The sequence below is a fragment of the Erythrolamprus reginae genome, chromosome 9 (genome assembly GCF_031021105.1).
Source record: "Erythrolamprus reginae isolate rEryReg1 chromosome 9, rEryReg1.hap1, whole genome shotgun sequence".
Taxonomy (NCBI): Eukaryota; Metazoa; Chordata; class Lepidosauria; order Squamata; family Dipsadidae; genus Erythrolamprus; species Erythrolamprus reginae.
The window spans coordinates 42,561,001-42,703,139 of NC_091958.1; the positions used below are offsets into that span (position 1 = coordinate 42,561,001).

At 44.8% G+C, this 142,139-nt stretch overlaps 6 protein-coding genes across 9 annotated transcripts; 1 reads left to right on the forward strand and 5 right to left on the reverse strand.

Annotated features, from left to right (window-relative positions):
• Positions 1-2,773: 2,773 nt before the first annotated feature.
• LOC139172145 (uncharacterized) lies at positions 2,774-11,880 on the reverse strand. Of its 2 annotated transcripts, XR_011559841.1 has the most exons (7): positions 11,727-11,880; positions 9,874-10,018; positions 8,870-8,963; positions 6,654-6,813; positions 5,206-5,358; positions 3,612-4,147; positions 2,774-2,938 (listed from the first exon to the last, which is right to left on the reverse strand). XR_011559841.1 is itself a non-coding variant. In XM_070760946.1 (6 exons), the coding sequence occupies exons 2-6, from the start codon at positions 9,999-10,001 to the stop codon at positions 3,978-3,980; spliced, it is 705 nt and encodes a 234-aa protein (XP_070617047.1). In that variant the 5' UTR covers positions 10,002-10,018; positions 11,727-11,876; the 3' UTR covers positions 2,774-3,977. The 2 variants fall into 2 exon arrangements, 1 of the variants encoding a protein (XP_070617047.1); XM_070760946.1 differs by having other exon boundaries at positions 2,774-4,147; positions 11,727-11,876.
• Positions 11,881-12,043: 163 nt separating this feature from the next.
• On the forward strand, positions 12,044-39,294 carry STUB1 (STIP1 homology and U-box containing protein 1). Of its 2 annotated transcripts, none has more exons than XM_070760944.1 (7): positions 12,044-12,300; positions 23,092-23,290; positions 32,638-32,803; positions 35,116-35,206; positions 36,206-36,262; positions 36,920-37,036; positions 38,193-39,294. In XM_070760944.1, the coding sequence occupies exons 1-7, from the start codon at positions 12,100-12,102 to the stop codon at positions 38,316-38,318; spliced, it is 957 nt and encodes a 318-aa protein (XP_070617045.1). In that variant the 5' UTR covers positions 12,044-12,099; the 3' UTR covers positions 38,319-39,294. The 2 variants fall into 2 exon arrangements, with proteins under 2 accessions (XP_070617045.1, XP_070617046.1); XM_070760945.1 differs by having other exon boundaries at positions 12,045-12,300; positions 36,194-36,262.
• Positions 39,295-44,508: 5,214 nt separating this feature from the next.
• Positions 44,509-68,082, reverse strand: JMJD8 (jumonji domain containing 8). Of its 2 annotated transcripts, none has more exons than XM_070760948.1 (10): positions 67,767-68,082; positions 64,126-64,337; positions 60,329-60,421; positions 57,929-57,977; positions 54,383-54,479; positions 50,631-50,699; positions 49,079-49,198; positions 47,885-47,952; positions 46,258-46,392; positions 44,509-45,379 (listed from the first exon to the last, which is right to left on the reverse strand). In XM_070760948.1, the coding sequence occupies exons 2-10, from the start codon at positions 64,218-64,220 to the stop codon at positions 45,299-45,301; spliced, it is 807 nt and encodes a 268-aa protein (XP_070617049.1). In that variant the 5' UTR covers positions 64,221-64,337; positions 67,767-68,082; the 3' UTR covers positions 44,509-45,298. The 2 variants fall into 2 exon arrangements, with proteins under 2 accessions (XP_070617049.1, XP_070617048.1); XM_070760947.1 differs by having other exon boundaries at positions 46,240-46,392; positions 67,767-68,044.
• Positions 68,083-70,286: 2,204 nt separating this feature from the next.
• KLHL10 (kelch like family member 10) lies at positions 70,287-79,619 on the reverse strand. The gene is made up of 4 exons (XM_070761781.1): positions 79,185-79,619; positions 74,855-75,472; positions 72,269-72,418; positions 70,287-70,661 (listed from the first exon to the last, which is right to left on the reverse strand). Exons 1-4 carry the CDS (start codon positions 79,602-79,604, stop codon positions 70,287-70,289), a joined length of 1,563 nt encoding a protein of 520 aa, XP_070617882.1. The 5' UTR covers positions 79,605-79,619.
• A 7,114-nt stretch (positions 79,620-86,733) lies between these two features.
• On the reverse strand, positions 86,734-106,202 carry WDR24 (WD repeat domain 24). The gene is made up of 10 exons (XM_070760949.1): positions 105,988-106,202; positions 103,591-104,107; positions 102,668-102,845; positions 100,620-101,301; positions 97,452-97,567; positions 94,373-94,494; positions 92,192-92,296; positions 90,581-90,918; positions 87,890-88,074; positions 86,734-87,226 (listed from the first exon to the last, which is right to left on the reverse strand). The coding sequence occupies exons 2-10, from the start codon at positions 104,069-104,071 to the stop codon at positions 87,058-87,060; spliced, it is 2,376 nt and encodes a 791-aa protein (XP_070617050.1). The 5' UTR covers positions 104,072-104,107; positions 105,988-106,202; the 3' UTR covers positions 86,734-87,057.
• Positions 106,203-121,514: 15,312 nt separating this feature from the next.
• FBXL16 (F-box and leucine rich repeat protein 16) lies at positions 121,515-133,701 on the reverse strand. Its single transcript, XM_070761782.1, has 5 exons — positions 132,995-133,701; positions 126,552-127,060; positions 124,454-124,538; positions 122,983-123,046; positions 121,515-122,106 (listed from the first exon to the last, which is right to left on the reverse strand). Exons 1-5 carry the CDS (start codon positions 133,691-133,693, stop codon positions 121,958-121,960), a joined length of 1,506 nt encoding a protein of 501 aa, XP_070617883.1. The 5' UTR covers positions 133,694-133,701; the 3' UTR covers positions 121,515-121,957.
• Between the last annotated feature and the right edge of the window lie 8,438 nt (positions 133,702-142,139).

A 142,139-nucleotide genomic window follows, 5' to 3' on the forward strand; every position in this document is an offset into this window, starting at 1 on the left:
CCAGAGCAAAGTGTGTGTCACTTTGTGAAAGAAGAAGGACTGTGAATTGCCTCACAGCTGCAAGCTAAGTATCTCAGAACTGATAAGGGACTTGTACAAATTACCAGTTTGTTTGGAGACGAGTGCTCTTTGCTATACCAAAAGAGGGCTTGGTTTAAGTGAATTTTCATTATAAAGAACATTGTTTTGAATTTTCAAGCGTGTGTTTGTCTGAAATTTGTACCTGTGAATCTTCAGGAGGATTCTACCAGAGAGCCCAACAGGACACCTTCCATCCTTCCATCCTCCCTCCCTCCCTCCCTCCCATCCTCCCTCCCTCCCTCCCTTCCTTCCTTTCCTGCCTGCCTTCTTTCCTTCCTTCCTCCCTCCTGCCCTTCCTTCCTTCCATGGTGCGCAGTGGTTAGAATGCAGTATTGCAGGCAAACTCTGCCGATTGCCAGCAGTTCGATTCTGACTGGCTCAAGGTTGACTCAGCCTTCCCTCCTTCCAAGGTGGGTAAAATGAGGACCCAGATTGTTGGGGGCAAGAGGCTGTTTCTGTAAACCACTTAGAGAGGGCTGTGAAAGCACTATGAAGCAGTATATAAGTCTAAATGCTCTTGCTATTATTCTGCTAAGCTCCTCAGGCAGAAATCTGCCTAAGAACCCAGGATCACCAGGCAATGGCTGGGGTGTACAATGCGTCTATAAACCCAAGGGGATTCGCAGGCTGTAATTCTTATCTCTGTGCAAGAGGTCTTTTATTTACTTCCTTGGATAAAGCCTAGATCTGAGATGAAGAAAAAGAAAAAATAAGACCGATCTTTTGTATTTTGAAGGTCTTTTCAAGGTTGGAATCCAAGTAAGAACAACAAGGGCTCACAGGGTTGGTTTTCTCCGGATCCCGTCAGCTAAACTGTGTCAGTTGGCGGGGCCGCGGGGGAGAGCCTTCTCTGTGGTGGCTCCGGCTCTCTGGAACCAGTTACCTCCTGAGATCTGGACTGGCCCCACCCTACTGGCCTCCAGAAAACTCTAAAGACCTGGCTTTTCTGGCAGGCCTGGGGCTGTTGATTAGATGGTGCACCATCGAGAGCTGGCCATAAACGACATGTATGTTTTTTTCTTTACTATTGTTTTAAATTGTTCTTAAACTGCTCTTTAGAGTCTTAATATTACATTGTATGTTTAATTGTTGGTTGTGAGCTGCCTAGAGTCCCTCAGGAGTTGAGTGGCATACAAATATAAATGATAGATAGATAGATAGATAGATAGATAGATAGATAGATAGATAAAGATAGAGGGTAGATATGACAATGAAGATAGATAGATAGATATGATAGGGAAGATAGAGATAGATAGATAGATAGATAGATAGATAGATAGATAGATAGATAGATAGATAGATAGATAAGATAGAGGGTAGATATGACAATGAAGATAGATAGATAGATAGATAGATAGATAGATAGATAGATAGATAGATAGATAAGATAGAGGGTAGATAGATATGATAATGATGATAGATATGATAGAGAAGATAGATAGAGATAGATAGATAGATAGATAGATAGATAGATAGATAGATAGATAAGATAGAGGGTAGATAGATATGATAATGATGATAGATAGATATGATAGAGAAGATAGAGATAGATAGATAGATAAGATAGAGGATAGATAGATACGATAATGAAGATAGATAGATATGATAGAGAAGATAGATAGATATCTCCCAAGGACAATCCCATCTGTCCATCCATTACCCTGGGGGGGGGGAATCACTGACCCCCTCAGAGAGGGTCCGCAATTTGGGCATCCTCCTCAATCCACAGCTCACATTAGAGAAACATCTTTCAGCTGTGGCGAGGGGGGGCGTTTGCCCAGGTTCGCCTGGTGCACCAGTTGCGGCCCTGTTTGGACCGGGACTCACTGCTCACAGTCACTCATGCCCTCATCACCTTGAGGCTCTCTACATGGGGCTACCTTTGAAAAGTGTTTGGAAACTTCAGATCGTGCAGAATGCAGCTGCGAGAGCTATCATGGGCTTCTCTAGGTATGCCCATGTCACACCAACACTCCGCAGTCTGCATTGGTTGCCGATCGGTTTCCGGTCACAATTCAAAGTGTTGGTTATGACCTATGAAGCCCTTCATGGCATCGGACCAGAATATCTCCGGGCAACCCCCTTCTGCCGCATGAATCCCAGCGACCAGTTAGGTCCCACAGAGTTGGCCTTCTCCGGGTCCTGTCGACTAAACAATGCCGTCCGGTAGGACCCAGGAGAAGAGCCTTCTCTGTGGCAGCCCCGACCCTCTGGAACCAACTCCCCTCAGAGATCAGAGTTGCCCCCACCCTCCTTGCCTTTCGTAAACTCCTCAAAACCCACCTCTGTCGTCAAGTATGGGGGAACTGAGATATTCCCTTCCCCCATGGCTTATAAAATTTATGCTTGGTATATTTGTATGTATGATTGGTTTCTCAAATTAGGGTTTCTTAATTTAACTTAAACTTAAATATTAGATTTGTTTATATTGTCTTATTATTGTTGTTAGCTGCCCCGAGTCTACGGAGAGGGGCGGCATACAAATCTAATAAATAATGAAAGAGAAGTAGGGTATGAATGCTTGTCTGGTGGTGGGCACAATCACTGAGCACCTGTTATATGTTCTGTGTGTTTTTTTCTTATATTATAAAAATCAATAAAAATATTTTTTTTTAAATGATGTGCGGTGAGCCGCCCCAAGTCCACAGAGAGGGGCAGCATACAAGTCCAATAAATAAAATAAATAAAAATATTTTTTTATTTGTATCGTTTCATCGCTTTTATTGAAAGATAAGAAAACTCCTGAATTCTATGAAAACGATCTCCCCATAGACAGTCTATATCAGCCCATCAGTTAAACCTTTTAGCGCCAAATATCAATCAACTGAACTCTAGATCTCCAATTCCCCTCCCACAACTGTTGTGATTCAGCCTGAGGCTCCTCAGGGACCGGCTGGAGCTCTGCCGGATCCATGCCCAGAGGAGGAGGACAGTGACCAGGAGGGGGAGGACCAGGCAGACGGGGGAGAGGAACGTCAGGAAGAGCAGGAGGGAGAGCAGCCTGAGACCCCCGGGGGGGGCCTCTCCCCAGCTAGTAGCCTGGATTCATTGGATGAAGACGCACAGGCTATAATAGACATGAGGCAGAGACGTGCAGCTCAAAGAAGGGGCCAATTAGAAAGATATTTCCATCCCTGAATTGGCAACAGCTGGGTTTGGGTGTGGTTCTCCTCAGCAGGGTTGAAAAGGCAGGCCCGCCCTTACAGTCTTGTGGAGAGTTATCAACTGGGAGTCCTGTGACCTTGCTTCGATTCTTGGCGTCTCTGATCTTGGCTTGTGGCCTAGAAGGCTGAAAGACTTGGGGGAGGCGTGGGTTTTATTATCTCCAGTGTTGTTTTTGCCAGCAAGAATCCTGTTTTATTGCCTGGCCTTCGTGAAACCTCTGTGAAGCTTCATTGTGTTCCTGTCTGTAAGAACAGTTTTTGTTACCTGTGTTTGCTTTCCAGTATATAAACTGCCTTTGCTTTTTACCAGTGTGTCTGGCTACTCTTTTTGGTTGGTGTTGGCGTCTGGAGGGACCCAGACAGAACAACAACCCACCGAGGAAGGGAGGGAAGGAGGGTGGGATCCATTACTACGGGGGTAGAGGGGGTGAGGTAGGAAAGAGAAGTCTGCTTGCAACAGCACGATCCATTTCAATATTATTAAAACGGGAACATCTGGACAGATTCCTGCCGATCTTTTGAAAGACGAATCGAACAGGGTTCCTGTAAACCCTCTTGGGTCACACAAGCCGCATTCTGTTTGTGAGAAAACTGTGCTGGGCAGGTTGCTGTGGACTGGGGTGGTTTGGTCCCAAAGTGAGTACACGTCCCTTGGGTGTGTTTGCTCATCTCTGCCATTCACGTGTGGAGGAGCAGGTGTTCATCCCGCGATCGCAGGAGTCGGGAAGAGGTTTATCTAGTTCTCTGTTTCTTTCTGGCTCTGCTCTCTTGCTGACCACCATCTCCTTGGTTTTCCTCTTGGCTCACAATCGGTAAAGTGGGCAAACGCAGCTTTTCAGCCAAAGCCCAGGTCCAGAGGCATTTTTCTACCAAGTGAGCCGTCCATGTTTCCGTGGTGTTGCCTAACAAAACACAAAATAACAGAGCCCAAGAGTATTGGAGTCAGGTTCAAGTATAGAGAAGAAAAATAGGTGAAACAACGTAATAAACTAAAAAAACAGAGATATTCCTGTTGGGTATTTTACCAGAGAAATTTAACAAGGAAGATAGAAAGATGGATATGATCCGACAGAAAAAAAAACATATAACCCTTCCCTGGTACAAAGCTGAAGGGATCAGATCCTGTAGCCAAGAGGTTAATTCTGTGCCTTACAAGCTAACTCTTTTCTCATGGCATTATGCCAATGCTTCTTCTCTCTATCTGGAAACATTTTAAGTTCTCCATAATGCAATGGTTCCACAACTGCAGAAGCTGCAACCCCAAGGGAGGGAGATTGTTAGTACATGGTGCTCACCAGCATTTGGGGTTGCTATGTATGTAAACTACCAATTGTAGTTTGTACCTTTATAGATGCAATATACCTTTAAGGACTTTGGCTGGTTCGCCATAAGAGGGCGCCAGCACTCTCTCCCGATGATGCTGATGCTGGAGAGCTGTGTCGTTGCTGGCTGTATCACACATCCACACTCTTACCTTAAACTCTGCTCTGCATATGTTGAAGGTCTCGGAACCTAGCTGCACCAAGACATACTAACTAGTGATGGGCGAACCCAACAGTGTTCGAGTTTGGCAAGTTCGGACGAACTTTACGCAAAATTCGGCCGAACCCGAACCGAACCCGAACAGGGAATCCCTCCCACGAAGAGATTCCAGGGGCAGAGCTTTGACATCACTGGCAGGTTGCTAAGGACGCCAAGGGGATCACTTCCTGGATTCCATGGAATCCTGGAAGTGATCACCTTGGCGTCCTTAGCAACCTGCCGGTGGCGTCAAAGCTCCGAACGCCGAACATGACCCTGAACTTTGCCTGAAGTTTGAAAAAAAATCGTGTTCGTGTTCGGCATACTGAACACCGCAAAATTCGGTACGGACCTGAATTGTGCGGGTTCGGTTCGCCCATCACTAATACTAACTGATTCTATGAACCTGGAGTGGAGGACAGCGGAAACTTGGTCTTACCTTTGTTCAGTTTCAGCACGAAGCTCTGAACCTTATCCATATAAAGCAGATAATGTTTCAGAGTGTACTGAAGGGGACGCAGGCCTGGGAGGGTCTCCATCACTTCATCGGCCATGAATGCAGCAATTTCGGGTGCTCCGGCAGCTAGAATGGCTAAAACAGAAGCGAAAACATGAGGCTACGGAAGAAATAATTACGGGGGCAGGGCGGGGAAGGAGCAACAGGGTGTGAAACCCCTCCTAACTGTTCTGCGGGGCTTTATGGTATGAGCCTCCCGAAAATTCAAGGGTAAAAAATTCAGACACACACATACTTGAAAATTCAAAAACAATATTTTTCATCACAAAATTCAAAAGAAACAAAGCACCCGTTTTGTATTGCAAAGAGTGCTTTTCCCAAAATAAACGTGTAGGCTGTAAAAAACCCTTAAGCAGTCCTTAAGTACTTAGCGAGCAGTTGTGAAGAAACGTCACAGCCCTCCTTCTTCCACGAGTTGAAACACACACGCTTTGCTCTGCCTTGGTTTCAAAGTCTTGAAAAATCAACAGAGTCCTGAAACAGCAAGTCACGGTCCAAACCAGTACGATCAGATAATCTCCACACTGTGAGGCCAACACGCTGCCAATTTAACAGCAGCCCTAATTACTTGAACCCCACCCAACCACAGGTGGACTCAATTATCTCCTATAATACTTTTGAAGCTGTTCACTCCTATGCATAGCTCTACGCATGCGTGGGTCTATCATTATTTCCTCATCCGAATCTAATGAAGATAAGGATGATTGACTTCTTCCTGGGCTGTCTTCCAAGCCCCCCTCCTCCATCTCACTGTCACTTCCTTCCGCAGAGGACCATTCACCGTCTGACTCTGTCGGCAGCAAAACAGGCCTGATGTTTCCCCCGCATCCACCTCCTCAGTCCTTGGGGCAGGAGCTGGGCCAGAGCTAACCACAACACTAACCAGAAGGAGGCAGGCTCTTTCATCCTTGCCCGATGTTTCTATTCTTGTTGCTGATTTAGAATCCATTCATAGAAATAGAAATACAGAAGACTGACGGCAGAAAAAGACCTCATGGTCCATCTAGTCTGTCCTTATACTATTTCCTGTATTTTATCTTACAATGGATATATGTTTATCCCAGGCATGTTTAAATTCAGTGACTGTGGATTTACCAACCACGTCTGCTGGAAGTTTGTTCCAAGGATCTACTACTCTTTCAGTGAAATAATATTTTCTCACGTTGCTTTTGATCTTTCCCCCAACTAACTTCAGATTGTGTCCCCTTCTTCTTGTGTTCACTTTCCTATTATTGTTTGGATTGCTTCGATGCTGCCTTCTGCCGCACAAATCCCAGCGACCGATAAAGAGCATTCACAACTTCTGGAGGCAAGCTGTTCCACTAATTAATTGTAACCTGTCATTAATTTGTAACCTGCCATTTTTGTACCTGAAGCCGTGGCTGGTCCGACACCCTTCAGTTCATTTAAGTCCTTTACAGCCACTTCTATATCTGGAAGTTGATGGAAAGCTTTTCTGGTCTGTTCCTCCACCATCTTACTCGGATTAGCAGCCACCAGCTGCTGCAAACGAGGCCGAAATTTTCCTCTCTGCAAAGACCCAAAACAGAAATGATCCGCTTTTGATTTCAAATGTTTGGTAAATGTTGTGGTTAGCTCTGGCCCAGCTCCTGCCCCAAGGACTGTGGATGTGGGGGAGACATCCACATGCTGCTGGCCTGTTTTGCCCCCCCGGGGTGAGGTATCATCAATATGCGGATGATACCCAGCTTTACATCTCCACCCCATGCCCAGTCAACGAAGCGGTGGAAGTGATGTGCCGGTGCCTGGAGGCTGTTGGGGCCTGGATGGGTGTCAACAGACTCAAGCTCAACCCGGATAAGACGGAGTGGCTGTGGGTTCTGCCTCCCAAGGACAATTCCATCTGTCCGTCCATCACCCTGGGGGGGGAATTATTGACCCCCTCAGAGAGGGTCCGCAACTTGGGCGTCCTCCTCGATCCACAGCTCACATTAGAACAACATCTTTCAGCTGTGGCGAGGGGGGCGTTTGCCCAGGTTCGCCTGGTGCACCAGTTGCGGCCCTATCTGGACCGGGACTCATTGCTCACAGTCACTCATGCCCTCATCACCTCGAGATTCGACTACTGTAATGCTCTCTACATGGGGCTACCTTTGAAAAGTGTTCGGAAACTTCAGATCGTGCAAAATGCAGCTGCGAGAGCAGTCATGGGCCTACCTAGGTATGCCCATGTTTCACCATCACTCCGCAGTCTGCATTGGTTGCCGATCAATTTCCGGTCACAATTCAAAGTGTTGGTTATGACCTTTAAAGCCCTTCATGGCATCGGACCAGAATATCTCCGAGACCGCCTCCTGCCGCACGAATCCCAGCGACCGATTAGGTCCCACAGAGTGGGCCTTCTCCGGGTCCCGTCAACTAAACAATGTCGGTTGGCGGGCCCCAGGGGAAGAGCCTTCTCTGTGGCGGCCCCGGCCCTCTGGAACCAACTCCCCCCGGAGATTAGAACTGCCCCTACTCTTCCTGCCTTCCGTAAACTCCTTAAAACCCACCTTTGCCGGCAGGCATGGGGGAACTGAAACATCTCCCCCGGGCACGTTTAATTTATGCATGGTATGTCTGTGTGTGTGACTGTTAGCATATGGGGTTTTTTAAATATTTAAATATTTTAAATCTGTCGGATTGCTTATGATTTGTTTTTTACATGCTGTGAGCCGCCCCGAGTCTTCGGAGAGGGGCGGCATACAAATCTAAGTAATAAATAAATAATAAATAAATAAATAAGGCTCCTCTGACCAAGAAGACATGAGTGACAGGGAGGAGGAGAGTGGGGCAGACAGCTCAGAAGGAGATCAATTATCTAGCTCCTCCTAGGATTCAGAACAAGAGTTAATGATACAGCCACGCATGCGGAGAGCGATGCATAGGCAGCAACAACTGAGAGATTATTATCAAAGAAAATGAGGCCACCTGTGGTTGGGTGGGGCTGTGGTAATTAGTGAGGCCGCTATAAATAGCAGCCTGTGGGTTTGGCCATTGTGGAGGATTATCTGATTGTTGTGTTTCGTGACTGCTTTACTGACTTTGACCTTTTGTGTGCTGATTTTTCCCCACTTTGAAACTAAACCAGAGCAAAGTGTGTTTCACTTTGTGAAAGAAGAAGGACTGTGAATTGCCTCACAGCTGCAAGCTAAGTATCACAGAACTGATAAGGGACTTGTACAAATTACCAGTTTGTTTGGAGACGAGTGCTCTTTGCTATACCAAAAGAGGGCTTAGGTTAAGGGAATTTTCATTATAAAGAACATTGTTTTGAATTTTCAAACGTGTGTGTGTCTGAAATTTGTACCTGTGAATTTTTGGGAGGATTCCACCAGAGAGCCCGACAGAACAGTAAATGTGATTTCATTATGCCAACTGTAAAGTTTCAACGCCGTTTGTCTTTCTCAGTGCTAGGCTTAAACCTTCTATCTCTTCTTCAAATTTCATGGTTCTAGTCTCAATCTTGGCTATTCTCTTTGAAGTTACCCATTTTACAGACGGCTTTTAAAGCTGAGATTCCACCTGTCGTTCAACTGCTGAAATCTGTTTAGCGCTTCAGAGAGAGGGAGAGAGAAATACCTACGGTAAGCTTCCATTCCACGAGTTTCAACAATTCTTCTTTCGTCAAGTACTTTTCCTTGCGCCCTGCAAGAATTTCAGGCAATTCCTCTTGATACCTTGAAGAGCCAAGTAAAATAAACAGTAAAAAACCTAGAGTCATTCTCAGAAGGACATTTGAAGAAGCTCGTGGAAATAAGAAGGAGGGTGGTATTACTACTACTACTACTACTACTACTACTAATAATAATTTATTAGATTTGTACGCCGTCCCTCTCCGAAGACTCGCACAAACTGCCTTAAAATACGGTTAAATTCTGTCCTGCGCATGGAAATTTGTTGGCTAAGGCTGATAAACTTGGTTAAACTGTCCAAATGACACATTCATTCATTCATTCATTTATTTATTTAATTGGATTTGTATGCTGCTCCTCTCCGAGGACTCGGTGTGGTTCACAGCATGTACAAAAAAACAAGAAACAATAATAGCAATCCAATTAATACATTAAAAACAGTCTTTAAAATTCTAATTAAAAAAAGAAAAACCATCAACATCATTTATTCAACAATCAAACTAAAGCATTCATTGGTCAGGGGGAAAGATCTAAGGAACCCAAGGCCTGGCGGCAAAGATGAGTTTTTAAATTCTTCCGGAAGTTGAGGAGGCTGTGGGCACGAGGGAGCTGATTCCAGAGAGCCGGGGCCCCCACAGAGAAGGCTCTTTCCCTAGGTCCTGCCAGCCGACATTGTTTGGTCGACGGGACCCTAAGGAGACCAACTCTGTGGGACCTCAACTGTCGCTGGGCTCGGATATAGTCTGGTCCTATGCCATGTAGGGCTTTATAGGTCATAACCAACACTTTGAATTGTGTCCGGAAACAGATTGTTAGCCAATGCAGTCTGCGGAGTGATGGTGAGATGTGGGCATTTCTTGGAAGGCCCAAGACTGTTCGCGCAGCTGCATTTTGGGTGAATTGAAGTTTCCGAACACTCTTCAAAGGTAGCCCCATGTAGAGATCAGTAATTTACCATTGATCCAAGGCAATTAGTTTCTTCTTCTTGCTTCCCATAGCTTCAATCACATCCTGGTAAATGTTCAAAACGGCTTGCCAGGAGGCTGGATCTGCGCATGCATAAAGTCCCCCTTTCCCCGACATCCTTTAAGGCCTGGTTCCTGGAACAGAGAAAAATCAAAATATTAGGTAGCCAAGAGTAGAAAGGTCATCTTTATTTTTTACGTTTGGTTGTTTAAACTAGTATTTTTCAAACTTGGCAATTTTAAGATGGGTGGACTTTAAACTCCCAGAATTCCCCAGCTAAGCTAAGCTAAGATGATGATGATGATGATGATGATGATAATAATAATAATAATAATAATAATAATAATAATCAACAGACGATCCAAAGTGCAGACTCTGTAAAGAAACAGATGAAACAATCGATCACATACTCAGCTGCTGCAAAAACATCGCACAGACTGACTACAAGCATAGACATGATGCTGTGGCACAGATGATCCACTGGAACTTGTGCCGGAACTACCATTTCCCAGTGGCAAAGAACTGGTGGGATCATAAGCCCGAAAAAGTGGTCGAAAATGAGCAAGCAAAACTACTGTGGGACTTCCGACTTCAGACTGACCGAATTCTGAAGCATAACACACCAGACATCCTGATTGTGGAGAAAAAGAAAGTATGGATCATCGACATCGCAATCCCAGGGGACAGCAGAATTGAGGAGAAGCAGCTAGAGAAGTTAGTGATATACGAAGATCTAAAAATTGAGCTGCAACGACTCTGGCATAAGCCAGTGAAAGTGGTCCCAGTGGTCCTTGGCACGCTGGGCGCAGTGCCAAAGGATCTCAGCGGACATTTGAAAACCATCAGAATTGACAAAATCTCCATCTGTCAATTGCAAAAAGCCTCTTTACTGGGATCGGCAAACATAATTCGCCACTACATCACGCAGTCCTAGGTGCTTGGGAAGCGCCCGACTGGTGATGAAATACGAAATCCAGCATAGAAACATAGAAGTCTGACGGCAGAAAAAGACTTCATGGTCCACCTAGTCTGCCTTTATACTAGTTCCTGTATTTTATCTTAGGATGGATATATGTTTATCCCAGACATGTTTAAATTCAGTTACTGTGGATTTATCTACCACGTCATAGTGGATAGTTGTTAATAATAATAATAATAATAATAATAATAATAATAATAATAATAATAATTTATTTATTTATTTATTTATTTATTTATTTATTTATTTATTTATTATTTAGATTTGTATGCCGCCCCTCTCCGAGGACTCGGGGCGGCTCACAGCAGAGAAAAACAAATCATAAATAATCTGAATACATTTAAAACATTTAAGATTTAAAAAGAAAACCCCATATAGTACATACACACTCACAAGCATACCATGCAATTTAAACATGCCCAGGGGGAGATAATTTATTAGATTTCTATGCCGTCCCTCTCCGAGGACTCGCTAAACTGGCTGAGGAATTCTGGGAGTTGAAGTCCACCCATCTTAAAGTTGGCCAAGCTTGAGAAATACTGATTTAAGGCAGGGGACTCTGCAACCTTGGCAACTTTAAGCCTGGGGACTTCAACTCCCAGAATTCCCCAGCCAGCTTTGGCCAGAAGTTGCCGTCGGCCACTCACCGTTGGTCGTAAAGCGCGCCCGCCCTCCTGCCCTGTCGCTCAGCGTCCCTTAACCCACCCCCACCAAAAGCTGGGCTCATCTCCTCAGCGTCGGTCGCAAAGCCAGGTCTCTCCCCCCCCCCCGGCCTGATTGCTCAGCGACCCCTTATTCACACCCACCCACCCCTCTGATTCCCTCCCCGCCCTCCCGGCGGTAAGCTGGCCTCATCCACTCACCGTTGGCCGGAAAGCGCGACCGCCCTCCTGCCGCCTCGCTTAGCGACCCCCTTTCCAGTCAGCCCCAAGCGGCGGGAGCCGGTTCCTCCTCCGGCCCGGTGGCGGCAGCGGCGTTGTGGTGGCGCGCGCCGGCCCCTCCCCTTCCTCCCTGCCACGGCAGCGCTCCGCCCGTTCCTGCGGGCTCCTCCTCCTCCGGCTCGGCTGCTCCGGGGCCGCCGCTTGTGCTGCCGCTGCTGGTGTCGCTGGCGGGCGGGCGGGCCCGGGCCGGGCTGTGGCGGTGCGTCGGGGCCGGGGCGAGCGGTGCCCGCCGGGCTCCTCCGGGGGCGGCGGCGGCTGCTTCTGCCTGGGCGGCGGCGGCGGCAGCGCAGGCGGCATGAAGGGGAAGGAGGAGAAGGAAAAGGAGAAGAAGGCGGGCGGCGCGGGGCTGCCCGGCGGAGGGGAGGCGGGCGGCGGAGGCGGCGGCGGTGGCAGCCCCGAGAAGACCCGCAGCGCCCAGGAGTACAAGGAGCAGGGCAACCGGCTCTTCGTCGGCCGCAAGTACCCCGAGGCCGCCGCCTGCTACGGACGCGCCATCGTGAGTCGGCGGAGGGGGGGAGGGCCCGGCTGGGGGAGGGTCTCTGGGCCTGGACAGGGAGAGGGGGGAGGGGAAGCTCCGGATGGGGCGCCCCTGAGCCTCTGAGCATGGGCAGAGTTGGGTTGGCCGGTCGTCCCCGGGTCGGGTGGGCGGAGGAAGTCGCAGACAGGCTGGGTGTCTGTCTGTCTGTCTGTCTCTATCTATTGGTCATCTCTCTGTCATCTCTCTATTTATCATCTGTCTATATCTATCTGTCTATCTATCATCTATTTATCTGTCTATATCTATCTATCTATCTATCTATCTGTCATCTATCAATCACCTTTCTACCTACCTACCTACCTACCTACCTGATATATCGACCATCTATCTATCTATCTGTCTACCATCTTTCATCTATATCTATCGATCAGCTATCAATCAATCATCTATCATCTCTCTATTGATCATCTGTCTATATCTATCATCTGTCTGTCTGTCTGTCTGTTTCTCTCTCTCTCTCTCTCTCTCTCTCTCTCTCTCTCTATCTATCTATCTATCTATCTATCTATCTCTACCTACCTGTCTACCTGTCGTTCATCTATTTATCTACCTACCTACCCGCCTACCTATCTATTGATCTATCTATCTATTGATTGATCAATCATCTATCTATCTACAATCTTTCTATCACTATCTGTCTGTCTATTTATCTATCATCAAAACATATAAAGATAGCAGGCATTGGTATAAACATAAACAAAGTAAATACAGATAAATGAGGACAGTAGGACTAGGAAGAAGGGGGGCTGCGGAGGGCAAGGGGGGCTCTGAGCATAGGCAGAGGGCGCTGGAGATGGAGAGTTTCAGTTGGGATACCTGGAGAGAAGCAAGAATTAAAGTGCATCCCTCCCCCCCCACCCAACCCTAAGGGGGGCTTCCGAGCAGGGGCCAAAATGCATCAAGGGATGGGGTGGGCAGGCGTGTTGTGTTTGTGGGTTTGTGTGTGGGGAAAGGAGAAGCTGCCTCTGAGGACAAGCAGAATGCCGCTCCTCCTTTTGGGGGTCAGGCACAGGGCTGCATTGCTGCTTTCTGTGCAGGTAGACCTGGAGTGGTTCCCAACCTTCCTAACGCCGCCACCCTTTAATACAATTCCTCATGTTGTAGTGACCCTCCAACCATAAAATAATAAAATTGTTAGGAAACTCAGGGGTGGGTTCTAACGTGCCTCGCTGCTGGTTTGCTTCCTCCTATGTGCTTGTGCCTCGTGGGCACACATGCGCAGTGCTGGAAATTCGGCTTTTGCACATGCTCAGAAGTTCCCATAATACAGATTTATATTTTTTTGCAGTAGTCTATTTGCATGTGTCTACGGAGAGGGGCGGCATACAAATCTAAATAATAATAATAATAATAATAATAATAATAATAATAATAATAATAATAATAATAATAATAATAATAATGTGGGTGGACCTGCCTGGAGACGGATAGAGGAGCAGGTGTCTCGGTTCCCAAAAACATTGGAAATATGTTTTTTTCCGATGGTCTTAGGCGACCCCCGCGAAAGGGGCGTTCGACCCCCAAAGGGGTCGTGACCCACAGGTTGAGAAACGCTGCCCTAGAGCAGTATTGGCAAACCTTTCTTTCCTTGGGGGCCAAAAGAATGTGGCCGTGTGCTGTTGTGCATGCGCGAGTGCCCACACCCATAATTCAATGCCTGGGGAGGGCAAAAACAGCTTCTCCCACCCCCTGGAGGCCCTCTGGAGCCTGGAAATAGCCTATTTCCCAACGTCTGGTGGGCCCAGTAGGCTCGTATTTCGCCCTCCCCAGGCTCCAAAGGCTTCCCTGGATCTGCCCACATTTCGTGAACTGCACTGTTTGCCAATTTGTCTCTGGGCCCAATTCGAAGTGCTGGTTATGACCTACAAAGCCCTTAGGACAATGATGGCGAACCTATGGCACGGGTGCCACAGGCGGCATGCAAAGCTGTATTTTCCGGCCTCCAGAGGGCCTCTGGGGAGTTGGGGAAGCTGTTTTCGCCCTCCCCAGGCATTGAATTATAGAAACATAGAAGATTGACGGCAGAAAAAGACCTCATGGTCCATCTAGTCTGCCCTTATACTATACTATTTCCTATATTTTGAATTAGGATGGATCTATGTTTATCCCAGGCATGTTTAAATTCAGTTCCTATGGATTGACCAACCACGTCTGCTGGAAGTTTGTTCCAAGCATCTACTACTCTTTCAGTCAAATAATATTTTCTCATGTTGCTGATGGGTGTGGGCCCTTGTACATATAGTACGTGCCCGTGTTCTTTTGGCACCCGAGGAAAAAAAGGTTCGCCATCACTGGCTTAGGACCAGACTATCTTCGGGACCGTCTTCTGCCTCATGTATCCGAGCGGCCTGCTAGGTCCCACAGAGTCGGCCTTCTCCGGGTCGCGTCGGTCAGACAATGTTTGTGGCGGTCTCGGACCTCTGGAATGAACTTCCTCCGGAGATACTTTTTATTTATTTATTTATTTATTTATTGATTGATTGATTGATTGATTGATTGATTGATTGAATTTGTATGCCGCCCCTCTCCGTAGACTCGGGGCGGCTAACAACAATGATAAAAACAAGATGTAACAATCAAATACTAAAACAAATAAAAAAACCTTATTATAAAACCAAACATACACGCAAACATACCATGCATAAATTGTAAGGCCTAGGGGGAAGGAATATCTCATTTCCCCCATGCCTGACGGCAGAGGTTTGCTTTAAGGAGCTTACGAAAGGCAAGGAGGGTGGGGGCAATTCTAATCTCTGGGGGGAGCTGGTTCCAGGGGGCTGGGGCCGCCACAGAGAAGGCTCTTCCCCTGGGTCCCGTCAAACTACATTATTTAGTTGATGGGACTCGGAGAAGGCCCACTCTGTGGGACCTAACTGGTCGCTGGGATTTGTGCGGCAGAAGGCGGTCCCAGAGATAATCTGGTCTGGTGCCATGAAGGGCTTTATAGGTCTAACCAACACTTTGAATTGTGACCGGAAACTGATCGGCCACCAATGCAGACGTACCACCCCATCCCTCCTGGTCTTCCATCAAGCTTTAATTGGCGTACAAATCCAATAAATAAGTAAATAAATAAATAAAAACCTATCTCTGCTGGCGGGCCTGGGGGCCGTGAGTGATGAGACTGTCCCCAGCCGATACTAGATACGATTGGATTGGATGAATGTGTGTGATTGTACATGGGGTCCTTTTAAATTTTTTAAAGTAAATTTCCATAATCTTCTATGGTTATTTAGATTTCTTATATATTGTTGTATTCAATGTTGTACACCGCCCTGACTCGCCTCGAGAAGGGCGGCATAGAAATCTAATTAAATAAATAAAAATAAATAAATTCAAAGTATTGGTTGTTACTTATAAAGCTCTACATGGCATAGGACCAGGTTACCTATGGCAGTGTTTCCCAACCTTGGCAACTTGAAGATATTTGGACTTCAACTCCCAGAATTCCCCAGCCAGCGAATTCTGGCTGGGGAATTCTGGGAGTTGAAGTCCAAATATCTTCAAGTTGCCAAGGTTGGGAAACACTGACCTATGGGACCATCTCCAGCCTCATGTATCCCAGCAACCGAACAGAGACCACAGAGTCGGCCTTTTCCAGGTCCTGTCAGCCAAGCAATGCTGTCTGGCGGGCCCTAGGGGAAGGGCCTTCTCTGTGGCGGCCCCAGCTCTCTGGAACCAACTCCCCCCCAGAGATAGGCACTGCCTCCACCCTCCTGGCCTTCCGGAAGGCTTTAAAAACTCACTTGTGCCGGCAGGCCTGGGGCTGTTGAGCTCTAACCTCTTGCTTCAGCCGTCGGTGTGACCGTGATATGAATGAGTGCGGTTGCATGGTTTATGGCTCGAGTTTTTTAGATGGTTTTATAATTGGGCCTAGAACTAATTTTGTATTGTTTAATAATAATAATAATAATAATAATAATAATAATAATAATAATAATTTATTAGACTTGTATGCCGCCCCTCTCCGAAGACTTCGGGTCGGCTCACAACAGCAATAAACAGTACAATACAAATCTAATAGTTAAAACTATGACTAAAATAGTTAAAACTATGACTTAAAACACACTATCTTATAAGTTGTGAGCCGCCCTGAGTCTTCGGAGAAGGGCGGCATGTAAGTCCAATTAATTAATTAATAAAATAAATAAATGTGCAGAGTACAGGCCAACTTTGGCCCCAGGGAGGGGAAATGAGGTGGCAACCGGAAGAGGATGTTGTTAATTAATCTACTCACAGTCACCTGACACATGGTCCTTGCCAACTAAAGGAAGGCACCTGAGCATGCACAGAGAGCTGGCAGGTGTGGATTGGGGAAGGCCTCACCTTGGGGGAGACCTATCTTGAACCTCCCTGTTTTCTGGACAGATGGGCTGGGACTGGTTGACGTTGATCAAGGTGAGTGTGAGGTTTGAGGTGGGCAGGGGGGGGGCTTGAGAAGTGACAGCAGTGTCACTCTTAATGCAGTGTTTTCTCAACCATGGGAACTTGAAGAGGTGTGGACTTCAACTCCCAGAGTTCCCCAGCCAGCAGAGCAACCAGCACAGCTGGCTGGGGAACCCTGGGAGTTGAAGTCCACACCTCTTCGAGTTCCCTTGGTTGAGAAAACACTGCATTAAGAGTGACAGAAAGGGGGGGGGTGTATGAATGGGAATTCTGAGCTCTAGAGATAGGAAAAAATGGGGACTGACCTGAACAAAGAGCCAGAAGGAAGGAACTTGTTCTGATCTGCTGTTTTTATATCCCGTTTCCTTTTTAAAAAATGTGCACCTGAAGAGGTGTGCATGCACAATTTTATGGCTGAGCTTGGATGATGTGCAGAGCCAGGCCTGTTACAAACCTGATCTTTGTCGGGTTAATGTAAACCAGGAGTCCCCAAACTTGGCAACTTTAGACTTGTGGACTTCAACTTGTGGAGTTGAAGTCCACAAGTCTTAAAGTTGGCTGGGGAATTCTGGGAGTTGAAGTCCACAAAGTCTTAAAAGAATTTTGGTGTTGAAGTCCACAAGTCTTAAAGTTGGCTGGAGAATTTGGGTGTTGATGTCTACAAGTCTTAAAGTTGGCTAGGGAATTCTGGGAGTTGAACTCCCCAAGTCTTAAAGTTGGCTGAGGAATTCTAGGAATTGAAGTCCACAAGTCTTAAAGTTGGGCTGGGGAATTCTGGTTGTTGAAGTCCACAAGTCTTAAAGTTGGTTGGGGAATTCTGGGAGTTGAAGTCCACAAGTCTTCAAGTTGCCAAGTTTGAAGGCCTCTGATATAATTGGAGGTTGTAAAACAGCAATAACAAAATATTATAAAAAGCAAATTAAAATATTGCAGTCAATTAAGAGGAGTCCCACGTCCTTTAATTACAGTACATTTTACATTTATGTTCATGAAGCTAGTCTGACTTCTCCCGTTGACTGTCGCTTGTCACGAGCCAGCTGGGAAGTTGCAAATGTCATCAAAATAATTTAAACCCAATAAACAAAACAAAGCAAAGCAACGGTGAGCTAATATATATTAAATGGTTATTACGTGACTCCGGAATGCTGCAACCCTCATAAACACCTGTCAGTTTCAAGCCTCCAAATTTTGAATCATGGGCCTGTTAGGATCCTTTGACAGTTGTAAGTATGAGGATCGAGCCTAAGTGTCTCTTTGTGCAGTAACTTCTAGAAGAGTTGCGAAACAAATGGCAATGCAAGGATAATATCATTGGGCTCCAGCTACCAGCCCTGGACGATGATGATGATGATAATAATAATAATAATAATAATAATAATAATAATAATAATAACAACATTATTATTATTATTATTATTATTATTATTATTATTATTATTATTATTAGATTCGTATGCCGCCTCTCTCCGAGGACTCGGAGCAGCTCACAACAAATAATACATGAGATATAAATCCAATATTAAAAACAATTTAAAAACCCTTAGAAAAAAAATCATACATGAAATGGAACAGGTAGGGGTATGTCAGTTTCCCCAAGCCTGGTGACAAAGGTGGGGTTTCAGAAGTTTGTGAAATGCAAGGAGGGTGGGGGCATTTCTGATCTCCCGGGGGAGTTGATTTCAGGGAGCTGGGGCCGCCACAGAGAAGGCTCTTCTCCTGGGTCCCACCAGACGACGTTGTTTTGTCGACGGGACATGGAGAAGGCCAACTCTGAAGAGATTTTTTCACATCTCGCTGTGCACAACATTCTCAGAGTCTCTTCTCATCCTGCTTACAATCTTTTTGGATTGCTGCCTTCTGGCAGAAGATACAGAACAATTAAAACTCGAGCCACACGTTTTCTGAACACTTTTTATCCCAGAACTATAATTGCACTTAACAATGTACTAGGGCAGGGGTAGGCAAAGTTGGCTCTTCTATGACTTGTGGACTTCAACTCCCAGAATTCCTGAGCCAATCATGCTAGCTCAGGAATTCTGGCAGTTGGAGTCCACATGTCATAGAAGAGCCAACTTTGCCTACCCCTGTACTTGGGGGTCACCATCAGTGAACTGCTGGACTTGGTCTGTTTTTATTTATTTATTTATTTATTATTTGGATTTGTATGCCGCCCCTCTCCGAAGACTCGGGGCGGCTCACAACAAGTGAAAAACAATCCAATACAATCCAATTAATTAAAATATTATAAATTTAAGAAAATCCCCTATACTAACATACACACATACAAGCATACCATATACAACTTCAACGTGCCCAGGGGGAGATGTTTAGTTTCCCCATGCCTGACGGCAAAGGTGGGTTTTGAGGAGTTTACGGAAGGCAGGAAGAGTAGGGGCAGTCCTGATCTCCGGGGGGAGTTGGTTCCAGAGGGCCGGTGCCGCCACAGAGAAGGCTCTCCCCCTGGGGCCCGCCAACCGGCATTGTTTAGTTGACGGGACCCGGAGGAGGCCCACTCTGTGGGACCTAATCGGTCGCTGGGATTCGTGCGGCAGAAGGCGGTCTCGGAGATATTCTGGTCCAGTGCCATGAAGGGCTTTAAAGGTCATAACCAACACTTTGAATTGTGACCGGAAACTGATCGGCAGCCAATGCAGACTGCGGAGTGATGGTGAAACATGGGCATACCTGGGTAAGCCCATGACTGCTCTCGCAGCTGCATTCTGCACGATCTGAAGTTTCCGAACACTTTTCAAAGGTAGCCCCATGTTGTGTGGATGTTGGACAAAGCTCCAAGCATCCTCAAGGATGTTGGATAATAATAATAAATAATAATAATAATAATTAATAATAACAACAACAACAACAACAACAATAATAATAATTTATTAGATTTATATGCCACCCCTCTCCGAGGACTCGGAGCGGCTCACAACAGAAACAATAATACAATGTAATACAAATCCAATATTAAAAGAAAACTAAATTAAAACCCATTTCCACTAAAAAACAATCAATTCTGCACAATCACACCACTCTCAGATGCTAAGTCAGAAGGTGGGGGAGAGAGTTAGTCCCCCCATGCCTGGTGGCATAAGTGGGTCTTCAACATCTTGTGGAAGGCAAGGAGGGTGGGGGCAATCTGAATCTTGGGGGGGAGTTGATTCCAGAGGGCCGGGGCCGCCACAGAGAAGGCTCTTTCCCTAAGTCCTGCCAGACGACATTGTTTTGTCGACGGGACCCGGAGAAGGCCAATTCTGTGGGACCTAACTGGCGGTCCTGGAGGTATGGTTTAGGTGGGAAATTGTGGCGGGCTGAGCATGTTCTTTCGGATTGTTGTGTATGCTGAGATTGGTCTTTGGCATCATATGCATTTTGTTGCACAGGTATATTGTGTATATACATACAATGACAATAAAGAATTTATTTATTTATAGTGTATACATAAAGTACTGTATTTTTCAGAGTATAAGATGCCCCTTAGTTTGGGGGGAGGAAAATAGGGGGCAAAAATCTACCCACCTTATCTGGGTCTAGACTAAGCATCCTTAGTATAGTCAGCTTCAACACCTCATTTATTAGGGCTTATCTTCGTCCCCAAAAACTAAGCTGCATCTTATACTCTGGTGCATCCTATAGTCCGAAAAATAGAATCATAGACTCATAGAGTTGGAAGGGACCTCCAGGGTCATCGGGCCCAGATCCCTGCTCAATGCAGGATTCATTATACCATCCCAGAAAGATGACTGTCCAGTCTCTGTTTGAAGACCTTCACTGAAGGCGAGCCCACCACCTCCTGTGGCAAACTGTTCCACTGGTAAATGGTCAATAAAAGGCACACATCCCCGTTACACTTTTGCAACCCTTTGAGACAGAGGTCTTCAAACCTGGCAGCTTTACAATAACGACAACAGAGGCCAAAACTTCTGTTTTGTAAAGCGAGACTTTTGTAAAGTGAGTTTTGCCTTACTTTATGACCTTCCTTGCTATACTAGTTAAGGCTTAGCAGGCTGGAGAATTCTGGGAGTTGAAGTCCACAAGTCTTCAAGTTGCCAAGATTGGAGACCCTTGCACTACATGGCTTAAAATCAATGACCAGGTCCACCGCGTTGCAAAGAAGTGACTCACACTTTGCTTTATGACCCCAAGGGGGTCTCCAGCCTGGGACATCAACTCACAGAATTCCTCAAGCCAGACTGGCTGAGGAATTCTGAGAGTTGAAGGACGCAAGTCTTAAAACTTGATAAGTTTGGAGACGCCTTGCCTTTATTTAGTCTGGTATAAGAGCCTGCCCGTTTACCACAACCCTGCGAGGCGGGTCCATGGGAAGGGGGGAAGTGACTCAGGTCCAAGTCAAATTAAAAACAGGGATCCAGACACCCCTTCTAGGCTCCTGGGTTGCGGAGGCTTCGTTGCGTCAGCCCTGTGACAAATAAAGGAAATATGAGACAGCCAGGTTGAATGGGATGTGATTCATCACCTGTGGGGCAAATTATGCGCCTTCCAAAAGCCGTGCGCGCAGGTTCCTCAAGGCAGAATGTACGGAGGCAAAGCTGTAGCTACAACCTTGCAAAGAGGTTGCACTCCACCCAGCACATCTGTGATGGATGGAAAATTTTGCAGCTGGAAATTATTTGTTTGTTTGTTTGTTTATTAAATTTATAGGCGGCTTACAACAATAAACATTTAAAATTTAATAATACTTAAATAGTATTATTATTATTATTATTATTATTATTATTATTATTATTATTATTACTATTATTATTATTATTATTTATTGGATTTGTATGCCGCCCCTCTCCGCAGACTCGGGGCGGCTAACGACAATGATAAAAATCAACATGTAACAATCCAATTTAATAAAACAACTAAAAGCCCTTATTATAAAAACCAAACATACACACAAACATACCATACCATAACTTGTAATGGCCTAGGGGAAGGATATATTGTACTAAATATTAAGTATTTAAATAGCAATAAAAATTAACCCAATGAAAGAACACACAATCAACACTCATATTTACTAAAGTGGTCGGGGTGGAGAACCATCGCACAATGACCCCAAGCCTGCTGACATAGGTGTGTTTCAAGTGCTTTTCGGAAGGTGAGGAGAGTGAGGGCAATACGAATCTCTGTGGGGAGTTGGTTAAAGAGGATTGGGGCCACAACAGAGAAGGCTCTCCCCCACGGTCCCCTCAGCCAGCATTGTTTGGTCAATAGGACCTGGAGGAGGCCGACTCTGTGCGACTTAATCGGTTGCTGGGACATGTTTAATGGGATCAAGTGAAGTTTAGATCTGGAAAGTGACCCCAGAGCCTCCAGATTCAGGAGCACACTACCTTATTTCTCATCGGATGCCAAGACTCACCAATCCCAAAGCAATGGGCAAATTATTTCACACGTTAAAAGGAAATAACATTTGAGGTAATCCTCGACTTAACAATTTATTTAGTGACCATATATAGTTGCGACAGCATTGGAAACAAGTGACTTATGACCGTTTCAATTCTTTTTTGTGAATGCTCCAACACTGGAAGTTTTTAAGAAGATGTTAAATAACCATCTGTCTGAAGTTGTGTAGGGTTTCCTGCCTAAGCAGGGGGTTGGACTAGAAGACCTCCAAGGTCCCTTCCAACTCTGTTGTTATTATTATTTATTTAATATAGAGAGATTTGTTGTGTGTGTTGAGGCATAAGGGGAAAATAGTACTTTGAAGTCTGTCACTTCGATCCACTTTAATAATGGTTTCAACCAACCTCTCCTTTGGATGAATTCATGGCCCTTTTATGATGGGCCCCTTTTTAATGCTGGGGGGAACCTTAAAATTGAAATACAGTGATACCGCTTCTTACGAACCCCTTTTCATACGAACTTTTCATGATACGATCCCGGTGTTTAAGATTTTTTTGCCTCTTCTTCCGAACCTCCTGGTCCATCAAGTCTGCCCTTATACTATTTCCTATATTTTATCTTAGGATGGATCTATGTTTATCCCAGGCATGTTTAAATTCCGTTACTGCGGATTTACCAACCACGTCTGCTGGAAGTTTGTTCCAAGCATCTATGACTCTTTCAGTCAAATAATATTTTCTCACGTTGCTTCTGATCTTTCCCCCAACTAACCTCAGATTGTGCCCCCCTTGTTCTTGGGTTCACTTTCCTATTGAAAACACTTCTCTCCTGAACCTTATTTAACCCTTTAACATATTTAAATGTTTCGATCATGTCCCCCCTCTCCCTTCTGTCCTCCAGACTATACAGATGGAGTTCATTAAGTCTTTCCTGATAATTCCAGGTTCTCTTCCATCAGTATCCTGAATCTCCCGCTATCCTGCATGACTGCTTTCTCTTCCCTTGCAGAACCGCAATCCCTTGGTTGCCGTCTACTACACCAACCGCGCCTTATGTTACCTAAAAATGCAACAGCACGACAAAGCTTTGGCTGACTGCAAGCACGCCCTGGAGTTGGATGGCCAGTCGGTCAAGGCCCATTTCTTCCTGGGACAATGTCAGCTGGAGATGGAGAATTACGACGAGGCCATCGCTAACCTTCAAAGAGGTAAGCGAAGGAGATCCCTGGGTAGCCTGCGTCTCAACTTTGGCAGCCTTAATAGGTGTGGAATTCAACACCCAGAATTCCCATGGCTGGGGAATTCTGGGAGTCGAAGTCCAAGCCTCTTAGAGCTGCCAGAATTGAGAAACTCTCCTCTTAACTGTATATTCATAAACTCAGCTGGAAATGTTAATAATCCTGGTTTCAGAAATATAATGTCTATTCTGCTTTGTAGCCTCAGAAGCAAATGCGTTGGCAATATTAAAAAAATGATGGGCCCCATCAGAAAACGTACTTATAGATAAGATATATACTGTATTTTTTCAGAATATAAGACATACCTTTGTTTTGGGGGAGGAAAATAGGGAAAAGAATCTGCTTACCAGGTTAGTCTAGTCAGTTTCAGCACATTATTTTATCCCCTGGTTAGGGCTTTACATACAAAAACATTATTCCAAGAGAGTAACAGTAAAAGAGCTTGCAAGCCCGTAAGGGCTGGGAAAATCATTAGCACCTGGTTAGGGCTGGAAAGAAACATTTGGAGCAAGTAGAGCAATAAAAAAAAAACCTTCAAATACAGGATTTGAAAAACATTCTTGACAGAGAGTAACAATGAAAGAACTTGCAAGCGGGTAAGAATCCCACACAAATCGCACGAATCCCAGCGACTGATTAGGTCCCACAGAGTTGGCCTTTTCCGGGTCCCGTCATCAAAACAATGTCGTTTGGCATGACCCAGAGGGAAGAGCCTTCTCTGTGGTGGCCCCAGCCCTCTGGAATCAACTCCCCCCCCCCGGGAGATTTGGACTGTCCCCACCCTCCTTGCCTTTCGCAAACTTCTGAAAACCCACCTTTGTCACCAGGCTTGGGGAAATTGACATACCCCTAGCTGTTCCATTTTATGTATGGTTTGTCTGGACTGTATGATTGTTTTTTATAAGGGGTTTTAAAATTGTTTTTTTAATACTGGATTTGTATTTCATGTATTATTTGTTGTGAGTTTCTCCGAGTCCTCGGAGAGGGGCAGCATACGAATCTAATAAATTATTATTGTTATTGTTATTGTTGTTGTTGTTGTTGTTATTATTATTATTATTATTATTATTATTATTATTATTATTAGCTGGGAACATCATTAGTACCTGGTTAGGGGTCGAAAGAAACATTTGGAGCAAGTTAGAGCAATGAAAAAAACCCTGCAAAGGTTTAGGGCGTGGAAAACATTCTTTGCAAAGAGTAACAATGAAAGAACCTGCAAGTGGGTAAGAGCTGGGAAGATTTTTAGCACCTAGTTAGGGCTGGAAAAAAAAGCTTCAAAAAAAGCTACGTTCAGAATATAAGACGCCCTGAATTTTCAGCCTCTTTTAGGGAGGAAAAAGGTGCAACTTATATTCCAAGAAATACGGCAGATGTGTGCAAAATTGGACAAGCTGACAATGGAACTTAAAAGATTAAATAATTCTGAATATTATGAAACATGGAACAAATGGTACAACTTGATTAGGGGGGAAAAAGAGGACTGTGAAACAATGTGAAATCACTGGGGGGAAAAAATGATATAATGTATATTACAAATGTAGATACAATGTAAGAAAACGGGCATGGATCTGTGTAAAAATATTGTAATATTCTAAAAATAAAAAACCCCAATAAAAATAAAAAATGATGGGCATCGAGGGACAGATATAGATGTGGTCATAAATATTAGGAAAAGTTCATATGAATAGTGTCTGAATGAAATAGGTAGAAGAAGAGGATACTTGTAGCTCAGGGTTGAACTGCAAAGTCCTCTGTGGTCTCTCAGTTGGTGGTTTTCTTGCGTTTCATTACCTTACTAAGTAACACGATCAGTGCTACGAGGGAGTGTAGATTTTGGACAAGGAAGAGGAATGGGTGTTTTTCTGAGGTTGGTTGTTTTCTTGCAGACATTTCATTATTGTTGTTGTTGTTGTTATTATTATTGTTGTTATTATTATTATTATTATTATTATTATTATTATTATTATTATTACTATTTATTAGATTCGTATGCCGCCCCTCTCCGAGGACTCGGAGCGGCTCACAGCAAAACTCACTCGCATTACCTAACTTGATAATATTATTATTATCAAAGGCAGCAGAATGTACTCTCTCTTTTTTTAAAGTAATTTTTATTGAATTGTTTTAAAAAACGTAAGCAAAAACATATATACATTTACACATTTGCAAAATACAAAAAAGAAGGAAAAAATGCAAAACAAAACAAACAAAAAACCCCCACAACAAAACAAAAAAAAATACAAAAATATACAATTACAACAATAACTACAGTAAACAAATAACGAAAAATATCTCATTGGTGTTCTCACATGAGGAGGAAAAATACAATCCTTTCTAATATCAAATTATTTTCTGGTGAAAAGCAATTGGTATTCACTATTACAGTGATCCCCCGTTTATTGCGTCCCCAACCATTCCGAACAGGGTACTTCGCTATTTTTCAACCCGGAAGTCAAAAATACCATCTACGCATGCGTGCCGGGCACGCATGCGTAGATGGCAGCGGCTTCCCTGGGTCTTCCCCCTCTTGCTGGCGTCAGCGAGGAGTTTCCCCACCGCCCACGCAAACTCCTCGCTGCCGCCCGCCCTTCGCCCGCCCACGCCGTTCATTCTCGCCGCTTTTGAGCTGAGTCCGGGAGCGAATTCGCTCCCGGACTCAGCTCAAAAGCGCCGATAGCAAGCGGCAAGGAACGGCTTGTCTCGGCGCTTTCGAGCTGTCAGCTCGAAAGCGCCGAGACAAGCCGTTCCTTGCCGCTTGGTATCGCCGGTTTTGAGCTGAGTCCGGAAGCGAATTCGCTTCCGGACTCAGCTCAAAACCGCCGATAGCAAGCGGCAAGGAACGGCTTGTCTCGGCGCTTTCGAGCTGTCAGCTCGAAAGCGCCGAGACAAGCCGTTCCTTGCCGCTTGGTATCGCCGGTTTTGAGCTGAGTCCGGAAGCGAATTCGCTTCCGGACTCAGCTCAAAAGCGCCGATAGCAAGCGGCAAGGAACGGCTTGTCTCGGCGCTTTCGAGCTGAGTCCGGTCAGCTCGAAAGCGCCGAGACAAGCCGTTCCTTGCCGCTTGCTATCGGCGCTTTTGAGCTGAGTCCGGAAGCGAATTCGCTTCCGGACTCAGCTCAAAAGCGCCGAGAGCCAGCGCCCCCCGGACCCCCAACCCGGGTTTGGGGGGCTGCTAGGAAGCCCTTCATGCCGGCGGCAAACAGCCGCCCCACCCCCAATCTTCGGCTCCTCGCTAGCGCTGTGGGAGTAAAAACACCGTCTGCACATGCGCAGACGGTGTTTTTACTTCCGCATCGCTACTTCGCGAAAACCCGTTCGTTGCGGGGGCTCCTGGAACGGAACCCTCGCAACGAGCGGGGGATCACTGTATTCCTTTTCGTTGTCAATGTCTTATTTGTTGTTATTATTTTCTTAGCCGCCTTCTGTACACTCTTTGTTAGTTAATTTAATTTCATAAAAATTTTGTTTTCACAAAACAATTATATGCATATCATATCTAATCGATTTGTCAATAAACACATGTCTTAACGTATTGCTATTATCGTATTTTAATTTGAACTTTTATTTCTCCTCTTAAACGAAACATAAAAAGAATTCCATGTTTTATAATAATCGGAGTCGTCTTTATTTTTTAATTTAAGAGTTAAAGCATCAAATTCTGCACATTCCAATTTTTTTTTAACTATTAGTGAGTCTTCCGGTGGGTTGGGTTGTTTCCAGCATTGGGCTAGTTCTAGTTGCGGTCAATATATGTACCATTAAGTAATACTTATTTTGTCTATTTTTTGACCTATAATTCCTAAAAGGAACGCTTCAGATCTTATATTTATTTTAATTTGAAGTACAGTAGTACTTCGTGATATGAACCCCTCGCCATACAAACTTTCCGAGATACGGGGTTCGAATTTTTTTTGCCTCTTCTTACAAACTTGTTGTTTTTTGCAGCTTATTCATTTGTAACAAGGGTGGGTTTTAAAAGTCCAAATACTCGTTAAATACATTAAAAAATATATATTTCCTCTACTTCACGGAAATTCGTTTTTCACGCGTGGTCTTGGAATGCATCCCCCGCGAACAACGAGCGATCACTGTAGTACTAACAAACAGGAAAAACGGAAGTTCAGAAAACGGACTTCCGGTTTGCCCACTCCGGAGTCTTTCGAGTGTGAAAAACAGCACAACTGGCAAACTGGAAGTCCATTTTCCAAACTTCTGGTTTGCTCATTGGGCTGTTTTTTTGCACTCGGGGCTTTTTGCCTCTGGAGGGCAAAAAGCCTTCCCCAAGGCCGAAAATCAGCTGGCTAGCACATGTATACATGCTGGAGTTTACAAAGTCTCGCATGTCCTGCAATATGGCTCCATATGTGACAGGTCCGCCATCACGGGGATATTTTGTCTTTCTTTCTAATCAGTGACTGTTATTTGCTTTAATTTTATACACTAGTGCAGTGATGGTGAACCTTTGCGCGATTGCCCAAACCCATAATTCAATATCTGGGACGGGCAAAAGGAAGGTTTCCCCGCCCCCCCGAGGCCCTCCGGAGGTTGGAAATGGTCTGTTTCCCAACTTCTGCTGGGTCCCAATAGGCTTGTGTTTTGCCCTCCCCAGGCTCCAAAGGCTTCCCTGCAGCCAGGGGAGAGTAAAAACGGCCTCCTCCATCCCCCCGGAGGCTCTCTGGAAGCCAAAAACGCCCTCCCAGAGCCTCTGTGCAAGCCAAAAATCAGCTGGCTGGCACACACATGTACATTGGAGCTGAGCTAGGGCAATGGCTCGCGTGCCAGCAGATATGGCTTAACGTGCCACCTGTGGCACTTGTGCCATAGATTCGCCATTACTGCACTAGTGCCTTATTAATTAATTAATTAATTAATTAATTAATCAATTAATCAATCATAGAAACATAGAAGACTGACGGCAGAAAAAGACCTCATGGTCCATCTAGTCTGCCCTTATACTATTTTCTGTATTTTATCTTAGGATGGATCTATGTTTATCCCAGGCATGTTTAAATTCAGTAACTGTGGATTTACCAACCACGCCTGCTGGAAGTTTTTTCCAAGCATCTACTACTCTTTCAGTAAAATAATATTTTCTCATGTTGCTTTTGATCTTTCCCCCAACTAACTTCAGATTGTGTCCCCTTCTTCTTGTGTTCACTTTCAATCAATCAATCAATTAATTGATTAATTAGATTTGTATGCCGCCCCTCTCTGAGGACTCGGAGCAACTTCCAACAACCGTACAGTCTACAAATCCAATATTAAAAACAGAACACATTAAGAAACCCTTATTAAAAAACAATCACACAACTCAACAGACCATACATAAAGTGGGGCAGCCGGGGGAATCAATTTCCCCATGCCTGGTGACATTCAGAAGTTTACAGAAGGCAAGGAGGGTGGGGGTGGTCGTAATCTCCAGGGGAAGTTGATTCCAGAGGGGTGGGGCCGCCACAGAGAAGGCTCTTCCCCTGGGTCCCGCCAAACGACATTGTTTTGTCGACGGAACCAGGAGAAGGCCGACTCTGTGGGACCTAATCGGTCGCTGAGATTTGTGCAGCAGAAGGCGGTCCCAAAGGTATTCTGGTCCGATGCCATGTAGGGCTTTATTACCACTACTTTGAATTGTGACCCGAAATTGATCAGCAGCCAGTGCAAGCTGCGGAGTGTTGATGTAACATGTGCCTTACTTGAAATTTATTTATTTATTAGATTTGTATGCCGCTCCTTTCCGTAGATAGACTCTGGGCGGCTCACAACACAATAAAAACAGTTTATAACAAATCTAATAATTTACAATATAAAATATTAAAAAAACCCATTATTAAACAGACATATACACAAGCATACCATATATAAATTGTATAGGACCGGGGGAGATATCTCAGTTCCCCCATGCCTGACGACAAAGTTGGGTTTTAAGGAGTTTGCGAAAGGTGAGGAGGGTAGAGGCAGTTCTAATCTCTGGGGGGAGCTGGTTCCAGAGAGTCGGGGCCGCCACAGAGAAGGCTCTTCCCCTGGGGCCCGCCAACCGACATTGTTTAGTTGACGGGACCCGGAGAAAGCCAACTCTGTGGGACCTAATCGGTCGCTGGGATTCTTGCTGCAGAAGGCGGTCTCGGAGATATTCTGGTCTGATGCCATGAAGGGCTTTAAAGGTCATAACCAACACTTTGAATTGTGACCGGAAATTGATCGGCAACCAATGCAGACTGCGGAGTGTTGGTGTAACATGGGCATATTTGGGGAAGCCCATGACTGCTCTTGCAGCTGCATTCTGCACGATCTGAAGTTTCCGAACACTTTTCAAAGGTAGCCCCATGTAGAGAGCATTACAGTAGTCGAACCTTGAGGTGATGAGGGCATGAGTGACTGTGAGTAGTGAGTCCCGGTCCAAATAGGGCCACAACTGGTGCACCAGGCGAACCTGGGCAAACGGAAAAAAAATGAATAAAAAAGACAATTTTGTACTAGGGAAACAAAGTGTGTTGATTTATTATTTGATTATTAAAACATTAAAATAATTGAAAAGTGTGGAATCAAAACACAGGACCCAAAACAAATAATCAAGGCTCAATGTAGTATTTATCATTAGCAGCGACACTGGAGGGAGGTGTTTCCCCCCACCCCAAATAATGCGAGACACACTCCTAAAAGACAAAAGGATGCCCTCGTCTTTATACATTTCAGAAAGGACGAGAAAGTGGTGCCTGCATTCATATTTATAAGTTGTAATAGATCTCACTTCCTGGTCTTCTATTATCCGCAGAGAACAATGGCCTTGGCTAAAAGAAATATTTACATCTCGTGATTCAGAGGTTGGTATGAGAATGTACTGATAAAACTTACCACAGGCTGCTGTGAGCTACAAGGCCACATTCATTATGCCTCAGTTTGCGAAATCCCAGTCATTTGGAAACTGATTTTTTTTCCTCCAAAAGTAACATAAAGATGAAAGAAAGATTCAGTTGATGTAGGCAGGAGTCCCCAAACTTGGCAACTTTAAGACTTGTGGACTTCAACTCCCAGAATTCTCCAGCTGGGGAATTCTGGTTGTTGAAGTCCACAAGTCTTAAAGTTGACTGAGGAATTCTGGTTGTTGAACTCCACAAGTCTTAAAGTTGGCTGGGGAACTCTGGGAGTTGAAGTCCATAAGTCTTAAAGTTGGCTGGGGAATTCTGGTTGTTGAAGTCCATAAGTCTTAAAGTTGGCTGGAGAATTTTGGTGTTGATACCTACAAGTCTTAAAGTTGACTGAGGAATTCTGGTTGTTGAACTCCACAAGTCTTAAAGTTGGCTGAGGAATTCTGGTTGTTGAACTCCACAAGTCTTAAAGTTGGCTGGGGAATTTTGGGAGTTGAAGTCCATAAGTCTTAAAGTTGGCTGGGGAATTCTGGTTGTTGAAGTCCATAAGTCTTAAAGTTGGCTGGAGAATTTTGGTGTTGATACCTACAAGTCTTAAAGTTGACTGAGGAATTCTGGTTGTTGAACTCCACAAGTCTTAAAGTTGGCTGGGGAATTCTGGTTGTTGAAGTCCATAAGTCTTAAAGTTGGCTGGAGAATTTTGGTGTTGATACCTACAAGTCTTAAAGTTGGCTGAGGAATTCTGGTTGTTGAACTCCACAAGTCTTAAAGTTGGCTGGGGAATTTTGGGAGTTGAAGTCCATAAGTCTTAAAGTTGGCTGGGGAATTCTGGTTGTTGAAGTCCATAAGTCTTAAAGTTGGCTGGAGAATTTTGATGTTGATATCTACAAGTCTTAAAGTTGGCTGAGGAATTCTGGAAGTTGAAGTCCACAAGTCTTCAAGTTGCCAAGTTTGAAGACCTCTGATATAGTCAGAGATAGTAAAACACCAATAAGAAAATAATATAAAAGCAAATTAAAAACATTGCAGTCAATTAAAGGCAGTCCCGCCTCTTTTAATTACAGTACATTTGACATTTAGGTTTGATATACTTTTTCACCCTTTAATTGTGTGCAGTAAAATCAAGAGAGGCAAGTCTACCAAAATTAAGATTGGAAACAGCTTTCTTAAGTAATGACAAGAAAGCGTCTTTTTTTTTTTTAGGTGGGGGGAGAGAAATCAGAAAAAGTGAGTTGAAACCGAAATTAGAGCTAGCCGCCTGGAGTATTTGGGGAAAAGGAATCCTCAATCTGAGTATTGTATTGGCAGTTCTGTGTTAGCAAAAATATCAGAAGAAAAGGATTTAGGGGTAGTGATTCCTTTCTGACAGTCTCAAAATGGGTGAGCAGTGCAGTCAGGCGGTAGGGAAAGCAAGTAGGATGCTTGGCTGCATAGCTAGAGGTATAACAAGCAGGAAGAGGGAGATTATGATCCCGCTATATAGAATGCTGGTGAGACCACATTTGGAATACTGTGTTCAGTTCTGGAGACCTCACCTACAAAAAGATATTGACAAAATTGAACGGGTCCAAAGACGGGCTACAAGAATGGTGGAAGGTCTTAAGCATAAAACGTATCAGGAAAGACTTAATGAACTCAATCTGTATGGTCTGGAGGACAGAAGGAAAAGGGGGGACATGATCGAAACATTTAAATATATTAAAGGGTTAAATAAGGTCCAGGAGGGAAGTGTTTTTAATAGGAAAGTGAACACAAGAACAAGGGGACACAATCTGAAGTTAGTTGGGGGGAAAGATCAAAAGCAAAATGAGAAAATATTTTACTGAAAGAGTAGTAGATCCTTGGAACAAACTTCCAGCAGACGTGGTAGATAAATCCCCAGTAACTGAATTTAAACATGCTTGGGATAAACATATATCCATCCTAAGATAAAATACAGGAAATAGTATAAGGGCAGACTAGATGGACCATGAGGTCTTTTTCTGCCGTCAGTCTTCTATGTTTCTATTTATTCTGGGATTTGAAGTCTGCCCATCTTAAAATGGTGAAGGTTGGGGATTCACCCCCCCCCCTTATTTGGATACGCCAATTACCCCTGCAGGATCCAAGTCCTGGGCACTTACTTTGATTTTAGAGTGGTACGTTAGGGCCAACCATGGTTAAAGATTCTTCCTGATTTGGAAATATGCTTTAAAACGGGTTGGATAGTGACAAGATGGCTGGGGCAAATGACAGTGGTAGTTCACCCCTGGCACGTATCAGATTGGAGAGAGCAGCCTAAACCGAAAAGGAGCTGCATTTGTCCAGGTGGGATTAGAAACCTGAGCCGAACAGGAGAAGAATGGGACTGAGCGGGCGGTGAGGTGCCAAAAGATTTAGATTTCGGAGAACTTGTTTTTCTGCTCCTGTTCTTGGCCGTTGCGTACAAGTCATTCTTTTTTCGCATTTTCAGCCCACAACTTAGCCAAAGAGCAGCGACTGAACTTTGGGGACGACATTCCGAGCGCCCTGCGCATCGCCAAGAAGAAACGCTGGAATAACATTGAAGAGAAGCGGATCAACCAGGAGAACGAGTTGCACGCTTATCTCACCAAGCTCATCATGGCCGAGAAGGAGAGGTAGGTGGGGATGGTGGTGTTAGGACTCTGTGCATAACTGTTGTGTTGTTGTTGTTGTTGTTGTTATTGTTGTTGTTGTTATTATTGTTGTTGTTATATTGTTATTATTGTTGTTATTGTTACTATTGTTACTATTGTTATTGTTACTATTGTTATTGTTGTTATTGTTACTATTGTTACTATTGTTATTGTTACTATTGTTATTGTTGTTATTGTTACTATTGTTACTATTGTTATTGTTACTATTGTTACTATTGTTATTATTTATTTTATTTTATTTATTTTTATTTATTCGATTTTTATGCCGCCCTTCTCCTTAGACTCAGGGCGGCTTACAACATGTTAGCAACAGCACTTTTTAACAGAGCCAGCCTATTGCCCCCACAATTTGGGTCCTCATTTGACCCACCTCGGAAGGATGGAAGGCTGAGTCAACCTTGAGCCAGTGATGAGGTTTGAACCGCTGACCTACAGATCTACAGTCAGCTTCAGTGGCCTGCAGTACAGCACTCTACCTGCTGCGCCACCCCGGCTCTGTTAATTAGATTTGTATGCCGCCCTTCTCCGAAGACTCAGGGCATATCAGACATTAATACAATTGAGAGTGTCCAGAAATATTTTGCAAGAAGAGGCCTTCACTCCTCCTCCCGCAACAAAATACCTTATTCCATTAGACTTGAAATACTTGAAACTAGACTATTTACAACTACGCCGCCTTCGAACTGATCTAGCCATAGTTCACAAAATCATATCACAAAATCACTTTGGACATTTTCAAGAAGAGATTGGACTGTCATTTGGCTAGGGTGCTGTAGGATTTCCTCCTTAAGCAGGGGGTTGGACCTGATGACCTGCAAGGTCCCTTTCAACTCTAGTAAATAAATAAATACACCAAAGTGTCCTTCCTGTTAGTGACTACTTCACCTTCAACTGCAACAACACACGAGCACGTAATAGATTCAAACTAAATTTAAACTGCTCCAAACCAGACTGCAGAAAATACGACTTCAGAAATAGAGTGACCAACGCCTGGAATTCACTACCTGACTCTGTTGTTTCTTTCCAACCCCAAAATCTTGTCTCAGGGTGTCCAGAGGAAAAGCATTTTGAAATTCCCTGATATTTCCCTGACATTTCCCTGTAACTTACGATCTAGTTAAGGCGCGGTCGTAGATGATGTCATACCAAACGACTAAGCCGTGGAGAAATATCGGTAGAGAGTTGTTGCCACAGTTATGGTCCTTTTTCCTTGACTCTGCCAGGCAGTGCGGTCCGTTTTTCTTTTTACATGATTTCCCCCCCTGACTTTTAAACATTTTAATAGTTTGTTTTCCCCCCTGATTTATTCCGTTTTTTTCACTAATTCCTTCATAATTCCATGATATTTCCTGAACTGCCGATTTCCCTGATAATTCCCTGATTTCCCTGTTTTCCAGGTTTGCTGGACACCGTTGTCTACAATTGACCTCTCTCTCTTTTTCTAAGAGGTCTGCAAGGGGCGTGCATAAGCGCACCAATGTGCCTACCGTCCCTGTCCTACTTTCCTATTGTCTTATTTTAATCATTACTTTCTATGTTATGTTTCTATAAACTACTACCCTGTTTCCCCAAAAATAAGACGTACCCAAAAAGTAAGGCATGCCAGAGGTTTTGCAGAATTTGCTAATATAAGGCACCCCCCCGAAAATAAGTCGTAGTCAGGTTTACATAGGGTACGGTGGAAAAACATACGGTACCATTCAAAGCTGTTCATAGCGGTACCGTAATAATGTGGCGTCCCCTGCTGGCCCCTCCCATCGCTTTGTGCCGTCCAGTACAGCAGACACAGTCTGCTGCTGTCTCACCGCCATTACAGTCTCCACTACAGTGCGTAGACTATAGTTCCTCTGGTGGCCGGAAGCTGCAATAGCGGGAGTATACTGTTGTACCATATAAGTGCCGTCGTTTGTGTGTGTGGGTGCCATACTGACAGGTACCGTACTGTAATCAGTGTACCGTACGGTACACTTTCTTTGGGGGTGTCAGCTTTTCTGCCTGTGAATTTGTCTTATTTGAGAAATGTAAGGCACCCCCTGAAAATAAGACATAGCACAACTTTTGGAGCAAAAATTAATATAAGACAGTGTCTTATTTTCAGGGAAACACGGTATTCTATACTTGATTGACAAAAATAAATAAATAAAAATAAAATAAAATAAATATTGGCTGCAGGTGTTGCAGACTGCCACAAAATGTTTATAGCTTCCTCTCTTCGGGGTGAGCCAGATGTCCTCTCCTCTCTTCAGCCTCCCCACCCTTTGCTTCTCTTCCAGGGAACTTGACGAATGCCAGCGGGCACAGGAGCAGGAGAACATGGATGAAAACCGGAGCCGGGCACAGTTGGCCAACATCAAAGCCAAACATGTGAGTATCCCTTGTTTGCCTTTGTCCTATTGTCTTTTTTTATCATTACTTTCTATGTTACGTTTCTATAAACTACTATTCTATACTTGATTGACAAAAATAAATAAATAAAAATAAAAGTTAAGTGAAATAGTATAGAGTGTGGACCAGCCTTAAGTTTAAGTTTCAATTTCGATTCTCTGCAGACTCGGATGTGAATGGACACCATTTGTGTTGTGTATATTAAAATCAAAACTAGAAACACACACAGGCAACTGATTCAGCTGGATTCAATAACTTCTTTATAAACATAACAATACATATATATATATTGCTCAAAAAAATAAAGGGAACACTTAAACAACACAATATAACTCCAAGTAAATCAAAGTTCTGTGAAATCAAAACTGTCCACTTAGGAAGCAACACTGATTGACAATCAATTTCACATGTTGTCAGTACATTCAGGTTTTTACAGAACAAGGTATTCAATGAGAATATTTCAGATCTAGGATGTGTTCTTTGAGTGTTCCCTTTATTTTTTTTGAGCAGTGTATATATTTACAATACCACAAGTATTGTTAGTTTCATTTCAGAGTGAAAGAGTATAGAGCATGGACCAGCCTTAAGCTTAAGTTTCAATTTCGATTCTCTGCACAGACTCAGACGTGGTTAGCTCCTATTGGCTGACTCAGTTGCTATGCGTATTCATTGGCTAACCTTGTTAAAATGGCTCTCTCTCCCAGTTGTGAATATTCTAACAGTGTTGGCCAAAGGTGGACCTTATAAGAAGGCGTCAACGTTAGCAAGGTGGCTGTGCCTTCTTCCAACAAAGTTAGATGCAAGTAGAAAAAGCAGATGGCTTTTTTTTAAAAAATGTTAATTTGAAAATGTGTCTGCTTTTTCCCCCCACCCCAAACCAACATTGCTTTCATCCTAGTAGGCCTAAGGTGGTTTATAGCAAGATTTCTTCTCTTTTTTAATATTCATGATAACTAAAAGGTTCAGTTTCTCTTTCAGGAAAAATATCTAGCAGACATGGACGAGCTCTTCTCCCAGGTGGACGAGAAGCGGAAGGTGAGTTTTATTCATGTATCAAATTTATATTGACAAAATTGAACGGGTCCAAAGACGGGCTGCAAGAATGGTGGAAGCTCTTAAGCATAAAACATATCAGGAAAGACTTAATGAACTCAATCTGTATTGTCTGGAGGACAGAAGGAAAAGGGGGGGGACATGATCGAAACATTTAAATATGTCAAAGGGTTAAATAAGGTTCAGGAGGGAAGTGTTTTTAATAGGAAAGTGAACACAAAAACAAGGGGACACAATCTGAAGTTAGTTGAGGGAAAGATCAAAAGCAATGTGAGAAAATATTATTTGACTGAAAGGGTAGTAGATCCTTGGAACAAACTTCCAGCAGACGTGGTTGGTAAATCCACAGTAACTGAATTTAAACATGCCTGGGATAAACATATATCCATTGTAAGATAAAATACAGGAAATAGTATAAGGGCAGACTAGATGGACCATGAGGTCTTTTTCTGCCGTCAGTCTTCTATGTTTCTATTTGAATTTATTTTACCACCCATCTTGGATGGATGGATGGGGGATGGATGTCTAATAATGTACTCTTGAGCCATGCTTAGGAAACGAAAACGAGGAAGAACCTACGATTTAGAAGCCTGATACCAAGTTAGAAATACTGAGTAATATTCTCTTCTTTGGGGCCAGAAACGGGACATCCCCGATTACCTGTGTGGGAAGATCAGCTTCGAACTGATGCGGGAGCCTTGCATTACGCCGAGTGGGATCACCTACGACCGGAAAGACATCGAAGAGCACCTCCAGGTAAATGAGGCGGGTCGGCTGCCTTAGTTAGAGGAGGAACCGGAATCCCAAGTCGTGGAATAATGTCAGGGTGAGCCACAAGGCCGCGAGAATCCCAAATGTGGAGCTGGCCACAGGGCCAAATGCTGGTTCAGAATAAAGACGGACCTGTGACCACGAGATCTTAAAGTTTCCTTGGCCCCCTTAGCTTTATTTAAAGGTGAAGAAGCCAGATAGATGGCCAGTCAATTTTATAAATAATAAAACAAAAATAAAATATAATTAAATAATAAAATTAAACAATAAAATTAAATTAAAAAAAACAAAGCACAAAACAAACATAAAATAATGATGTCCTCAAGAATAGATAGCCATCTTTCACAGTTAAGGGAAGAGCCCTAAGGCTGAAGGGGGTGGACAGAGTGTTGCAAATGGTTTGAGGCTTTCTGTGTCCAAGGAATATTCAATGGAAAATTGAAATCACATCAATTTATTGATCTCACCTGGGTTTAGAACAGGGATTCTCAACCTTAGCCATTCCAAGATGTGTGGACTTCAACTCCCAGAATTCCCCATGACCTGTCACCTTTAATCTCCTTTAAACTTTCAATGGCCTATTGCTCGGGTTCTCCTCCTACCCTTGCTGTGGCTATAGACCAGTGATGGTGTACTTTTTTTTCCTTGGGTGCTGAAAGAGTCTGGGCGAGTGCTATCATGCATGCGCGAGTGTCCACACCCTTAATTCAATGCCTAGGGAGGATGAAAACAGCTCCCCCCACTCCCCGGAGGCCCTCAGGAAGCTGGAAACAGTCTGTTTCCCAACTTCTGGTGGGCCCAGTAGGCTCGTGTTTTGCCCTCCCCAGGCTCCAAAGGCTTCCCTAGAGCCGGAGGAAGGTAAAAACGGCTTCCTCCATCCCCCTGGAGGCTCTCTGAAGTCAAAAAGACCTTCCCAGAGCCTCTGTGCGAGCCAAAAATCAGCTGGCCGGCACACACATACAAGTTGGAGCTGAGCTAGGGCAACCACTTGCGTGCCAGCAGATATGGCTCCACGTCCCACCTACAGCACCCATGCTACAGGTTCTCCATCACTGCTAAAGAGGCTACTTCTGGCCTGAAAATAAACCTTCCTGGACACCCCTCTCCCCCTCACAGTCCCCTCTTCTCTGTTCCTTCCTAGCGGGTCGGCCACTTTGACCCCGTGACTCGTAGCCCGCTGACCCAGGATCAGCTGATTCCCAACTTGGCCATGAAAGAGGTGATCGATGCCTTCATATCCGAAAACGGCTGGGTGGAAGATTACTGACCTCCGAAGGACGGGAGAGCTCCCGGGCACCTCCAGTTGCTACGGCGACCAAGAAGGGCCCACCACCACCGCTCCAGACCGCGCCAGACTGCCCGCTGGGCCACCCCCATGCCTTAGCATCCATCTCCCCCCTTTCCCCCTTCTTCTCCTGCTTGGGGTCGGCTCTCTTTCCCTCCTCCGACAGGCAGAAGTAGCTCCGTGGCTGATGTGGTATTCTTCTAAGCTGGATCTCCTTCTGGACAACAAGGAGACCTCGGCCTTGGATCCGGACAGGTGGAGTAGCTTCGCGGTTGCTGTGGTCTTCTCCCAAGCCAGATCTCCTTCCGGGCAACAAGGAGACCTCAAGCTTGATCCTGACAGGATGGAAGATGTTCCCAGCACAGATGTTCAAGGAGACGAGTTACTTTATCCCAAGCCCATTTTTGACTTTGGTAGCGCACCGTAGCCCCTACCGACTTCCATCCAGATCCCTCCGCCCCCTCGCTCGGCACGCCTTCCTCCCACGCCATCGGCCCTCGCGAAGGACCTGGCCTCTCCGGTGGAGCAAAGCCTGGATCCAGCCCATCTACCCATTCACCCTCCAGGAGAGCCCCCACCCATCCACACCAGCCATCGCTTCTTCTCCTGGTCTCTTTATCTGTACAAAGTTTTCCTCCTCGACCTCCGTTTTCCCGCCTGTTTCAGAAGAGCTGATGAAGTTCCACGTCTGTTTCGATTTATTTGGGGGTGGGCGGATGAGGGAGGGCCGAAGAGAGTTGGTTATGATTTGTTTTCTGAAAATAATGGACGGGAATCGGGAGTTTTCTTGGGCGAAACGGTCGGCCCAGCCTGCAGAGAATTGTATATTTAGGGAGGGTGAGAGTGGGGAGTCGCGGGGGCTCCATTCTGGGTAGTTTGTTTCACCTATTATAGTACTCAAAAATGTTTTATGTATTCGGGTTGGTTTTGAATTAAACTTCCCCCTTCCCTACTTCAATCACCGCAACATAGTTTTGCAATTTTATTTGGACCCACCGATTGGGAGTTTTAACTTTCAGAGAAGACAAATAGAAAAACCAGCTTATGTCCTTTCTGGATTTTTTTTTGGAATTCTTTCTAACAGAATATTGATTAATTGTACAGGGGGTGGACAAAAGAATGGAAACAACTTGAAAATCCAGATTTGGAATCCAGATTTGTGAACAGTTTTTGTGGAAACAGGGTTCTGTACGTGTCTATTGAGCTCTGCAGTGATTTTAAGAGCTGCGGTCTTGCGATCCGCTTTAACAATTCGCTTTAGAGTCCGACGGTCTCTCTCTCAGACAACTTCAAGTTTCGACCAGACCTGTGCTTGGCTAAGGACGTTTTCCCTTCTCTTTCAAAAGCAGTCATGACTTTTGAGACATGACCTCTTGAAACGCCAAACATTCAGGCACTTTCTTTTACACTAGCGCCTGCCATTCGAGCACCAACAATTTGGCCTCTTTGAAACTCTGAGAGGTCTGCCATTTCTAGAAGGTTATAACCAATTTCCTTAAATTTCTGTAAAAAAAAAAAGGTATTTTAAAAAAACATATCAAATAACAGAATTAAAAAAACCATTAAAATATGTCAAGTTTTGATTGATTTGAACATATTCAAACATTATGCCAAAAAGTCAAATGTTTCCATCTTTTTGTCCATCCCCTGTAGATGTTGATTACTGTATTTTTCAGAGTATAAGACACACCTTAGTTTTTTGGGAGGAAAATGGAGTGGGGGGGGGATCTGCCTACCAGGTATTCATCTAGCTAGCGTCCTTAGTCTGGTCAGCTTCAGCATGTTATTTTATTCCCCTGGTTAGGGCTGAAAAAAAAATCTTCGGAGGGAGTAGCAATGAAAACAAGCCTGCAAAGACTTAGGGCTGGAAAAAAACTTTGGAGAGAGTAGCAATGAAAAAGCTTGCAAGCCAGGAAGAACAGAGAAGACCGTTAAGTGCCTAATTTGGGCTGAAAACCAAAAGCTTTGAAAAAGCTACAGGGGGTGGACAAGAAAATGGAAACACTTGACTTTTTGGCATCATAATGTTTGAACATGTTCAAATCAATCAAAACTTGACATATTTTTTTAAAAAATATTGTTATTTGATAATGTTTTTTTTAAACTACCTTTCTTTTAAACAGAAATTTAAGGAAATTGGTTATTACCTTCTAGAAATGGCAGACCTCTCAGACTTTCAAAGAGGCCAAACTGTTGGTGCTCGAATTTCAGGTGCTAGTGTAGTAGAAAGTGCCCGAATGTTAGGCATTTCAAGAGGTCATGTCTCAAAAGTAATCACTGCTTTTGAAAGAGAAGGGAAAACGTCCTCAGCTAAGCACAGGTCTGGTCGAAAGTCAGTTGTCTGAGAGAGACTGTTGGACTCTAAAGTGAATTGTTAGAATGGATCGCAAGACCACAGCTCCTAAAATCACTGCAGAGCTCAATAGACACGTACAGAACCCAGTTTCCACAAAAACTGTTCGAAGGGAGCTTCACAAATCCGGATTTTCACGTTGTTTCCATTTTTTTGTCCACCCCCTGTCCATTGGGAGTATAAGATGCACCCAAATTTTCAGTCTCTTTTAGGGGGGAAAAGGTGGCTCTTACACGCCGAAAAATATGGTAAGTGAAGTATTGGGTGGGAAGGTCCAGGAAGCCCAACAAGGCAAAGAAACAGTGATCAGATGAAGAATATCCTGCTTTTTAAAACATACGTCTACAAGTAGTTCACGACTTACAACCACAGTTTATCATTGCAGGCTAACTCTGCCCACTGCCAGCAGTTTGATCCTGACTGGCTCAAGGTTGACTCATCCTTCCAAGGTGGGTAAAATGAGGACCCAGAGTCTTGGGGAAAATATGCTGACTTTGTAAACCACTTAGAGCAGTGTGAAGTGGTATCTAAGTACATAGAAAAACATAGAAGATTGACGGCAGAAAAAGACCTCATGGTCCATCTAGTCTGCCCTTATTTATTTATTTATTCGATTTTTATGCCGCCCTTCTCCTTAGACTCAGGGTGGCTTACAACATAATAGCAATAGCATATTGTCCCCACAATCCGGGTCCTCATTGTAGGATGGAAGGCTGAGTCCACCTTGAGCCGGTGATGAGATTTGAACTGCTGACCTACAGATCTACAGTCCACTTCAGTGGCCTGTAGTACAGCACTCTACCTGCTGTGCCACCCCGGCTCATTATACTATTTCTTGTATTTTATCTTAGGATGGATATATAAGTACTATTGCTCTTCCTTCCTTCCTTCCCACCCAATGGTTAGATTGTAGCATTGCAGGCTAACTCTGCCCATTGCCAACAGTTCAATTCCGACCGGCTCAAGGTTGGCTCAGCCTTCCATCTTTCAGTAAAGTCAGTAAAATAAGGAGCCAGATTCTTAGGAGGGTGCAAGAGGCCGACTCTGTAAAACTCCTTAGATAGGGCTGTAAAGCAACTGTGAAGCAGCAAATAAGTCTAAGCGCTCTTGCTATTCAAACATTCTTTTGCAGCTCTTATTGCTTTTATTTAACATGTACCGCAAAATGTTGCAGGGTGAAAGGCTCGCGCGCGACGTGGCAACCAGCATCTTATCTAGGACACGCTGTTCCATTTTTCCCTCCGCGTCGGGATCATTTAGGCATTGAACCAAACTATTTTTCTGCAGAGATTTGGACTTTGTCTCCTCTGCTCCGCTCATATCCTATTCTTTATTTTTGGACAGCATTGTTCGGTTCTCCAGTTAAGATTCTCGAAGCAGATGAGAGAGAGAGAAAGAATCTGGAAATTAACATCCTGCGAGAAAATAATTATATTTTTAATCGAATATTCAAACTGCAGCTAAGTGAGCAAGAAGGGAAGATGCCCGGGGTGCTTGTTTGCAAACGAAAAACAAGTTTCTACCGGCACGTGGACATCCTCCTGTCTCCTTTGTAGATGTCTTCCTTTTGCTGGCTAATTTAATCTCTGAGCATGTCCAAAATGCCATTGCCTCACCAGGAAGGAATTGCAGCCTAGCTACAGAGAATGTGGTATAGAACAGTGTTTTTCAACCACTGTGCTGCGGCACAGTAGTGTGCCGTAAGACATGGTCACCTGTGCTTTGGGGAAATTAAACATGGGCCCCCAAACTACGGCCTGCGTGCCAGATTTGCTGATTATAGCACATTTTTTACAAGGGGACACAATCTGAAGTTAGTTGGGGGAAAGATCAAAAGCAACATGAGAAAATATTATTTGACCGAAAGAGTAGTAGATCCTTGGAACAAACTTCCAGCAGACGTGGTTGGTAAATCCACAGTAACTGAATTTAAACATGCCTGGGATAAACATATATCCATTGTAAGATGAAATACAGGAAATAGTATAAGGGCAGACTAGATGGACCATGAGGTCTTTTTCTGCCGTCCGTCTTCTATGTTTCTATTTACGAAATGGCGGGGTGGCGCAGCAGGTAGAGTGCTGTACTACACACCATTGAAGCTGACTGTAGATCTGTAGGTGAGCGGTTCAAATCTCATCACCGGCTCAAGGTTGACTCAGCCTTCCATCCTTCCAAGGTGGGTAAAATGAGGACCCGGATTGTGGGGGCAATAGGTTGGCTCTGTTAAAAAGTGCTTTTGCTAACATGTTGTAAGCTGCCCTGAGTCTAAGGAGAAGGGCAGCATAAAAATAGAATAAATAAATAAATAGAATAAATAAATTTACAAAATCCTGGGGCAGCCCGGACATTGGGGACCCCTGCTATATGGCCTGTGACGCAAAACTCCTTGAAGAGACTAGAAGCATTTGAAATGTGGATATACATGGGGCGGTGATGTACAAGCTGGGTTGACAAAATCAGAATTGAGGAGGTGATAAGCCGCCTAGAAAGCAAAAGGAAACCATCAAAACCACAAAGAAGAGAAAGATAGAATATTTCGGACATGTGATGCGACACCTGGAAAAATAGGATGGATTTCATTTAAGCCTCCAGGAAAGATGGAAGGCAGAAGAAGACCATCGTGGCTTCGAAATCTAAGGAGAAAACTCAGCAGTCCTTTTTTCGTGCGACAGAGAAAACAAAAACATGAAGACAGACAGACAGAGGCAGAGAGAGACAGGCAGAGACAGAGAAAGGGAGACATGAGAAACGGAGACACCAAGACAGACAGAGGCAGACAGAGAGATGGGCAGAGACAGAGATAGAGGGAGTCACAAGAGACAGAGAGTCAGAGAGACAAAAAGACAGACATGCAGAGAGACAGTCGCAAGAGACAGACAGGCAGAGAGGGAGACAGAGAAAGGGAGACAGAGATAGAGGGAGTCACAAGAGACAGAGTCAGAGAGAAAAGGACAGAGACAGGCAGAGAGACAGTCGCAAGAGACAGACACACAGGCAGAGAGACAGAGAAAGGGAGACAGAGATAGAGGGAGTCACAAGAGACAGAGTCAGAGAGACAAAAGGACAGAGACATACAGAGAGACCGTCGCAAGAGACAGACACACAGGCAGAGAGGGAGACAGACTGACAAAAGAGAAAGGGAGTCACAAGAGATGGAGAGAGATGAAAAGGGAGACAGATAGGCAGAAAGAGAGACAGACAGAGAGACAAACACACACCGAGACAGAGAGAGAACCTAAACATACAGATACTCCTTGATTTAACCACCATTTGTTTCTAATCAAAATTAGAACGGTACTGAAAAAAGTAAGTTACAGCCGGTGTTCACATTTACAATCATTGCAGCATGATCAAAATCCAGCCCGTTTCGCAAATGACTCATATTTATGATGGTTGCAGAGCCCTGGGGTCACACAATCTCCTTTTGTGACCTTCTGACGGGCAAAAGTCCATGGAGAAAACCCGGATTCACTTCACAACCGGGTGGCTAACGTAATAATTAAAAGGATTCGCTCTACAACTCTGGCAACCCAGATCATAAAACAGGCCAAAACTCACTTCACCAAATGGTGTGTGTAAATTTTGGGTTCAGTTGTGGTCATTAAGTTGAGGACTAGCTGTAATTGATGAAGGAAGACCCTGCTTCACCTACTTCACCATGTGGCAAATGCATGGCCAGGTAGAAGGATACTAGGTAGCAAAGTACACCTTTAAAAGCACCAATATCTAATCGTCCTTGTGAGCCACCCAGAGTACTATTGGAATTGGGCGGCATATAAGTGTCACTCACAAACAAACAAATAAATTCCTAACATATTTTCCTCCAAAATTCATCCTCACAAATTTATTAATAAGAAATTCCCAATTTAAATTATCAAATGCTTTCTGAGCATCAAGGAATATGAATGCTGCAGTTTTCCCTGGATTTGACTCATAATATTCTAGGATGTTTAATATTGTTCTTGTGTTATTTTTTATATGTCTGGGGGGAAACTGTCTTGGTCTCGATGAATGATTCTATTAAGTATGTTTTAACCTTTCCGCCATTATTATTGTAAAGATCTTATAATCAGCATTCAGCAGCGAGATTGGCCTGCAATTTTGGATCAGGTAGAAGGATTCTGGGTAGCAAAGTACACCTTAAAAAGCATCAATTTCTAAAATTGAAATTTTTTTTAAAATGGGGGGGTAGGAGTTGGTTCTAAAAAGGTTTTGGAGGAGATCCCTGAGAAAGACGGTGTAAGTATGCCCAGTTGGGACCACGTCACCCTCTATTGATCTAAACGGACATAGAGATGATACTGTTATTATGGTCAACCATTGCTGATGGCCAATACCTTTGTGAGGTCTTTCTGGCTGTTGAATTTCATCAACTCCATTGGACAAAGTCAACTGATGATATTTCCGGGTGATGGAAGTTTTAGTCTCCAGTCCCAAAGCATTGTGCCCAAATGAAGGATTGTGCAGTTCATCTTATGGGGGAGATTGGCAACAATTTTCAATGGGTAGACCAGCATGGAGGTTTGAAATGACCAAGAAATCCAATTCATTTGCACGGGGAATGGTGGCAAGAGTTCCGTCACACAGGAGGTATGGCTTGGAGCTGCTAACCCAGAAATGTGGAGATGAAAACACTGGTGTCCAGGTTGAGGGTGGCATGCCACCAGCGGTCCGGAAAATACAGAACCTGGAAGGAAAAAGGGAATGATTTCAGATGCAACGGCTTTATAGAAGATCCTTCCTTCCTTCCTTCCCCTCCCTCCCCCTTGCCTTCCTTCTTTTCCTCCTCCTTCCTTCTTCCCTTCCCGCCCTCCCTCTTTCTCCTTCCTTTCTTCCCCCCTCCTGCCCTATCTTCCCCCTTCCTGATTTCTTTTTCCCTCCCTCTTTCCTTTCTCCTTCCTCCCTTTTTCCCCTCCTTCCCCCTTCCCTCTTCCTTCCTTTTTTCCTCCTCTTTCCTTCCTTCCTCTTCCCCTTTCTTTTTTCCCTCCCTCCCCCTTCATTTCTCCTTCCTTCCTTCCCCCTTCCTCCCTTTCTTTTTTCCCTCCCTCCCCTTTTCCTTCCTTCCTTCCTTTTTCCCCTCCCTCCCCGTTCCTGCCTTCCTTTTTCCCCTCCCTCTTCCTTCTCCCTTCCTGTCTTCCTTTTTTCCCTCTCTCCCTTTCCTTTCTCTTTTCTTCCCCTACCCCTCCGTCTCCCTCCCCCCTCCCTTCCTTCCTTTCCTCCCTCTCCCTTCTTTCCTTCCCTCTCTCCCTCCCTCTTTCTCCCCATTCCTTCCTTCATTCCTTCCGCTCGGAAGGCAGAGAATAGATGGGGGCGACCGCCAGTCAGAGGTGGTATTTACTGGTTCTCCAGAACGGGTCAGAACCTGCTAAATCCCATCTCTGATGCTGAGGTTGGGAACCTTCGTTCCTAAGCCGTTTGTGGGAATCCAGGCAACTCTGCCAAGTTTCCTAAACCGCCGTTGGACCAATAGAGCCTGGCGTGGTTTGTGCACTCCGCCTGGGAGCCTCATCTGTACATGAGACAGAGGGGAAGTGTGTGCGTACACACAGCCCTACAGCAACCTGCCTCTCCTGGGTGGATGGTGCACTCCACCGGCTTCTCCCAGGGCAGCAAGGAAGGGTACGTATCCAGGAACCAGGACAGAGTCGTCCTATTGGGGTGGAACGCTGGCGTTTTCTCTGGAGGATACAGGAACCAGTGCTGGGGAGAGAGAGAGAGATTGGAAGCTGTAAGGAACAAGTTTTATACCACTGCATGATAGTTCACTACATCTCTTATTCCAATAAGGTGACATCAAGATGAATTAAAAAAAAAACACCTTGAAATATCCACGGCACAGGTTTCTCACCGCCATCATCAGAGGTGAGATTCAGCAGATTCTAGGGGAAATTTTGGGTCGTTCGGAGAACTGGTAAATACCACCTCTGGCATGCCGCAGAGTCAGGACGGAATGGGGATTTTGCAGTATCCTTCCCCTGGAGTGTGGAGGGGATGGAGATTTTGCAATATATTTCCCCTAGAGTGGGGAGGGACTGGGGATTTGCAATACAGTGATCCCTCGATCTTCGCGATCTCGATCTTTGCGAAACGCTACACCACGGTTTTTCAGAAAATATTAATTAAAAAATACTCCACGGTTTTTTTTGCTATACCAGAGTTTTTCCCACCCGATGACATCATACGTCATCACCAAGAGTCACTTCTCTGTCTCTGTCTCTTTCTTTCCTGTCATTCTCTGCTTCAATCATTTTCTCATTTCTCTTTTTTTCTCCCCTTTTTTCTATCATTTCTCTCTCTCTTTCTTCCTCTCTCACACTCTCTTCCTCCCTCTCTCATCTCTTTCTTTCCTTCTCTCTCTTTCCTTCTCTCTTCTCCCCTCTACTTGCCCACGAGAAGAAAAAAAGCAACCTCTGCGGGGCAGCTCCCCTTGTGCCCCCGCTTTGTGCCTGCCTCTTTTGGGGATTTTTTTTTCTTTTCTTTTTTCGCCTTTGGTCTCCCATTAAGCCTGCCGCTTGGCCGCCGCCGAGGAGAAGCGCGGGGAGGGCGAGAGAGGGAGATCGTGGCATGCGAGGTCCCTGCAGAGCAGAGGGGGTGGCTGAGGCGGCAGAGGTGTAGCGGCGGCGGCGGCAGGCGAGCTTGGAGCCTTGCTTCGCCTCCGCTACAATACAAACGAAGGGGGTCAGACGCAGCCTCGGCGAGCCAAAGGTTTCCGCGGCTCTGACCCAGAGCAGGAAGGGCTGGTGGGGGCGGCGAATCCACCTCCCCAGCCACCGGCTCCACCATCTGCGCATGCGCGGCCATTGAAAAAAAGGGCGCGCATGCGCAGATGGTGTTTTTACTTCCGCACCACTATACCGCGGAAAATCGATTATCGCGAGAGGTCTTGGAACGTAACCCTCGCGATAATCGAGGGATCACTGTATCCTTCCCCTGGAGTGTGGAGGGGATGGAGATTTTGCAATTTCCTTCCCCCTGCTTGAATTAGAAGACTCTAAGGTCCCTTCCAACTTGGTTTTTCTATTTTGTTCTTTTGAAGTGTTTTCTCCACCGCCATTTCTTCTGCGGGCTGGGATTTCTCTATAGCTGTCTAGACTGCAGGTTTTTTCCCTCCTGTCTCTCAAGTTTATTCTCACATCCCATAAACAGGTGGGAACATTAAGTTTGCAGAGCAACAACTTGTTAGTACATTCACCTTCCTCCCAAAGATGACCTCCGAAAACCCAGGCCCGTGCCAATGGAATGGCACTCCGGAACCAGACCCTGAAAGGAATTGGGAAAGAGAGAAAAAGGAGGAAGAATTAAGCCTGGTCACAATGTCCTGGAGTACAGTCCACAATTCTCCACCGGGACAGAAGGATGCTTGAGAAAGGAAAGTTGGTTGATCACACGATGGACATGCTGTATGAATGATCTTGGTGGTTCCTTTGGCTCAGCCCAAAGGTCACCGACATATGATCTTGACCTCTGGAATCCTGTTCTGCATAGGAACCTACCCGAATCCCATATATTAGACCTGCTGGACAGAGCGGCCTCAGCTATGGACCAGAGAGAACGTAGCACATACTCAGTTTGTTCAAACCTATATTTAACTGATTAACCGCTACTAATAAACTGGCTTATTAAGGTTCACACACAAATGAATCTTAAATCAGTCTTTTCATGAAAAAAACCCCAGCTGTTAATTAGACGGTATTAAAAGCTGGCATAAGTCCATAAAGTCAGAAAGCAAAGATAAATTAATCCTAGATATTAGAGGAATCAGAAGAATTAAGATATTCCAGGAAGCAGGAGAATTAGAAGAACAGGCTGTTTTGGGCAAAAATGAGGATGTGTGGGGCGGGTTTTTGGAAGGCCAAAAATGGCTGTATTCAATCTATAAGACGTGCCAATATTTCCATCCTCTTTTAGTGGGGAAAAAATTGTGTCGTACTCTGAAAACATGGTAAGTCTAAATGTCCTTCCTTCCTTCCTTCCCTCCTCCCTCCTTCCTCCCTCCCTCCTTCCTTCCTCCCTTCCCTCCTTCCTGCCTTCCTCCCTTCCCTCCCTCCCTCACCCCTCCCTCCCTCCTTCTTTTCTTCCTTGCCTCCCTCCATCCCGTTAGAATGCAATATTGCAGGCTAACTCTGCCAACTGCCATGAGTTTGATCCTCATAGTCTGAAGGTTGACTCAGCCTTCCATCCTTTGGAGGTGGGTAAAACAAGGATCCAGATTGTTGGGAGCAATAGGCTGACTCTGTAAACTGCTTAGAGAGGGATGTAAAGCACTGTGAAGCGATATATAAATCTACGTGTTATTACTATATGGTCCTACCAAAGCAGATGAAGCTACGAAACCAACGTAGTTATGAAAGTGTTAAAACATCTCCTGAAGATAACAGCTACTGACCCCCAATCCCAAAACTGTATGCTCCCGTGGTGCCTGGAATCCTGAAAGGTGGTGGGTTGTATTTCTTGAAGAGTGACCCCCATTCAGTGAAATTATTGTTTCCGAAGAAGTAGAGGGTTTCTGCAGGAAAGAAGGAAAAAAGAATTTAAGAACCTCAAGATGTTGTAGACCCATTTATGCACCCAGGCCTGGGGGGATTAATTCCCCCCCCACCCTTCTGACTTTAGCATTTGAGAGTGGTGTGATTGTGTAGAATGGATTGGTGGTTTTTTTTAGCAATAATGGTTTTTTAATTTAGTTTTCTTAATATTGGATTTGTATTGTATTGCATTGTTACTGCTGTTGTGAGCCGCTCCGAGTCCTCGGAGAGGGGCAGCATACAAATCTAATAAAATAATAATAATAATAATAATAATAACAACAACAACAACAACAACAGTAGTAGTAGTGCTACTACTACTAGTAGTAGTTATTTTTATTATTATTATTATTATTATTATCCTCGGAGTCCTCAGAGAGGGGCGGCATACAAATCTAAATAATAAATAAATAAATAAATAAATAAATAAATAAATATTATTATTATTATTATTATTATTATTATTATTATTATTATTATTATTATTACCTCCCTGGTTGTTGCAGCTTAGGATGTAACTCTGAATGATCATAAACGAACCGCTGTTAAGTCGAGGGCTACCTGTTGTTCTGCCAGGCTCTCTGGTAGGAGCCTCCCAAAAATTCAAAGGGACAAATTGCAGACACACACACGCTTGAAAATTCAAAACAATGTTCTTTATCACAAAATTCAAGATAAACCAAGCACTCTTTTTGTATTGCAAAGAGCACTCATCCCAAAACAACCTGGGTAGTTTGTACAATTTCCCTTAAGCAGTCATTAAGTACTTAGCAACAGCTGTGAAGAAACTTCACACCCCTTCTTCTTCCAACAAAGTGAGACACACACACAGACACACACACGTTGCTCTGCTTTGTTTTCAAAGGCATGAAAAATCAACAAGCAAAGTCCAGAAACCAGCAACCCAGGATTCCTGACGAGCTGCGATCAGATACTCTTTTATAGCAGCAGCCCTAATTACTGGAGCCCCACCCAAACACAGGTGGCCTCATTTTCTCTTGCAATAATCCTTTAGTTGTTGTCTCCTATGCATCACTCTACGCATACGTGGATGTGTCATTAATTCTTGTTCAGAATCCAGGGATGACACAGATGATTGATCTCCTCCTGGGCTGTCTGCCAAACTCCCCTCTTCCCTGTCACTCATGCTTCCTTGGTCAGAGGAGGCTTCATCGGCAGATTCCATCGGGAGCAAAACAGGTCTGCGGCATGTGGATGTCTCCCCCACATCCACCTGCTCATTCCTTGGGGCAGGAGCTGGGCCAGAGCTAACCACAACACCCATGCTCTAATCTGGAAGAGCTAACATCAAACTGATTCTGGCTTGTGGAATCCAGGCGTGGTTTGGGTTGCCCTGGATCAAAGCAGCATGAAGATCTGATAATGCCAAACAAGAGTTAACGTCCTACTCACCACTTCCTAGGGAAGTCAGATCCTGAGGTTCCAGCCAATGAGCCACATAATCTTGGAAGGAGAGATCAACTGCATCAAAGGAACAGCCAGTAAAAACTTAATTCTGGGCAATCTTGTTTTCCCCTCTACAAACTCCATCAATATTCACATAACTTGAAATAATCAGTGATACACATATCCATATATTTTGCATTGATCAACCATAAATCAATAGCCTGCTTTGTACCAATTTTCCATTCCATTTCTTCATTCTGTCTTTTACACTCCCCACCTCTACCATTCTTACTCCTTCTCTCCTCCTCTTCTTGCCCTCCATCCATCTTCTCTCCCTCTTCTGCTTTTTTCCACTTCTTCTCTCTCCTTTCTTCTACTCTTTCCTCACTTCCTACTTCCTCTTCCTCCCTCTCGTACCTTCTCTCGAGTGCTTCTCCTCCTTACTCAAATCATAGTTGACAGATTGAATTTTTCTTCCCCACTTTTAATCTAATATTTATTTTTATTTTATTTTATTTATTTTGCCAAGTACGTATTAGTAGTATGCAAAGATATAACAATGTTTATATATAGTACATGATACTAGTAAAAGAGAAACATTAGGACAGGGGATGGAAGGCACGCTGGTGCACTTATTGATCTCTTAGGAATTGGGAGATGTCAACAGTGGATAGTCTAAGGGTAAAGTTTTTTTTTGGGGGGGGGGGTGTTTATTTATTATTATTTATTTATTAGTTGGACTTGTATGCCGCCCCTCTCCGAAGACTCGGGGCGGCTCACAACAAGTAAAACAGTCACAACAATCCAATTAAAATATTTAACGATTTAAGAAAACCCCATGTAATAGCAAACACACACACAAACATACCATATATAAATTTAACGTGCCCAGGGGAGATGTTTAGTTTCCCCATGCCTGACGGCAAAGGTGGGTCTTAAGGAGTTTTCGGAAGGCAGGAAGAGTAGGGGCAGTTCTAATCTCCGGGGGGAAGTTGGTTCCAGAGAGCCGGTGCCGCCACAGAGAAGGCTCTTCCCCTGGGACCCGCCAACCAACATTATTTAGTTGACGGGACCCGGAGAAGGCCCACTTTGTGGGACCTAATCGGTCGCTGGGATTTGTGCGGCAGGAGGCGGTCTCGGAGATATTCTGGTCCGATTCCATGAAGGGCTTTAAAGGTCATAACCAACACTTTGAATTGTGACCGGAAATTGATCGGCAGCCAATGCAGACTGCGGAGTGATGGTGAAACATGGGCATACCTAGGGAAGCCCATGACTGCTCTCGCAGCCGCATTCTGCACGATCTGAAGTTTCCGAACACTTTTCAAAGGAAGCCCCATGTAGAGAGCATTACAGTAGTCGAACCTCGAGGTGATGAGGGCATGAGTGACTGTGAGCAATGAGTCCCGGTCCAGATAGGGCCGCAACTGGTGCACCAGGCGAACCTGGGCAAACGCCCCCCTCGCCACAGCTGAGAGATGGTTTTCTAATGTGAGCTGTGGATCAAGGAGGACGCCCAAGTTGCGGACCCTCTCTGAGGGGGTCAATAATTCCCCCCCCAGGGTGATGGACGGACAGATGGAATTGTCCTTGGGAGGCAGAACCCACAGCCACTCCGTCTTATCCGGGTTGAGTTTGAGTCTGTTGACACCCATCCAGGCCCCAACAGCCTCCAGGCACCGGCACATCACTTCCACCGCTTCGTTGACTGGGCATGGGGTGGAGATGTAAAGCTGGGTATCATCCGCATATTGATGATACCTCACCCCATGTCCTTGGATGATCTCATCTGGTAGTCCTTGGTGATTTCATCTGGTAGTGAGTTCCATGCATCAACTACTTGGTTAATAAAGTCCTATTTTCTTCAATCGAGTTTAGAACAGTTTGCTTTAAGTTTGCATCTGTTGTGTTCTCGTGTGTTGTTGTGGTTGAAGCTGAAGTAATCATTGACAGGAAGGACGTTGTAGCAGATGATTTTATGGGCTGTGCTTAGATGGTGTTTAAGGCAAAATAGTTCTAAGCTTTCTACACCTAGGATTGTAAATCTAGTTGCGTAGGGTATTCTGCTGCAAGTGGGGGAGTGAAGGGCTCTTCTAGTAAAGTATCTCTGGACATTTTCTAAGGTGTTTATGTCTGAAATGCGGTGTGGGTTCCAGTGCCCCCTTGGAGAGAAAAGGGAGAGGCCTTGAGGCAAATATCCATATCAACCATTCTGAAAACAAGAGAGGGAAAACGTTCCTTAAGTCCTAAAGAGGGAGAATGAGATATTTGGTTGGCTTTTCTCTGACTCCCTATGTCCAAGATGCGAGGGGTCAGTAAATATTTTCACGGCCCTCTTTTTGACTCGTGCAGTATACAGGTCCTCAATAAGAACCTAAGAAGAGCCCTGCTGAATCAGGCCAAAGTCCAGCATTCTGTGTCACACAGTGGCCCACCAATTGTCCATGGGGATCTTGAGTAAAAAGAGAAGGCAACGCTCTCCCTTTCCCCTGACCCCCAACAAATGGGACTCAAGGGAATCCTGCCTGCCTCAACCAACATAGAGGCGGCACATGGACATCCGTTTCAATAATCACCCATGATACACTCGGCATCCATGAATCTGTCTAATCCTGCCTTGAAGCTATCAAGGCTGACAGCTGTCATGACCTCTTCTGGAAGGGAATTCCATCAACCAACGACCCTCTGGGTGAAGAAATATTTCCCATGCCACCTGTGGCACACGTGCCATGTTTTTACCATCACAAATCTATACCACAGGTCTTCAAACTTGGCAACTTTAAGACGTGTGGACTTAAACTCCCAGAATTATCTGGGAGTTCATGTCCACACGTCTTAAAGTTGCCAAGTTTGGGGACCCCTGATCTAAACAGTCAAAAGATGAAAGTTACAGGGCTACCTGTACTTTTTGAACTCTAGCCTAATCCTTGACATCTTACATCTGACAGGTCTGTAAAATTGCACTGCGTCTCAGCTCACTCTCATGCCTTTCATAAGTTATTAAAGACCCACCTATGTCGTCAGGCATGGGGAAATTGAGCCCCTGGGTTTATATTATTTATGTATGGTATGTGCTGTATGGTTTTAATAATGGGTTTTTAGATTTTTTAAAAATGTATTAGATTTGTTTACATTGTTGTTATTGTTGTGAGCCGCTCCGAGACTTTGGAGAGGGGCAGCATACAAATCTAATAAATTATTATTATTATTATTATTATCATCATCATCATCATCATCATGGCATTGAACCAGAATACATCCGGAACCGCCTTCTACCGCACGAATCCCAGCGGCCGATAAGGCCCCACAGAGTTGGCCTTTTCCAGGTCCCGTCGACCAAACAATGTCGTTTGGCGGGCCCCAGGGCAAGAGCCTTCTCTGTGGTGGCCCCGTCCCTCTGGAATCAACTCCCCCCAGAGATTAGAACGGCCCCCACCCTCCTTGTCTTTCGCAAATTACTCAAGACCCACCTTTATCGCCAGGCGTGGGGGAACTGAGACATCCTCCCCCAGGCTTTTATATTTTATGTTTGGTATGTATGTGTTGTATGGTTTTAAATTGTTGGGGTTTTAGATATGTTTTATTTTAATATTAGATTTGTCCCACTGTTATATTATTTCTATTACTGTTGTGAGCCGCCCCGAGTCTTCAGAGAGGGGCGGCATACAAATCTAATAATAATAATAATAATAATCGTCATCATCATCTTGGGGCACAACTGGGGAAGAAGTGTGGAAGGTTTTTCCCCCCATCCTCACCTTTGTAGTAAGAGTAGGTATTGGCAGTACTGAGACGAACCAGATGTTCTCCAAACCTGGCCAATAGTTGATCTTTGGTGCACTGAGCCTGGAATTCCTGTTGGCACAGAAGGCAATCAGAATGGAGAGACACCTCCCATTTTTACACCCCCCCCCCAAAAAAAAATAACAGTAACAGAGTTGGAAGGGACCTTTTAGGTCATGTAGTCCAACCTCCAATTTAAGCAGGAGTTCCTACACCATTTGTGACAAATAGCAGTCCAATTTATTTATTTATTTATTATTTAGATTTGTATGCCGCCCCTCTCCGCGGACTCGGGGCGGCTCACAGCAAAATATAACAATCGTAACAAATCCAAATAAATTTAAAATATTTTAAAAAGTTTAAAAAGAACCCCATTTACTAACAAGCACACACACAAACATACCATGCATAAATTGTACATGCCCGGGGGAGGTGTTTCAGTTCCCCCATGCCTGACGGCAAAGGTGGGTTTTAAGGAGTTTACGGAAGGCAGGGAGAGTGGGGGCACTTCTAATCTCTGGGGGGAGTTGGTTCCAGAGAAGGCTCTTCCCCTCGGGCCCGCCAACCGACATTGTTTAGTTGACGGGACCCGGAGAAGGCCCACTCTGTGGGACCTAATCGGTCGTTGGGATTCGTGCGGCAGAAGGCGGTCCTGGAGGTATTCTGGTCCAATGCCATGAAGGGCTTTAAATTTCCTCTTGAAAGACTCAATTGTTGGAGCTCTCACAACCTTTGAAGGCAACTTCTGTTCTACTGATTGATCTCTCACTCTCAGAAATTAGCAATAGCACTTAGACGTATATACCGCTTCATAGTGCTTTTACAGACCTCTCTAAGTGGTTTACAGAGTCATCCTCTTGCCCCCAACAATCTCAGCCCTCATTTTACCCACCCCGGAAGGATGGAAGGCTGAGTCAACCTTGAGCCTGGTAAGACTTGAACTGGTGAACTACAGCCAGCAGTCAGCAGAAGCAGCTTGCAGTCCTGCACTTTAACCACTGCGCCATCATGGCTCGTTTTGGCAAATTTTCTCCTTATTTCCAGGTTGAATCTCTCCTTGGTCAGTTTCCATCCGTTATTACTTTTCTGACTTTTTGGGGCCTTGGAAAATACCCTGAAAATATTTTTTTCCCTGATTGCAAAACAATTGCGAAACATGTGAAATACAAGTACCTGTATGGGATAGTTAATTTCTGGGAATTACAGGTACCATATTTTTCGGTGTATAAGATGCACCGATGTATAAGACGCACCTAGATTTGAGAGGAGGAAAACAAGGAAAAAAGCATTCTGAACCAAATGGTGTAGTATTATATTAATAAAATACCAGTGTAGCAGAATACTTTTTTACAACCATGTACAGTATACTTTTTAAAACCATGTGCACTTCTTACAAACTTCAAACTTGAAGTCCTACAGTACTACTGTACTCTATTAAAGAAACTGGTAGTATATCACATGTAGTTCCAGCTGAGAAACATTATAGAATGACTGTTTCATGCCAAGGGTGGGTTTTAAAAGTCCAAATACTCGTTAAATACATTAAAAAATATATCTCCTCTACTTCACGGAAATTCGTTTTTCACGGGTGGTCTTGGAACGCATCCCCCGCGAATGTAAGCAATTTTTAATTTGTTTTAGACATAAGCAATTGGAATATAACATTTAAAAGCTGGGAACAAAATTTGTGTTACATAGTGTTATTCACTTAACAACCCCTTGGCTTCTGGTCTCAATTGTGGTTGCAAGTTGTAAATGTATTGTTTGGGGCACACTGGGGTCTGTAGATGTGTGGCTAAGTGACTGCTTCAGAAAATTAGGGGGATTTAGAAAGTAGCTGTTAAGAAAACCACAAGATTGCATGATGTGTAAATATAGCCACTGCTGTTTCCACCAGCGCAACAATCTGAGCATTGCCCACAAGATCATATGCTGCAATGTCTTACCAGTCAATGACTACTTCAGCTTCAACCGCAATAACACAAGAGCACGCAACAGATTCAAACTTAATATGAACCGCGCCAAACTTGACTGTAAAAAATATGATTTCAACAATCGAGTTATCGAAGCTTGGAACTCACTACCGGACTCAATTGTGTCAACCCCTAACCCCCAACACTTCTCCCTTAGACTCTCCACGATTGACCTCTCCAGGTTCCTAAGAGGCCAGTAAGGGGTGTATATAAGTGCACTGGTGTGCCTTTCGTCCCCTGTCCAATTGTCTTTCCTTTTTTTTCACCTATCTTATATATTCTCTTCCTTTCATATATCCTGTCCTCTAAGTTCACCTTCACCCTCTTTTTATATTATCACATGCCTATTTTCTTCCTATGTACTTATGTATTGGACAAATGAATAAATAAAAATAAAATAAAATAAATACATTTCTCCGTTTAATCGCACTCAGAAATATTGGGACCACATTTAAGCTTTGTGAAGCGGCTTCAAAGTCCCAGACTGATCACTTGACTTTATTCATTCATGTCCGATAGGAAGGGCGTCTCAAAAACATAGCGGCCTACAGATAGCACTGGTTCTAACCTGGAATGAAGTAGAAATTGCCTGATAGTGAGAGCCGGGGTGGTGCAGCCGGTAGAGTGCAGTACTTCAGACCACTGAAGCTGACTGTAGATCTGTAGGTCAGCGGTTCAAACCTCATCACTGGCTCAAGGTTGACTCAGCCTTCCATCCTTCCGAGGTGGGTCAAATGAGGACCCAGATTGTGGGGGCAATAGGCTGGCTCTGTTCAAAAGTGCTATTGCTAACATGTCGTAAGCCGCCCTGAGTCTAAGGAGAAGAGCGGCATAAAAATCAATCGATCAATCAATTGCTGACATGTTGTAAGTCTAAGGAGAAGGGTGGCATAAAAATTGAATGAATGAATCAATCAATCAATGAATGAATCAATGAATCAATGAATGTTGTGGGAGGCTTTTAAGAAGAGATTGAGCAGTCTGGAATGGAGTAGGGCAATGATGGCGAACCGTTTTTGGTTCATGTGCCAAAAAGGTGTGCGCGCTGAGCATGAGCATCCCCGGTGCGTTGCTCCTGCGTATGCGCACAATCCCCCCCACCATCCCCAAGCATGCGCACAGGCGCACAATGAAAAAACAGGCAAACCGGAAGTTCGGGAAAACAGACTTCCTGTTTACTCCTTCCTGAAGCTCCGGAGTGCAAAAAACAGCCCAGCAGGCCAATCCAAAGTCCGTTTTTCCAAACTTTGGGTTTGCCAGTTGGGCAGTTTTTTGCACATGAAGCTTCCATGAAGCCTTTGGAGGGCGAAATAGCCTTCCCCATGGCTGAAAATAAGCTGGCTAGAATGCACATGTGCACTGGACACGACATAGGGCAACACCTTGTGCGCCCTGTGATATGGCTCCGTGCGCCACCTGTGGCACGCATGCCACAAGTTCGCCATCACACAGGAACAGGGTCTCCTGCTCAAGCAGGACCTCCAAGGTCCCTTTCCGCCCTTTGTTTCTGTGATGTTTCATCTGAATTTATAATGCAGAGGCACTCACGGTATTGTCAGTTAATCCCTGAATGATTACTGGCCGAGAGAAGGCATACCTGGGAGGAGAAAGAGATGGAGGAGTTGGAGGAGGAGGAGAAGAAGGGGGAGGAGGAGGAGTTGGAGTGAGGAGAGAAAGGAGAGAAAAAAAGGGAAGAAGAAGGGAGGGGGGAGGAGGAAAGAGACAAGAAAGGGAAGATCATTGTAATAGCATTATGCATTACAGTATAAGTACAGTCTGTGAATTGTGAAAGCTTTTCAGGGTGGGGAAAACAAAGCCCCAGGAAAAATAATTCTTTCCTCACCGATCATCCATCCATCCACCATCATCTATCTATCTATCTATCTATCTATCTATCTATCTATCTATCTATCTATCTATCTATCTATCTATCTATCTATCATCTATCTATCTATCATCTATCTATCTATCTATCTATCTATCTATCTATCTATCTATCTATCTATCTAATCTATCTATCTATCATCTATCTATCTATCTATCAGATTTGTATGCCGCCCCTCTCCGTAGACTCGGGGCGGCTAACAACAATAATAAAACAGCATATGACAAATCTAATATTTAAAATAACTAAAACCCCTTATTAAAAGCCAAACGTACACACAAGCATACCATGCATAAATTGTATAGGCCTGGGGGGGGGGAAAGGAATATCCAAATTCCCCCATGCCTGACGACAGAGGTGGGTTTTAAGAAGTTTACGAAAGGTGAGGAGGGTGGGGACAATTCTGATCTCTGAGAGGAGCTGGTTCCAGAGGGTCGGGGCCGCCATAGAGAAGGCTCTCCCCCTGGGCCCCGCCAGATTAAATTGTTTCGTCGACGGGACCCAGAGAAGGCCAACTCTGTGGGACCTAACTGGTCGCTGGGATTCGTGCGGCAGAAGGCGGTCCCGGAGATATTCTGGTCCGATGCCATGAAGGGCTTTATAGTTCATAACCAACACTTTGAATTGTGACCAGAAACTGATCGGCAACCAATGCAGACTGCGGAGTGTTGGTGTAACATGGGCATATTTGGGAAAGCCCATGACTGCTCTCGCAGCTGCAATTCTGCACGATCTGAAGTTTCTGAACTTTTTTCAAAGGTAGCCCCATGTAGAGAGCATTACAGTAGTCGAGCCTTGAGGTGATGAGGGCATGAATGACTGTGAGCAGTGACTCCTGGTCCAAATAGGGCCGCAGTTGGTGCACCAGGCGAACCTGGGCAAACCCCCTCTCGCCACAGCCGAAAGATGTTTCTCTATGCTGTTTGACATGAAGCTGCATCCTGTGGATAATCACTGAGCATCTCCCAAGAAGCAGACCTGTTATTTGGGGCAATGACGTTTCTACAATATTTTTTAAATCAGCATGTTTTTGCATTGGAAATTGTTTTGACTGTCTTGTTAAAACAACACTTGCTTTCAATTGCACGAATCCCAGCGGCCGATTAGGTCCCACAGAGTTGGCCTTCTCTGGGTCCCGTCGACCAAACAATGCCATCTGGCGGGACCCAGGGGAAGAGCCTTTTCTGTGGTGGCCCCGGCCCTCTAGAATCAACTCCCCCCAGAGATTCGAACTGCCCCTACCCTCCTCGCCTTCCGCAAAATGCTAAAGACCCATCTCTGTCGCCCGGCGTGGGGGGATTAACCTCCCACCCTTCTTCTCCGACCTCTATATTGATTAGCTGGACCAAGTGTGTATGATTGTGTAGTGAATGGGTTTTTATGACAATGTATTTTAATTTAGTTTTAAAATTTAACGTTAGATTTGTATTGTACTGTATTGCTGCTTTGTTGTGAGTCTTTGGAGAGGGGCAGCATACAAATCTAATAAATTCAAATTCAAATTCAAGGCTTCTGGTCTACCATGAAGGGCTGATGGAAAAGACAGGGGAGAATTTCAAGTGACTATTTACGCCTTCCTCTTATTTTAACCCTAACCAGTGATGGAGGCTTTTAGAAGGAGCTCAGAAATAGTTGAAATAACTCAAAAGAGTTAAATAATTGGTAGGAGATGGTGCATGAGACTCTAGCGAAAGATGGAGCTGCCTTGTTCTTTAAAAAAAAAAACAGTTGAAGTCCACAAGTCTTAAAGTTGCCAAGTTTGGGGACCCCTGTCTCATGCCAACGGGCACTCGCTCGCTCGCAATGGCCTCGGAGGGTGTACCCGTAGCACAGGCCTTTGCTGCCCATAACCCCTTGGAGTCTGGGTATCTAAATGGAGCTGAGTAGTTTACTGAACGGATGCCCTTCCTGTCGCCAACGTGAAGCTATAGGCAGCAGATATATTCTCATTGTGCCCAGGGAGAGAAACATCTGCCTCTACCTAGGATCGAACTCACGCAACCTCCAGATTGTGAGGCGAGAGCTCCACCGCTAGGCCACCGCCACCACTCCCATCACTTAACTGTTGAATAAACTGTGCGTAAGTGATGGAGGAGTCCCTTCTCTCCACGGAACAGCTCCCGTCTTCTGACAATGCGGCGTGCCTGCTTGTCAGCCTGCAGGGACAAAAAAATGGAAAGACCCGACATTTCATCAGAGAGGTACAAGATTTTTTTTTAAAAGTTTCATAAGTAGGAAACAGTTTATGGTCTAAGCCAGTGATGGTGAAACCTTTTTGGTTCATGTTCCAAAAGTGGGGGGTGTAGATGTTCTAACATACAGGGTGCATTTATTTATTTATTATTTATTTATTTATTGGATTTGTATGCCGCCCCTCTCCGGAGACTCGGGGCGGCTAACAGCAATAATAAAACAATGTACAGTGGTACCTCATCTTACGAACGCCTCTTCTAACGAACTTTTCAAGATACGAACCCGGTGTTTAAGATTTTTTTGCCTCTTCTCCCAAACTATTTTCACCTTACGAACCCAAGCAGCTGCTGCTGGGATGAAGGGGTTTCTTTTCCCCCCCTTTTTTGAAGAAAGAAAAGGGAGGGGCTGCTTGGAGTAGGAAAGATTTTGCAGAGAACAACGTGCTTGCAAAGGCACTGAAAGGGTGTCTTTTTAAGAAAGAAAAGGGAGGGGCAGCTTGGGGGAGGAAAGATTTTGCAGAGAACAACGTGTTTGCAAAGGCACTGAAAGGGTGTCTTTTTAAGAAAGAAAAGGGAGGGGCTGCTTGGAGTAGGAAAGATTTTGCAGAGAACAACGTACTTGCAAAGGCACTGAAAGGGTGTCTTTTTAAGAAAGAAAAGGGAGGGGCTGCTTGGAGTAGGAAAGATTTTGCAGAGAACAACGTGCTTGCAAAGGCACTGAAAGGGTGTCTTTTTAAGAAAGAAAAGGGAGGGGCAGCTTGGGGGAGGAAAGATTTTGCAGAGAACAACGTGCTTGCAAAGGCACTGAAAGGGTGTCTTTTGAAGAAAGAAAAGGGAAGGGTGCCCCCCTTGCCTTTCTTCCTTCCCACTCACCCTTTAGCCTAGCCTTGCTTCTTCCACCCGCCCCCTTTAGCTGCTCCTCCTTGCCCTCTGTTCGCCTCCCTTCTAAAGTTTGGGATTTTCCTGAAGGATTTGCACGCATTATTTGCTTTTACATTGATTCCTATGGGAAACATTGTTTCATCTTACGAACTTTTCACCTTACGAACCTCCTCCTGGAACCAATTAAGTTTGTATGATGAGGTACCACTGTACACTAATAATCCAATAAATACTAAAAATGTAATGCAAAAGTAATGCAATTTTTAAAAAACTAATTTATTGAACAGATTGCACAAACACTTAAAATTCTTCAAAGTACTGTCCTTGGGCCTCTACACATTTTTTCCAGCGACTCTGCTATGACCAGTACGCCCCCTGGAAGGCATCTTCGGGAGTCTCTTGCAAGGTCCTCATCACAGCTGACTGGATCTCTTCTATGGACGAAAAATGTGCCTGGCCACAGTGCGCTATGAGTCCGCGAGTTCCTGGTCAAACACCAGGTGCCAATGCTGCCCCACCCCTCCTATAGTCCTGACGTCACCCCAGCAGATTTCTTTTTGTTCCCAGCCCTGAAAGGAACCTGTTTTTCGTCCATAGAAGAGATCCAATTAGCCATGATAAAGACCTTGCGAGGGGTCCCCGAAGACGCCTTCCAGGGCGCATACCAGTCATAGCAGAGTCGCTGGAAAAATGGGTCAGTCTTTTTCACACTTGGCAACTTTAAAAGGGGTAGAATAATAGAATAAGGAAGTTGGAGGGGGCCTTGGAGGTCTTCTAGTCCAACCCTCTGCTTAGGCAGGAAACCCTACACCACTTCAAACAAATGGTTACCTAACATCTTAAAAACTTTGGAGCATTCACAACTGCTGGAAGCAAGTTGTTCCACTGGTCAATTGTTCTAACTGTCAGGAAATTTTTCCTTAGTTCTAAGTTGCTTCTCTCCTTGATTAGTTTCCACCCATTGCTTCTTGTTCTACCTTGGGTGCTTTGGAGAATAGCCTGACTCCCTCTTCTTTGTGGCAACCCCTGAGATATTGAAACACTGCTTCCATATCTGGTAGACTTCAGTTCCCAGAATTCCCAGGTGTTTGGGGAACTCTGACAGTTGAAATTCACCCATGCTGTCTGGGGAATTCTAGGAGTTGAAGTCCACCTTTCTTAAAGTTGCTATGTTTCATCTTTCAGCTGTGGCGAGGAGGGCGTTTGCCCAGGTTCGCCTGGTGCACCAGTTGCGGCCCTATTTGGACCGGGGGTCACTGCTCACAGTCACTCATGCCCTCATCACCTCGAGGCTCGACTACTGTAACGCTCTCTACATGGGGCTACTTTTGAAAAGTGTTCGGAAACTTCAGATCATGCAGAATGCAGCTGCGAGAGCAATCATGGGCTTCCCAATGTATGCCCATGTTACACCAACACTCCGCAGTCTGCATTGGTTGCCGATCAGTTTCCAGTCACAATTCAAAGTGTTGGTCATCACCTATAAAGCCCTTCATGGCACCGGACCAGGGTATCTACGAGACCGCGTCCTGCTGCACGAATCCCAGCGACCGGTTAGGTCCCACAGAGTGGGCCTTCTCCAGGTCCCGTCAACTAAATAATGTTGTTTGTCGGGGCCCAGGGGAAGAGCCTTCTGTGTGGTGGCCGCGGCCCTCTGGAACCAACTCCCCCCGGAGATTAGAATTGCCCCCACCCTCCTCGCCTTTTGTAAGCTCCTTAAAACCCACCTCTGCCGTCAGGCATGGGGAAACTGAGATATTCTTTCCCCCTAGGCCTTTACAATTGATGCATGGTATGTTTGTTTGTTTGGTTATATAAATAAGGTTTTTTAAAATTGTTTTAGTACAGTGGTACCTCAAGATACGAACCCCTCGTCTTACGAACAACTCGTGATACGAACCCGGGGTTCAGAAAAATTTTGCCTCTTCTTACGAACTTTTTTCGAGTTACGAACCGGCGTTCGGAGACTGCTGGGAAGCCGCGCGGCTGTTTTAAAAGGTGACAGCCAGGCGGTGGGGTTCGTAAGAAGAGGCAAAATTTTGCTGAACCCCGGGTTCGGTTCGGGAGGTTGCTGGGAAGCCCCCCAGGCCAGCTGTGACCTTTTAAAACAGCCGCCCCGCTTCCCAGCTGTCTCCCGAAGCCGAACGCGGAAGTTCGGCTTTAGCGTTCGGCTTCAGGAGACAGCTGGGAAGCGGCGCGGCTGTTTTAAAAGGTCGCAGCCGGCCTGGGGGGCTTGCCAGCACCCCCCCGAACCCCGAACCTGGGTTTGGGGGGGTGCTGGGAAGCCCCCCAGGCTGGCTGTCACCTTTTAAAACAGCCGCGCGGCTTCCCAGCAGTCGCCGATAGCCGTTTTTTTGCGGGGGGTTTTTTGGTTGCACGGATATAATTGACTTTACATTGTTTCCTATGGGAAACAATGTTTCGTCTTACGAACCTTTCATCTTACGAACCTCCTCCTTGCACCAATTAAGTTCGTATCATGAGGTATTACTGTATTAGTTTTAGTATTGGATTTACATGATGCTTTGTACTACTGTTGTTAGCCGTCCCGAGTCTACGGAGAGGGGCGGCATACAAATCCAATAATAAATAAATAAATAAATAAATAAACAAACAAACAAACAAACAAACAAACAAACAAACAAATAATGAAAAACCACTACTTTAGAAAAATCCATACACCTTCCTTCCTTCCCTCTCTCTCTCTCTGGTCTCTTTCTTTTTATGTTACCAATCTCCCCCAAAAGGTGACCCTTTCTGTTTTTCCTTACTAGATGCCTACTCACCAGCCTCCGTCTGTTTCTAGCAGCGTGAAACTCCCTGGGAACCAGAATAACATGGATAAGGGTAGAAAAAGAAGGACTTGGATCTTGGTCTCCATTGCTTGCAAGGTTCTACAAAACAAAATCCTTCCTTTGGGTGATTCTCAGCAAAATAGCCTGGTTTCTTGAGAGAGGTAGAACATTAGAAGATGATCCGGCATGGAAGATTATATCTTCTGAAAAGAGGAAAAGAAAGGAAGAATATTAAAAGAAGCAGAAGACTTGGAAATCTTCTAGTGCAGTGTTTCTCATAAGGTGTGTGGACTTCAACAGCTTCTGGCTAGGGAATTCTTGGAATTGAAATCCACATCTCTAAAAGTCGCTGAATTAAGAAATGCCATTCCACTGATGATGTTACCTGGTTTGGTCATGAAACGTCTACAAAAAAGCAAGCCAGCTCAGAAAGCACCGAGGAATCCCAATCTCTATTCTGACTCTACAGCCCTTGGGAGAGATGATAGGAAAGGTCTCTTTAAAAAAAAAAGATTCAATCTCTGTTGATTGAAGATCACTTCAAACAGATACCACCTACAATGCCACAATTCCTTGTATGATCAATTGAAATTGTAGGAGAAATGATGCTGTTACCTAGTTGGGTAATGAAATGTTTTCAAGGGAAAAAACCCAAGCTCAGAGACCACCAATAATTATTTATTTATTAGATTTGTATGCCGTCCCTCTCCGAGGACTCGGAGCGGCTTCCAACAAACAATACAGTCTACAAATCCAATATTAAAACAGAACATATTAAGAAACCCTTATTAAAAACAATCACACAACTCAACAAACCATGCATAAAACGGGACAGCCGGGGGAATCAATTTCCCCATGCCTGGCGACATAGGTGGGTTTTTAAGAGTTTGCAGAAGGCAAGGAGGATGGGGGCATTCCTAATCTCCGGGGGGAGTTGATTCCAGAGGGCTGGGGCCACCACAGAGAAGGCTCTTCCCACAGTCCTCCTCCTATGTCACCACCACACTGCAACACCCACAAACAACACAGCTCGCACTGATGGTGTACCCTAGTTAAGCAACGAAATGTCTCCAATGAAACCACCAAGCCAGAAGTGGGTTTCAATAGGTTCTGATTAGTTCTTGAGAACCTGTAGCAGAAATTTTGTGTACTTTGGAGAATCAGTAAATACCAGCTCTGACTGGCCCTGCCCCATCTATTCTCTGCGTCCCGAGTCGCAGCTGATTGCAACCAACCAGCCATTTAAAGCGGCATTTTGGATGAACCGAATCCACGAGTTTCCTTTCAGCATTTCCTCCCTCTGATCTCCATGATCAGCTCTTGCAAGATACCTGAGGACAGTTGACCCAAAACTTTAGACAGGCGACCGATTCCTTCACCCACCTGCTTCAGATCCTCTGATGCACCCTGTCCTTTGGGGCTGAATTCACACCCAGAGTGTTCTGTCTGGGTTCCCCCAGATGCCAACACCAACTAAAAAGAGTAGCCAGACACGCTGGTAAAAAGCAAAGTCATTTTATACCTTTGAAAACAAACACAGATAACAAAAACTGTTCTTACAAACTGGAATGCTATGAAGCTTCACAGAAGAGTCACGACGGCCAGACAATACAACAGGCTTCTTGCTGGCACACACACCACTGTAGATAATAAAACCCACGCCTCCCCCAAGTTTTCAGCCTTTGAGGCCACAAGCCAGAATCAGAGACGCCAAGGATCGAAGCAAGGTCACAGGACTCCCAAAAGATAACTCTCCACAATACAGGAAGGGCGGGCCTGCCTTTTCAACCTTTCTGAGGAGAACCACACCCAAACCCAGCTGTTGCCTATTAGGGATGGAAATACCTGGCTAATTGTCCCCTTTGTTGTGCTGCCCTTCTCTGCCTCATATCTATGATGGCTTGTGCGTTCTCATCTAATGATTCCAGGCTACTCGCTGGGGAGAGCTCGCCCCCGGGGGTCTCAGGCTGTTCTCCCTCCTCCTCGTCCTGACATTCCTCTTCTCCGTCTGCCTGTTCCTCCTCCTCCTCCTGTTCCTCGTCCTCCCCCTCTGAGCATGGAGCCGGCAGAGTTCCAGCCGTTCCCTGAGGAGCCTCAGACTGAATCACAACACAGAGAGGGGAAAGAGATTGCACTTTGCAAGAGAGGAACGGCAGTTGCTCTTTCAGGAAATTAGCCACTTCTCTTTCTTTCCCCTTTCTTGCAACCAAAGTGTATCAGGAAACCAATTCCCAAGCCAAGGAATGCGGCTTGGAACCGGTTTCACAAGCGAAGTCTTCCTGCACAAATTTAAAATAGAATAGAATAAAATTATTTATTGGCCAAGTGTGATTGGACACACAAGGAATTTGTCTTTGGTGCTTGTTGTGGTTAGCTCTGGCCCAGCTCCTGCCCCAAGGAATGTGGATGTGGGGGAGACATCCACATGCCACAGGCCTGTTTTGCTCCAGGTGGAATCTGCTGATGAAGGCTCCTCTGACCAAGAAGACATGAGTGACAGGGAGGAGGAGTGTGGAAGACAGCTCAGAAGGAGATCAATTATCTAGCTCCTCCTTGGATTCGGAACAAGAGTTAATGATACAGCCACGCATGCGGAGAGCGATGCATAGGCAGCAACAACTGAGAGATTATTATCAAAGAAAATGAGGCCACCTGTGGTTGGGTGGGGCTGTGGTAATTAGTGAGGCTGCTATAAAAAGCAGCCTGTGGGTTTGGCCATTGTGGAGGATTATCTGATCCTTGTGTTTCGTGCCTGCCTTGCTGACTTCGACCTTTGTGTGCTGATTTCCCCCACCCCTTTGAAACTAAACCAGAGCAAAGTGTGTTTCACTTTGTGCAAGAAGGACTGTGAATTGCCTCACAGCTGCAAGCTAAGTATCTAAGAACTGATAAGGGACTTGTACAAATTACCAGGTTGTTTGGAGAAGAGTGCTCTTTGCTATACAAAGAGTGCTTAGTTTACAGTATTTGAATTTTTGGTATAAAGAACATTGTTTTGAATTTTCAAACGTGTGTGTGTTTGAAATTTGTACCTGTGAATTTTCGGGAGGATTCTACCAGAGAGCCTGACAGAACAGTGCTCATGCTCTCAGTGTACATAAAATAAAATATAGATTTGTCAAGAATCATGAGGTAGAACGTCCATGCTGCAGGAGGGCCGAATGTCAGCCTATACCCTGCCTGCCTGCTTGCTTCATTGCCCAGGCCTGATCAAAGGGTTGAGCTAGATGACCATCAGGGGCCCCTTCCAATCCTTATTACTATTTGTCTATGGAGAATCTCCGATCCTCCAAGTCATGGGCTGCCCCAAAGATGCTTTTTTTTTCCTTTCAAGGGGCAGCTGGATTTTTTTTGCTTTTTCTTTGAAGACATTTCGTTTCTCCTACAAGAGGGTTCATCAGCTCTCGACGGTGACATACTAACAGTATTACTACGCAGCGCCCACCCAATGCGAAGAATGCTCCACGGCTCGACCACTGCTTGGTCGATCTCTAGATCTTAAATTCGGATCGGATTCCAGGAGATCCACAGCCCCACCCGATCCCTCGCGGCTTTCCCCGCCTGGGATGCATGCAGCCTTCCAATCCTCCCCTCCAAAGCCCCAAGGCTCCCCTCCCCGCCCTCTTCTTTACCTCTCCTGCGTAAATGGAAGGCGTTGGATCTCTAAGACATCGGAAAGTCCCTGGGGGAACCCAGCGCCCCCCATACAACGCCGTCCAGTGCCTTCCCTTTTGCATTCTGGGTGTTGTAGTCCAGGCTTTGCAAAGGCGCTGCGTGGACACCTCAAGGCAATTTCCCCCCCAACTTTTGATTTTTAAAGATCTCTAAGACTTTGACTTTGGTTTTTTAAATTCCTTTACTATTATTTTTTGAAAATGCCTTCCCCCCACTTTTAATTATGGACCGCCTATGCCGGTACCCAGGGGGGTGATGGGTGGACTGCAACCCCCAGCAGGCATCGCAGGGAGCCGGGTCGGGTTGGAGGGAAATAAAGGACGAGGGACAATCCTGTGTCGCGATTGGATAGGTCGGGAGGAGGTGTCGAAACTAACGCGACTCCCACAAGGCCTTGCGGCTGAAAGGGACGTTTTGGAAGCTGGAGGGTGGGGGTTCTTCGTTGTCTTGGCAACCAAAGAACGGCGGGGGGATTCCTGCATTCGGACGTGCGGCCCCCAAGAGGGGGCAATTCTGATATTTACACGTGCAATCAAGTTTAGTGACAGAATGAATGCTACTTTGTGCAACCTAAATGACAGAAATTGCTTTTATTTTTGCCATGATTTTCCCCCAGTTATGTTGCAGATTTGCATAATCTGTTGCATTAAAATGGAAGAAAATGTAATACTGAAAACATTATTCTGATGCACCAATGCATACTGTACTTACATTTTGTTATGACTTTTACATTTTATTGTGACACAAACCAGTTCGAGAGAAGACCTGCTGTGCTGGAAGAGATCAAAACCCTATTATTATATCACCTTATTTCCAAATGTGTCATTGTACCGTTGGTTACTCTATCCTGAACCAAAATATTTTTCTAGTTGTTTATACATAGGATCCATCATTATAGTCAAGCAAATTCCCTCTCACTAAAGTTCTGTTTTATCTTCTGGCTCTTTATTGCAATCCATTATTCCTAGGTACAAAAAAAAAGTTTAGTGATTGCATATTTTATTTTTTTATTTTTATTAGAATTTGTCCAACAAAAAAAAACAAGAACAAGAAATAAAAGAAAAAAAAATGATGACATGGACAATAGGCTTTATTATTATTATTATTATTATTATTATTATTATTATTATTATTATTATCTTCATGCCCCCCTATTCAGACGTTCAACGGAGATCTCACAAGCCCCACATTCGGAGCCACCCCAGAGATTTAGCAATGCCTGCTCCAGATGTACCGCTGAAAGTTAGCGACTCCTGCATTTGGATCCACATCGGGAGATCTAGCGGTTCTGTATGCAGAAATTTTATCATTCCCGCATTTAGATGCGTGCCCCTCTTTAGCCACTCACTGGTGGGAGGGACCCATCCCTGCAACTGGAAAACCAGAAATCGGGACACCCCTTTACCTGGATTTGGATTGCCCAAGGTAGGAATTAATTTAATCCAATCCAGGGTTCGGCCTCCTGAGTTTAGGTGTATGCAAAGCAAAACTGACTAGCAATCACCCCCCCCCCTTCCGCTGCCTTTAACAGCCAGTAACATCCCAAACTTTCTACTGAGATATTTGTCCCTGGCGTTATTCTTTCTCTATCCATCTCTTCAGAGCTTTCTTCATATACTGTACTCCTTATTGGCCTTTATTGTGATTACAAATAACTCAAGGGGATGAACTTATCCAACATATATTCCTCTTCCTGTTTTTCCCCACAGCAACAATCTTGTGAGGGAGGTCGGGTAGAGAGAGAGGGGTGGGGAAGAGAGATTGGCATAAAGTCACCTATCCAGCTTTCATGCCTAAGGCAGAACTAGAACTCACAATATCCTGGTGATTGGCCAAAATTCACCCAGGTGATTTCCACAGCTAAAGAAGGACTAGAACTCACAGCCTCCTGGTGATTTGCCCAAAGTCACTCAGCTGGCTTTCATGCCTAAGACAGGACTAGAATTCACCATCTCCTGGTGATTGGCTAAAAGTCACCCCGGCAGCTTTCATCCCTAAGGCAGAACTAGAACTCACCATCGCCTAGTGATTGTCCAAAAGTAACCCAGCCATCTTTCATGCCTAAGGCAGGAGTAGAACTCCCCATCTCCTGGTGAATAGGTCAAAGTCATCTTGCTGGCTTTCATAGCTAGACTAGAACTCACGGTCTCCTGGTGATTGGCCAAAAGTCATCCCGCCAAATTTCATGCCTAAGGCAGGACTACAATTCACTGTTCTGGTGTCTGGGTCAAAGTCATCTAGCTGGCTTTCATGGCCAAGGTGGGACTAGAACTCACAATCTCCTGATTTCTAACCTGGTACCAAACCACTAGGCCAAACTGTCTCTCTAAATTAGCCGACAATGAGAAACGCTGTTTTCCCACCTCTAATCAGGACTAGCCTCTTGGTTTATCTAAGAAGGAAGAAAAAAGGCCATTTTACTTATACATCTAGTTCTTGCTTAGAGGGCTTTATTAGTCAAGGAGCGATTTTTTTTTTCACACTGGGAGCGTGCTAGTGGAGGACGAATATTTGACCTCGTCTCTCTGGGATGACCCCACGTAGTTGTCCCGCCTGGCAGCGTACTCCCCGACGTTGGGCAGTCCCGGGACCACGCAGCAGCTCAGCGCACTGCGGTAGATGCTCATGTCATGGGCATCATACCACTCGTCTGTCTTCTCATCGTAACACTCAACGTTGAACGTGGTCGTGAAGCCGTTGAAGCCGCCCACCACAAAGAGCAGGTCGTCCACCACTTCGATGCCGAAGTTGCTCCGAGGGTTGAACATGGTCGGGATCGTGCGCCAGGTGTTGGCGATCGGGTTGTACGCCTCGGCGCTCCGCAGCCGGTTGGCGCCGTCAAAACCGCCTACCTGCAGATGGCAAGAATGAAACCGAGGAACAATTTAAGGGAAAGGGGCGCCTTGGCCCCGTGACAGATGATGGGTGAATGGAGAAAATCCAAAATTTAGAATTAGAATACAAAGAATTACAAAGTTGAACGTGCTGACAACATGTGAAATTGATTGTCAATCAGTGTTGCTTCCTAAGTGGACAGTTTGATTTCACAGAAGTTTGATTTATTTAGTGTTATGTTCTGTTCTTTAAGTTTTCCCTTTATTTTTTTCAACAGTGTATTTTACACTTACAGCCTTTTAGATATATACATAGTTGTAATTTCTACTAATGGCTTATTTGGGTCTATTTCTCTTTCACTAAGTCCATACATTTATCTTTTACATAGAAGACATCACTGTCAACTGCTCTGTTGACTTTCTTGGTTTGCAACCTAAAGGTATGTTTTCATACCAGGTCCATCCTATTCTTTGTTCTATTTTTATTTTATTCTGCTTTGTTTTGTGTATTTATCAAGTGGTTTAGTTTGGTTGCAGGCCCTTCTTTAATTTTTTTTCATTGTTTCACTATTAGTCAATAACTTGTGTATTGGTTCATTCTTTGTCAAGTGGACCAATTTTCAGAATCTTCCCACTCAACCACCTTCAATTTTATAGCAATAGCAATAGCACTTAGACTTATATACTGCTTCATAGTGCTTTTACAGCCCTCTCTAAGGGTTTAAAAGAACCAGCATATTGCCCCCAACAATCTGGTCCTCATTTGACCCGCCTCGGAAGGATGGATGGAAGGCTGGAATCCCTACACTATTTCACAGACAAATGGTTATCCAACATCTTCTTAAAAGCTTCCAGCATTGGAGCACCCACAACTTCTGAAGGCAAGTTTGTTCCACTGATTAATTGTTTTCACTGTCAGGAAATTTCTCCTTAGCTCTTAGTTGCTTCTCTCCTGGATTAGTTTCCACTCATTGTCTACCCTCAGGTGCTTTGTAGAATAGTTTGACTCCCTCTTCTTTGTGGCAAACAGTGATGGGCTCCTACGGGTACGGTCAGGTTTGCAGAACTGGTAGAAAAACTTTGGTCAGGTACGCAGAATTAGGTAAGTAAAATCTTTATTACAGTCAAAGACCATCAATATAATAAAGACAGAACATCCAAGAACCGTTTCAGATTCTTAGAATCTAAACGTTTTAAAATCTCTTTGATTCTAGTAGCAGATTCTTGGGTGATAAATGTACTCCTTGTCTTACGGCAGTTTGTTGACCATCCAAAGTTATAACCATCACCAAATTGGTCGTCACCCAAGTCAACAAAGATTTTGGAGTTCTTGGACATCTGGAGACAAATGACTTACACAGGATTTATGACTTTTGGCTGACCAACCAAAATTGACCCATTGCAAGTATACAAAAGGTATACATATCTCGCTATGATGAAGGCACATATTTGCGATGAATCCCCATAGCTAAAGAAGGTACACAGAATATTGGAGGACAATACGCTGATCCTGTAAATAGCTTAGAGAGGGCTGTAAAAGCACTGTGAAGCGGTCTATAAGTCTAAATGCTAAGGATGCTGCAGTCTCTCCTGCCATTACCAGCCCAAGAGGACCCCAGCCTTACCGCGTAGACGTGTTCTCCGTACGCAATCACACCGATCCCGCTGCGCCGGCTTCGCATGGGAGCAATTAAGCTCCACTGGTCCACCTTGGCATCATAGACTTCCGCCGTGAAGAGACACTCGTTCCCATTGAAACCACCACAAATGTAAACCTTGTAGTTGCAAAACGAAAAAAGGAAAAAGAGGAGGTGGGGGAATTAATTAGATGCATGCTAGCACTGAGAATGTTGGAAGGGCATTAATCATATGTGTAATGACACTGAAATCTTCACGTGAGGTGTAGAACCTGAAGAGAACTGGTGTTTATACTGCAGTGTAGAAAGTTAGCACCCACCCCTTCTCCTAGAAGGATGAAAAAAATTGAGAAATATTAAAAAGGCAGAATGGATGAGAAGGTTTTTTTTTTTAAGGAGGGAGACATCAGCCTCCACCTTTTCTTAATAGCTGATGTCAGCACTTAAGAGATAAAGAGAGAGATAGCTCTATTCATAGGCAAAGCATATACCGCAGGCAGAAATCTCCATTCAAGACAGGAGATTTCAAAATTCCCTGCAGCAAAGTCTGAACAAAGGCAGAGTGAGAGGGGACCTCATTCAAGATCCAAACCAAAATGAGAGCCATTAAGCCATAATAGGAATTGCCCAACACCTTTTCAAAAACACAAGCCTCTTTCTTGCATCATCTCAGCAGTCCAAATTTCAACCAAACCTGGGAGCTCAGACAACCTATAGAGCCTTACATAATCACTTTAAAAAGCCAATAGAATACCATGTTCTTGCAAAGGAACAGGAAGCTCAAATGCAAAACCGAAAGTATAAAATCCCCATGCACACTTTCAACTACATGTGGTCAGCTGCACTAGAACCATGTGCTTCCAGTATTGGAGCATTCACAACTTCTGGAGGCAGGTTGTTCTACAGATTAATTGTTCTGACTGTCAGGAAATGTCTCCTTAATTCTAAATTACTTCTTTCCTTGTTTAGTTTCCACCCATTGCTTCTTGTTCAACCCTCATGTGCGTTGGAGAATAGGTTGACTCCCTCTTCTTTGTGGCTACCCCTGATATATTGGAACACTGCTATCATGTCTCCCCTGGTCCTTCTTTTCATTAAACTAGCCATGCCAATTTCCTGCAACCGTTCTTCATACATTTTAGCCTCCAGTCCCCTAATCCTCTTTGTTGCCTTCCTCTGCACTCTTTCTAGAGTCTCCACATCCTTTTTGCATGGTGGCGACCAAAACTGAATGCAGTATTCCAGGTGTGGCCTTACCAAGGCATTATCAAGTGGTATTAACACTTCACGGGTATGTTACTTGGAACCCTGCTGAAAGAAACTCCGCATTGGTGACAAGAAGGGCATCTGGCCAGTATACCCTCAGCTCCATTTAGTTTCCCAGACTCCACCCTGCAAGGGATTATGGGCTCATCTAAAGAAGAAGAAGAAGATGACCTAGGGCAGTGAGGGCAAATCTATGGCACGAGTGCCCCAGGTGGCACACAGAGTCATATCGTCTGGCACACAAGCTGTTGCCTTAGCTCAGCTCCAACATGCATGTGTGCAGGGGTGGGCAGCAGGCAGGACGGGGTGGAACATAGTTCCACTGGCAGAAATGAAGCTGCATGCGCAGCTCCAGCTGATCGGCGGCTGTCACTTCCTGGATTACCGGTCTCAGCTCAGCTCTCTTTCCCCCCCCCCCCTGCTGCTGCGTCTGCGCTCCTTGCTTTTTTCCTCTTTCCTCCTTCCTGGCCTCGGACGAGCTTCCCTCTCTCCTGCCTGGCTCCCCTCCAGCCTCACACTGCCACCTCCCGCCTGAGGTGCAAGCAGAAGGTGTGAATAGGAGCGGCGCTGGCAGCATTTATGCTTCTGGCAGCACCCGTTCGCCTAGCTACCCAGCCAGAGGCGGCAGGGTGACCCAGGAAGGAGAGCGCGGGAAAAGCAAATTGTCACCCCAGCAAGCGTCACTGGTAAGGTTGTAAGTCAAGGACTTAAGAGTTCACTTGAACGATGATGATCGTTCAAGCCACTCCCACCTGGCCACATGGCCGGCGAGCCACTCCTACCCAGTCACATGACCGTTAAGCCACACCCACAAATAAGCCACACCCACAGTGTGGCAGTAAAATTTTGGCTGCCCATTACTGCATGTGTATGCTGGTCAGCTGATTTTTGGCTCGCACAGAGGCTCTGGGGGGGTGTTTTTGGTTTCTGGGGGATGGAAGCTTTTGGAGCCTGGGAGGGCGAAACATGAGTCTATTGGGCCCACCAGAAGTTGGGAAACAAGCCTTTTTTGACCTCCGGGGAGCGTGGAAAGCTGGTTTCACCCTCCCCAGGCATTGAATTATGGGCGTGAGCACTTGCACATGTGCGATAACATGTGCACATGCTCTTTTGACACCCAAGGGAAAAAAGATTCACCATCATTGACCCTAGGCATGAGCGTGCAAAGGACCTGGCATTTGTGTTCACTGCTGGACAATTCTGCCCAATAATTAGTCCGAGTCTTCGGAGAGGGGCGGCATACAAATCTAATAAATTATTATTATTATTATTATTATTATTATTATTATTATTATTATTATTAATTACCTTTCCGTAGAGTGTCGTGGCACTTGCGTCGCTCCTCTGCTCGTGCATGGGAGCGATTAAGGTCCACTGGTTGGTCTCAGGCTCGTACCTCTCTGCCGTGTTGAGCCGCACGTAGCCGTCAAAGCCGCCCATGGCGTAGATGAAGTTATCGAGGACGGTGACGCTGACGTAGCAGCGCCTGGAGTGCATGGGGGCCACCTGGTGCCAGGTCTTTTTGATGGGCTCAAACCGCTTGACGCTGTTGAAATAGTCCACGCTGTCAAAGCCGCCGATGATGTAGACGTAGCCCTTGAGGTAGGCAGCGCCGTGGTACGCCCGCGGACTCTCCTGCTGGCACGTCACATTCACCCAACGATCCGCCCGGGCGTCGTACGTCTCAATGGCGTTGGTTGGGCTCCCTCCACTCCAGCCCCCGATGGCAAAGAGGATGGCGTAAGGGAGCCGGGGTCTCGTCAGCGGGTTGGTGAAGTCGGAACTCGAAGGGCCGTTCATGTTCAGGTCGTACATGGCTTTGAGGGCGTCGATCACGATGGGCTTGCACTCCTCGCTGTCCTTCACATAATCGTGCATTTTGACGTTGTTCATGAAATACTCCGCGTGCATCAAGGCCAGGCGGACCTTCAAAGACAGGAGGAGGGTTGTTGTGAGAGGATTGTGGGTGTTTTCAAGAAGGCCATCGGGGACATGATCGAAACCTTTAAATATGTTAAAGTGTTAAATAAGGTTCAGGAGAGAAGTGTTTTCAATAGGAAAGTGAACACAAGAACAAGGGGCCACAATCTGAGGTGAGCTGGAGGAAAGATCAGAAGTAACGTGAGAAAATATTATTTTACTGAAAGAGTAGTAGATGCTTGGAACAAACTTCCAGCAGACGTGGTTGGTAAATCCACAGTAACTGAATTTAAACATTTTATTTATTTATTTATTTTGTCATACAGATATAGTATTGTATTGTATTGTAGTATGTTTAACATAATATAAGTATAAAGTAGAGAGAGAAAAGATAAAAAAAGACATTAGGATAGGAACGGTAGGCGCGAAGGTGCAATTATGCCTGCCCCTTACAGACCTCTTAGAAAAGGGGAGAGATCTATTGTAGATAATGTAAGGTTGAAGGTTTTGGGATTAGGGGAAGGAAACAACAGAGTCTGGTAGTGAATTCCAGGCGTTGACCACTCTATTGCTAAAATCGTATTTTCTGCAGTCTAGTTTGGAGCGATTTACATTTAGTTTGCATATATTGCGTGCTCTTGTGTTGTTGTTGTTGTTAAATGTGAAGTAATCACTAACAAGGAGTACATTATGATGCATGATTTTATGAATAATGGTTAAATCAGTTCAGAGGCGGCGTAACTGTAAATTTTCTAAACATAGTAATTGAAGTCTGGAGCAGTAAGGTAATTTGTTGCGCGAGGAGGAGTGGAGGACTCTTCTTTGAAGTATTTCTGGACTCCTTCAATTGTATTAATGTCTGCTATGCAGTGTGGATAAACATATATCCACCCTAATGGAAAATACAAGAAATAATATAAGGGCAAACGACATGGACCATGAAGTCTTTTTCTGCCATCAATCTTCTATGTTTCTATTCTCCAGCCTCCGGGGAAGAGAAGGGCTAGGGGGGACATGATAGCTGTATACAGGTACTTAAGGGGGTTGCCACAGAGAGGAGGGGGACACACTGTTTTTTAGGGCACCAGAGGGCCGGATGAGGAACAACGGTTGGAAACTGAGCAAGGAAAGATTCAACCTGGAGATAAGAAAGAATTTCCTGACAGTGAGAGCGATCAACCAGTGGAACGGCCTGCAAGCGGAGGTTGTGGACTCCCCAACTTTGGACAAGAGGAGATTTCAAGAGGAGATTGGACTGCCATTTGGCTGGGGTGATGTAGGATTTCCTGCTCAGGCAGGGGGTTGAACTTGATGACCTTTAAGGTCCCTTTCAACTCTAAATAAATAAATAAATAAATAAATAAATAAATAAATAAATAAATAAATAAATAAATAAATAAATAAATAAATAAATAAATAAATAAATAAATAAATAAATAAATAAATAAATAAATAAATAAATAAATAAATAAATAAATAAATAAATAAATAAATAAATAAATAAATAAATAAATAAATAAATAAATAAATAAATAAATAAACAAATAAACAAATAAACAAACAAACAAACAAACAAACAAACAAACAAACAAACAAACAAACTCTGAAGGTTGAGCCAACTGGAACTAGCGAAAATAAGTCCTGCTGCCATGGCTCAATTCTCAGACAACTGGACAACTGAGAATCTTTAAGATTAAGGGGACACAGAGGTTAAGATGCAATATTGCAGGCTGTTGTCAGACTAAGCTTAGTTCTGAAGGTAATATCACAATGCAAGTAAATGGTTTCTACCCATGAGAGAGGCTGATGTAAGCCATCATCACCATGAAATGATGGGTTTGCTAATTGTGCCGCAACCTGATTGGCTGTAACCTATATTAAAGAAGTAACACCCTTGCACGGGTGTGGTTTGTAATAGAGTGGTTTGTTATAGGAGAGTTTGGTTTGTTACAGAGAGTGGTTTTTAATAGTAGTTTGTGGTTAGTGCTTAGTGGTTGCTTAGTGCTTGCAGTGGTGGAATAAGAGTTATATAACTAGAATTGTAGGATACTTTAGTATAGTGGTTAAATATAAAAGTTTAGGTAGAGAAGCAGTTTGATAAGTTTTTTTAGAGCTTATATAGTAGTTTTTATATAGTAGGTAGTTTTTTAGAGCTTATATTCAACTTTTTTTATTGCTGTATCTTTTTGTATTGTTATTATGTTGTAAGATAGATATAGATAGATAGATAGATAGATAAATAGATAGATAGATAGATAAAAAGAAGAAGAAGAAGAAGAAGAAGAAGAAGAAGAAGAAGAAGAAGAAGAAGAAGAAGACGATTAAAATATATATATTTTACAAGAAAGCCTGCTGCTGTGTTTCATTGAAGACTTCAATTAGGTATAGTGGTTAACTGTGGCTAGCTGGTGGGTCACCTTCTGGGTGTGCAAAACACACTCTGCCCCAACAGGCTGACTCTGCCCACTGCCAGCAGTTCGATCCTGACCAGCTCAAGGTTGGGTGACCTTGAAGCAGTGCCTCAAGGTAGCTTCTATTTTTGCTTTCCCCCAAGCACCCCACTCCCTTCATTCACAAATCCCAGCGACTGGTTAGGTCCCACAGAGTTGGCCTTCTCCAGGTCCCGTTGACTAAACAATGTTGTTTGGCGGGACCCAGGGGAAGAGCCTTCTCTGTGACGGCCCCAACTCTCTGGAACCAGCTCCCCCCAGAGATTAGAATTGCCCCCACCCTCTTTGCCTTTCGTAAACTCCTTAAAACCCACCTCTGCCATGGGGGAATTGAGACATCTCCCCCGGGCCTATACAGTTTATGCATGGTATGTTTGTGTATATGTTTTTGCTTTTTAATAAGGGTTTTTAGTGACTTTTAAATTTTTAGATTTGTTATACATTGTTTTATTGTTGTTGTGAGCCGCCCCGAGTCTACAGAGAGGGGCGGCATACAAATCTAATAAATAATAATAATAATAATAATAATAATAATAATAATAATAATAATAATAATAATAATAATAATAATTCCTCCTCCCCACAGTTTCATTGCAGACCGTCACTGCAAAACAGTGAGCATAAGATTACTTACGGGACCGTCTTCTGCCTTGTGCATCCCAGCAACCGGTCAGGTCCCACAGAGCCAGCCTTCTCCAGCTCCCGTCAGCCAGACAATGCCATCTGGGGAAGTAGGGGGCGTAGGGGAAGAGCCTTCTCTATGGTGGCCCCGGCCCTACGAAACAAACTCCCTCCAGAGATACGCACTGCCCCGACTCTCTCCGCCTTCCTTAAGGTTTTAAAAATCCACCTCTGCCGACAGTCTTGGGGCCACTGAGTTTCCAATATCTAGCCCTGGCCAACGATTGAATGTATGGTGCAAGATGGGATGAATGTGATTGATTGATTTTAAGTATTGGGATTTTAGGATTGTGTTTTAATCCTAGATTTCTAACATGTTTCTGCACTAATTATTGTCATAAGTCACCCTGAATCTCAGGAGAAGGGCGGGATAGAGATCAAACATAAAACAAAACAAAATAAAATAAAATGATAAAATATAAAATAAAATAAAATAAAAAATAAAATAATATAAAATAATATAAAATATAAAATAATATAAAATATAAAATTAAAATAATAAAATAAAATGGCAGCTGACAAAGATTATTATTATTATTATTATTATTATTATTATTATTATTATTATTATTATTATTATTATTCACCTTCGGTAGCAGGACCGCCATGTGCTGTTTCCGGTTGGGGGGTTCATGGGCGATCCACTTGAGAATGGCTTCGAAGACAGCGTCTTCCTGCTTCACGTTGAGTTCGTCCTTTTCAATGATGTCCTTAAACTCATTGACCGAGAGCTCCAAGAATTCAGTAGACGCTTTTACCATCTCCTCAAAGTTGTGCAGGATGAACATGTAGGCGGCCTGACGTAGCTCCGGGCAGTAGTAATACTCTGTGAATTTACAGATGCCGATGCAATTCTCCAAGCAGAGCTGAGACTTCATAAAGTCGGAGCAGGCCCTGACGATACCCATCACGTTAAACTGGTCGGCGGCCACCAGGAGCCTCTCCACATTGTCCACAGTAATGGGCACTGTCCTTGTGTAAGCGTATTCGATAATGAGTTTCATCATATCGGGGGTAATACCAGGAATATTATATATCTTTTTTTCGGAGTTGTTCCAACTACTGGTAAATAGAGCTCTGAAAGAGGATAATAATAATAATAATAATAATAATAATAATAATAATAATAATAATAACAACAACAACAACAACAACAACAACAACAACAACAACAACAGAGTTGAAAGGGACCTTGGAGGTCTTCTAGTCCAGTGTTTCCCAACCTTGGCAACTTGAAGATATTTGGACTTCAATTCCCAGAATTCCCCAGCCAGCGAATGCTGGCTGGGAAATTCTGGGAGTTGAAGTCCAGATATCTTCAAGTTGCCAAGGTTGGGAAACACTGTTCTAGTCCAACCCCTTGTCTAGGCAGGAAACTCTACACTACTTCAGACAAATAGTTATCCAACATCTTCTTAAAAACTTCCAGTGTTGGAGCATTCACAACTTCTGGAGGCAGGCAGTTCCACTGGTTAATTGTTCTAAATGTCAGGAAATTTCTCCTTAGTTCTAAGTTGTTTCTCTCCTTGTTTAGTTTCCACCCGTTGCTCCTTGTTCTACCCTCAGATTCTATTGGAGAATAGCTTGACTCCCTCTTCTTTGTGGCAGCCCCTGAGATTTATTTATTTATTTATTTATTTATTCAATTTTTATGCCGCCCTTCTCCTTAGAGTCAGGGCGGCTTACAACATGTTAGCAGTAGCACTTTTTTAAACAGAGCTAGGCTATTGCCCCCACAATCCGGGTCCTCATTTTACCCACCTCGGAAGGATGGAAGGCTGAGTCAACCTTGAGCCGGTGATGAGATTTGAACCGCTGACCTTCAGATCTACAAGTCAGCTTCAGTGGCCTGCAATACAGCACTCTACCTGCTGCGCCACCCCGGCTCTCTTATTGGAACACTGCTATCATGTCTCCCCTAGTCCTTTTTTTCATTAAACTAGCCATGCCCAGTTCCTGCAACCGTTCATAAGTTTTAGCCTCCAGTCCCCTAATTCTCTTTGTTGCTCTTCTCTGCACTCTTTCTAGAGTCTCAACATCCATTTTGCATCGTGGCAACCAAACCTGAATGTAATATTTCAAGTGTAGCTTTGCCAAGGCCTTACAAAGTGGTATTAACATAAGAGTCATGGTGCTGGGCCTCCAAGAGACACCGTTGGCTTAATATTACAGGGATCTGCAAACTTGGTAACTTTTAAGACTTGTGGACTTCAACTCCCAGAAATCCTGGCTGGGGAATTCTGAGTGTTGAAGTCCAGAACTCTTAAAGTTGTTAAGTTTGGAGGTTCTTGGCTTAATGAAATTCCTCCAGCTTCCTTGCTTGCTTCTTTACTTCATTTTTAACAAATGAAGTTCTGGTGCCTGCTCTCAAAAGAAAAATAAATATATAACCATAAAAATAAAGATAGCCATAACAATAAATACAGTATAAGTCTTCGGAGAGGGGCGGCATTCAAGTCTAATAAACAACAATAATAATAATAATAATAATTATTATTATGTCAATACAACTCAGCAAACGAGATCACTATGCTGGATTTCATATTTCATCACCAGTCGGCGCTTCCCAAGCACCTAGGACTGCGTGGTGTAACGGCGAATTATGTTTGCCGATCCCAGTAAAGCGGCGTTTTGCGATTGACAGATGGAGATTTTGTCAATTCCAATGGTTTTCAAATAAAATTGACAAAATCTCCATCTGTCAATTGCAAAAGGCCGCTTATTATTATTATTATTATTATTATTATTATTATTATTATGTCAATACAACTCAGCAAACAAGATCACTATGCTGGATTTTATATTTCATCACCAGTCAGGCGCTTCCCAAGCACCTAGGACTGCGTGGTGTTACGGTGAATTATGTTTGCCGATCCCAGTAAAGCGGCCTTTTGCAATTGACAGATGGAGATTTTGTCAATTCCAATGGTTTTCAAATGAAATTGACAAAATCTCCATCTGTCAATTGCAAAAGGCCGCTTATTATTATTATACTATTATTATTATTATTATTATTATATTATTATTATTATTATTTATTATTATTTATTTTTTATTGTTATTATTATTATTATTAATTTAGATTTGTATGCCATCCCTCTCCGGAAACTATTTATTGTTAAACTTATACGCCACTTGTCTGGCCCGAGGCCACTCAAGGCGGCTCCAATTATTACCCTGCCCAGAATGAGCGAATCCATCCTCCCAGCTGATGGGAAACCTTGGCTGGTGGCTTACATCCCTTTCGAGAGACGCCGGAGCACTGACCGAAAATAAGAGCTGCAGCTACAGAGAATGTTCTTATGAGCATTGAATTCACACCCGTTGACTTTGATGATGACGTCACACAGCTTCCCTTCCAGCCGAAGTTCGTTGAAGACCGTACAAGCCATCGCACTCATCTTCCGCTCCATGTGGCGATAAGAGTACCCCGCCGAAGCAGAGGCATCATCCATTCTTTCAAAGTGGGGGAGGCAGCGGGAACAGCTACCAGGCCTTCCACTCAACCCTCCTCTTGGAAAAAAGGGTGTGATTGGTCCAGGGGTTCCAGAACCCCCTCCCATAATGAGATCCTTGACAAGACTAGGTTCTAGAACGCCAGCTGCCCTCCGAAGCTAGCGGGCTCGTTGCCTTCACAAGAGGAAGACGGTGGCGTTGGGCATCTTGAGGGCTCCTCCGATTCCTACGGAGATTCTCAATCATCCGGGTCATGGTTGAGAAAGGACTGGAGGCTAAAACCTATGAAGAACGGTTGCAGGAACTGGGTAGGTCTAGTTTAATGAAAAGAAGGACCAGGGGAGACATGATAGCAGTGTTCCAATATCTCAGGGGCTGCCACAAAGGAGTCAAGCTGTTCTCTAAAGTGCCTGAGGGTAGGACAAGAAGCAGTGGGAGAGTGTTCTGCCAGCATGTTTCAACCGCCTGTAATTACAGGGTAATTAGTCCAGGAAGACACACACTGCACGATAAAAGGAAAAGTTTTTATAAACAGAAAAACAGAAACAGCTCCCTTTTTAAATGTCAGAGGGATTTTCTGGTACACACAAGGCACAGGTTAAATGCAATCCAATTGCTCACCCAATAACTGGGAAATTGAGTCCAATTCTAAAGTCCAGAGAGTCCACACACAATCTTGAACAGCACAAAAACCATGATCTTGATGAAACAATGAATCAGATAAACTGCCATGAGGCTAAAACACCAGATTGCACTTTTATCTGTAGCACTAATTACAGCAGCCCCACCTAACCACAGGTGGCCTCATTTTCTCTTGTAATAATCCTTCAGTTGTTGTCTCTTATGCATCACTCTACGCATGCGTGGATGTGTCATTAATTCTTGTTCAGAATCCAGGGATGATACAGATGATTGATCTCCTCCTGGGCTGTCTGCCAAACTCCCCTCTTCCCTGTCACTCATGCTTCCTTGGTCAGAGGAGGCTTCGTCGGCAGATTCCATCGGGAGCAAAACAGTCCTGCGGCATGTGGCTGTTTCCCCCACACCCACCTGCACATTCCTTGGGGCAGGAGCTGGGCCAGAGCTAACCATAACAGAGAGAAGCAACTTAGAACTAAGGAGAAATTTCCTGACAATTTGAACAATTAATCAGTGGGACAACTTGGCCTTCTTGGGGTCCCGTCAACTAAACAATGTCGTCTGGCGGGCCCCAGGGGAAGAGCCTTCTCTGTGGCGGCCCTCTGGAATCAACTGCCCCCAGAGATCAGAACTGTCCCCACCCTCCTTGCCTTTCGTAAGCTATTGAAGACCCACCTATGTCGTCAGGCATGAGGAAATTAAAATACCCCTGGGCTTATATATGGTATGATTGTGTTGCATGGTTTTAATAATGGGTTTTTAGATATCTTTTAATATATTGGATTTGTCACATTGTTGTTTTTGTTGTGAGCCGCTCCAAGTCTCCGGAGAGGAGTGGCATACAATTATTATTATTATTATTATTAATAATAATAATAATAATAATGGAACTTGTGCCGGAACTACCATTTACCAGTGGCAAAGAACTGGTGGGATCATAAGCCCGAAAAAGTGGTCGAAAATGAGCAAGCAAAACTACTGTGGGACTTGCGACTTCAGACTGACCGAATTCTGAATCATAACACACCAGACATCCTGATTGTGGAGAAAAAGAAAGTATGGATCATCGACATTGCAATCCCAGGGGACAGCAGAAGTGAGGAGAAGCAGCTAGAAAAATTAGTGAAATACAAAGATCTAAAAATCGAGCTGCAACGACTCTGGCATAAGCCAGTGAAAGTGATCCCAGTGGTACTTGGCACGCTGGGTGCAGTGCCAAAGGATCTCAGCGGACATTTGAAAAACCATCGGAATTGACAAAATCTCCATCTGTCAATTGCAAAAGGCTGCTTTACTGGGATCGGCAAACATAATTCGCCGCTACATCACGCAGTCCTAGGTGCTTGGGAAGCGCCCGACTGGTGATGAAATACGAAATCCAGCATAGTGATTTCGTTTGCTGTGTTGTATTGACATAATAATAATGATAATAATGATAACAACAACAACAACAACTTATTAGATTTGTATGCCGCCCATCTCCGGAGACTAGGGAACGAAATAAGAGAGAGGGAATAAGAGGGACGTGACCTTGGCGGTCTTCTAGGCCCGTGGTAGTGAACGTGCCCCAGGTGGCATTCAGAGCCATATCTGAGGGCAAGTGAAGCACACTGGGCAGCTAATTTTCAGTTTTCTGGAGGGTGGGAGGAGGCCATATTTGGAAAACCTCCTGAAGCCTGGGAAAGGCGAAAAACGGCCCTACAGGCCTACAGGAAGTTCAAAAACAAACTTCCGGTAGGCCTGGCGGGCCCATTTTTCACCATCCATAGGCTCCTCAGGCTGTCCTGAAGCCTGAGGAGGGCAAAACACACCCTTACAGGTCTTCTGGAAGTCCGGAGGCTTCAATGAAGACTGCACGCATGCGTGATGGGAGTTGTGCGTGCATGTGCAGAGGGAGGGCATTGCATTATGAGTGTGGGTACGTGTGCAAGCATTATCACACGAGCATAGACGCCCTATTGGCACCCGAGCAAAAAAGAGGTCCGCCATCCCTGTCATTCTACCCCATCCTGCCTGCTGCCCACCCCTGCCCTTCCAGCAGGTGAACCGAAAAAGGTTCACCATCACCATACCATTCCAGACAAGTGGTTGTCCAGTTTCTTCTTAAAAACCTCCAGTGATGGAGCACCAACTTCTGAGGGCAAGTTGTTCCATTGACTAATTGTTCTGTTAGGAAATGTCTCTTTAATTCGAGGTTGCTTCTCTCCTTGATTAATTTCCATCCATTGTTTCTTGCCCTGCCTTGCCTTCTAGTACTGTGGTAGGAGGAGCTTTTCCTAAACCTTTTCAAAGTTTGTGGATTGTTTTTAACTCTTCATAACATATGCACACACTTCACTGCCCTCGTGGCATTTCAAATTTGGTAATTGATAGGATGCATATATCACCCAACGATGTGGAAACTGGGCACCGCATAGAAATATCCACATACTGAATGCACAGCTGTCTCTTACAATTTAATCTTCCGCTAGTTTCTACAGCTAGGAAGATACCAGGTCTTGTGTGACCCAAAAGCAGAAAAAATCTTTTTAAAAGACCAGACGTGGGTATGAAACTGAAGGAGGAAACTATGCGAAAGCAATTTTTAAAAAAAGCACGTTCCCAGTTTTAAAAGGCTGGAAAGCAGATGGATAGCAAAACCCATTTTCCGCCCGATTTACTAAGCAAGGCTTGATAGAGCAATCCAAGTGTTCCGAAGATGAAAAGAGGTGTTTGAAAATTAGCAAATCTTAACCAATGCCCTTTTGCGGCTTTGTAAATCCACTTGAGTGGCACCCTTTAAAAAATGGAGATCCGGCAAACCAAGTCATGACGTTTTTAAACTTTTAATACCCTAACGGAGTGCTTCACAACCTTTGCAATTTTTAAGATGTGTGGGCTTCAACTCCCACGTGCCACGCTGGAGATGAAACATGGCAAAGTCTCGCGCGCCCTCTGTAAGAAATACCTATAGGAGATAGGGCCTGAAAATGTTATGTTATAGATATATTTTAGAAGGAAAAGTGAACTTTTAAACCTTGGCACTCATAGGCCAGTTAGGAAATGGCACAAGACAGAGAAAAACATGTTTATTAAGACATAGAATGCTGACGGTGTCGGTTGTGGGCCAGAAAACCATCAGAGGGTCAACAAAACAAGAACGATCCATGATTCCGTAGAAATATTAAGAAATAGGAAGCTGGCTTTGGATAATATGCCCATATATAGATGGTAGGAAAAGGGCGGTCGATGTTATATTCAATACTATAAATATATAATTGCATTCACTGCTAGGGTATCGCAGATCTTACTTTGCGATCCCATATATGGTTGCCAGACATCTTTATGTCTGGTGTTTGTTTTTTCTTTTCAATAATTTTTTACATTTTGAACCAAAGCTCTGAGTGTGATTTTTAGCTTTTTAGATTTTTCTGACACCCTCTGATACAGCTCTGCGTGGCATCTGTGGCTTGCGTGCCATAGGTTCACCATCACGGGACTAGAAGATCTAAAGGATCCCTTCCAACTCTATTATTTTGTGATTCCCAGAACTTCTGTTAGTGATGCTGGCTGGGGAGTTCAGGGAGTTGAAATCCACACATCTTAAAGTTGCTGAAGCTCTGGAATGCTGGTCTAGTAAGAGTAAATCTCCAACTCTCCGCAGCCAAGATTAAACTCTGTTAGGTCAGATGGACTTATTTTTTAAACTCTGGCAAGAACAGAGTACACAGTATTTTTCCCCCCTTTAAAAACTGTAGAAGCTTGCCGAGAACGGAGGATCTCTAAAAGTTCATCTCATCAAATCAAATATTCTTGTTGAAGTTACTCTGCACGAAATCCTGAAACCGTTTCAATAAAATATAAAGCCCTCTTTTTTTTCAGCCCAACTGTACTTTCTCCAACTACGAGCTGGAAGTTTTAACTTTCGGGCCCAAGATAATCAAAATACAGATTCTGATTGCCTCCTTTTTTTGAAGAGAAAGCCTCAATCCTGCTCCGTCGGTGGCCAGCTATTTAGATGTCTTTATACAGAAAGTTTTGCAAATGCAAACAAGAAAGCGGTACGTTTCACCTTGTTTAATTCGGTATTTAAAAAAACCCACTGCCCGAAACACCCTGGGGCTAATAATAAAGTAGGTTTTGTAAAGGACAAACTGCCTCCACAGCAGGACATTAGAAGAAAATGCTTAAGTGATGTGGCTGAGCTGTTTCTCTTCTTCTTCTTCTTCCCAGGAAGCAGAAAAATCACGGCGCATTTTGCAAGTTCCGATTTGGTGAGCTATCTAGATCAGCAACCACAGTGAGTATCACTCCCTCTCCCCACCCCCAAGCGAGGTTCTCAGTTCTAGGCAGCCTGGCGGATGTTCTCGACGTTTCTCTTAAAATTCAGGTGTATTCACAAAGGTGGCCGCATCCTGTAGGGCAATGGGAGCTGGTTTCCAGCCATTTCATGATATGTTGCAGGTGACCGCCGTGACTGCAGCCCTGGCACCACACAAAGAGGCCCTTGACCACGTGGTGGCACACGGCACACATACTGGCACATTGCCGGCACCTGTAAAAGACCACAAAAGAGAACAAAGGTGGGGTTGCAGAGGAAGAACAGAAACTCCAGCAGCAGAGAGAGTTCAATCTTTCTTCAGCTAGGAAACTCAGTCTGTTCCTTCCTTCCCTATCTATGTATCTATCTATGTATCTATCTATGTATCTATCTATGTATCTATCTATCTATGTATCTATCTATGTATCTATCTATGTATCTATGTATCTATCTATGTATCTATCTATGTATCTATCTATGTATCTATCTATGTATCTATGTATCTATGTATCTATGTATCTATCTATCTATCTATCTATCTATCTATCTATCTATCTATCTATCTATCTATCTATCTATCTATCTATCTATCTATCTATCTATCTATCTATCTATCTATCTATCTATCTATCTATCTATCTATCTATTGGATTTAAATGCCGCTCACTCCGAAACGGACTCTGAGCGGTTAATAACAGTTCTAAATATAATACAAATAAAAAGAACACTAAAAACATCAATAGATAGATAGATGGTTATAGTTTATTAGATTTGTATGCAGCCCCTCTCCGAAGACTCTGAAGATAGATAAGATAGATAGATAGACAGACAGACAATCTTTGCTCTCCTGCTTTCAACAGAAAGGATGCTGCATGTTGGCAGCTGGGAGCTTCTCACCGGTCACAGATCCATCCTTTGTTGCTCATCGGCCGCTTGCAGTTGCTGCAGTTGATGTGCAGGGTGGTGGAGGCCTGGTTGAGGCAGTGGACGGCCCTGCAGGTGCTCAGTTTGATCACTTCGTTGGAGATGTTCCACAGCTGGAAACGCTGCAGGAGGTCAATGTACGACATGTACCAATGTTCCTGGGGGAAACGAAAGACAACGACGTTGTGGCAATCTCGAACTTCAAATGCCGTCGCCCCATGTTTCTCCAAAGGCTCATAAGCGCTCGTGTGGTTTACAGGTATAACCCTCACTGAACGACCAATCGCTTAGCGGTATGAAGTTATAATGGACCAATCGAAAGCTACTGATGACCTAGTTCCAGGGTTCTGACAACTCTTCCTCCATGCTTATATAACTGCACTGTATTTCGGGCACTTAGCAAATGGCTCACTTTTACGCTGGGCTCCGCAGTCCTGACCACTGGAACTTCGAATCCATGTTGTCATTTTTCAGTCAGTCATACCTGGTGTTAGGACTCTGGTAAACAGTTGGGTTGGCAATACAGTATATAACTGTTGGCAATACAGTAATCCCTCGCTACTTCTCGGTTCATCTTTCGCAGATTGGCTATTTCACGGGTTTTTAAAGGGGGCTTAAATCCATTAAAAATTTTAAATCCATTAAAATTCATAAAATTCTTCTACAGGACTACTGTACTCTATTAAAAGAAATTGGTAGGATATCACATGTAGTTCCAGGTGAGAAACATTACAGAATGACTGTTTAATGCAAAGGGCGGGTTTTAAAAGTCCAAATACTCATTAAATAAATTAAAAAAAATATTTCCTCTACTTCGTGGAAATTGGTTTTTCACGGATGGTCTTGGAACGCATCCCCTGCGAAAAACGAGGGATCACTGTATATAAACCAACAATGTACGTCTGAAGGTTTAACTGTGTTAATGTATATGGCTTTAACTGTATGCTATTTTTGATTGGTTGATAGTGTTGCAGATTGCCATAAGAGGGAGCTGGAGAGCTTAGTGTCTCTCTGATCTGCATTCTCTGATTGGATATTCTCTTTCTGATATTCTATGCTTCATTGTAGCTAAACTGTGTTTAAGCTGGTATCTTTGTTTACCGTTTATGACAAAGACAACTGGTAAGGAGACATTATTTCTGTGTGCGAATCCTTGTTATTTAAGGGTTACTTTGCACATAAACAACTGTGGAAAAGGCAGTATTAGTAAAAAGAAATGAAGTGGGTGAATTCAGAGAAATTAAAGAAGCAGCTGTAGAAAGTGCCCAAGTGGTAGTAGTTGGAACGGATGCAACAAAATGGACAATACGAAATTGATACTGGTACATGGTGGACCACATTTGATTTGAAATTATGGATATAAAGATGAATACGGTTAATGAAAATAAATTGCGAGAACTGATGGGACATTGGCATAGGGTGAGAGGTTATATGATCAGCAGAATTTGAGACCAAGCTATGAAGAATCAATTGGAATTATTTTATAATATATAAATAGACATATTGATCTTAGTTTAAAAAGGCTATGTACTGTATAACGTATACCCTCATTTTGGTGGTGGGTTTGAATGTTGTCTGGTAGTGGGTGCACACATCACTGAGCACTGTGTTATATGTAGCGTGTATGTGTTTATCATTATAAAAATCCATAAAAATTATTATAACAAAATACACTAACAACTGTGAATGGTCACTAACAGACCAGTCATAAGTCCAGAACAACCTGTATTTCTTTTCCTATGTCCCTCACTTGAGTAGGGCTAAATATTAATATTAATAATAATAATAATAATAATAATAATAATAATAATAATAATAATAATTTATTAGATTGTATGCCGCGCCTCTCCGAAGACTCGGGGTAGCTCACAACAATAATAAACAAAGTACAAATCCAATATTTAAAAACACAATTTAAAAAACCCTTATAATAAAATAATCACAAAAACCAATCAAACCATACATAAACCAAAATAGTTAGGGGGTATGTCAATTTCCCCATGTCTGGCGGCAAAGGTGAGTTTTCAACAACTTGTGAAAGGCGAGGAGGGTGGGGGCAGTTCTGATCTCTGGGGGGAGCTGGTTCCAGAGGGCCGGGGCCACCAGAGAAGGCTCTTCCCCTGGGCCCTGCCAGACAACATTGCTTAGTTGACGGGACCCAGAGAAGGCCCACTCTGTGGGACCTAATTGGCCACTGTGATTTGTGCGGCTGAAGACGGTCCTGGAGGTATTCTGGTCCAATGCCATGTAGGGCTTTATAGGTCATAACCAACACTTTGAATTGTGACCAGAAACTGATCGGCAGCCAGTGCAGGCCACAGAGTGTTGATGAGACATGGGCGTATCTGGGAAGGCCCATGGTTGCTCTCGTGGCCGCATTCTGCACGATCTGAAGTTTTCAAACACTTTTCAGAGGTAGCCCCATATAGAGAGCGTTGCAGTAGTCAAACCTCAAGGTGATGAAGGCATGAGTCTACGGAGAGGGGCGGCATACAAATCAAATCAAATCAAATAAATAAATAAATAAATAAATGAGTGACTGTGAGCAGAGAGGCAGCAATGGTCAGGAAAAACAGCAGAGGTGGGCAAGATTTTTCTCCTAGCGTTCCCTACTGGGACAAGTGATTCAGCTATTGCTTGACCACTCTCTGTGGCTATAGGTACCTGTGTTTGGTCATCAATCCCCTTCTTGATGCGATCCCCCAGTACAATCAGGACCGACACGGCCATCTGGACATCTCCCTGCTCGGCGTAGAAGAGCAACATGTCATGGACGATGGGGTTGAAGAAATCGGCCGGCAGACGGTTCTCGTAGAGGGAGTGTGAAATGGAAATGAGGGAGAACGATTCCACAGGGGTAAGAGACACGGTCTCCGCTTCGTTGCCACTGACGTGGGGCGAGTCGGCTTTATCCTGCAGATGGTCCAATGCAGAGGGGTTGTCTACGATTTCATGGCGTAGAGGAAAGGCTTCCTGGGGAAGGATATACTCTTGTTCTTCGGCTGCAGGAAGACACGGAGCCATGAAGCAAACAGATCTAAATCCTTCCGTTCTCTCCTCCTATATAACATTGTATTATATATTTATATACAGTGGTACCTCGTGATACGAACCCCTCACCATACGAACAATCTGAGATACAAACCCGGGGTTCAGAAATTTTCTGCCTCTTCTTCCGAACTTTTTCCGTCTTACGAACCTGCCGCCCGAACGCCGAACCCGGAATCCCAATAGGGAATTCCATGGGCGGAGCTTTGACGTCACGAAGACGTCCTTCCTGGAGTCCACGTTTCGGCCGGCCAGGAAGGACGTCTTCGTGACGTCAAAGCTCCGCCCATGGAATTCCCTATTGGGATTCCCCACCTCCGTTTGAGCCTCCCGACCGGCCCGACAGCTCCGCGGCTCTTTTAAAAAGCTGACAGCCGGGCGGCGGGGCTTCTCAGCGTCCTCCTGAACCCGAACGCCAACCCTGAACTTTTGCCAAACTTCTGGGTTTGGCGTTCGGGAGAACGCCGAAAATCCCCCCGGCTGTTTCAAAAGGTGACAGCCGCACGGCGGGGCTTCTCGGTGTCCTCCCGAACGCCGTAACCGGAAGTTCGGCAAAAGTTTGGGTTTGGCGTTCAGGTTCGGGAGGACGCTGAGAAGCCCCCCGGCTGTTTCAAAAGGTGACAGCCAGGCGGCGGGGCTTCTCGGCAGCCACCCGAACCCAAACTTTTGCCAAACTTCCGGGTTCGGCATTGGGAGAACGCTGAGAAGTGCCTGGCTGTTTCAAAAGGGCGGTGGCGTTTTTTTGCGGGGGTTTTTTCTTGCACGCATTAATTCATTTTACATTGTTTCCTATGGGAAACAATGTTTCGTCTTACGAACTTTTCGCCTTACGAACCTCCTCCGGGAATCAATTAAGTTCGTAAGACGAGGAATAACTGTATATTATAAGACTAAGTGGTTTCACACTGTTGTCTTTTGTTTGCCTCCTAACTGCTCTGCCCTTTGGAGTGCTCACCGAGCACTGCATAATGAAGAAGAAGAAAAAAAGAAATTAATGTTTTTATTTATATTCAATGGAGAAAAAAAGGATTAGAAGAGAGTAAGCAGGCACACAACAGAGAAAACACATCAGAAATAATGAGCATGATTGAAAAGCTGCTTTGTATCCCTCACTGTGTTCCTGCTAACTCTCTTGAAATCCCTTCTTCTCCAATCTCTCTGCTCGGCAAAGGGAGAAAAAGGAAAGAGAAGCAACAGACGAGGCATTAAGAACAGACAGGCACTCACTGTGAGGATTCTCATGGTCCATCATGTACAGATCATCTTCATCAGCTTCCACATCGCCCAGGAGATAATCGGCAGGAACGTCACTTCCTTCTGTCTCCTCATTCTCTAGACATCCAGGAAAAGAAATGCTTAGAGTCACAGAGTTGGATGGGGCTGTTTTGGCTATGCAGTTCAGTTTCCTGCTCAGTGCAGGAGTTCAGATGAAAGCACCTCTGATCAATGTCAGTCTAGGCGCCACTTGAACAAAAGCAATGAAGAGAAGTTCACTCCTTTCTCCAAACTAGTTTTATTGTAGAACCGCTTGACTACTTAAGAGATTTGATTAGAATCTGCCTTTATCGAGCAGGATCTATTGTTTCATGGCCTAGAGCAGTGATGGCGAACCTATGGTAGGAGTACCACAGGTGGCACGCAGAGCCATATCTGCTGGCATACGAGCCATTGCCCGAGCTCAGCTCCAACATGCATGTGTGTATTGGCCAGCTGATTTTTGGCTCCCAGAGGCTCTGGGAGGGCGTTTTTGGTTTCCAGAGAGCCTCCGGCGGGGATAGGGGAGGAAGTTTTTACCCTCGCCTGGCTCCAGGGAAGGCTTTGGAGCCTGGGGAGGGCGAAACATGAGCCTACTGGGCCCACCAGAAGTTGGGAAATAGGCTGTTTCCGGCCTCCAGAGGGCCTTTGGGGGTTGGGGGAAGCTGTTTTCACCCTCCCCAGGCATTGAATTATGGGTGTGGGCACTCACGCATGTGCGATAGCGTGCATGCACGCTCTTTCCGTACCCGAGGAAAAAAGGTTCTCCATCACTGTTCTAGGTCATCTAGTGCAGTGTTTCCCAACCTTTTTGGAGCCGCGGCACATTTTTCATATTTTCAAAATCCTGGGGAACATGGAGGGGGGGGGGCGCTAAAAAAAGTTTGGACAAAAAAAATCTCTCTTCCTCCCTTTCGCTCTATTTCTCTCTCCCTCCCTCTTTCTCTCTCTTCCTTCCTCTCTCCATCCCTCTTTTTTTTTCTTTCTTTCTTCCTTCCTTCCTCTCTGTCTCCTCCTTCCTCTCTCATCTCTCTTTCCTTCCTCTCCCTTTCTGTCTATCCTTTCTATCTCTCACCCCTTCTCCCTCTTTCATTCCCTTTCTCTCCCTCCCTTTCTCTCTCATTCCTTTCTCTCCCTCTTTCCTTCCTATCTCTTTCTTTTTCTCCCTCCTTCATATCTTCTTTCTCTCCCCCCTTCCTCCCTCTTTCCTTTCTCCCCCTCCCTTTCTCTTCCTTTTTCTCCATCCTTTCTACTTTTTACTCTTTCTTTCTCTCCCTCCTTCATTCAATTTTCTCTCCCTCCCTTTCTCTCTCTTTCCTTTCTCTCCCTCCCTTTCTCTTCCTTTTTCTCTATCCTTTCTACTTCTTACTCTTTCTTTCTCTCCCTCCTTCATTCAATTTTCTCTCCCTCCCTTTCTCTCTCTTTCCTTTCTCTCCCACCCTTGTTCTCCCCTGGGGCTGCCTGTGCCTGCCCTGCACCACCCAACACGGACGGACAGCCCCCGGTCGTCTGTTCGTCGCCCCCCACCCCCCCATGGAGGGAGATCAGGCTGGCGAGGGCGGTAGATCTGTGTCACCAGCCAATGGAGAGAGATCGGGCTGGCGGGGGCGGCGAATCCACCTCCCCAGCCGCGTGGAGGGAAATCCGGCAGGCGGGCGGGTGGCCGCGGCCCCCTGCGCACCCCTGGAAAAGCCTACAGGGAACGGTGCCCGGGGCTGCTGCAGCCGCCCCCCCCGCCCCCCGCCATCTCCCCGCGACTGCCTGCGCCGCTGCAGCCCCCCCCGCTCCCACCGCCAGTGCCCTCCCGCCGAGCCCCAAAGGACACTTGCCGCCGCCGACACGGCCAGGTGTGCCGACGACGACAGGGAAACTCCAGCTGGGCGGGGCGCTGCTGTGCCGGTGCCTCCGACCTCCCGGTTCCTGCTCGATGCCGCGGTTTCTGGCGCTCTCCTGCTGGGCCCCAAAGAAGGAAGGCGGGAAAAAGGCACGGAGAATGAAGCTCTCCTTCTTCCTCCCTTCCTTCTTTGGGGCCCAGCAGGAGAGCGCCAGAAACCGCGGCATCGGGCAGGAGCCGCGGCACACCTGGCGGTGGCACACCGGTTGGGAAACGCTGATCTAGTGTACAGCTGTCCATTTCTTTCTAGGTCTGCTCACCATCGTTATTGATCAGAGTTGAGGAGGTATCCATGAGAATGGCTTCAGGACGGTTCTCTCCCTTGGTCCTCTCCAGCCGTGACTCGGTGCCTATTCCAGAGGGAATATCTTTCAAGTTAAAGCTGGGAGAGAAGCAGAAAATAGTAAAATTTTCCTTATTGTATCCCCTTCTTCTCTATGTCCACAATTCTGCAATTATGGCTAAGTTTTTTTATTATTAGATTTGTATTTGTATTTGTATTGTTTCATTGTTGTTGTGAGCCGCCCCAATTCTTCAGAGAGGGGCGGCATACAAGTCTAATAAATTATTATTATTATTTTTGATTGAAAAGTTGGGTGTGTCTTATCCATGGAATATAGCCCCACCCATCCACCCTTTGGCCTCTGCCTCCCAGCAATTTACTTCCTTGCAGCAAACAGCGCCGAGCCTGATTAGCATGAGTAACTGATTATCGGCCTCCCGACCAGCAGCTGATTAAGGCTGCAGGCAGGCCAGGTGCTTAAACTGAAAGTGAAACTAGCTGCAAGAAAGCAAATTGCTGGGCGGTAGAGGCAGAATTTTATTCTCTTGTGATAATCAGACTGCTAAAACTGGATCTTAAAGGTGTCAAGGTTGAGAAACATTGCCTAAGGACTTTCTGGATCAACCAATCCTGGGAGGTTTTGTCAAAGGCCAACAGGAAATATCACAAAATGCCAAATCAAACAAGTCAATAACTATAAATGTCTTTGAAATGTTCAAATTATTAGACTTATTTTTAAAAGACTGCTTTATTATTGCTCTAGACCAGGGTTAGGCTAAGTTGGCTCTTCTATGACTTGTGGACTTCAACTCCCAGAATTCTTGAGCCAATCATGCTAGCACAGGAATTCTGGGAGTTGAAGTCCACATGTCATAGAAGAGTCAACTTTGCCTACCCCTGTTCTAGACACGTTTCGGCCTCCAGGAAGGACGTCTTCGTGACGTCAAAGCTCCGCCCATGGAATTCCCTATTGGGATTCCCCACCTCATTTCCAGCCTCCAGATCGGCCGAAAACGCCGCTGCTGATTGTAAAAACGGCGCTCTGCTGGCCGCCGCCGCCCAGCTGTAACCTTCTGAAACAGCCAGGCGTTTCTCGGTGGTCTCTGGAACCCGAACTTCCGGGTTCGGGAGAACGCCAAGAAGCCCCCCCGGCTGTTTCAGAAGATGACAGCTGGGCGGCGGCGCTTCTCGGCGGCCTCCCGAACCCGAAAAGTTCGGGTTTGGTAGAACACCGAGAAGCCCCACGGCTGTTTTAAAAGGTGATCTGCGGTGGGTTCGTAAGCCGAAAAAAGTTCGTAAGAAGAGGCAAAAAATTTCCGAAGCCCAGGTTCATATCATGAGGGGTTCGTATCACGAGGTACCACTGTATTTGCTTTTACATTGATTCCTATGGGAAAAATTGCTTCTATTTACAAACTTTTCTACTTAAGAACCTGGTCACAGAACAAATTAAGTTCTTAAGTAGAGGTGCCACTGTATCGCCATAATGTACATTTCTCCAATTCTTTGCTATTTCTATGGGTCAGACATACAGCATATGTGTACAGTAGAACCCCGACTTACGGGACTAATTGGTTCCGGAAGGAGGCTCGTAAGTCGGAACGCTCGTATGACGAAACATTGTTTCCCATAGGAAACAATGTAAAGTCAATTAATCCGTGCAACAACAAAAAAAATTGCTGCCGCCGAACGCGGAAGTTAGCGTTCAGAGACAGCTGCGAAGCAGCGCGCGTGTTTTAAAACGTGGCAGCCGGCCTGGGGGGCTTGGGGGGAAGCCCCCGAGCCCCCCAGGCCGGCTGCAACCTTTTAAAACACGCGCGCCGCTTCGCAGCTCTCTGCTGAATCCGGAACGCTAACTTCCGCGTTCGGATTCAGCAGACAGCTGCGAAGCAGCGCGCGTGTTTTAAAACGTGGCAGCCGGCCTGGGGGGCTCGGGGGGAAGCCCCCAAGCCCCCCAGGCCGGCTGCAACCTTTTAAAACACGCGCGCCGCTTCGCAGCTCTCTGCTGAATCCGGAACGCTAACTTCCGCGTTCGGATTCAGCAGACAGCTGCGAAGCAGCGCGCGTGTTTTAAAAGGTTGCAGCCGGCCTGGGGGGCTCGGGGGCTTCCCCCCAAGTCCCCCAGGCCGGCTGCCACGTTTTAAAACACGCGCGCTGCTTCGCAGCTGTCTGCTGAATCCGAACGCGGAAGTTAGCGTTCCGGATTCAGCAGAGAGCTGCGAAGCGGCGCGCGTTTTTTAAAAGGTTGCAGCCGGCCTGGGGGGCTTGCCAGCACCCCCCCGAACCCCCCAGGCCGGCTGCAACCTTTTAAAACACGCGGGATACGAGCGCCAAGGAGCTGTCTCCTGAAGCCGAAAGCGGAAGTTAGTGTTCGGCTTCAGGAGACAGCTCCTTGGCGCTCGTATCCCGAATGTGAGCTCGGGAGGCGAACAAAAATGTCGCTCCCCTCCCAGCTCTTATCTCGAGTAGCTCGTAAGTAGAGCTGCTCGTATGTCGAGGTTCCACTGTATATTATCTGTGCTGTTTGCTGTTAAGCAAATTGCTGGGAGGCAGAGACAGATTCCCATTTGTTTTCTTCCCCCAAAACTAAACTGCGTCTTATACTCTGAAAAATATGGTATATACAGGACTCTGGGCTGCCAACAGAAGAAAAACAGCAAAAACCACCCAAATAAAAAATAATAAGGCAGCCAAGAATGCTCATGATATTCCATATTTAATGCAACTACAACCAAGAACCGGGCTCACCCAGACTAGGATATTGTTACAAACACATGGAGACTAATCAGAAATATCTTTGAATTTAGAGCCAAAATTGTTTGATTCGGCATTTTGTGATATTTCCTGTTGGCCTTTGACAAAAACCTCCCAGGATTGGTTGTTCCAGAAAGTTTTATGGCAATGTTTCTCAACCTTGACACCTTTAAGATGGATGGACTTAAGCTACCATATTCCTATCTTAAATAGGGGCTATTTAAGGCTGCAGGGTCTCACCTGGATTTGCCCCAAGTCACCCTTGATTGCGCATGTCCCCACAAAGCAGGTCTTCGCTTTACCTGTTCATGAGCGGAAGGCTTGAGCTACTTTTCCCCAGGCTGTGGTTGAGGTTCGTGGCAGGGACGGTGTTAGGGCTTGAATAAATAATCCGGAGCATTGTCCATGTCTGAGCAACCTGGAGAAAAAAAAGAACAGAAAAAGCTAAGAAACCACCGGCTAGCTGTCAAATGAAAGACTGTAAACCATAATGAAAATATCCAAAAAATGTTTTATAGATGGCACCTAGCACCAGCTAGACTAGCCAAAATATATCCAAACCTGAAACCAAATTGTTGGAGGTGTAAAAATAAAAATGGGGCCTTTTTTCATCTATGGTGGACATGCCCCCAAATAAAAAAGATATGGAAAAAAGTTAAAATGCGGATCTTCGAAATTACTACAATTAAACTGATATTAAAACCAGAGACCTTTCTTCTAGGCATAATAAATCAAAAACTTAAAAAAGACTACTATTATTTAATACAACACATGATTACTGCAATTAGAATTACAATAGCGCAAAATTGGAAAAAAAGAAGAAACACCATCAGAAAGAGAAATGATTAAAAAAGTATACGACTGTGCAGAAATGGACAGATTAACCCCAAAACTTAAAAATAAAGAAGAATCAAAATACTATGAAATTTGGAAGAAATTTTATGACTGAGTCGAGACAAGAAAAAATAATGGTAGTAAATAAACTAGATGTTCCTAAAATCAATCCGAGACACAAAATTAAGATCAAATCAATCTGACTTTAGATTAATTGAATGATAGAACAAATGTTCGATAACCGCTGATGCCATAAGCTGTATATTGATATATATATATAAAAGAACTGACTAACAGTTCAATGGGGAGGGAGGGGGAATTAGGGGCAGCTCTGTATAATATACTTTAGAATCTAAGTACAACAACTATACAAATAATAATTATATTGTGGAATGATACAATACGTACAACACCATATGCTTGCTCTTTTTAATCTTTGTATTATAATAAAAAATATTTAAAAAGAAAGAAAGAAAGACTGTAAACCAACCCTCCAGCACAGCATCTCTCAACTTCAGCCACTTTTAAGATCTGTGGATTTTAATTCCCGTGCTGGCTAGGGAATCCTGGGAATTGAAGTCCAACTATCTGGACTGGAGAATGTAATGTAATGTAATAGAATAGAATAAGATAGGATACTTTATTACTTTATTGGCCAACTGTGATTGGACACACAAGGATATATCTTCAGCGCATAAGCTCTCGGTGTACAACAAAGTGGTAAGTCATAGATCAGAAAGCTGAATTATAATAATTAATCGTAAGATACAAATAAGGTGATAAATCGTAAGATACCAATAAGGAGAAAATTGAGTCTGCGAGGAGGATGGCCTATAAATGTGACAAATAAATATATAAGATTGTAGGAAAGGTGAGAAAAGATAAGAAAAGAAAAGATGAGTAGGATAATAGCAATACAGACCAACTACAAGGGTAAATGTCTTTAGGTCTAAAACAGGGCTGTGGGAATTAGGTGTTCAGCAAGAGAGGTGGTACAGGGGAAAAACTATTTTGCCTCTAGTTGTTTTGGCATTCAATGCCCTATAGCTGTGACGATGAACCTGTGGCATGCAGAGCCCTCTCTGTGGTGGCGCAGCAGGTAGACTGCTGTACTGCAGGCCAATGAAGCTGACTGTAGATCTGAAGGTCAGCGGTTCAAATCTCATCACCGGCTCAAGGTTGACTCAGCCTTCCATCCTTCTGAGGTGGGTAAAATGAGGACCCGGATTGTGGGGGCAATAGCCTAGCTCTGTTAAAAAGTGCTATTGCTAACATGTTGTAAGCCGCCCAGAGACTAAGGAGAAGGGCGGCATAAAAATTGAATAAATAAATAAATGCGCCATTGCCAGTTGATTTTAATAATAATAATAATTTATTAGACTCCGAGGACTCCAGGTTCTGGTGCACACATCTGTGCCAGCCAGCTGGTCTTCGCACGAAGACCAGCTGGTGCACCGGAACCCGTGAGACCTGGCCAGTGCCCATGTGTGTGATGGAACCCGGAAGAGCAGCTGGCCTCCATGTGTATGCGCACCAACCAGCTGCTCTCTTCTAGGTTCCGGTGCTCCGCTACATGCACATGCTCCAGTTCAGCACTCGGTGCCGAAAAGGTTAACTATCACTGCCCTATAGCCATGACCACAGGGGAAGAAGCAGTTTAGGTCCAGGATGTGAGGGGTCTATAGATCGTTTTATCAGCACTCTTTCTGGTTTGTGCATTCTATGGATCCTCAATGGAAGGGAAGGCTGGTTGCAATTATTTTTTTCTGCAGTCCTGAGTGTTCGTTGAAGTCTGTACCAAGGTTGGGAAACACCATGCGAAGGGGATGAAGTCCTGAACAGGAACATATTTTAAGAAGAGATTGGATTGCTATCTGTCAGAAATGGCGTAGGATCTTCTGCTTGGGCGAGGAGGTGGGCCAAAATTTATTTGTTTATTTGTTTATTTATTTGTATGCTGCCTCGCTCCGAGGATTCAGAGCGGCTCACAACAATACATAATGTACAAATCTAATGTTAAAAGAACAATTTAAAACCCTTATTATAAAAAACAAACATACAACCTAACAAACCATACATAAAAAACCATAGTAGCTAAGGGGCATATCAGTTTCCCCATGCCTGGCGACATAAGTGGGTTTTCAAGGAGCTTTTGGAAGGCAAGGAGGGTGGGGGATGGTCCTACTCTCTGGGGGGAGTTGATTCCAGAGGGCTGGGGCCGCCACAGAGAAGTCTCTTCTCCTGGGTCCCTCCAGACGACATTGTTTAGTCGATGGGACCTGGAAAAGGCCAACTCTGTGGGGCCTAATTGGTCGCTGGGATTTGTGCGACAGAAGGGGGTCCCGAAGGTATTCTGGTCCGATGCCATGTAGGGCTTTATAGGTCATAACCAACCCTTTGAATTGTGACCTGAAACTGACCGGCAGCCAGTGCAAGCCGCGGAGTGTTGATGAAACATGGGCATTTCTAGATGACCTATTTATTGGATTTTGTTATATACTGTTTTATTGCTGTTGTTAGCCGCCCCGAGTCTGCGGAGAGGGGCGGCATACAAATCCAATCAATCAATCAATCAATCAATCAATAAGCTCCCTTCCACCTCTGCTAATCCGTTGTATGAAGAGATGCAACTTTACCTGGTTACGCTTCAGCTCTTTGGCTACTTTGGCGTTGTGGTCACACAGCTCGGCCAGCGGCCTCCCCGTCAGCAGGTACTGCCTGGCCGTTCGCACAAACCAATCCATGCTGCTGGCGTCGCAGCCCGCGTCGGCCTCGAAGACGCTGAGGGCGCTGGAGGAGGAGATGAACTCGAACTGCTCGGCGGGGTCCAGCTTCCTCTTGAAGAAGATGGGATGGCGGCGGTCCCCGAGATAGGGCTTCCGGTTCGAGTCGGAGGAAACGAGGCTCTCCTTGGCCGCGAAAGCCAGGTCTCCGAAGAGGCTGTAGCAGAGGCCCTCCGGGTTGGCCCGTTCGATAGGCTGGCTGGCGTCCTTGAAGATGTGCTGGTAGAGGGTGCTGTCCTTGGACCCCGAGAGGAGGAAGTAAGGGTCGTGCAGGTGACGCCAGACGATCCCGGTCGTGACGTCTTTGTGCTCCTCGAACATAGCGGAGGGGATGAACGGGCGCCGGATGTCCCATACGTAGATGTTGTGGTCCACCATCATCGAGCAGGTGGCAATGTGGTGTTTGCATTCGGGCCTCCACTTGACCCGGGCTACGGAGGCTATGGTTTGCACACAGTAGATCTCTTTGGCCCGGTTGGTGCTCATGTCCCAGACTTTCACCATCTTATCTCGGCCGCCTGTGGCCAGCCAGCCTCTAACGAAAGGGAAACGCAAGGAATTTAGGAGACTGAAAAAAACAGTGTGGCCACAATCTCGTAAGTTGGTGCAACAGGAATAGAGAACTAGCAGTGCTATATGGGGAGTCCTCAACTCAGTGGCACCGTAGAGTACAGTACTACAAGCTATTTCTGCTGATCGCCAGCTGCTAGCAGTTTGGCAGATCGAATCTCAGTAGGCTCAAGATGGACTCAGCCTTCCATTCTTCCAAGGTCGGTAAAAATGAGGACCCAGATTGTTGGGGACGATGTGTTTACTCTCTGTAAACCGCTTAGAGAGCACTGTGAAGTGGTATATAAGTCTAAATGCTATTGCTAATGCTATAACTTACAGCAGTTCATTTAGTGACTGTGTCAGGTCCCATAGGTCCCTAGAGCAGTGTTTCCCAAACTTGGCAACTTGAAAATATTTGGACTTCAACTCCCAGAATTCCCCAGCCAGCATTTGCTGGCTGGGGAATTCTGGGAGTTGAAGTCCAAATATCCTCAAGTTGCCAAGGTTGGGAAATACTGCTCTAGAGGGATGCTTTCATTCTCATGGGGTGGGAAGTAGACTTGGAGGGATCATCTGGCCAGGACACATATGCACACTTATTTTTGGCCCTGCCACGTGTGCGAAAGACAGCTGATTGCCCCCGTGCAAGCATGCCAGAAACCCGAAAGACAAACAGTGCGACACGGCTTCCCATGCCACCTTGGGCACACGGGCCATAGGTTTGCATCAGGTTTTAGGGTAATCAATTTTTGTCACTGAGTTATTTTTGCTGGAAATTAGAAGTTAACTCTGAAAACATTGCAAACTGTGAGTATGTGACCATAGGACGCTACGAATGGTTGTAATGGCCAGCCGGTTGCCAAACATCCCAAATGCAATTCTAAATCAAGATTTGCTTAATATCTGTTTGATTTACTTAACAGTCATGTTGATCTGCTTAACACCCAGCCCAGGGAGAGGCAAAGTTGGCTCTTCCATGTCGTGTGGACTTCAACTCCCAGAATTCCTGAGCTAGCATGATTGGCTCAGGAATTCTGGGAGTTGAAGTCCATAAGTCATAGAAGAGCCAACATTGCCTACTCCGATCTATCTTAAAAATGGTGAAATCCAGACCAACTAGCAACACCTAAGACAGAAATTTTAATTCCAATAATGGTTATTAAGCCAGGGGCTACCTGCAAACTGTCAGAAAGGGCAAAGCGATGCTTAAAATACGAAGGGCAACGTGACTTTCCAAACAAAAATGCTTTGCGGAGAAGTTGCACAAGATGGAAGAGGTTCTCGAAAACAAGGAGGCACAGAAAAGCATCCGAGACAGAAAGGTTACCTGCATACAGATGTATTCGTACCTGTCCTCTGGATGCCAATCACAACAGAATACAGGTCCGTTGTGGGCAGTGAACATCCTCTCGTAGCGGTCGGGCCGGCGAATATCCCACAGCTGAACGTTGCCGTTTTCAAAGGTGGCAGCAAAGGTGAAGTAGTCACGGATACTAAACTGGACGTCGCGCACGCTTTCAGACTGACCTGGAGGAGGGGGAAACCACATCGGGTTGATCTTTTACTTCACGGCTCTCCAAACTTGCCAACTTTTAAGATTTCTGGACATCAACTCCCAGCATTCCCCAGCCTGCCATGCCAAGCCTTAAAGTTGCCAAGTTGCCTATTCTACCTGTTAAACCATCCAGGCAATGTTTCTCTTCTGAAAAACGGGGTTCTGTCCTGAATCTGGTGCTGCTCCAAAAGTTAGGCTCCAATAATAATAATAATAATAATAATAATAATAATAATAATTATTATTATTATTATTATTATTATTATTATTATTTATATTTCTATGCTGCCCCTCTCCGAAGACTTGGGGCGGCTCATAACAATAATAACAGTATACAATGTAACAAATCTAATATTAAAAAATTATCTAAAACCCATCATTTAAAAATCTTACCACACAAGCATACCATACATAAACTATATAAGCCCGGGGGGAGTGGAGTCAGTGTGACTGATCAGAGCTCAAGCGTTTACTGGCTGGATGCTCTTCCTGATGCCTATACGGGTTTCACAGTAGACAATTGCTCATTGCACCCAGAGAAATAAACATCTACTGCTGTCCAAAATCAAGTTTGCAGCCTCCTGATTGCAAGGCGAGATGTCCACCTCTAGGCCACCGCGCGGCTCCATTTCTTTCCTTCTCTGTAGCGTAGGATAATTCTACCTTATCCTAGTTATTTCACGAGGAAGTCGATAATTCTCAAACATGGATCCTTACCTGAAAAAGTGCTGACCGAATCCTTTTTCCGTAGGTCGAAGCACTTCATGTAACCGTCCTGAGACCCGCTAAGGAGCATATAGACCTCAGTAGGGTGAAAGCACACCTTGTTCACGGTTCGCTTGTGCTCCATGAAAAGCTGGTCCTGTTTGTTCCGAGAGGGTTTGCCAAGGTTCCACGTCACCACCACCCCATTCGTGGCTGCCGTGGCCAGCAAATTCTCATCCATCTGGTGCCACACCACGTCGGCACAGCTGAAGTTCAGAGAGGGCTTGCGGCCGACACGCAAGTTGAGTTTTTCCACAAACTGGTCTTCCTCGATGGAGTAGATCTTGAAAATGTTGCGCCCGGCCACTACCACCTGAGCAGCGTCCCGGCACACGCTGATGGCATTAGAAGGGGCATCCAGGTGGCAGCACATGGTCCGTCCCGTGATCGTGTTGCCACCAAGAGCGGTGGTCACCCTGGCCATTTTCTCCATGGCGGCCTGAAAAGGTTTATCCAAAACCAGAAGCAGCTGAAAAAAACAAAGCAACATTGCAACATTAAAAGCAAACTGCAGCTCAACACTTCCTGCAGGTAGTCTTCAAAGAACAAGCACAATTGAGCCCCAAATTTCTGTTGCTAAGCAAAGCAGTTGCTTTAAGTGAGTTTTGCTGAACTTTACAACCTCTTTTTTCCTATTGTTAAGTGAATCACCAGAGTTGCTAAAGAAAAACATGTGGTCCTTAAGCAAATCTGGCTTTCCTCATTGACCTAATTGTCGGAAGCCAGCTGGGAATCTTACAAATGGTGGTCACATGACCCCAGGAGAGTGCAACCGGGACCGCCTTCTGCCGCACGAATCCCAGCGACCAATTAGGTCCCACAGAGTTGGCCTTCTCCGGATCCCGTCGACTAAACAATGTCATTTGGCGGGTCACAGGGGAAGAGGCTTCTTTGTGGCGGCCCCGACCCTCTGGAACCAGCTCCCCCCTGAGATTAGAACTGCCCCCACCCTCCTTGCCTTTCGTAAACTCCTTAAAACCCACCTCTGCCGTCAGGCATGGGGGAACTGAGATAAGTTCCCCAGGCCTATACTGTTTATGTATGGTATGTTGTGTGCATGTTTTTTAAATTATGGGTTTTTAGTTTTAATTATTAGATTTGTATTATATATTGTTTTCTATTACGGTTGTGAGCCGCCTTGAGTCTACGGAGAGGGGCGGCATACAAATCAAATCAAATCAAATCAATCAATCAAATAAATAAAATAAAATAAATAAACAAACAAATAAATAATAAACTGTCATAAGAACATTCCAGTTGCCAAGTGTCCGAATTCTGAACAGGTGACCAAAAGGATGTTGCAATGGTCATAAGCGTGAAAAATGATCATAGGTTACTTTTTTCAGTGCTGTTGTAACTGCAAAGGACATTAAACAAATGGTTTTAAGTCAAGGACCACCTGTATGCACTTCCACTTAACTATTTTCTAGAAATCTATGCAATGCAAAGAAATGGGGGGCGGGGAATCCCTCAAGCCTCTGATTTATCACACACACACACACACACACACACACAAAGGTGTATAAAAGCAAGAATTAAAATTGATATTGGTTGCTGGGGTTACCACCTAGCTGAACTGAATACTGTATTATATAAACAATTTTTGCATGGTGTTTTTTTTTGTAATGAAGGACACTAAACATTTGGGATATTAAAGATCTTCTCCATCTAAGTATTTTATACATTTATTCATGAGATTTTCATCCCACCTTTCTTACAAATCTAATAAATTATTATTATTAACTTTATAAGTAACTCAAAGTGGCAGACATACTTAATCCTCCTCCTAGCCAGAGAGGGGCAGCATACAAATCCAATAAATAAAATAAATAAATAATTTTTCCCACAATAACTGTGAGGTAGGTTGGGCTGATGAGAGTGAGCGACATACAAAACTTTTCTCTGTCTAAATTAAAATGGTTTTTTAAATTTTTATTTACTGGTTAAAATTTACGTGTGCAAATGTGTGTGTTACAAACTCGTGTGCCTCCCTAAAAAAAAAGGAAAATAACCACCAAGATGACTGTTGGCTTAAAAGGCAAGGGTGGAAATTTTGACATGCAAATCCGTGGACCTGTCCAAAATGGAAATAAATCTATTTTATTTTAAATAAATTTTAAATAAATTAAGGCCGGCTGCTATGACTCCGTGCTTATGCGCATGGGCGAATGGCTTTGCCTCTACAAAGGAAAGCGCGGGGTCAGTCTAGCAAACAAGACCTCGACGGGGTTTCCGAGGGCGGGACGGAGGGGGTTGGGAGGGAGAGAGTACTTCCGGCCCCGACTTTCGACGCAGGAACCTTCGCACTCGGTCCCAGTAACGCTCGAGGAGGCCTTCTCTCCCCCTCACCTCACGCGACGGCTTCCACTGGTCTTCCGCACCGGAGCAGGCCCGAAGCCGACGGGCCGCCTCGCCGCGGAACAGCCACACTCTCGCCCGGCCGGCCTAATTCAGGCCAAGTCTCGCCCGCCATCTTGAATTACCCGTCAGGCCTTTCGGTGCTCAGTAAGCCGGAGGCTGTCATTTCCCGGCCCGCTTTCTCTTCCTCCTCCTCCTCCCCCCCACTTTCTGGAAACGTGACGTAGGGAGGTTGTACAACAAGGTGGATCATACCATCGGAGGACCCGAGGTGGGGTGGTGGCGGCATTTAGCGTTGGTTTGATCCGTAGAAAGGTGGTTTGAATGGTCGAAGCGCTGCCTTTCTTGCAAGGTTCCAGTATAGAGCTAGCAGTTTAGTAATCACAGAAACACTGTTTATTTTTAAAATTTAATTGTATTATTTTATTTTTTATTTTATTTTAATATTTTTATTTTTAAATTTTATTTTAATTTTATTATTTTTATCTAAGCAATAGTATTTAGATGTGTATACTGCTTTACAGTGCTTTACATCCCTCTCTTAAGTGGTTTACCTAGTCAGCATACTGTATTTCCTCCAACAGTCTGGGTCCTCATTTTACCCAGGATGGAAGGCTGAGTCAACCTTGAGCCTGGTGAGATTTGAACTGCCAAATTGTAGGCAGACGGCAGTCAGCAGAAGTAGTTTGCAGTACTGAAGTACCCAGCGTTTCCCAGAGGTATTTGGTGTTTCCCAAAGGTATTTGGACTTCAACTCCCAGAAGTTGGTTATGACCTTTAAAGCCCTGCTGCTGCTGCGTCGGGAATGTCGCGCGGTTCAGTTGGTTACCTCCAGGCAGTTGCACCAACTTTTTCTTTCCCCGTGGCGGCTCCGGCGGCTTCCCTTCACGTGACGTTCCTGACGCTGCTGTTGCTCCTCGAAGGGAAGCCGACGGAGCCACCACCGCCGGGGAAAAAAAAATTGGTGCAGCTGCTTTTAGGTAACCGACTGAACTCTGAGGAAAGTAGCCCCCACGAAGCTGCCGGTATTGTAGCCAGCCCTACCCTTCCTGCTGCGTGGAGAAGTTACAAGGTAGAGACTGGAAGGCTATTAAGAGGGCGGCCAGGAGGGGCGTTCCGACTCCCATTCCCTCTCATCCCGTTCCCTGAGATCTTTATCCCATAGGGAATAGAGGAAATACTGTAGATTTAATTGGTTCCCAGCAAGTCAATGGGCTGGGAACCAATTAAATACATTTCCATTATTTCCTATGGGATAAATTAATTCGGTTCTCGACCAAATCGGTTCTCAACCACAGTTCTAGAACGGATTATGGTCGAGAACCGAGGTACCACTGTATGCAGTTTGCCCGTTGGGCTGTTTTTTTGCACTCCGGGGCTTCAGGAAGCTTCCCTGAAGCCTCCAGAGTGCAAAAAACAGCACAACAGGCAAACTAAGTCTGTTTTTCGGAACTTCCGGTTTTCCAGTTTGGCTATTTTTTCATTGTTCCAGATTTCAGTGAGGCCTATGCAGGGGTGGGCAGCAGGCAGGACAGGGTGGAACGTAGTTCTACCAGCGGAAATGAAGATGCGTGCGCAGCTCCAGCTGATTGGTTGCTGTTACTTCCTGGATTACTTGTCTTGTCTTGGCTCTCCTTTTTCCCCCTGCTGCTGTGTCTGCGCTCCTTGCTTTTTTCCTCTTTCCTCCTTCCTGGCCTCGGACGAGCTTCCCTCTCTCCTGCCTGGTTCCCCTCCAGCCTCAAGTGGCCACCTCCCGCCTGAGCTGCAAGCAGAAGACATGGTTGGAAGCAGCGCTGGCAGCATTTATGCTTCTGGCAGCACCCGATCGCCTAGCTACCCAGTCTGAGGCGGAAGGGCAACCCAGGAAGGAGAGCACAGGAAACGCAAAGCAAATTGTCACCCAAGCGAGTGACACAGGTAAGGTTGCAAGTCGAGGACTTAACAGTTCTCTTGAAGGATGATGATCGTTCAAGCCACTCCCACCTGGTCACATGGCTGGCAAACCACTTCTACCCAGTCACATGACCATTAAGCCACACCCACAAAATAAGCCACACTCACAGTGTGGCAGTAAAAATTTTGGCTGCCCATTACTGGGCCTATGTATATGTGTGGGGACGGCGACGGGGTGGTGGTGGTGGTTGTGTGCAGGGGCTGTGTGGGGGAGCGCATGCATGTGGGTAAGAGAAAGGGTGTGGGCACATGCATGCATACTAGCACACACACACCCTTTGGCACGCCAACCAAAAAAGGTTCGCCATCATTGTTCTAAGATAAATGCGAATGAGAAATGTTCTTTTCTGTTGGGAAAGTAAATAGTCCTGTACACTGTGTGATTAAATACACATAATACCATAGAACAGGGGTCCCCAAACTTTACACAGGGGGCCAGTTCACTGTCCCTCGGACTGTTGGAGGTCCGGACTATAAAAAAACCCTATGAACAGATTCCTATGCACACTGCACATACCTTATTTCTTTCTCTCTCACTCACTCACTCACTCTCTCTCTCTTGCTTTCTTTCTCTCTTGCTCTCTTTCTGTCTCTTGCTCTCTTTCTGTCTCTTGCTCTCTCTGTCTCTTTCTCACTGTCTCTCTTGCTATCTCTCTTCCTCCCTCCCTCCCTTTCTCTCTCCCTCCCTTTCTCCCCTTTCCTTCCTTCCCTCCCTCCTTCCTTCCTCTCCACTTCTCTTTCCCTTGCTCTTTTTCCCTTCTCTTTCCCTTTTCTTTCTTTCTCTCCACTTCTCTCTCTCTTTTCCCTCTTTCACCCTCCCTCTTCTCTCCCCGCGGAAGACTCACCCGACAAGCCTCCACCCTCCGACCCCGGACTCCCATTCAATCCCCATTCAGAAAACAGGAGCTAACAACTCAAAGAGGAGGAGGCGGGTGTGTGCGTGTATGTGTGTGTGTTGTGCCCAGCTCGGCTTTCGGCAAGCCTTACTTTACCTTGGGTGAGATGAGATTGAGGGAGACGTTCTCACTGCTTTTCCAGTGCGGCCTTGGAAAAGACCCGCGGGCCAGATAAATGGCCTCAGCGGGCCACATGTGGCCCGCGGGCCGTAGTTGGGGGACCGCTGCCCTAGAAGCATCAAAAGAACTCCAGCACCGAATGGCTTGTGTTTTTAATTTTTTTTTAATATATATATTTTTATAAACAGATCACATGATAAAATAGCACAAGAAACACTTACCAAATATAAGATTATATCTTCAGAATATACAGGAGAAGGAGGCTTGTATGTACAATAAGAAAATGGTTTTCAGAATTCTCCCATCCCTTTTTTAATTCCCACCCCTTTCAAATAGCAATCTGAAATATCTCACAGCTTCTTTCAGCAACTTTAAATAATACTTTGGACCGGTGGACACTTTAAACAGGGGTGCTGAAGAGACGTCTGGAGTACAATTCTCGACAGAGGTCTCTTGTGCAAAATGGAAAGGCAGTTCCTGTTTGGGCCAGGAGAACTTGCCCCGAGAAAGAGAAAATGAACCCCCAAGGGGTTGCGTGCCCTGTCTTTGGACCAAGATCTTGGTGGAACTCTTGCAGAAAACGGAGCCCACTCTTTCTTTTAGAAAATCGGTGACTCTTAAGTCAACTTCTCTTCCTTTAATACAGAACAATAGTGTTGGAAAAGAGCTTAGAAGTCTTCTAATGCAGTGTTTCCCAACCTTGGCAACTTGAAGATATTTGGACTTCAACTCCCAGAATTCCCCAGCCAGCATTTGCTGGCTGGGGAATTCTGGGAGTTGAAGTCCAAATATCTTCAAGTTGCCAAGGTTGGGAAACACTGTTCTAATGGAACCCCTTGCTCAGGTTTATGTCATTCTGGACAAATGGCTTTCCACTATTTTCCTGAAATCCTCCAGTGATGGAGCATCCATAAGTTCTGGAGGCAAGCTGTTCCACAGGTTAATTGTTCTCGCTGTCAAAATTTTTCTCCTTAACATGGACCTCTTGTTCAATAAATTTGCATCCTCTCAACAGCTTCCCAAGCTGACTTTTCTATGAAAACCATTTCCTGATCCCGTTTCTTATAGGCACAAGTTTATCTCAGCAGGATAGCCTAATTTCTTTTCACTAGAGTTTTTCTCTAAAGTTTTGGGGAATCTTTAAAAAAAAAACCCCATCTGCTGTGCCTAGAATAAAGTTTGAAACTTGTAAATATCCTTGCTGCTGCAGTTGCTATTTGTGCATCTGCTGACCAGGTGGGCTGCAAATAGGTAACACCCGAAGGTGGGTATGCGGCAACACCAAGTATATTATTCCCCTAGGTCAGGTGTTGGCAACCTGCGGCTCTGGAGCCACGTGCGGCTCTTTCATTGCACTGCTGTGGCTCCAATTGATAGGGCTTTCGGTTAGGACAGGCAGAGGAAAAACGGATGCCACGCTAGGAAGAAACTCTGGTGGGGGAACTGGACTTCCAGTCTGTTCCAGAATTGAATGGGGGGCTTCCAGTTAGGGCCTTTATGGCTCTTGAGTATTTAAGGTTGCCGACCTCTGCCCTAGATGTAAGACTGCATCCTTTACCCAGGACCTTGGGCCCATCTAATAAAATAAGTGTAAATTGCTGGCTAGCATGCCGTACAATACAAGAATCAACCTTGTTGACGGGCGACATCCAAATTTAATAAATAAATAAATATAATTAAGCAGGTAAAAACTCTTTGCCTTGGATACCCCACCTTAATACAGGTAGTCCTTGACTTACAACAACAGTACATTTAGCGACCGTTCAAAATGGCTTTTTTTTTTTTAAAGTGACATGGCTTTTTCACACTTTATGACCATTGTAGTATCCCCGTGGTCACGTGATTAATATTTCAGATGCTTAGCAACTGGTTCCTATTTCTGACGGTCATGGAGTCACGTGAGGTCTCCTTTTGCGACTTTTCTGACCAGCAAAGCCGACGGGAAAGCCAAATTCACTTAACAACCGTGTGTGACCAACTGAACAACTGCATTGGTTCGCTTTGCAGCTGGGGCAAGGAAGGTCATAAAATAGGGCGAAACTCCTTTAACAAATGTTTCATTTGGCAACAGGATTTGTGGTCTTAAATTGAGGACTACCTGTATCTAGCTTTATATAACATGCTCACACACACACACACCTCTGATGCATTCTGCAGCTGGCCTTCCGACAGGAGAACCCTTTTGAATCTCAGACCGTCCAAATTCGAAGGCTGTTTCAATCCTTTGGAAAGCACAGCAGCCTTTGACTCTGTGATTTCTTCCCCAAATTCTCAAAACTTTAACCTTAGACTGTCTACAGACCTCACCCCATTCCTAAGGGGCGTGCATAAGTGCACCATCGTGCCATCCCTGTCCTATTGTTCAAATTTACCTGTGCCTACTTTGCTCATGTTTATGTTTACGCCAATACCTGCTATCTTGTACATGTTTGACAAATGAATAAATAAAAATAAATAAATGCCGAAATATGGGAAGCAGCTGTGGGATGCTCAAAATGGGATATCTGGAAATTTTAAATCTTTGGCCTGCTCTTTCTTTGCTCGCGAGACTCTCTGAACTTTTTGTACAGAGGGTTGAACCTAAGAGATTCAGAACGCCAGCAGAACCTCTGCTGAAGAACCGCAATCCTTTCACCCTTGCAATAACTTGAACATTCACAAAAGGGCATCTTTAATATCATTGTAGGGAGATGTGCCATTTTTTCAACGTTTGCTCATTTTGCAACGTTGACGACCTCTCGATATCAGTGTTTTTTTAAAAACTCGGCTACTTTAAGAGGCGTGGACTTCAACTCCCAGGATTCCCCAACCAGCATGTCAAGCTGGGGAATTCTGGGAATTGAAGTCCGCGCCTCTTAAAGTGGCCGAGTTTCAAAAACCTTCTGTGGTTTCTAAGAGAAGACACCAACTTGAAGATCTATAATTTTTAAAAATATATATATATTGGGAAATTTTTAAAGGACCAGATGAGCATCTCTCATACAAGGTCAGGACTGTGCAGTCTAATCAATCTAAAAATTAATTAGATTCTTACATAACTATGGAAATTATGTCATCATTAACATGCTATTAATACTCTTGGAAGGTGAGAGGGCCTATCCTTTGGGCCAGCTGAGTAGAAACAAAACCTGACTCAAGAACATCTGGAATCCCATTTCAATGCTCATAATTATCTCCCTCCTGTGCTCTCATTCACCCGTTGTAACCCCAAGCTAAAACATCCCATTATTGATCCAGGAAAAAAGTGCCACTGAAAATAACAACAATATATTCTGTAAGCTGCCGAGAGTCTCCATGTGCGAATAGGCGGCAATATAAACTCCCTCAATAAAATAAACAAGCAGCAAAACCACATGTGTCTCATTTTACTGCTAGAAGGGATCCAGCCTAGGTTTGTCTGACTCTGGTCCTTCCAATATTATAATATAGTCATGATGGTGAACCTATGGCATGTTTGCCCAAATGGCACATGAAGCCCTGTTGCCCGGTGCGCATGCATCCTTGCCGGTTTGTCTTCTGGGTTTTTGGCACGCATGCCCTTCACATGTGCGGCAATGTTGAAAACTGGTGTGCACGTGCGCACTGGCCGGTTGATTGTTGAGTGCGCATGTGTGCCAGAACCCAGAAGTTTGGCTTTGCCAGAGCGCGATCCCTTCAAGCACATGGCAGTGCTGAAAACCAGCCAGCCAGTTGATCACCGGGCGCACATGTATGCTAGAAGCCAGGAATTCAGCTTTTCCGGAGCTCAGCCCCGACGAGTGTGTTCATGTGCGCACGACCTTTTGGTGCAATTTTTTCAGTGCTGAAAAGGTTCACCATCCCTGTACCATGGACTCCAGCAAGAGAGAGTGAGAGAGCAATTCCCACAAAATTCTGGTCCAAAACAAGTAAGTAAACAAGTCAGTAAATAAATAACTATAAATAAATAAATATTTTGGGGTGAGTCAGTGCTAGCACCCCTCTCCTTTAGAAGTAAATAACAAATATGCACCCTTTCGAAAGGCACTCTGCTCAAATGGCTTTTTCTTCTGTATTCTCTTATACATCTTACCCAGAGGTGGGTGTCCGGCTGGCCTGAAAAATCAAGATGACAGCCACATTCATCTTAAAATATTTTTTTTTTACTCTACTGCAGAGTAAAAATATTCGTGTAACCTGCCGCCTTACATCGTGTAGGTAGTCCTTGCCTCAACAGCCATTCGTTTAGTGACCGAAGTTACAACAGCACTTGAGAAAAGTGACCAAGGGCCATTTTTCACACTTATTATGACCATTGCAGCATCCCCCACAGTCATGTGATTCAAAATTTGGACGCTTGGCAACTGGCGTGGATTCATGACGGTTATATTTTCCCAAGGTCATGTGATCAGCTTCCGTGTCCTTTTGACAATGCTTGTAAAACGTTGCTCTCTACTACCAGTATCTGGAACTTAATCCTCACCTCCAAACTCTGCGTCACGCCTTCTGCTAACAACCATGGGTTTCCAGAGGAGGGCGGTTGGGGAAATTGTACATCATCAATCTTTTTAAAGCTTTTCAGTGATGGCAAGGCAACGAAACCTTCACATTTCTACAAATTATGATGGCATATATATATATATATATATTTAAAAGCAGTTGTTAACTGAAATTTGTCGGTGAGTGTGTTCAAAATGGCAGCGGAGGAGGCCATGTCCAAGCACACGGGTTAAAATGACATGAAGTTGGTCATCCAACGTAGGAGGTCCATCAAGTTTGGACTCGGCGGTGGAGAATTATATGGAGAGACCAGTCCTCAAAAGCATTGTGTGAATCAACTTAGCCCAAGTGAAGATGTGATTGGAAGACAGATTGATGGCCTCTTTGTAGAAGATTCACAAATAAATGGAGTTTTCTCCCCCCCAAAACACCCTCCCGTAACCCCATTGCTCTTCATGCATCATTATCTCTGAAACCTCAAAACTCCCACCCACCTCCCGCAAACCCTTTCTATGATTCTGAACATTTAGTTGGATTTTATCAAACAATCCATGCAGGATATTTCGTTTGTGGTCCCATCACTTTCCTGTAAGATGATGAGGATGAGATTCCAGTTTGGGGTAGTTGGGAAAAGGATGATACAAGGGGCAAAGCCAGAATTTCCTGGAGGAAATTCTAAGGGCAGCTTGATCTGGAGGAACTGCAGGTTGCAAAAACCACTAGGGACGCCGTGGTGGGCCCAAAGATTCTGGCACTGACCATGAACTTAGAAAAAGCTACCGAGGAAAGCCACCCTTACAGGGGTATCTGCAAAGTTTGATCAAAAAGAGTCGAGATGACACCCAAAATGCTACAACGGAGTCTTTGCCCTGGTTTGTGTTTGTGCGATGGACAACCAAACAGGTACAACCTCAATCACCACAACGTGACTGCCATCAACATCGTATTGCATTAAGTGCAACCTCCTATCTCATCGCCAACTTCAATTAATTTCGTTCCCTTTTAGGAATCTTGGGAAGAGCAATTTGGTTACAGTTTATTAACTGATGCCAATTTAGAAGTAGTGGATCTTGACCTATCCATCTATTACTTTAGATTGAACATAGAACATAAAGCAATAGAGTTGGAAAGGAGTTTGGAGGTCCAACCCTCTGTTGAAGCAGGAGACACCGTGCCATAATAGAAACATAGAAACATAGAAGTCTGACGGCAGAAAAAGACCTCATGATCCATCTAGTCTGCCCTTATACTATTTTCTGTATTTTACCTTATGATGGATATATGTTTATCCCAGGCATGTTTAAATTCAGTTACTGTGGATTTACCAACCACGTCTGCTGGAAGTTTGTTCCAAGGATCTACTACTCTTTCAGTAAAATAATATTTTCTCACGTTGCTTTTGATCTTTCCCCCAACTAACTTCAGATAGTGCCCCCTTGTTCTTGTGTCCACTTTCCTATTAAAAACACTTCCCTCCTGGACCTTATTTAATCCTTTGACATATTTAAATGTTTCGATCATGTCCCCCCTTTTCCTTCTGTCCTCCAGACTCTACTGATTGAGTTCATTAAGTCTTTCCTGATCAGTTTTCTGATTAAGACCTTCCACCATTCTTGTAGCCCGTCTTTAGACCCATTCAATTTTGTCAATATCTTTTTTGTAGGTGAGGTCTCCAGAACTGAACACAGTATTCCAAATGTGGTCTCACCAGTGCTCTATATAGCGGGATCATAATCTCCCTCTTCCTGCTTGTTATACCTCTAGCTATGCAGCCAAGCATCCTACTTGCTTTCCCTACCGCCTGACTGCACTGTTTGGACAAATGGTTGTCCAATCCCTTCTTAAAAACCTCCTGTGATGGAACACCCACAACTCTTGGAAGCAAGCTGTCCCACTGATCAATTGTTCTTACTGTCAGGAAAGTTATCCTTAGTTCTAGGTTGGATCTCCTCTTTGTAAGTTTCTACCCATTACTTCCTGTCTTGGCCTCAGGTGCTTTGGGGAATAGGTTGGCCTCAACAGTGGGTTGCTTATGGTTTGGCTCAGTTTGGCAAATTGGTAAGCGACAGCGGCGGGAGACTCTGCCCATCCATCTGGGACGCTTCTGTACATGTGTCGAAGCACCGTGCATGCATGTGACCAAACCAGTAGCAACGCAATTTACAACCACTACTGATTGGCCCCTTCCTCTGTGTGACAATCCCTCCAGTACTGGAAGACAGCTATTGTATTGCCCCTAGTCCTTCTCTTTATCAAAGATTATCTAATTTTCTTAAACGTTCATCGTATGGCTTAGCCTCCAGGCCCCAAATCATTTTTGTTGCTGTTCTATGCCCTCTTTCCAACATTTTCTTTGTGTCTTGTTACTCTGGCTAACCTCCAATGCTAGATCTATCTTTTCCACATACAATCATGTATAATGGTTTTGTTTTTTTCAAAAGCCAGTAATGCTTCATCGGCCATTGCTGTCTAGTGAGAAGCATTTCACAAATGGACAGTAGAATAGAAATAGAACTGGACGGGACCTTGGAGGTCTTCTAGTCTAGCCCTCTGCTCAAGCAGGACACCCTATACCAGGGATAGGCAAAGTTGGCTCTTCTATGACATGTGGACTTCAACTCCCAGAATGTCTCCCAGAATTTCTCAACTAGCACAAAATTCTGGGATTTGAAGTCCACAAGTCATAGAAGAGCCAAATTTGCCTACCTCTGCCCTATTTATTTACTTATTTATTTGATTTTTTAATGCTGCCCTTCTCCTATGTTCTCCTACCATTTCAAACAAGAGGTTGTCCAGTCTTTTCTTAAAAGCTTCCAGTGATGAAGTGACCCACAACTTCTGAAGGCAAGCTGTCCCAAGTGGTTTCAAGTCTTACACCAAGACCTCAGCATCCATCGGATTCCTGACATATCGGGTGGGAATTATTGGCCTCACCATCCCACACAACTGAAGCTTTGCAGGTTGGAGAAGACATTGAATGGTGACATAGAAAAAGCCAAGGTTGGGATCGTAGGAATTTTAGAAACTGTTGGGGAAACTGACAGGTATAAGGAGGCCTGCTTTACTCAGGGAAGTCCTGTTGGGGAAACTGACAGGTATAAGGAGGCCTGCTTTACTCAGGGAAGTCCTTAGGATGGTAGCCACAACAAACCAATTGAGGCACATCAAGAGAGGTCGCCTCGATTGTGACTGGGTTTTTTTACGCTATATCCTATAAGATATGCCAATGTTCTTTACTAGAAATCAACCCTATGGAATTCAACTGGACTAATTCTGGATTTGAAAGATAGGGGAGTGCTCTGAGATCAAACCATTCAATTTATTTTAATGCTTATTAAATTATGGATTTATGAAATATTAAATAATTTAATTGGCTGCTGCAAAATTAAGTTCTAATTTGACTCGGATAAGTCTTTATTGATTCTTCTGCCGAGAAAACTGGCTCAGAAGATTACGGGTCATGATCATAACATTGGCTGAATATATCATATTATAGAGGAATAAATAATAGAATAGAATAACAAAGTTGGAAGGGACCTTGGAGGTCTTCTAGTCCAACCCCCTACTTAGGTAGGAAACCCTACACCACTTCAGGCAAATAGTTATCCAACTATTTCTTAAAAACCTCCAGTGTTGGAGCATTCACAACTTCTGGAGGCCAGTTGTTCCACTGGTTAATTGTTCTCACTGTGAGGAAGTTTCCCCTTAGTTCTAAGTTGCTTCTCTCCTTGATTAGTTTCCGTCCATTGCTTCTAGTTCTGCCTTTGGAGAACAACCTGGCTCCCTCTTTTTTGTAACAACCCCTGAGATATTGGAATACTTCTATCATGTCTTACCTAATCCTTCTTTGCATCAGACTAGACATACCCAATTCCAGCAATTATGGCCCTTCATGGCACCGGACCAGAATATCTTCGGGACCACCTCCTGCCGCACGAATCCCAGCGACCGGTTAGGTCCCACAGAGTCGGCCTTCTTCGGGTCCCGTCAACTAAACAATGCCGTCTGGCGGGACCCAGGGGAAGAGCCTTCTCTGTGGGGGCCCCGACCCTCTGGAACCAGCTCCCCCCTGAGATTAGGATTGCCCCCACCCTCCCTGCCTTTCGTAAACTCCTTAAGACCCATCTCTGCCGTCAGGCATGGGGGAACTAAAACATCTCCCCCTTTCCCATGTTGTCTTGCCATTTGATTGATTGACTGTGTGCCTGTTTTTTATATATATTGGGACTGTTTTATGAATTTATTAATTTTAAATTGTAATTAGATTGGTGGGCATTGGATTTGTTATTATGTACTGTTTTTTATTATTGTTGTGAGCCGCCCCGAGTTTGCGGAGAGGGGCGGCATATAAATCCAATAAATCTAATCTAATCTAATCAATCATTCTTTATATGTTTTAACCTCTAAGTGAATAGAAAATCCATCCAGATCAGAGTCAATGTACTCTTGAAATTATACCATCTTAATGGTGCTAGTCTCCTTTTACTCTCTGTCATCAATGGCACTCTAATGATAGTTTCTACTTCTGAGCCTGTGTTTTTAAACACCTTTTTAAATAGGAAATTTGAAACCCATGGGAATTCCTTCCCTTTAAGCCAATTTCCCAGCAGACCAAAGAGTCTCTCTCGATGAGATAGGTAGCTATATGAAATGAATGGATGGATGAATGAATGAATGAATGAATGAAAGAATGAATGAATTCTAATTTTTTTTCTTTACAGCTGATAACATTTGGGTTCACCTAGGGTTTCATTTGAATCACAAATTGGTTTAGTTTTGAATGACTGTACCATCATGTAACTATTTCTCAGACTTAATCATATATAAAATAATAAAATATACGTGGTTTCGCTGAACCACGTATATTTTGGGCTCAAGAGTGGCCATAACTGGAGGACTTCCCCTGTCTCGTTCATTTACCAGAAACAAAACAGATTGGGGGAAAAGAATTGAAAACGGTGTGAGTGGTAGCCAGCTCACAATTTTGGCAATACTTGCATGGCTGGTACCCAAATTTCCAGATGCAGATGAAGCCCTGGTTAAGATGCTCGTGCTGGGAAGACTCCGAAGCCATCGTATGTTACACAGTGATTGTAGTCCGCTGGCATATATAGAGGGCATCACTCAACTGCTAGAAGAGCTAAGAGATAGTAGAATCAGGCCAGGCTTTATGGTATAACATCTCTGTTTTCCTCCAAGATCAGAACTGAAGGACTATGGTAGTTTGGTGTGGGTGTATTATTGTTATTATTATTATTATTGGCTTTATTTAAATCTATCAAGGCGGCCATCAAAGGCACTCAAGGAACTCAAAGCTGTCTCATTGTCTAAGCCACTCTTGACTCAAGGACAGAAGCCTGACAAGATGGATACTTCAGGACGATAGTCTAAGGCAGTGTTTCCCAACCTTGGCCACTTGAAGATATCTGGACTTCAACTCCCAGAATTCCCCAGCCAGCATTCGCTGGCTGGGGAATTCTGGGAGTTGAAGTCCAGATATCTTCAAGTGGCCAAGGTTGGGAAACACTGGTCTAAGGGAGACAATATTGCAGGAAGTAAACCAGGAAGTAAAAGCAATTTTTCCTACCTCCAGACCTGTTAAACTACCCGTTCCGCCATTCCCCGCAACCTGCCTGCCTCCCTGCCTTGATAGCCACCTTCCTCTCCTCTTTTCTACAGAGGAGATAGAATGACATGCAATAATCTATGGCAAGGTGCCCTTTGGACCAGGACCTGCCCAGGTCCTGAAATGAAATAAGCTCGGACCGCATGCAATTTGGATGCCCAAGGGTAGTCCCGACTCGTTGGACACAATACGGCTTTGAAGTACACCTTCCAAACCGTCTTCCCTGCCTTCCCTAAGTTTTACGAAACTAAGTTCCACCAACTCATGATGGGTTCCGTAGGTTTAACCACCATGCCGGGAGCGCGGTGGCTCCCGAGGTTAGAATGCCTCCGGCTGACGATCGGCACCCTCGCGTTTGAGACCAGTGGCTGCCTCGAAGTGGGTTGAGCGCCCGTCAAATACTCCAGCTCCCGCCAACCCAGCGAGCTCTGAAAGTGGGCGAGTAGATGAATGGGTACCACTTCACAGCGGGCAAATTTGTGGGGATGCGAAAGGAGCCACCCAGGCATCGGAGACCTCAACGGCAAATCCTTTCACCGCAGAACCGTGCGGGTGCTTCCGGCACGAAAATTATTAGTACTAACTGCCATGCCTGCTTCTTTCTAGGTATATTAGCATGCAGATGAACGGGATCTTGGGGAGAAGGGAATGCATTGTTTACATGGTTGCCCCATGCAGTAGAGGGGGAAGAAAAATAAAGATATGGTTTTTATCCTACCAACTTTGGAGGGCAGAAAGCACCCAGCGCCTGCCTCATCCCAATAGCTCCTTGGAGATAGGAACGGCGAGAACAGTTTCTCTGTTGTGGACATAACCATTCGTGGAAACGGGTTCTCTCTCCAAAGAAGTGAACCAGAATGAACTAAAATCACACAGGCACTCTACTGGGGTTGAGTGAAGAACTCAGCAGCTCTTCGAAAGCATGAAAGGGGTGGTTTTACCTGCCTGGCCATGCTAAAGAGAGATTGCCATGGCTGGAAATTCCACTTGAACCCATGGCTTTAAAGAGCCTGGAGCCCTCCCATTTCTCCTCCCCCACCCCCACAGTGTAAAGTTCTGCCCCAGAACAGATCTCTGGGTCTGAAGGATGAATGCCTGGAGATGCCCCTTCGCCCCTTTATTGTTCCTTGGAAAATGGCTTCTAAAATAAAGGATGGGGGGTGGGGGGCAAAGCCACGAGTCACCAAACATCTGGGCAGCAGCAAATTTTGGCTTTGGGAGAGAGCCAATGAGTAGAGCTTCCCCTTGGTTTTGTGGGGGTGAAGTCGGGAAGGAAAGAAGGGGATCTGGTGACTGATGGGGGTGGGTGGGTGTCTCTCAGGATGGAAGGTGAAAGTGGGGTTGGTAGGAAGGACAGATGGTGTTTTCATCCTTCTTGAAGAAGACCGGGATGGACCGCTAGGGTGATCTGTGTGGTTTGGAGAAATGGAACGAGGATGGCAGAACAAACCACACCAGCTTCTTCTTTTTCTGCTTTGTTTTTTGTTTTAAAAAACCACCAGAACAGACGAGCCAAGCTAGGATCAAAAAACTGCCACCCACAGCCCAAAAGCAGGATTCAGACTCTACCTGATCACAAGACGCAAAGCAAGCCAACATGCAAAGGCTGTGGTTTTGTTCCAAAGAGAGGGAGAGAAAGAGAGAGAGAGAGGAGAGAGAAGGGGAAAACCTCTCCTTATTCATTCGCAAAATCAAGAGAGTTGAAACCAAATTGAAAGAGAGAAGAAGGGTAGAAGGAAACAAAGGAAAGGAGGGAGATGGGATCCACCAAGGATCGTGCGTTGCATGAGCTTCGAGTCAGGTGGGACAGTTTAAGGTCAGTTTCTCCAATGGACCTCCTTACTCTCTTGCTTTGTCCCACTTTCTGGAATGTCCAAAGAATCAGGAGCACCCCAAAATCCAGAGCTCCAAGAATTTCCAGGACTATTTCTCTCCCAGCCTGGGTCAGTTTTCTTCTTCTTCATCTTCTTCTTTCTCTCTCTCTCCTTCCCCCAACAAGAGTCCTTTCACTTCTGCAGGGTCCCATCCATGCTCGGAATCCAGAAGCGGCTCCATGTCACCGTCGTCGAAGCTCCATCCCATCCAAGCAAGGAATTCTCCGGAGGGCTCTACGACGTGTTCAACTTCCCAACAACCTCCAACGTAAACAAACGCCTACCTTTCGCCGGCAGTTTCCAACCGTCCAAACATCCATACTTTGAAGGCCTTCTCGAGGACTGACCCCCTTGAACCTTACGCCACCCAGATTGGGTAGGCTCATAAGCAAACCTCTCACTGCCCATGATCGCCTGAAACGCCCAGACGGGCACAAATCGTTTTCATTCAGCACTAATGTTGGGCTTACTCGCCAACAAAGGCTAATCGGCCGCTGGGGTTTTCTAGCTGGCTTAACTTCCATCCCTTTCATTGGGTTTTGCTGTTGGGATTTTGGTGCACACGGGTGGGTTCCCCATATTCTTCTTGGGTTTTTTTTATTTTTTTATTTTTTTTGCTTTTGGTCATCCCCAAAAGGTAAGATTTCCAAACAGCTCGTTACGAGGAAGATGAGAAATGATGGCGACGATGTCGGGATTTACAAACTCGAGGGTCAATTCTTCCACTTGCGTTCAAGCCACGGCCGATCCGCCTAATGACCAACACTTCCTCAATTGTTCACGTGTGCATTCGTCACACCGTATTATTCCCCCCCCCCGTTTCGAGTGTACAATGTGCGAGCGTGTCACTTTCAAGTCACGACACCCTCTTTTGGAAAGAAATCATCCATATATATCTATATATCTCCATATACAGTTATATATCAATGACGAAGAAAGAAAGAAAACCTTTGACTTCTGGATGGTTGGTCAGCGCTGAGTTAGGATTGGAGAACACGACTCCAGGATTTGGCCATATCGTCCGAACGAGCGGCTTACTCAATCACCATGCAGCTAGGCAGGTGCTGGGAAAAGTATTTAAAGAGCTCCGGAGTCGCACCTGGGCAGTTGGTCAGCTCCAGTTCTTCCAAGTCGTGTAGCTGAGCGAGGCCGGAAAGTCCCGTGGTGGTCAGCAGAGGGCAGCCTGTTAATGTGAAATCAGAGAGGGGGACGTGAATAAGAAAGAACGAAGGAAGAAGGACATTTATAGCTCGGGGTTGAAAGGAGGGGTTCAAGTGGGCGCCCTCTTGAGTTTGGCGGGTTTTCGTGCAGATGTCACGTGACCCAGCTAGGTAACATCATTGGTGCTAGAAGGGAGTCATCTTTGTGGAGTGGAAGGGGGGAGGAGGAGGAGCAGGAGGGGAGGAGAACTATGGGGTCCTTCATGCTCCCTGAGTTTGGTGGGTTTTTTGCAAACATCTCATGAGCCAACTGTGTAACATCATCAATGCTAGAAGGGAGTCAGCTTTGTGGAATGAAAGAGGGTGGGGGAGGGAGGGAGGAGGAGAAGGAGGAGAACGATGGGGTCCTTCGTGGTCCCTGACTTTAGTGGTTTCCTTGAAGGCATCTTTTTTGGGGGGGCTGTATATAAATTTTTTATTGTTTTTCACACCTTACAGAGATTCCAATTTACACACCTCAAATTAAAATATAATATAATAATCAAATGCCAAATTCTTAGTCAAATTAATTCATTTGCATTTAAAGTGCTAAAGCTATCTAGAAATTCTTGCAGGCATCTCATGACCCGACTATGTAATATCATCAGTTCGGAGAGGGGCGGCATATAAATCTAATAAATAATAATAATAATAATAATAATAATAATAATAATAATGAGTTCAGAGATATCACCTCTGATGACAATAATAATAATAATAATAATAATAATAATAATAATTATTATTATTATTATTGAGGTGATATCTCTGAACTCCTCAGAATGGCCACTACCAGTTTGCCTGAACCGATCCAAACCGGCTGAATCCCACCTCGGGATCCGCCCCAATCCAACACTTACCAGCAAGTGACAAGAGACGTAAGCTTCTCATTCCCAACAGATGTTTCAATCCAAAATCTTGGACCTACAAGGAAGGAGAAGACAGGGATTGTGAGATACTAAGCACATGTATTTATTTACTTCTGGGGGAAAAATATCTATATAGGTAGTCCTTGGCCCAAAATTTCAGTTGCTGACTGAGCAGTTGTTCAGTGAGTTAGTCACACCGTTGCTAAGTGAATTTGGCTTGCCCATTGATTTTTGCTTGTCATCCGCGAAAGGGGATCGTGTGACCCCAAGACACGGCAACTATCATAAATATGAGTCAGTTGGCTTCTTTGGTTTGCATGGCAAAAGTGGCAGTGTGTGTGCTAGTACTCGTGCATCTGCCCACACCCATCCCCCCATGCATGCACATTCCTCCATGCTGCCCCTGTGCATGTGCACAATTCTCTCTCCCCCACATCCCCAAGTATGTGTGCAGGTCTCACTGAAGCCTGGGATGATGAAAAAAATGGCCAAACGGGCAAAGCAGAAGTTCAGGAAAACGGATTTCTGGTTTGCCTGTGGTGCTGTTTTTCGCACTCCGGAGCCTTTGGGGAAACATCCTGAAGTCCCGGAGTGGGAAAAACAGCACAACAGGCAAACCAGAAGTCCATTTTTTGAACTCCCAGTTTGCCCGTTGGGCTGTTTTTTGCACTCCGGGGCTTTAGGGAAGCTTCTCGGAAGCCTCTGGAGGGTGAAATGGCCTTTCCTGAGGCCAAAAATCAGCTGGCTAGTGCACACACGTGCACTGGAACTGACATAAGGCAATGCCTCACATGCCCCCGATATCGCTCCGTGTGTCACCTGTGGCACGCGTGCCATAGGTTCGCCATCATGGCACTAGATCAGTGATGGCGAACCTTTTTTTCCTCGGGTGCCGAAAGTGTGTGTGTGTGTGTGTGTGCTATTGTGTGTGTGCAAGTGCCCAAACACATAATTCAATGCTTGGGAATGGTGAAAATGGCCTCCCCCATCCCCCTGGAGGCACTCGGGAGCCCAAAACAGCCCATTTCCCAATCTCTGGTGGGCCCAGTAGGCCCGTTTTTCGCCCTCCTCAGGCTCCAGAGGTAAAAATGCCCTCCTCAGGCTCTAGAGGCAAGAATGGCCTCCCCCATCCTCGTGGAGGCACTTGGGTGGCCCAAAACAGCCCATTTCCCAATCTCTGGTGGGCCCAGTAGGCCCGTTTTTCGCCCTCCTCAGGCTCCAGAGGTAAAAATGCCCCACTACTATTCCAGACCCAAAATCAAACTTTGTCCCCAAGCATCTTCTTTGAACAACCCCGATAATCCCTTGCAGGGTAGAGTCTGGGCTGAGTGATAACTGGCCAGATGCTCTTCCTGCTGCCAATGCAGAGTTTTGTACCTTGTCCCTAATGCTCCCTTAAAAATTGCAAGCCTCGCCCTGGATGAGGCTCACACAGAGAGAATCCCTGTTCCCTTTGACCTACCTGGCAGCACCAGCGGAGATACAAGTTCCTAAGCGAGGACATGGTGGACAAGTAACTGAGCCCGGTGTCCGTTATCCGTACACACCTGCCGGAGAAATGTAGATGGACAGCCGTAAAGTTGAAAGCAGGAGAACCACGGGGTTATCTCCATAGAGGAGCAAGCAAACTGTGATCTAAAAATCAGGGCTCTCCAATCTTAGCAACTTTAAGACTTGTGGACTTCAACTCCCAGATAACAAAGCTGGCTGAGGAACTCTGGGAGTTGGAGTCCACAAGTCTTAAAGTTGTCAAGGTTGGAGACCTCTGATCTAAAGCCCAAGCATGAAAGTTTTGTCAGGTCAAGAATCAAACCGGACTTTGTACAGCATGTTGAGGATCTGACTCAAAAATGAAAGTGAGGCAAGGGTCAGTTTTGGGGAAGGCTTGTGAGGATGGAGGGATTCCATAATTATCTTATTAATTATAATAATTAAGCTTCTGCAATTCTTAAATGGGCCTTTGTGCCTTTAAACCTCCATCAGTTCTCCAAAGACGTGATCGTCACCATCGTTGTAATCATTGCTATTGTCAGCATTGTCATCGTCAAATAAGAACAAATTGAATCTGTTTCAATTCCCTGTTGAGTCTAATTCCCTGGGATGTCTTATTTCAGGCCCCAAACATATCAGCTGTGTTAGTACTGTGTACATAACAGTGTGGGTTTGGCAATATATAAACAAGCTAACAATGAATGCTTGTATGTATTGAAGCACTATAGCTTTAAGAGTTAGTGTTGGAAATTGCCATAAGAGGGAGCCAGAAGTGTGATTCTCTCTCTCTCTCTCTCTCCCCTCTCTCTGTTATTTCCCTGTTTGGTATTGCTGCTTCATTGTCACTGCTATAGTAAGAACTGTGTGTTCGATGATAGTTTATGTATTTATGTATTTAATTAATTAATTTATTTAATTTTTATGCCGCCCTTCTCCTTAGACTCAGGGCAGCTCACAACATGTTAGCAATAGCACTTTTTAACAAAGCCAGCCTATTGCCCCCACAATCTGGGTCCTCATTTTACCCACTTCGGAAGGATGGAAGGTTGAGTCAACCTTGAGCCGGTGATGAGATTTGAACTGCTGACCTTCAGATCTACAGTCAGCTTCAGTGGCCTGCAGTACAGCGCTCTACCTGCTGCGCCACCCCGGCTCCTTTGTAAGCTGTACAAGTAAAGTTTGTAGTACTGCTAATGTATTGAGAGTAAAGCCCTACATGGCATTGGACCAGATTACCTCCGGAACCGCCTGCTACCGCACGAATCCCAGCGACCGATAAGGTCCCACAGAGTTGGCCTTCTCCGGGTCCCGTCGACTAAACAATGTCGTTTGGCGGGCCCCGGGGAAGAGCCTTCTCTGTGGCGGCCCCAGCCCTCTGGAACCAACTCCCCCCGGAGATTAGAACTGCCCCCACCCTCCCTGTCTTTCGTAAACTACTCAAGACTCATTTATACCGCCAGGCATGGGGGAGTTGAAATAGCCCTTCCCCCTAGGCCATTACAAGTTATGCATGGGATGTTTGTGTGTATGTTTGGTTTTATAATAGGGGTTTTTAGTTGTTTTTTATTATTGGATTGTACATGTTGTTTTTATTATTGTTGTTAGCCGCCCCGAGTCTACGGAGAGGGGCGGCATACAAATCCAATAAATAATAATAATAATAATAATAATAATAATAATAATAATAATAATAATTATTATTATTATTATTATTATTATTATTATTATTATTATTACTGACTGATTTGACCGTGTATGACTGGACTTATTAACTTGACTATGATATTTGCTAAAATTAATACTATTTTATACACTTTAATGTATCTGGTTTGTATGACTGAATCATTACTCATATCTCCTGACTATCTACTAGATAATCTGCTAGAATTCCACAGGATTTGGCAGTATAGAAGTCAAATAAATAAATAAATAAATAAATAAATAAATAATAATAATAATAATAATAATTATTATTATTATTATTTCCTTTGCGCTTGTGCATCCTTGATAACTCGGGGGTCACTCTGCACACTCCTTAAAAAGCTGCAAAAGGAATAGGACCACCTTACCTATCCAGCACCAGCTCTTCCAACTTGTGGAGGTCACAAGCGATGTACTCAAGAGCCATGTCGGTGATCCGAGGGCACCACGACAGGTCCAAGCTCCGAAGCTTGCGGAGGTTCTCCGCTACCAACTCCACGCCATCGTCCGTCACCTTCGAGCAGCCGGAGAGGCTGAGCACGCTCAGGTTGGGGAGGCTGTGCACCATGTTCACCACGCCGTGGTTGGTGATTTCCCAGCAGGAGTTCAGGCGGAGAGTGTGGGTGGTGTAACCTTGCTTGGCAGTGAAGTAAGCCAGGGCGGTATCCGTCACGTGATAGGCTTGGAGATTGAGCTCCGTCAAGTTGGGCAGCAGCTGGGAGATGGCCGCGATGGCATCGTCGGCCACGTTAATGCAGTCGCTGACGCTCAGGGAGCAGATGCGGGCATTCAGACTCGACCAGAGACCGGCCTCGGTGAAATCGTTGCATCCAGACAGCTCCAGGTGCATAAGCCCCTGCATCTGTTCCAGCATGACCTGAAAGTTGCATTAACAGAGGGATGTGGTCAAGATCAAGGGAGGTACTTAGTAAAGCCACACCTAGAATTCTGCATCCAGTTTTGGTCACAACACTGCAAAAAAGATGTTGAGACTCTAGAGAAAATGCAGAGAAGCGCCCCCCCCCACTGCGGAGTATGAATATGCCCCCCACTGCAAGATTTCGCTTCTGTGCATGCACCTGAACTAAAATTCCGTGCAATTTCAGCACTTTTCGGTGATATTTTTGCTTCCACGCATGCATAGAAACAAAAAGTCAGCGAAAATCACCAAAATCTCACAACCACGAATGAAATGTTGGTGATTTTTGCTGATATTTTTGCTCTCCAAAAAATGCGCAGAAGTGAAAAATCTGTGAAAATCTCCAAAATCGTGCAAGATTTCATTTCTGGCACATGTGCAGAAGTGAAATCTCACACGTGCATCCAGATGCTCTTGTTGTGATAATGCATGGGTCGGAGGCACAGAGATGCACATGCATCTCCATTTTTTCTAAAGGATCGCTGATCCCACCCATACCGGATGCAGCCCATCGCTGCCCATCGCTGCCAATAATGAGCGATGGAGGGAAGTGTCTCAGCAACATCTGGAGGACCATCAATTTTCCCAGTTCTGGATTAAACAATACATGCTTCAATTTGAGGCATCTTCCTATCTTACTGAAGTTCCATCATGGCCAGAAAAGATCCATATCTCTGGTTTAAACTATTATAGGGCCAGGAACACCAGGAAATCCAGGGAGTTCAGACTGGTCATCTTCTACATCTAGCTTTGTTTCAGAGGAAAGATGCAACAAGCCATAATGTTTAGTGCTTCCTCATGCCGATAATACAAATCATGCCTCTCTGATGCTGCTAATATCAAATCCGTCATTTTAATCTCTTGGCAAGTGATATCATTGCAAATTCCTGGTAGACCAAATGCCTCCGTTTTTATCTTCTGCGCACTCCTCTAGCCAAAAATCATGTTTCACTCAAGCAGGCAGTACTACTTTAGTCTCAACTGGTAAAAAAAAAAATCAACACTTTTAATTGGTAGAGTCATCGAGAGCCATTTGCTTGATTAATCAGTTTGGGAATGAAATAACCTGCAATACAATGATTTAAGATTAAGCTTCTTCCTTCCCCCCTCCCTGTTACTCTATTTTAGTACCGTTGCTATATCAGGACACGGGAAACAATCAAAGGCAGCTTTTCCAATTGCTGTAATCATAATGGCTCTCTAATAGCAATTTCGCCCATCTGCTGAAATATCTTAGAAAGGCATCTACTCCAATGGGATTTAGGCAGCATGTGGAGACACCCCTGGGTTGCGCTGATGGGAAATAGAGGCTTGTTGGGAACAAGGCCACCTATGCACCATGGCTGGATAGCACCCACAAAAAGAACCAGAGTTGGATCTAATTTGTCTGTTGCAGCGGTCAGAAAGCTGTGGCTCTGGAGCCACATGTAGCTCTTCGATCCCTCTGATATCTATTATTTATTTATTTATTATTTAGATTTGTATGCCGCCCCTCTCCGCAGACTCGGGGCGGCTCACAACAAAGTGAAAACAATTTACAACAAATCTAAATTACTGTTTAAAAATATTTAAAAACCCCATTTTCTAAACACACATACATACAAACATACCATTCATAAATTGTATATGCCCGGGGGAGATGTCTTAGTTCCCCCATGCCTGATGACAAAGGTGGGTCTTAAGGAGCTTACGAAAGGCAAGGAGAGTAGGGGCAGTTCTAATCTCCGGGGGGAGTTGGTTCCAGAGGGCCGGGGCCGCCACAGAGAAGGCTCTTCCCTTGGGGCCCGCCAACCGACATTGTTTAGTTGACGGGACCCGGAGAAGGCCCACTCTGTGGGACCTAATTGGTTGCTGGGATTCGTGCGGCAGCAGGCGGTCTCGGAGATATTCTGGTCCGATGCCATGAAGGGCTTTAAAGGTCATAACCAACACTTTGAATTGTGACCGGAAGTTGATCAGCAACCAATGCAGACTACGGAGTGTTGGTGTAACATGGGCATACCTAGGGAAGCCCATGACTGCTCTCGCAGCTGCATTCTGCACGATCTGAAGTTTCCGAACACTTTTCAAAGGTAGCCCCATGTAGAGAGCGTTACAGTAGTCAAACCTTGACTTGGCTCCTTGTTGCTCAAAATTGGCATCACAACCACCAATGTGTGATACCCATTGGCATGTGCTTTAGATTTAATTGGATTTGTATGCTGCCCCTCTCCGAGGACTCGGGGTGGCTCACAGCATGTACAGAAAAACAAGAAACAATAATAACAATCCAATTAATAATACTTTGAAAACAATCTTTAAAATTCTAATTAAGAAACTATCAATACCATTCATTCAACAATCAAACTAAAACATTTGTTGGTCAGGCGGGAAGATCTAAGGAACCCCAGACCTGGCGGTAAAGATGAGTTTTTAAACTCTTTCGGAAGACGAGGAGGGTGGGGGCCGTAAGAATCTCTGGGGGGAGCTAATTCCAGAGGGCCGGGCCCCCCCCAGAGAAGGCTCTTCCCCTGGGTCCCGCCAGCTGACATTTGTTTGGTCGACGGGACCCTAAGGAGACCAACTCTGTAGGACCTCACCAGTCGCTGGGATTCGTGCGGCTGAAGGCGGTCTATTGAAGTCTATTGAACTTTTTCATCTCCCCTGTTGCATTTATGCATGCAACCATTTATTCATGGTTGTATTTATCCATGCAACCATTTATCCATGGTTGCATTTGTCCATGGTTGCATTTATCCATGGTTGCATTTATCCATGGTTGCATTTATCCATGGTTGTATTCATCCATGCAACCATTTATCCATGGTTGCATTTATCCATGCAACCATTTATCCATGGATAAAGAATTTTATCTAGGAATTTTATCCAGGAAACAGAATTTTAATTCAACTACATATGCTAGTTTTGGGGATGCTAAGGAACTAGTCAGGCACGGGAAGAGTTTTGTGGCTCCTGGTGTTTTCTTTTCTGTGAGAAATGGGTCCAAATGGGGCTTGGAGTGTTTAAGGTTGCTGACCCCTGGTCTGGTGTTTGTACAACAAAACAGGCACTTACCTTCCCTACCAGTTTGCAAATGTGAGTGCCCACACGGCCTTCTGTGCATGCACCTTGCTTCAAAATGTACCTAAATAGGACAGGTGTAGCTCCAGGGCACAGGCCACTACTACCAGTTTACCCAAACTGGTCCAAAAGGGCAGAATATCACCTCTGAAAGCAGAGTTTCCTTTGGGATGAATGCATGTGGAACAGTGAAGGGCTACCAAAATGTTTACTACCACACTGTGGGCCTGGCTTATGCAGGAACGCCCTGCACGTTTTCTTTCAACATCTTTCAGTGCAAATTGGGTGCTGTGGGGTGGAGTTCCATTTTTGCTACCCCACTGCATTCTCCCCCCAATCCGGGAAGTAGCCAACCCCTGATGTGGAAACAAGTCGCAAAACCCTGCACGGGTGAGATGCCATTGGAAGCAAGACTTATTGGCTGGTTTCCTACTTTGCGCTAAGCCCTGGTTGACCTTAACTGTGGTTGGTTGAATAACCCATAATGGCTAGGTTCCCCCTTGAGACTAAGCCATGGTTGACAAAGCAGAAGGGATGATTCATGCAACAAAGGATGCCGATTTCTAGTAACAATATGGCATAGACTTCATATAATCCCGAAGATGATTTTTCAAGAGGCAACTGGATTTTCTGGGTTTTTTTTCTTTGAAGACGTTTTGCTTCTCACCCAAGAAGCTTCTTCAGCTCTGACTGGATCCTTCCATTCCCCACCATCCAGCTGAAGACACTTCTCGGGGCCGCCACAGAGAATGCTCTTCCCCTAGGCACCGCCAGACGACATTGCTTCGTCGACAGGACCAGGAGAAGGCCAACTTTATGTGACCTAATCGGCCGCTGGGATTCAGGGCATGCACGGAAGCTCAGGAAGGGTGTGAAAAATTGGTGTACTGGAAGTTCAGGAAGGCCAGAAAAAGGTCCATTTCTGGCCTCCAGAGGCCCATTTTCGCCCTCCCAGAGGTTCAAGAAAAACCTCCAGAGCTCATGGAGGGCAAAAGCACCCCCTCTGTGGTGCAGGTGGCTGACTAGGCCACGCCCACCATGGCCATGCAAACCCAGCAACCAGGCAGAGAACCCCTTGCTAAACTACTTCGACCTTACTAAACTACAACGACTACTTCAGCTTCAACCACAACAACACAAGAGCACACAACAGATTTAAACTTAACATTAACCGCTCCAAACTTGACTGTAAAAAATATGACTTCAGTAACTGAGTTGTCGAAGTATGGAACTCATTACCGGACTCCATAGTGTCATCCTCAAACCCCCAACACTTTACCCTTAGATTATCTACGTTTGACCTATCCAGATTCCTAAGAGGTCAGTAAGGGGCGAGTACAAGTGCACTAGAGTGCCTTCCGTCCCCTGTCCTATTGCTCTCCTATATCTCCTATTCCTTTCTTCTATTCCTATATCTCTTCTTCTATTCTTTCATTGATATGTTCTATTACTATACCTTCTTTTCTATTATTTCTTAGATATATTTTTCTATGAGTATCTCGTCTATAACCATCATGCATTTTACTATGTGTATATAGATATATACTCACTAAAACCCTCATTGTGTATTGGACAAAATAAACAAACAAACAAACAAATAAATAAAAACTCCTTGTGCCGATAAAACCCCCTTTTTTATTTGGTTGCTATGAATTTCTCACATTCACCACCAACAAAGTCTTTTAAGAGAGCATTTATGCTCACAGACTTTATTTGGCTTGGAGAGCTGCCAGGCCGATATCTTCTAAACTTGGCAAGGACTTTCGGACAATCATGAACCAATTAAATGAACTATATGCCTCCTGCAAACTCCCCTCCCCGTTCGCTCCTCTTTTATTTCTTAGATATATTTTACTATGAGTATCTCCTCTATAACCATCATCATGTATTTTACTATGTGTATATAGATATATACCTACTAAAACCCTCATTGTGTATTGGACAAAATAAATAAATACATAAATAAAATAAAATAAAATACAGTGATACCTCATCTTACAAACGCCTCATCATACAAACTTTTCGAGATACAAACCCGGGGTTTAAGATTTTTTGGCCTCTTCTTACAAACTATTTTCACCTTACAAACCCACCACTGCCACTGGGATGCCCCGCCTCCGGACTTCCATTGCCAGCGAAGCACCCACTTTTGCACTGCTGGGATTCCTCTGAGGCTCCCTTCCATGGGAAACCCCACCTCCGGACTTCCGTGTTTTTGTGATGCTGCAGGGGAATCCCAGCAGCACAAAAACGGGCGCTTCGCTGGCAATGGAAGTCCAGAGGTGGGGTTTCCCATCAAGGGGAGCCTCAGTGAAATCGCAGCATCGCAAAAACACAGAGGTCCGGAGGTGGGGTTTTGAGGACTTCCGTGTTTTTTGCAATGCTGCGATTTCACTGATGCTCCCTTCACTGGGAAACCCTTCCTCCAGACTTCCTTTGCCAGCGAAGCACTCATTTTTGCGATGCTGGGATTCCCCTGCTGGGATTCCCCTGCAGCATTGCAAAAACACAGAAGTCCGGAGGTGGGGTTTCCCATGGAGGGGAGCCTCAGGAGAATCCCAGCAGCGCAAAAACGGGCGCTTCGGCTGGCAAAAGGGGTGAATTTTGGGCTTGCACGCATTAATCGCTTTTCCATTGATTCCTATGGGAAACATTGTTTCGTCTTACAAACTTTTCACCTTAAGAACCTCGTCCCAGAACCAATTAAGTTTGTAAGACAAGGTATAACTGTAATAAAATAAAATAAAATAAAATAAAATAATAAAATAAATAAAATAAAATAAAATAAATAAACTTTTTTGAAGCCCACCCCCGGGCAAGCAGAAGACTGACCTCAAGACCTGCATCCGTGATGGTCGACCTCTTAAGGCTCATGGATTTCACCCCTTTCTTGGACAGGGCGTAATTATCGATGAACTCACAGATGTCCAAGTCGGAAACCCCCACGAGGCAGAAACCATCGAAGCCCCGGATGGCGAAACCTTGGAGGTTGACGAATTCCTTATCTCCGTTGGGCATGATGTGGTAGAGCTCTTTGGTGTCCAGCACCGGCGTGAGACCCACCCAAAATTTGGGTTGGTACAAGACCCTCCTCCACGCTTTGCACACCTGGGCCAGGACACATTTCTCGCAGGCTGAAAAGTACGTAAACAAGCGGTTCAGGATCTTTTCATCCACAGCCAGGTGTCTGTTGGTGGGGGAGCCAGAGAAGTCTTCCAGGGATGGGAGGTCCCCGTTGCTTGGAGAAATCTCATCGGAGGGAAGTCCCACGACGGTGGCTCCTGAAGGCCCTCCTGCCAGGGCCGCCAAGGACAATGGTGAAGTGAGACCAGGCATGGACAGGTCGCTGTGATTCATTAAGGCTGGGCTGATGATTGCAGGCACGGAAGACTGGCACAGGCGGTTTTTCATCGCTGGGGTCCCTTTGGTGATGCTCGCAGAGCCGAGTCCATTGGCCTGGGTGGGGAGTTTAACAAGTCCATTCCGGGGTAGGCAGGGGGGCTTGGTTTCGCTGCTGCCGAGGTTCGACATCTTCCAAGATCACTCTGGAATGCAACACAGAGAATAATAATAATAATAATAATAATAATAATAATAATAATAATAATTTACTTACTTACTTACTTATTTATTTATTGGATTTGTATGCCGCCCTTCTCCGTAGACTCGGGGCGGCTAACAACAGTAATAAAAACTGCATATAGAAATCCAATATTAAAACAGTTAAAAACCCTCATTATAAAACCAAACATACATACAGACAGACATACCATGCATAAAATTGTAAAGGCCTAGGGAGAAAGAGTATCTCAGTTCCCCCATGCCTGGCGGCAGAGATGGGTTTTAAGAAGCTTACGAAAGGGAGTTGATTCCAGAGGGCCGGGGCCGCCACAGAGAAGGCTCTTCCCCTGGGTCCCGCCAAGCGACATTGTTTAGTTGACGGGACCCTGAGAAGACCCACTCTGTGGGACCTATCTGGTCGCTGGGATTCGTGCGGCAGAAGGCGGTTTCAGAGATAATCTGGTCTGGTGCCATGAAGGGCTTTATAGGTCATAACCAACACTTTGAATTGTGACCGGAAACTGATTGGCAACCAATGCAGACTGCGGAGTGTTGGTGTAACAAGGGCATATTTGGGAAAGCCCATGATTGCTCTCGCAGTTGCATTCTAATTTATTAGATTTGTATGCCGCCCCTCTCCAAGGACTCGGAGCAGCTCACAACAATAAAACATCATATACAAATCCAATGTTAAAACAGTCTTTAAAAACCCCCTGTTAAAACAGTCATACAGCCCAAACACACCATCTATAAAATCAAAGGCAGTTAAGGATATGTCAATTCCTCCATAGATGAGTTTGCAAAAGGCAAGGAGGGTGGGGGCGGTCCTAATCTCCGGGGTGGGGGAGGTGATTCCAGAGGGCCGGGGCCACCACAGAGAAGGCTCTTCCCCTGGGTCCCACCAGACGGCATTGTTTCATCGACGGCACCCGGAGAAGGCCAACTCTGGTGGGACCTAATCGGTCGCTGATATTCGTGCGGCAGCAGGCGGTCCCGGAGGTATTCTGGTCCGAAGCATGACATGTCAGACTCAAGTCCAAAGACGACACCGTAGAATCCAATCAAGTCCAATATTTTTATTGCCTTGAACCCAAAAGACAGAATCTTGCCTGTCTAAAGCTATAACCTTCTAACCTAATAGATATACCCTGGGAGATTGATCCTCTTCTGCCATCCTAGCAGTTCGAAAGCATGAAAAAAACGAGTAGATAAACAAGTACAACTTTGGTGGGAAGGAGCAGCCTTCTGTGTATTTTGGTGTATAATCTGAGTTAGTATTCAACAGCGGTGGGATTCAATTATTTTACTACTGGTTCTGTGGCCGTGGCTTGGTTTGGTGGGCATGGTTTTGTCAGGGGTGGGCCTCGAACTGGAATGCTGGGAACACCATTCAAGTGGCTGCAATGGAGCACGCAGCCTTGCTCCATTGCTGCCTGGTGTGCATACACTGTGCATGTGCAACTGGCACAATTCCGGTAAAAATTTGTGGTTTTTTTCTTCTGCGTATGCGTGGAAACAAAGAAACCGGCAATTTTTGCTGCTGGAAAGAGATTTGGGCTGCTGCACATGCAAAAAGTAACAAGAAATGCATTTCCCTATTAATGCTTCACCAGAAGAGCCCTTCACTCCTCCACTCGAAACAGAATTCCCCTATGGATCTAGACTTCTTGGCTCTTGAAAGCTTAGAACTACGACACCTTAAACCTGATCTAAGTATTGCCCACAATGCTGCAACGTCCTGCCTGTCAACAACTACTTCAGCTTCAACCACAACAACACAAGAGCACGCAACAGATACAAACTTAATATTAACCTGCTCCAAACTGGACTGTAAAAAATATGACTTTAGCAATCAAGTTGTCAGTGTGGAATTCATTACCGGACTCCGTGGTGTAAACCCCTCACCCCCAACATTTTTCCCGTAGACTATCCACGATTGACCTCCCCAGATTTCTAAGAGGTCAGTAAGGGGCGTGCATAAGTGCACTACGGTGCCTTCCCTCCCATGTCCAATTGTCTCTCCTATCTCATATTTATCTCATATTTCTTTTCTTCCAGTCATGTATCTCTTTCTCTATCCTCCATTGATGTGTTATATTTTATTCTTATATCTTTACTCCTATTCTTCCTCCCTCCCTCCCTCTCTTTCTTTCCTTTCTTTGATATATATTGCTACATGGTTACTCTCATTATTTATTTATTTATTATATTTGTATGCCGCCCCTCTCCATGGACTCATTAACCTGTATTATGTACAGTATTGGAAAATAAATAAATAAATAAAAATAAATAAAGTCTCCAACTCATAAGATCGCTACATTTTAAAATCTGTAATGGACCAAAAGTGCAACTGGTTGCAGGTTTTTTTTCCATCCAAATGAAAAAAAACACCCAACCATCTCTGGATCCAGTAGAGCAAAAATGCAGAGCAAAAACTGGCTACCAGTATTGCCATCGTGGGGTGATAAGCACTGTTCTTGAATTATTGATCCCCACCTAGTTAATTCATGAACTCTTTGCAGATGGGAGTTTAGCTGGAGTCCCTCACCGTGCTAAGCTGTGTAAAGTGTTTGCATTTTAAGCCGAATAAGGTGTGACCAAACAGCCACTGGAGTTTCTTCAATAAATAGAAAAATAGCAAATGGTAGATTACTTTGATTTATGCACAGAGTTCAGAAGAGTCTTGGGCCGCAAGTCAGAAAGGACAAAATGAAACAGTGGGCTGCCTAGATTTTATGTGCATCCCCCCCCCACTGCCTTGATTTGCATATTCCAGCACAATATGTCATCTCCCTGTATAGCCTTACTTTATGCACTAGCAAAATTAATCACAGATAATTTCTGCTTCATACAATAGGTGCATTTTATGGGCAATTTATCTCAAACATCTACAAACAGCCTCTACGCAAGGGGTTTTGTGTTCTGTATGGCAAGGTAGCAGTGACATCTTTTTTAAAGTATCGTGAACAAACCTTTGGCTTCTTTGGTCTCCGTGGACCCATCTGTCTATTTTAGCATAAGGGCTCTTGACTTTATGAGTAACTTAACCTCTGAGTTTCTCAACCTCTAACTTTAACATGTGTGGGCTTCAACTCCCAGAATTCCCCAGTCAACATTGGGGAATTCTGGGAGCTGAAGTCTGCACATCTTAAAATTGCAGAGATTGAGAAATATTGCTATGACCCAATACTTAATGGGAAGGAAATCTCTACTACTTGATGATTTCATAACAGAGGATTACTGTATATTCAAATGATGGCATAAGGTTGTTTTGATTCCTCCTACCTTGCCCACCATTTTGGTTGCCCCCCCCCAAAAGCCTAAAGATTGTGATGCTAGCTGGATTGGAGAAGAATGGCTCAGATGCCAGATTTTAGCTTTTAATCTTTTTGGACGATTGTATTGCTGTTGTAAGATGCCCCAAATTTCTAAAGATGGATAGCCAAACCAGCCAACCAGCCAGCAGCCAACCGAACAGCCAGCCTACCAAACAACTAGCCAGCAAACCAATCAACAAGCCAAACAAACAATCAACTAGCCAACCAACTAATCAACCAGCCAGCCAGCCAACAAACCAACCAATCAACTAGCCAACCAATCAACCAGCCAACCAACCAACTAATCAACCAGTCAACCAGTCAACCAACCAACCAACCAATTAACCAGCCAACCAACCAACTAATCAGCCAGCCAACCAACCAACCAATCATCAGCCAACTAACCAACCAACCAACTAACCAACCAACCAATCATCAGCCAACTAACCAACCAACCAACCAACCAACCAATAAGCCAACCAGCTGGCCAGCCAGCCAGCCAGCCAACCAACTAACTAATTAACCAATGTGGCTACAAACATTTTATAGGCCATTCCAGTGAGTTTTGCCAAATTGTTTTCATTGCAATACCCTAGATTGCAACGCAAAGGATTCTTGATATATACTGTACATTTTTTGGCAAGCCCACACGTTTCCAAAGTACTGAAGTAGCTCAGTAGTTTAATCATCCTGACTCCAAACACTTCCAAGCTGCGATTACAAAATAGCTGGCAGCAAAATCCTTCCAGCAGCTGGTACCATTTGCTGGAGCTGTGCCTTGGGGAAAATTTTCAGAAGTGGTTACCAAAATAATAATAATAATGATGATGATGATGATGATGGTGTGGTGGTGGTGGTGGTGGTGGTGGTGGTGGTGATGATGATGATGATAACACTTGGCTATAACTTGTGAAAACAACATGCGGCATTGGGTGAGTCAGTAACGGGCAGCCATTCGCAGCCCTACTGAAACGCATGCGCAGAGTCATGGGCCAAAGCCGTCCCGCCCGGGAGCCACCAGAAAGAAGAAATCCTGCAGGAAGGAGAGCAGCTTGTTGGGGAGACAACGTGGTTCCCGCTTCGCCCGCTTGCCAGGAAGGACAGCAGCTCATCGGGGAGACTCTGGCAAGCAGGCGAAGTGGGAGCGACATCATCTCCCTGATTAGCTTCTCTCCTTCCTGGGTGGGGCAGTGAGATTGGACTGCTGCATATGTGCAGGAGCCAAATCTCGTGTCCATGCGCGTCCACGCACGTCCACGCGTGTCCACGCGCGTCCACCGCTTGCGGTGACAAAGCTGCATGCACAGTTTCATTTCCACCGGTGGAACAGTGTTCTATGCTGTCTCCCTTGCAGCCCAACCCTGGAGTGAGTGTGTGCATACATTGCCGGCCTTCCAATGAGCTTGTGTGTGCGCTCTTATTTCCAAACCTGTCACATTTCACAAAGATTAGCCTCCCCTCTGGAGAATCTATTGTTGAGCTAAAAGGTGTATTGGATTTTTTCAAGAACCATCGATCAATACCGCTGAAAACCAGGTAATTTAAGCCATTCTACGTTTCTTGACTATTGTGTTGAGTGGAATGTCATATTTCTAAAAAAGGACAGGAAACGGATTAAATCTACAATTGATGAGGAGTTCTACCCATCCTTGCAGGAAGTTAACAGTTTTAAATATTTAGGAAGAAATAATTAGGGATTTACAGATTCACAGGTTTACAGAGTTGGAAGGGACCTTGTAGGTCATCTAGTCCAACCTCCCCACCCAACCAGGATATGAGCCGGGGTGGCACAGCAGGTAGAGTGCTGTACTGCAGGACACTGTAGCTGACTGTAGATCTGTAGGTCAGCGGTTCAAATCTCATCACCGGCTCAAGGTTGACTCAGCCTTCCATCCTTCCAAGTTGGGTAAAATGAGGACCCGGATTATGGGGGCAATAGGCTGGCTCTGTTAAAAAGTGCTATTGCTAACATGTTGTAAGCCACCCTCAGTCTAAGGAGAAGGGCGGCATAAAAATCGAAGAAAGAAAGAAAGAAAGAAAGAAAGACCCTACACCACTGATGTTGAATCTATGGCATGGGTGCCACTGGTGGCACATGGATCCATATCTGCTGGCACATGAGCCATTGCCCTAGTTCAGCTCCAACGTGCATGTGTGTGCCGTCCAGCTGATTTTTGGCTCACACAGAGGCTCTGGAGGTCATTTTTGGCTTCCAGAGAGCCTCCAGGGGGGGGGAGGCATTTTTACCCTCCCCTGGCTCAAGGGAAGCCTTTGGTGCCTGGGGAGGGCGAAACATGACCCTACTGGGCCCACCAGAAGTTGAGAAACAGGCAGTTTCCAGCCTCCAGAGGGTGGGGCAGGCTGTTTTAGCCCCCCCTAGGTATTGAATTATAGGTGTGAGCACTCACACATGTGGGAGCGAATGTCCACGCCTTCCATTCTTCTGAGGTCAGTAAACAGGACCCAGATTGTCGGGGGCAAGGGATTGACTTTGCAAACTGGTAGAAGGGGTTGTGAAAGCACTATGAAGTGGTACATAAGTCTAAATGCTGTTGTTATGGCTATTTTTAAAAACCTCCACTGATGGAGCACCCCACAACTCCAGAAGGCAAGCTATTCCAACGATTATCCGGTATTTCTGGGATCGTCTTCTTCCAGACGAATCCCAGCGCCCGATAAGATCCCACAGAGTTGCCGTCTCCGGGTCCCGTCGACTAAACCAGTGTTTCCCAACCTTGGCAACTTGAAGAGATCTGGACTTCAACTCCAAGAATTCGGGGGAATTCTGGGAGTTGAAGTCCAGATTTCTTCAAGTTGCCAAGGTTGGGAAACACTGGACTAAACAATGTCGTCTGGCGGGCCCCAGGGGAAGAGCCTTCTTTGTGGCGGCCCCAGCCCTCTGGAACCAACTCCCCCCAGAGGTCAGAACTGCCCCCACCCTCCTTGCCTTTCGTAAATTGCTCAAGACACACCTATATCGCCAGGCATTGGAGGAATTGAGACATCTCCCCCGGGCTTATATAGTTTATGTATGGTATGCTTGTGTTGCATGATTGTTAAATGATGGGTTTTAGATAATTTTTAATATTAGATTTGTTACATTGTATACTGTTATTATTATTGTTGTGAGCCGCCCCGAGTCTTCGGAGAGGGGCGGCATACAAATCTAATAAATTATTATTATTATTATTATTATTATTATTATTATTATTATTATTATTATTATTATTATTATTTCTCACTGTCAGAAAACTTTTCCTTACCTTCTAAATTGGCTCTCTTTTTAACAAGCTTTCACCCAGCACGAGAAATCTAAAAATATTACCTTCCCTCCCAAAGAAACTTTCATCAAACTTGATTATTTTTCCCCTACTTCTGGAAACATTTCCAAAGCAGAGGCTGCTTCCCCAGACCAAATGTGACCCCCGCAGGAGGGAAACGGGCGGAATTTGTAGCGTCGGCTCAATGCCTGGATAAATCTGCTATTTAAAGCTCAGCTCTAACAGCTGGTTGAACAGCTGGCCACCATGTTGCCTTTTTGACCTACTGGGGACCTCCCGGCTAGGATTTGGATATCCTCCTTCCCTTTAAATATGCCAGTTAAGGATTGATGTCCCCTTCAAGGTCCTTCCATGTGTCAGGTCAAGCTTTCCGCCCAGTCTGGAAATGTGTCTACGCGCACAATCTGTGTGTCAGATTCAATTTGTCTCAGGCACACCAGCCCAAACTTTGAGAGGCAACAGAGAATCGGTCTCTGCCTCTCCAGGGACTTTCTGGCTAAGACAGGCTGAAGCCAGGCTGGGATCGTGCTTGTCTTGCTGCTCCGATCACGTGCCAATGCAGATGGCTGGCTTGGAGAAATTCGTCTCAGACACATGCGTTTGACAAGCGTGTTGTTTTCTTGCTGCTAATGGAACAGGCCTAGCCTTGCTTTAATTCAGCCAGCAGCTGATCAGGAAGGGAAAGCAATCCAGAAGCAAGCTACCGTATTTTCCGGCATATAAGACGCACCGTTTTCTTCCCTAAAAGAGGCTGAAAATTTGGGTGCATTTTATACTCTGAATGTAGCTTTTTTCAAAGCTTTCCCCCCCCAGCCTTAACTAGGTGTTACTGATAATAATAATAATAATAATAATAATAATAATAATAATAATAATATATATATAATAATAACAACAACAAAACAACAACAATAACAACAACAAAACAACAACAACAACAACAACAATAATAATAATAATAATAATAATAATAATAATAATAATAATAATAATAATAATTTAAATTGTATGCCGCCCCTCTCCGAGGATTCGGAGCGGCTCACAACAACAATATCTAAGCTCCCCCCCCAGCCTTAACTAGGTGTTATTGATAATAATAATAATAATAATAATAACAACAACAATAACAACAATAACAAAAACAACAAACAACAACAAACAACAACAACAACAACAATAATAATAATGATTTAAATTGTATGCCGCCCCTCTCCGAAGACTCGGAGCGGCTCACAACAACAATATATAATGTACAAATCTAATGTTAAAAAACAATTTAAAACCCTTACTATAAAAAACAATCACACAACCTAACAGACCAGACATTAAAAAACCATAGTAGCTAAGGGGTGTATAATGATCTTCCCAGCTCTTATCTTGCAGGCTCTTTCATTGTTACTCTATCTGAAGAATGTCTTTGTGGGCTTTTTTTCCCCATTGCTCTACTTACTCCAAATAAATTTTTCCCCAGCTCTAACGAGGTGCTAACAATATTCCCAGCTCTTACCGCTTGCAAGCTCTTTCATTGTTACTCTCTCCGAAGAATGTTTTTTCAGCCCTAAATTTTTGCAGGCTTTTTTTCATTGCTGTACTGCTCTGAATAAGTTTCTTTCCAGCCCTAATGAGGTGCTAGCGATGTTCCCAGCTCTTACCGGCTTGCAAGCTCTTTCATTGTTACTCTCTCCGAATAAGGCTTTTTTTTGAAAGCCCTAACCAGGGGATAAAATAAGGTGCTGAAGCTGCTAGCTAGATGAACAACTGGTTGGCAGATTTCTCCCCCACCATTTTCCTCCACAAAACCTAAAGTGCGTTTTATAC

What these genes read in the sequence shown, in the direction of transcription:
- LOC139172145 (XM_070760946.1), bottom strand. Translation starts at nt 10,001, where the DNA reads ATGTCGGGGAAAGGGGGACTTTATGCATGCGCAGATCCAGCCTCCTGG. An exon ending in CTAATTGCCTTGGATCAATG is followed by an intron (nt 8,964 to 9,873) that starts GTAAATTACTGA and finishes TGGCTCTTCAAG; the next exon opens with GTATCAAGAGGAATTGCCTG. An exon ending in CGTGCTGAAACTGAACAAAG is followed by an intron (nt 4,148 to 5,205) that starts GTAAGACCAAGT and finishes GTGTTTTGTTAG; the next exon opens with GCAACACCACGGAAACATGG.
- STUB1 (XM_070760945.1), top strand. Translation starts at nt 12,100, where the DNA reads ATGAAGGGGAAGGAGGAGAAGGAAAAGGAGAAGAAGGCGGGCGGCGCG. An exon ending in CATCGCTAACCTTCAAAGAG is followed by an intron (nt 23,291 to 32,637) that starts GTAAGCGAAGGA and finishes TCGCATTTTCAG; the next exon opens with CCCACAACTTAGCCAAAGAG. An exon ending in ATCATGGCCGAGAAGGAGAG is followed by an intron (nt 32,804 to 35,115) that starts GTAGGTGGGGAT and finishes CTTCTCTTCCAG; the next exon opens with GGAACTTGACGAATGCCAGC.
- JMJD8 (XM_070760947.1), bottom strand. Translation starts at nt 64,220, where the DNA reads ATGGAGACCAAGATCCAAGTCCTTCTTTTTCTACCCTTATCCATGTTA. An exon ending in AGGGATTAACTGACAATACC is followed by an intron (nt 54,480 to 57,928) that starts GTGAGTGCCTCT and finishes CTGTGCCAACAG; the next exon opens with GAATTCCAGGCTCAGTGCAC. An exon ending in AGGCAGGTTGCTGTAGGGCT is followed by an intron (nt 45,380 to 46,239) that starts GTGTGTACGCAC and finishes TTTTCCTTCCAG; the next exon opens with GTTCTGTATTTTCCGGACCG.
- KLHL10 (XM_070761781.1), bottom strand. Translation starts at nt 79,604, where the DNA reads ATGATGAAACTCATTATCGAATACGCTTACACAAGGACAGTGCCCATT. An exon ending in CCACGACACTCTACGGAAAG is followed by an intron (nt 72,419 to 74,854) that starts GTAATTAATAAT and finishes TGCAACTACAAG; the next exon opens with GTTTACATTTGTGGTGGTTT. An exon ending in ACGGAGAACACGTCTACGCG is followed by an intron (nt 70,662 to 72,268) that starts GTAAGGCTGGGG and finishes TGCCATCTGCAG; the next exon opens with GTAGGCGGTTTTGACGGCGC.
- WDR24 (XM_070760949.1), bottom strand. Translation starts at nt 104,071, where the DNA reads ATGGAGAAAATGGCCAGGGTGACCACCGCTCTTGGTGGCAACACGATC. An exon ending in AAGAGCTGAAGCGTAACCAG is followed by an intron (nt 97,568 to 100,619) that starts GTAAAGTTGCAT and finishes TTTTTTCTCCAG; the next exon opens with GTTGCTCAGACATGGACAAT. An exon ending in AAAGGATGGATCTGTGACCG is followed by an intron (nt 87,227 to 87,889) that starts GTGAGAAGCTCC and finishes GGTCTTTTACAG; the next exon opens with GTGCCGGCAATGTGCCAGTA.
- FBXL16 (XM_070761782.1), bottom strand. Translation starts at nt 133,693, where the DNA reads ATGTCGAACCTCGGCAGCAGCGAAACCAAGCCCCCCTGCCTACCCCGG. An exon ending in ATCTCCGCTGGTGCTGCCAG is followed by an intron (nt 123,047 to 124,453) that starts GTAGGTCAAAGG and finishes CCTTCCTTGTAG; the next exon opens with GTCCAAGATTTTGGATTGAA. An exon ending in ACGTCTCTTGTCACTTGCTG is followed by an intron (nt 122,107 to 122,982) that starts GTAAGTGTTGGA and finishes TCACATTAACAG; the next exon opens with GCTGCCCTCTGCTGACCACC.